Source organism: Chelonoidis abingdonii, chromosome 23, assembly GCF_003597395.2.
Source record: "Chelonoidis abingdonii isolate Lonesome George chromosome 23, CheloAbing_2.0, whole genome shotgun sequence".
Lineage (NCBI taxonomy): Eukaryota > Metazoa > Chordata > Testudines > Testudinidae > Chelonoidis > Chelonoidis abingdonii.
The window spans coordinates 10,555,479-10,679,835 of NC_133791.1; the positions used below are offsets into that span (position 1 = coordinate 10,555,479).

General features: G+C 47.2%; 2 protein-coding genes and 1 non-coding gene across 3 annotated transcripts; 2 read left to right on the forward strand and 1 right to left on the reverse strand.

The window, feature by feature from the left end:
• Positions 1-21,380: 21,380 nt before the first annotated feature.
• Positions 21,381-21,544, reverse strand: LOC116821974 (U1 spliceosomal RNA). The gene has a single exon (XR_004373060.1). It is a non-coding gene; the product is annotated as a U1 spliceosomal RNA (small nuclear RNA).
• Positions 21,545-41,714: 20,170 nt separating this feature from the next.
• On the forward strand, positions 41,715-66,684 carry SLC25A33 (solute carrier family 25 member 33). Its single transcript, XM_075060397.1, has 8 exons — positions 41,715-41,734; positions 42,419-42,517; positions 51,361-51,540; positions 57,620-57,697; positions 59,809-59,909; positions 62,318-62,384; positions 63,907-64,190; positions 66,224-66,684. Exons 1-8 carry the CDS (start codon positions 41,715-41,717, stop codon positions 66,424-66,426), a joined length of 1,032 nt encoding a protein of 343 aa, XP_074916498.1. The 3' UTR covers positions 66,427-66,684.
• A 6,879-nt stretch (positions 66,685-73,563) lies between these two features.
• Positions 73,564-121,094, forward strand: TMEM201 (transmembrane protein 201). The gene is made up of 11 exons (XM_075060398.1): positions 73,564-74,123; positions 85,308-85,428; positions 87,511-87,705; positions 92,583-92,759; positions 93,556-93,941; positions 94,687-94,890; positions 108,476-108,699; positions 115,607-115,678; positions 118,432-118,722; positions 119,495-119,626; positions 120,049-121,094. The coding sequence occupies exons 1-11, from the start codon at positions 73,564-73,566 to the stop codon at positions 120,144-120,146; spliced, it is 2,460 nt and encodes an 819-aa protein (XP_074916499.1). The 3' UTR covers positions 120,147-121,094.
• The last annotated feature ends 3,263 nt before the right edge of the window (positions 121,095-124,357 follow it).

A 124,357-nucleotide genomic window follows, 5' to 3' on the forward strand; every position in this document is an offset into this window, starting at 1 on the left:
AGCATGTGCTGCCCTCTAGTGTATGTAACAAAGTGTCACAGAGCCTAAGCCGCGTGGCCAGGGCTGGTGATTTCTGCAACTGAATAACCTTTTACTGTGGCAGAGAATTCTTCCCACTAGTGCCTCAGCCCACTGCATGGTTTATGGTCCACGGATAGGGTTGCCAATCCTCCAGAATTTTCCTGGAGTCTCCAGGAATTAAAGATTAATCTTTGATTAAAGATTATATCATGTGATGAAACCTCCAGGAATACATCCAACCAAAACTGGCAACGCTATCCATGGGCCAGAGGCTGCCTCTGCCCCATGAGATGCAGGGTTCCTGTCACTAATCGCGAAGAGTCTCGCTAGTTTGAGATGGCCCAAGTGAAGCTCGTGGTTATACTCAGCTGCCACCATGCCTGAGTGCCTCACAGACGTTCACGGTGCAGCTGCCTGTTCACGTCAGGGGGCGATGAGGAGTTGGCTGCAGTGTGGCTACAAGTTTGACAAAGTAGCTATAGGGAATGCCAGCTGGAACAGGGGATATTCACCCGTAGAGATGTACCCCTGTATCTATCCCTGCATCCTTGCAGGAATACAGGCTATTTGGCCTAAAATACGTAGCTGAACAGTGGTTAAATGATGCCAAGGCAGCATCATTTGAGTCCTGGGATTGAGTTCAAGACCCACACAGGATTATGGTTCAGAATGGGAGTACGTTTCAAAGGTACAGCAATGGCGTGTGAGCTGCTTGCAGGAGATCTCAGCTTCAAGCGGTGGAAGTCTGAGATCAGCTGTTCTTGGGAGGCTTCAGCAGGAACTGAACTAGGAAAGAGACACCGTTCCCCCCCCCCCCCCCCACACACACACACACTTCTAATTGGGGATCTGACAGAGTGGGGGCAGGTTTGAACCCAAACCTTTTGTGGTCACACAAACTTCAGTGTGGTTGGGAGTGAAGGTTCTGATTTTGGTGCATCTCACAGAAACATTGGCAGGGTTTAAGAAAGCAGCATACTTCTCTCATCCTGACCAAAGCAGGGCTTTAAACTGAGGTACAGCAGCACATTTTTATGCAGTCACACTTACACAGCATGCACTGATCTTTGTCCAATTAGAATTTTATCTGGAGACTGCCGCGCTGAACAGCCAGTTCATAGGCATTCACTGTTTTCTGGCAGGCATCCTGAGCCACGGTTAATCCTGTTGTTGTGCTCTCCAGGGAGGTTCTAAGCAAGTTCCTGCTAGGTGATGTGGATGGAGGATGTTCTTGCGGTTAAGGGATGGGAGTGGGAAAGACTATATTTGGGTTCTGTTCCTGGTACTACCACAGCCTTCCTTAGACACATCAGTGAATCTCACTGTGGCTTAGTTTCCCTATTGTAAAAGGGCAGGTAATTCCCATCTCAGAGGGGCATTGTGAGCACTGATTGATGTTTGCCAGGTGCTTGGAGATCCTTGGATGGTGAGTGCTATGGAAGTGCAAACCATTGTCACTACTGTGTATGCCCAGTGAAAGTCAGCAGAAGTCTCCTGTCTACTCAGTCAACCCAGCAGGAGGTGCACTCGCCTCCCCAGCTCCTGCTTGCCCTCTCCGCCTTCTGGGCAATGAGGCATCAGTACCCTCCACCCCCATGAGAGGTCCTCTCCTCCCGGCAGATGAAGAGCTGCCCCCTGCTCTGCCTGCCTTGCCTGCTGTCCTGCCTGTGTATCGTTGCTGCCTCAGGGCCAGTTCCTCCTTGCCCCTGCTCTCAGCTGCCAGGCCCCAAGAAGGGAAATCTGGCAGTGGGGTGGTCAGGATGGAGCTGTCTCCTTCCTGTCCTCCTCTAATTGGAGACCTTCAGTGTCAGAATCTCTATATTGGGGAGTATTGGAAACAGGCCAGTCCTTCAGGTATAAACCTCCGCCCCACCACAAGGTTCCCAGAGCAGCTGCCAGGAGACGGAGCCATAGTCTTTCTCATGCTGAGTGACCTTGGAATTGTTGAAAGGAGAGATCAGCCCTGGCAGGGAACACAGGGGAAGGTTCTGCAGGTTTCAGTTACTTTCTGGCCCTGACTCTTGAGCTTTTAGGCAGGGCTGAGTCTGTCTTCTTGTCTGTTATTGAAATGCAAGGATTCCAGAGGCCCTGACTGGATGCTCCTCTTGCATTCAGGGGAATCTCTCTTTGCATGGAAAATTGCAGCAGATGATAGCGCATTGCTGCATCCAAATGCTGCTAGTGCCCGAGCACCTGCTGCCTGCTCCAGCAGTCCGAGCTCGAGCTAGCCCCTTTGGTACTGCTCGAAGCTGCTCCCAGTCAGAGCGTTAAACATTGCTTCAGAGCAAGGATTTCGGCAGAGGGACAGTCAAAAAGCACTGCATAATCGTTCAAATAAGAAATACTTTGGAACCTCCCCAGACTCGGATGTTAAAGCGATTGAAGAATTCCCCAGGTTTGCTTTGCCAATGACTGATTTTTAGCATTCAGGTAGGGACCAAGTTCCAAGCAGTGATGATTTTTGTAGGTAGAGGAAGGATTTCAATGTGTACAATACAACAGGCACTGTCCTACATTCCCTACACATCTAAAACTATTGAAACCATGGCATGTCTTGTCTGCAGTCTCTGGCCCTATCTAGGCCCAGTTGCTATTTCACATGTATTGTCTAACCTTAAAGATGCAGGCCTCAGTCTTGGCTGGTGCAGCATATAGCTGGACAACCCACAGCCAGCCGCGTGCTCGTGGACCAGAAGGTAACTGGTGTTACTTGGGCCCCCCTGTAACCACACAGGGAGGCCACTACGTGTGTTGGCTGGGCTGGTGCTGCAGAGGGACATGCTAGGATGTGGCTTGTTCATTTGCCTGGTCCCTCATTTGACACCACCACTCCCATGCTCGCTATATTTGCGCATTTTAGGTGAGGAGGGGGAAGAGGAGGAGGAGCAGTGTGGGGTGGAGGTAGATCACAGCCAGCAATTGACACAAGTGTAATTGTACTCTCTCTCATATGCATCACAGCTGTCCAATTACAGACATTTGCCAGAAGCCAGCTCCTGGCACAGGGATAATAAGAAGCAATCCCTCCATAGGTGCTTGGATACCATGATGGTGTGTGCAGAAGAACCTAGACCAGAAGATGGTTGTGTCTCTTCCTGTGTACTCCTTGCCTGGCCTATTCTCTGGCACCAAGTGTGCCAGTCATCCCAGAGCCTCCTTCCTCCTTCCTCCTGTCCCCCCGCCCCAGTTCTCCCTGTATTCTGGCTTGATTTCTCTCCCTACTTTGGCTAAAGTAACACGCATGTGTTGCTGGTGCTAGTGTCACACGCAGGACCCTGGAGGCATGGAAGAGCAAGCCATTTTCTGATCTTCTGACGGCATCACCTCCTGCCTCCTCTTTATCGGCAGTGATGTGATGAGCTCAGTCCCTGATAGCAGGCGGAGGGTGCGGTGCTGGAAGATCTTTGTTTTGACTTGCTAGCGGAACATATTTGATATGGAGACCTCAAGCCTGACCCCAGTCTCCTTACGCAGGCAGGGCTCCTGTTGACTTCAGTGGGAGTCTTGCCTGCGTTAGGAGTACAGGATTGCTGAGGGATTGGTCATAGACTCTGCTCTGGCTAGATAATCCCTTACGTGGACAGAAGGGTTGTGTGTTGGGTTCATGCCAGTTAGCAGTGTGTGTTAAGAACAGGGGGACGCATTGGGAGCTGGATGTGTTGAGGGTGTATATACATGTGAGAGGTGTGCAAGGTGGGGTGCATGTGTGCGTATATTTTGGGGTGGTTTGTGCCTCTTAAAGGTGTGTGTTGGGGTTTGCTTGTGAGTGTTGCAGGTTCATGCCTGCTAAAGGGGTGTGCTTTGGGGGTTGTGTGTGTGTGTTGGGGGGGAGGTCACATGTGCTAAAGGGGTTGTGTAATGGTGTGTGTTAATGAGATCATGCCTACTAGAGTGTGGGGGGAGTGTTGAGTTGGGGGGGTCACACCTTCCAGAGACGAATGTTTTGGGAGCTGCATATGTGTGTTTGTGTTGGGGGGGGGGGTCATACCTGCTGGAGGAGCGCTGGGAATTATGTATGTGGTGGGGGGGATGGTGATGTCCACATATGCTAGGGGGTGTGTGTGTGTGTGTGTGTGTGTTGGGGATCATGCCTCTTAGGGGTGTGTGTGCATGTGCTGGGGATTGTGTGTTAGGGCCGGCAGGCTGAATGAGGTGACTGCCCAGGAAGCTGCCTGGGGATGTTTCCCATATCAGGTCTCTGTCCAGGGCTGGCTGCCGAGCTCATTTCCTCGGCGCCTGGCACTGCCTCTGCTTCCTAGCTCCCCAGCAGCCATGTGAGGCTGCAGGGAGGCCATGAGGTGAGGCATGTTTGAGCCGTTGCCTGGGTGACAACTAAACATTTCCTTCAAATAAGAATTGTAAAATAACTTAGCACTGGGGCCATGGGGAGAGGGCTGCCACTGCTCATTGTTCCAGGGATCCCCATAAAATCCTCAGTGAAAAGCTAGTGATGCGAGCCAAGTTGTCTGAGCCTCAAAGCTGACTTGGAGCCCTTTGCCTCTAGCCCTCCTCCTGGATGGGAAAAGACAGATAGAGAGGGAAGCATATCTCTGAGACCTCAGTGCTGCCCTGGCTCTCATCCCCCAAACTCTAGGGGGGCACCCTGTCATTCCCCCACCCCCCAGCCTGGGTACGGTACAGACTCTGGGCAGCCTCAGGCAACCCTCTGGCCTGGCTCTGGCCTACTGCAGCAACCTGGGGCACTGCGGTCCCCAAGTGCTTTGCCAGCTGTTCACTCTTTTGCTTCCTCCTCGAGATAAACTATGGACGGTACCTCTGGGGCTGCACATGTGTTGCTCTGATTGATCCCAGGAGGCTGCGTGTGTGTGTGTGATTGTGGGCTGGAGTCCAAGCCTGCCGTTGCTGAACCCAGCCTGGATATTGCACATCCGGCTCAGCAGACACTTGTCTCACTGTGATGTGGCAAGAGAGGGCTGGCTGGGTGGGGAAGCAGCAGGCTCTTCCTGTCCTTATGTGCCCTGGATACACCTGTCTTCAGAAGTCAGGTGGTGGGGACTTGGAGGAGAAGTCTTCCTGGGGAGAATGCGGCCGTGTCTTCTCCTTTGTGGGTGTATTCCTGGACAGACGACATAGAGCCTTCATGCAGCTCTGACTGCCATTTGTTATGCTCTCCCTCTGGCCGTGGGGAGATCTGTGTTCCCAGCAGATGCAGCATTGCTCAAGGGGCTGGATACACCATGGGCATGGATTACATCTTCCTCTCTAGCACAGGATGCTGCTGGAGGCATGATGCCAGGCTTCATAGGATTTGTCATGCCAGATCAGACTGTTATGGGGGATACCCCCAAAAGCCAGCTCCTCCCAAACACTAGTATGTGGGCTCATGGGCCACCAGTTATTGAGACAGTGAGCAGGGATCATCTCTGTGGTCTTTCTTCATACAGAACCTAGCACTGTGGGGTCCTGCTCCCCGGCTGGGACGCCGGGGTGCTACAGTGATACAAATAGCAAAGGACTATAACAATATCACCAGTAACATCCTTGTGGATGACTGAGCCCCATGTGACTTTGCATCATGGGTGAACCCTGCAGCACAGGACCCAGAGTTTGAGCACTGTGGGTCTTTTTGCTCCCCCCAGGCTTGGTGAAAAAAGTCTGTCCCTCCCTGACCAGAGTCAATGTTGCAATAGAGAGCCAGTACAGATTGCCTGCCCTGTTCTGTGGCAAAGCGGGCCCTGGGTGTGGGGTGTGGTGGGGTCATGCCTTCAGGCAGACAGAGCTTCAGTATTTTGTAGTCATGGGAGGGACTGTAGCTCACAAGCAGCAGGAGGTTACTCACCTTCCCACCACCCCGCTGGGTGAGATATATCAGCAGGCTGCCGTTTGCCCTGAATGCAGCGATTAATTTCCCTTTAAAAATCCATACACGTTGCTGCCCCTTCCAGCTTGATTCCTGTCCCCCCAGATAGGCCCCTTTCCTCCTTATGTGAGCCCGAGCTGGGCCAAAGCTGGAACTACAGACCCCAAACTCTGGGGTTCAGATAAACAAGAAGGCCCTGAATCACCCATCGTTTGAATTAAACCAAATCCCAACTGAAAGCAGTTTTGCAAGCCCAGCCTGCTCTTCCCTCCATCTCCCATTTGGTTGGTTTCCAGTTTGAATTGTTGTTTCCGATCTCCAGGGGTTAAGTGCTCCCCAGTTACACAAAGGCAAAGCCACTGTAGAGAAATTGGTCCTTGGAATAGAATTGATAACCCAGGGGCTCTCCTGGGTCAGGCAGCACCAGCAAGTGGTGCTGTATGACTGACTGGAGGAAAAAATAATGGGAGAGACAGAGGCGGAACCAGAATCCACCCCATCTCTTGGCTTCATGTCAGCTCCAGAGCCACACGGTAGAGTTGCAGGTAGGGAGGCCATCTCTATGAGTGTGATGTTTGCATGGTGTGATATTCTCACATCACAATGCAATGACGCTGTGTTGAATCTGCAAGTGCTCTCGTGTCCTGCATGCTGGTTGTAGCATGCGTGCCACAGGACATCCCCGCCAATTCCAGAAATCATGGGAATCAGGTTGGGTTGCATCCTGAGGCTAGAAGGTCGCTAGAGATCCAGCTCAGATAGAAGAGGCGTCTTGCATTGAAGACACTAGGCTGGGCCTTAGGAAATCTGGGTTCAGTATTTGGCCCTGCCACGTGCTACCTGTGCACTCTTGGGTCAAATCATTTAATGCTTCTGTTCCTTGCCTGTAAAATGAGGCTGCTCCTTCCTTTGTCTGTCTTGCTGATTTAGAATGTAAACTCCCTGGAGCATAGACTGTTTCTTACTGTCTGTACAATGCCTAGAACAATGGAGCTTTGATCTCAGTTGCCACCTCTAGGTGCTGCTATTATTCAAATAACAACGGATCAGGCTTCTCATGGAATTTGGAGCCCATCCAGCATTTCCTTACCTCTAATTATTGAACATCTTGGTGAGTGAGTTTGAGGACAGAGCGTGCATTAGGTGGCCAAGTCTGGAGGAAGTGCTAGTTAATTTGAATTAGAGCTTTAGAGCTCCCCTAAGGGCTTGTCTATATGATCCCTTAGTTTGCAGAAAGCTGGGGTGTAAATCTACCCCACACTGGCTTGCTGCGCATTAAGTGTCTGTGTGGACCCTGCCACACACTAACAGTTCCATAGTGCACGATGATCCGCCCCACTCTGAAATGGGAGTAGATTAACGCACACTAGGGGACGTCTGATGCGGGACAGCAGGGTCCCACACAGGCATTTGGTGTGGGGTAGATTTACAGCCCAGCTTGGCTAAGTGGTCATGTAGACAAGCCCAAAGACTCTAGAAAGCCATGTACAGAATCCATTTACAGCTGGGGCCAGAGTTCAGAGAGTCTATGGAGCAATTCTGGGGGGCTATATGGAAGGAAGGGAGCAGGAGGTGGTTTGTGAGGCTGCTACCCTAGCAAATGCCAGTGAGTTAGGATGGTAACTGCCATCGCCTAGTGAAGGGGTGATTCAGTTTGAATGGTTAGGGCCAGAGCCTGAAATGAAGACCAGCAGGGCTAGGAGAATGGGAAAATGCAAAAGTGATTGCAGAGCCATGAGTTAAAGCACATTCTTCTCCACCTGCACCTCAGCCCTAGTTTGAAGTATGTGTGTGTGTGTGTGTGTGTCTCACACACAGAGAGACACTGAGTGACAGACAGAATCACCAGCAGGGTAGCCCTGAGCCAAACTGCTATGGAAATAAAACTCAACTCCCCTCCCTGGAGGGCTAGGACAGAAGTCTGACTTGTGGATGGCTGACAACATCTCACTCCAGCTGGATTGAGACAATAGGTACCAGCTGGTCTGAGTCCCCACCCAGCGAGGTGGCATATGCTGAGAATAAAGCCACTGTGAATCTCTGCCTCTGAACAGGACAATCTTAACATCTGACTGGAGCTTGTCCTATCAGGTCTCATTAAAATACAACTATTCTGCTTCTGTGTAATTCATGCAGGCTCCCTCCCTGGGGATGGATGGCTCCCAGAATTACACCGGGTCACGATCTCTGCTGCTGAGTCCTCCATATTGAACTACTTGCGGAGAGCAGAGGAAGAAAACCAAGTTAAACTCTGAAGTTAACCATTTTCTCCCTAGCTGGCAGTGTGATTTCTCTCTTTAGCAGTGAAATTCTGAGTGCTGGTGAAGGGTTCTGGACTGGCAGTTCCAGAAACTGAAGGCCTCTGTCCCCAGAATAGGTAGTTAGGGCTGGCTGCAAATTTCCACTCGAGAAGTGCCTGCTCTCTGTGTGAAACATTTTGATTATTTTTTCCAGTGAAAAAATATCAAACACCTGAAAACCCAGGTATCAAATACAAGAAAACCCATTCCACCATCCTACTCCAGTGTTTTGTGGAAGTTGCTATTCAGTTTCCTCATGTCTCCATTCTCTTCTAAGTTACTGGCTCCCCCCAGCCAGGCCACATCTCCAATGATGTGACATGGCCAGGGCCACCACCCACCATTAGGGGAGGCTGGTGCATGATGGGAGAGGTAAGTAGGTGTGCAGTGGGCTGGACTCCTGGGTTTTATCCTCAGCTCTGCTGCTGCTGTATAATTTAAGGCAAATGACTTAACCTTTTAGGCCCCAGTCGTGCTCCCAGTGAAATCAATGGGAAAACTTTATTAGACTTAAATGCTGAGATCAAGACCTCAGTGCTTCAGTTTATCCAACTATAATAATAATAGCATTTTTATAGCACTTTGCATGTTCAAAGCATATCCAGGCATTATCTAATTAAAACAAATTAACTGATTAATACTCAATACAGCTGCTTCAAAGAGTCACTGTGCTGCAGCAAAAGACTCAATTCTCTGTGGTAATATTTTGTTTGCATTGCAGCAATCTTCAAAGCGGCTTTAACAGTTCCTCCCTGGTGGGGGCAGGGGAATGTGAGGGTTAATTAATGTTTGTAAAGTGCTTTGAGATTCTGGGAGGGAAGGTTTTGTAAGTGTAACACACTGGCCAAGTGTGTCTGTGTTCCACTCTTTAGCTGATTCACAGGAGAGAGCCGTCTGCGACTGCCATCAACCCCTTAGCTCAAGTGACTGAGGTCTATGCATTGGAGGTCCTGTGATTAATCCCTGCTGTTGCCCCAACCAAGGGGTCATTATGTAAATATTACTATTGACTTTGAATTACCCAGGTAACTGCAAGTGCAAAGAACTCTACCTCAAGTGAAGGTCTCTTGATGTTCTCATGCTCTGCTCTCATGAGGCGAGAGCGCAGAGGGGATCTAACAAAGGGATATAGGGGCCCAATAGTAAGGAGTAGGAGAAGTGCAAATGTAAAGGCTGCATTGTGTTCCTCCTTGGTTTGATTGCTCATCAGAAGAGAATGTCTTGCCCTGGGCAGGGGAGGATGAGCGGGAGGTGTGTGTGCAGGTGGGGGAGCCTCTCCCACCAAGAATGTCTGTGTACCCTGTAGCAGGGGCAGCTCCAGGCACCAGTGCTCCAAGCGCGTGCCTGGGGCAGCAACCCACTGGGGGCGCTCTGTGGTCGCCGCTAGGGCGGCAGGCAGGGTGCCTTCAGCGGCTTGCCTGCGGATGGTCCGCTGGTCCCACGGCTTCAGCGGACGCCTGTGGGAGGTCCGCCGAAGTCAAGGGACCAGTGGACCCTCCGTGCTTGGGGCAGCCAAATGTCTAGAGCCGCCCCTGCCCTGTAGAGTTCTCTACTTCACAGCCAGCCTGTGAGATGGGAAACATGCGAGGGGCTGCTCAGCAGAGCAGGGATTTAGGGATTGTTTTATGGGAGATGATATCAAATGCTTTCATCTGGAGTTCTCTGATGTTTATGTTTCCTCCCTCTATCTCTTTCCCCCTCCTCTTTAACTATATACACTCAGAGGAGAGAGGAGCAGGGCCAGGCCCTTTGCAGCAGCAACATGAGCTACCAACAGATCCCATGTGGCCTGTAACTCACGCACTCCCTTCGATCATGTGACTTTTACATTGGCCATCTGATAAAGGATACGGAACTGGGTTATGTCTTTGCTGCTGGCGCCTCAGCACATGCTATTTCACCAGTGTTCCCAATGGCTTTGTATAGATGTTGAATAATATGAAGAAGAGGATTGAGCCTTGAGGGGCTCCATTGATGAGGAAACATCACCCATGAACATCCCTCTGGGTTTCAGGAGAAAGACTTGAGCCATTTCAGGCTATTACTGCTACCTGCAGCATGTTGGAGGCAGGACGGGAATATCCAGTGATCAGACACACAGGATCAGAGGTACAGGATGAATCTGGATTGTTTTCCCTTGCCAGTCTGTAAATACAAGCTTTACATCCACCAGAACAGCAAGTGTTACCTCTGTACCATGCCCTGGCCTGAAGATTGACTGAAACAGATCCACGATACTGGCAAGGGGTGCTGAAGGCCTCTTCTTGGCTAGCATCTCAATTTGCTTGCTTAGTAAAGACGCTCAGTGGTGGTTTGATTATGTGGCTGGATTTTAAGAAGCACAGATTAGAGTTTTAAAAATTAGCCTAATGTGTGTTTAGAGTTGATCAGGTATTTTATTTCTTTTTTAAATTCTTTTAAAATGAAAAATGGACTTCAAAATATGGGAATAAAAATGAAAATAAATATTTTTCAGTTTGAATTTTGGTTTCTCCTCTTTTTCAGTGGCAAAAAGGAAAAACGGGGGCAGAGAAGGAACAAAAAAGAAAAAACATTAATACAGAACATTTCTTTTGAAGTGACTATTTTGGTTACATTTTTTTGGTGAAAAATTTTGAAATACTAAAAAATATTTCCTTTTCTAATCCCGTGGAAATACTGGTATTTCACCATTTTCAGAAATATTCACAAAAACTTAGTGCTTTTCAATCAGCTCCACCTGTGTTACTTAACACCTGGGAATACTGAAAAGTAAAGAATTTTTAAAATAGAATTTACTTCCTTCCAATGGTGCTTCTTGTTTCCTCTTTGCGTCACACTGGGCACAGACAGTGAACCTAGCTTGATGTGATTCCCTTCTTCGTTCCTAGATACAGACTCAATGGGGCTCAAGCTGTGGGATGTCTAAATTAAGTTAAACTTTCTGAAACTACATTGAAGTATTTGCAAATGAATAAATAAAGCATATGCAAATAAACTTCACCCCAGGCAGAATCCCTTCAATTTCCCTTTTCACCCATAGAGGGAGCCAAAGAGCTTCACTTCTCTGCAAGCCCTTTTGCTGTAGCGCTTGCATGATGTACTGATGCTCAGTATCAGAGGAGCAGCCCTGTTAGTCTGGATATGATGGTAAGTAGCCCTATATTATGTACCTTTTTTCAAAGAGCTAATTCTGGGAATTTGCAATACATAATGAGTTGAATAAAATTGGGTACTTTAAAAAAAAAACAAAACAGGTGGACCACACAGGTTAGCTTCAGTATAGTATCTGGATAAGAACCCACTGCAATTTTAACTCGTGATGTTATAGATGTGATGCACCAAATCCTTTGGAGTTTAAGATGTGAAGGCTGAGACCAGTTGTGCTAACTCATTGCTCCTGTATTTAAGTTGCGGTGCTTCAGGGGAATTTTTAAAAAATCTGCATTCACTGAAGAAAAACAAAACCTACGAAAATGTGTCTGTTAATAGGAGCTTATTGTAGCTCTTATTTCCACAAAGCTTAATTCTAGTCATGGACTACTAAGGAACAGCTTTTTAAGCCATCTTGAACTGGTAGGTTTAATAGCTAAATCATAAAGCCAAACACAAGTTTTGATACTCTAATTGGATCCTCATTTTTCTAATCTACCTGGATTCGATTGCAGAACTAGCACCAGGGTGGGTAACTAAAACAGCCCCTAAATAAATCAATCTACCAGCTGGATAATAAGGCACCTGAATGTGGCCTGACCCATCTTTGACTTTGGATGCTGGAGCCGAGGCAGAAAGAATCAAGAGGATGAGAAGCTTGGAAGGTCCTCTCAAGCTAAGCTAATGATAATGAAAAAGCAAATGGGTAGGGTAATAAATCTGATGGGATGGGCAGCTATTTCACTAAGCATTTTCTGCCGATATTAGCTAATAAAAACAGCAGAGTGCTTGGAAGCTGAGATCATCCCCTTAGCACATTACACCCGTCTATATATTAATTTTTTCCTCCCCTTTAAAGAAAAAATGTTAATTTTTTGTAAGGAAACATTTCAATCAAGTGGTGGTGTCTGAATTCATCATGAAGGGCGTTGGCAACAAGAAGCACATTTTGGCCTGGGAGGATTTCATTATTTTTTAATTAAGTTGCACAGTGACACAATTGGGAAAAAAAACCTCTTCAGATAATTATTGCATCAGACGAACATATCTCCTGCACAGCTTATTGCTGTTATAATTACTGCGTGATGACGACAAGAATTTGTCGGATATCAATCACCATGGCATCTAATTGAACTTTACATGGCTTAAATTGGGAGCAAGCCACATTGTTAAAGTATTAGCCCTGGGGTGACCAGACAGAGTGATAATATCAGGACCAACTCAATATTAAGGGGCTTTGTCTTATATACGGAATTATCCCGCCACCCCTGAAAAAAAAGTGTCCCAGTTTTTCACTCTTGCTATCTGGTCCCCTTAATTAGGCCTGATTAATTTGTATTACACTAGCATCTCAAAGACCCCACCAAGATTAGGGACCCCTTGTGCTAGCTGCTGGACAAACCCATAATAAGAGACAGTCTCTGGTCCAAAGAATTTACAATCTCAATAGACAAAGTGTGGGTGGGGAAACTGAGGCAAAATGTCTTGTCCAGGTCTCCACAGAGGTCAGTGGCAGTCAGGAATAAACCACAGGCCTGCAGAGTGCGCGGCCAGCTCTTTAACGATTGGACAACACTGCCTTTTTTACCCTTAGTCATGTGAGTATCATTGCTGAAGTGCTCAGGTGAGCAAGGACTTGAAAGCAGTGCCAGGCCCAGTATCTTCATATGTATTGCAACATCCCTCGCATCCATCGCCACAGCTCTCTGGGACCATGATGAGAAAGGCAATAGCTTAATTGCCATGGATTCCAGAGCCCGCAGCGAGGGGGAAACTTGGAAAAAGAGATGTCTCCTGTGCTGGTTTGTCAGTGTGGCCAGGAGTCAGGCATAACAGGTGCTGGATGAAGCCCCTTTTTCTCAGCCAAGTCGGGCACTACAATTTCAGTTCAAAGGTGTTTGGATCCAGGATTCCAACTTGGGTCCATTGTAGAAAGAGGTGTGAGTTATGAAGTTTAGTTGTGGATCCAAACTCTCTCCAGGGTAGGAGCCATTTGTATAGTCTGGGCTTTTCTCTGTCTCTCACCCCACTCAGACGTAGTAATTCAGGGCCAGATCCTCAACTGGTGTAAATCAGTGCAGCAGTGAAGTCAGTGAAGCTGATTTACACCAAATTAGGATCAGCCCCACAGACTTCAAGTCACTCCTCTTGTCCCCAAAATAACCATGCCACCACAATGGTCCTGTTCTATTGAGTGGCAGCTCTTCAGTTGTTACCTGCGTGCCACATCAGATGCCCAGCTGGATTTTATTTATTTTTAGAGCACTGTGCTTTGTTGTGGACTGGGTCTCCATGGCATGGAGAAGGGAGAAATTGGAAGGAAAAGGAAAGAGGAGGAAGAAAGTGATGGCTTGGAAAAATGAAGGAGAGGCATGTATTGGAGTGCATGGGCTTTGGCCTGTTCTACACTTCTAAGGTAAGTCGACATAGCTACAGTGGTCGGGGTCAGGGGTGTGTGTGAAAATCCACACCCATGAGTGGTGCAGGTATGCCAGCCTAACCCCCCATGCAGACATGGGTAGGGTGACAGAAGCATTTGGCCTTGCTGCTGGCCCATCCCTAGCGAAGACAGCTGCAGTGAAGCACCCTGAGGATGGCAAGTCTTGAGGGAAGAGTGGATCAGGGGATCGGAGCCCTGAACTGGGTACGAGCCTGGCTCTACCCGTTTGCTCTGAGTCTAGAGTGAGAGCTGGGAGAGGGCGGAGGGCATTGTTAGGGATTCTCATTCTTTCATTACTATGGACTTGGAATCCTTTCTCCAGACTTGATTATGACTAATTATTTCACCAGGAGGGTGGGGAACATTGGAGCTGGAGCCATGTACCTTTTAACCCCTCTCCCCAACCCCCAAGCCCACTCCCCATTCATGAGCTATTTGATCAGTGAACACATTCCTGAATGGGTGCCAGGCTGTTCCTCACTGCCTCAGCCGCAGCTCCTGAAGCCCTGGATCGCAGGCTCTCCTTCCATATGCTTTCTATTAGTCCAAGCTTTGCCTGCAGAGAAGCTGACTATGGGGGTTGTGGGGGGAGCTATAAGAGATGCTGCTCCCCTTCTACTTTGCCACCGCCCCTCATTCTCATCCAGGATTCAGTCTGTACTTGCAATGCACTGTCTTGTTTTTGAAATCTGCTCCAGGGGAGTGTATGTGAATGACTCATTTTAGATCAAACTGGGTGTCCTCTCTGCCCCGCTCTGGGGGATGATGGGTTTAGTGGGGTTTGAGTCAGTATGTAGCTACGCTCCAGGTGCTTCTCACAGACCCACAGAAGCATTCCCTTTACCTGTAAAAGAACGTTGCCCAAGGGCAACTGGGTTGATGAAGCCCACAGCAGGTGCAGGGAGCATATGCTGAACACAGTGGTGCCCTTTGTTCGTGGAAGCTAGTGGTGGAAAATACCTGTTAAGTAATGCAGGCCATATCCTCTTGTGCCCCTCTGCTGCCAGTCAGTGTAGGATTGCTCCCTGCAGAACATTCTAAAAGGCTTTGCCCAGTCTAGTTTCACAAGTCCCAAACAATAGGATTTCCAGCACTCCCTTGAGAATTTATTCCACAGCCGAATCCCTCTCTCTTTTAAGCAGTTATCCCTCCTAGTTGCCCTACATTTTCCTTTTCCTAGGCTCAGTTTCAGCCCATTGCTCAAAGTTGCATCCCCTTGCAACACGTTGACCAACTCCCCCCCGCCACCATGTCCCTAACCAATTAGTCATAGCTGAGCTGAGGTATATGCATTAGCCCTTTGAAACTTTCCTCATAAGCCAAGCCACTTGGGCTCTGTACTACACAAATCTAGTTATCCATATAAAACATTAGTCTATTTTTAAATCTTACAAATTCTTAGCCTTCATAACATCCTGCAGCAGTGAGTTCCGCCGCTTAAATGCACATTTCATGGAAAAAGAATTTCCTTTGATCGGTTTTGAATTTTGTCACCTTTTAATTTCATTGAAAGCCCTCTTGCGGACAGTCTGCTGCTCCCAATGTCACATCAGCTGCCCCTGGGCAGGGTTAGATGATACAGTGCTTAAAACAACTGCAGCTGCCTGACCACTGTGTATAGTAGAACTTCCTCCACTGGTGGAACTGAACCTATTTTAGCAATGGTAGGAAACTGAGTGCACAGCATCCAAGTATAGATAGAGGCGCTGGCATTTAAATGATCATCAGCAACAAGGCAGCTGATAATGGGTGCAGAACATGTTAGCATAAGCAAGGCTTGTATGGCCTTTGGATCAGTCATTCCAGCCCCGGCCTCATCTGTTCTAGCTCATTTTGTGCCCGTTGGCTCTCTGATTCAGCTTTCCCATGTGTAAAATGGGAATAGTCTATAATCATTCTGCTTGGAGGGCTTGTGCAGTTTGATTTATTCAAGCTTGCAAAGTGCTGTGAGATCCCAGGAAGAAAGGCAGCTATAGGAGTTAAAATGGTTTGTATTAAAAAAAGTCTTGAGTGATTTTTATTAAACCATGTAATGTTCCTTAAAAAAACACATTGATGGAATCTCTAGATGACACACAACCCCCTCCTCTCCCATAATGCTCCTCGCAGTTCACGCTGCTTCCACCCTCCCAGACTCCAGACAGGCATCTCTCCCCAAAAGTAGACGCTGCCCCAAAACTGACAAGGAATGAGCTCAGCCAGCCATTCCTGGGACAGTTGAGCTTTATCAGTTCCTTCTTCACACCATGGATGTTTCCCTGCTGCTCCTTCTGGCAGGGATGCAGTTTGGAAAAGGAAAGAGAGCTTCAGATACACATCAGCCTCCATGATACACATCACTGTCCAGATTCCTTTCACCAGGTGCTCTGGCTACTCCTAGCTCAGACATGTGTCTTCAGGGAAGCATCATAATTCCGCCTGCTCTCTCCTGGCTCCACTTTGAATGCCAGCAAATAGCTGAGCCGCAGTCATTGATCTGTTCTGCTGGGTGAGTGTTTTGTTACAATAATCTCAGTGTTTCCGCTAACTGAGGTCTTGAGACAGGACTGCTGTGGAAAGAACAGATCCAGCTCCCATTGAAAGACTGCAGTTATCTTAAATGGGAATTGATTCTAGCCCTAAAACAGTAAGTGGAATGGAGGAATTTTAATGGGGTCACTCTGCCTTTCAGCTGTTTGTGGCTGGGTTGAATCTAACCCAGGCTGGTAGTGATTGAAAAGCTGCCACCTGGGACCTGATGTGAAGTGAGTTGCTAAATTCTCAGTGTAGTTCCTACCAATCCACTTTACAAAACTGCTGCCCTTTTCCAGCACAAGGATCAGAGTCTGAATAGGCTTGGAGAGCCAGAACTCCCCCTGGTTTCTCCTGATCAGGTTTCAGGCACATTCTGTACCTGTTCTTTAGATAAACAAGCTTTAAGGTCTCTGCAGGGCATCTTTACTGAGCATTAACTTCACTAAAACTACCCCAAACCCTCCCATAAAAATCAGTGGCTGGAATACAGTGTTTTTCCCTGGATGCTGGTTCTGACCCACACTGCTGCTGCTTTGACACTGTCCTGGGATTATTCCAACAGCTCTCTTAGCTCCCTGTCTCTTTACCTTTGATTGCAACTCCTTACGCCGTGGCCTGTGGGCCCCAGTGTTCCCTGTTTCAAGTCCTGGGCATGACACTCTGCATGCCAGAATACCAGATGCTTCTGAGCATGGAACTCGACAATAGGCCAAACCCACTCAGATTGTCTGGCTGGCCCAACAGAAAGACTTGGGCACCGTGGGCAGTGCGGGGGGCATGCTGTGCCTATGGTTGCAAAGAGACCCTATAGTTTTTACAGAGCCTTCAATTTCAGAGCAATCCTGAAAGAGGAGGAGGGGAAAAGAAAGCAGAGCCAGTAGTAAAGCCATATTTGCATCTATGGGATGTGACATGAACAGTGTCAGAAAGCCAATAAATACAGGCAAATGCAGTAACTTGTTCTCACCGTGTTTTGGAGGAGGAAGAGGGGGGCCAGGATACTGATCTGAAAGGGGCACAGAGGAAGGCTGTAATGGGATCCTGATCTCTAATGAGTCTGAGTGAGAAGCTTGAGGGGTGATGGGGGCTCTGCACTCCTGAGTTTCAGATTGACTACTATTATCACCTGGATTTTTATGCTGATCTCTCTGGCATGTATCTTGACAGGAGCAGTGGCCATATTAGGGAGCATGCACAAGGAGGGCTCTGAATCCACAGAGGCTGGTGAGACCTGAAAACATGCAGACAAAACAGACCCATAGAGGTACAGGCAGAGCTAATTTACAAGATCTGGTAAAGATCCTACTGCATCTGGCTCTAACTTCTACACCGCTCTGATTTGTCTGTGCTCTTGACTGGTCTTAGAGCGCTCTCTGGTGGGGACTGTGAGCTAGAAGGCAGCAGGTTGGCAGGCATTCTTCATCTGCAGGCACCCTCGGTTGGAAAATGAGCAAAGGATCAGTGTTTAAATTTGGCTTAGACATTGCTCCAGCTAAGTCATTCTGCAGTATGGTTTGGCCAGCCAGCATGGACTGGGCTGAACTGTGTTTGAGAAACACATTCTAGCCAAGGTAAGGATGAAATACATGAACATCTGGAGTAGTTCTGAATATAATTGCCAATCTCTGCTAGCTTTTAAGTCAGAATAGTGGTGATCTCAGGCAAAACATGCTTCCAGTGTGATCTGGCTGCATTCACACTGACCAGCCAAGCCACGTTACAAAACACTTCGCTGGAACTATATGTAAATAGGCTCCTTAATGAGATCTGATGTCCGGTATGGCTTTAGAGAGCTGGCAATGATTCTTACCTGAGCGCCCTACTACCTCCCTGTGCTGGTGACAAAGAGCAATTCAAGTGAAACAAATTAAAGTGCTCAAAATATCTGTTCCAGTCAAGATCCCATTATACTCCATTGTTCAATATATTCCTCCCCTCTACGTAGTGTCCTCTATGGATGTACAGTCGATATCTAGCCCTCCAGGTAGTTACTCCACTGTCATTATAACCTCTGTTTTCTTGGTGGTTTATGACTTGGGGCTAAAAATTCCTACGAGGGATTTAACTCCATAAATAAGACTTCAAACCATGGAGTAAAAAGCAAAAATCCTCCAAGATCAACTGGGCTGGGTTTTTTTTGTTTGTTTGATTGGTTGGTTCTGGTTTTGCTTTTGTTCTTTGTTAACGTTGAGAATAAAAGGGTGACTTTAAAAGGACTGGATGGTTCAGAGACTTGCTAATAATAGCTGGACCCTCTAGGCCATGAGTTCAAATCCAGGCAGGCTGGTGGTATCTGAAAATGGCTGTGGCATATATATGAAATTAGTTGGAGATGTTAGCCCAGTTCTGTGGGACTGGGTGTCTAAATCACCTCTTACTATTTGTTTGTATTGGGGTTGTATTTACAATCCTCAGTCATGGAGCAGGATCGCTTGGTGCTATATAAACAGAACAAAAACATGGTCCCTGCCTCAAAGAGCTGACAATCGAAGTACAAAACAAGAGACGACAGGTGGCTATAGACAGGCAGAGCGGGGAAACAATGAGCCAATAATGGTCAGCGTGATGGCAGTGATTTCACTCACCAGCTGCCTAACCAAAAAGGACCGGTGCTGGTCTCAGTGGAAAGGCCAACAACCGCATGGGCCATTGGACTGAACTGCCCTCCGACCCCTACAGAGGTCTGTCTACCAACAGCTGTCCCAAGGGATTTGTGATGTGGACACTGTTCACAGGATAGCCAGGCGGAGATCTACCAACTCATTTCATGCAGGCCACCAAGCAGCCTTCAAGTATCATGGCTTTTGGTTACTACCTAGGCTGGCTTGAACTGGCCACTTGGTGAAAGGATCCCTGTGAATTCTGGGGCAGTAAGGGACATCCCGCCTCCAAAGGAGCCTGGGGAAAGATGAACCAAAGTACAAAAAGCTGTGTGCCTCAGGCCCTACCTATGCTGTAGGTGTCACAGGGACAGGGGTTTGGATACAACACCGTGAAAATTGTAGCATAGCTGGGACTAAGTACAGCTTCACAATAGGTAGAAACCTTGACTACCCTAGGGATTTAACCTGGGTCTGGGAAACAGACAGGTTCTGTCTACACTCCTGGGTTGATTCCCAGCTACACTAAGAGGCCTAAAAAATTAGTGGAAATGGCCTCCTGAGAATGCCCTTCTGCACAAAAGGGCTTCCCTGACCAGTGCAGAGCTGATGTAAGGGTTCTACGCCCCCTTTACTCTCAGCCCCCGTGTAGGAGGCAGATCGGGGTATGTTGGGGAGCATAACTGGACTGCACTTTGGCTATTCTCTGCCATTGCTCACCTCCGCTTCCCAGGGCCTATAGGGCACAAAGCATACATTAGAGCAACCCTGAGGCTATTCTAACTTTTGCTTGGAGATGGGTATGTCTTGGATGACTCCAGAATACAAACAGCACAAAGGTGACTTACGTTTATCTGCCCCACTGCATTTTTTCCCAGTCCAGAAATCGGGAAACTGAGAATCAAGCCTAAACCTTTTATTGAGGGTGTTGTAACCTGACCTCCCTGATGCATTCCTAACCCGTCCAGGCTGGTCAGGCAAACCATGCATGACAGCTGTGTCCAAGAACAGTTCAGCTCTCAGTGCAGATGGGGCCTCTGACTCCAAGTTCCAGAGTCACTTGCAACCTGCTAGGACCCCTGCCCAGAGGGCTTTTCCTAGAGCTGCTTGCTGAGTGGCTGTCTTGAGCCTACACCTCCGTCACACCCTGCTGCATGGGCTGTGGCCCAAGACCTGGGCAGCTGGTGTTCTCCTCATTCCTGTCCATTGCTCTTGCTGGCTGCCCAGTGAACTGAGTGATGGCCGCAGTGGACTCCCCCTCAGACGTACAGCGCTGGGACAGAAATACAGCAATGGGATGGCTTCTGAATAAACTAAACTGGGGGAAAGACCCCGCAGACCGAGGCACAGCCCATCTCATCCACGCATCCTGCTGGGACTCCTAAGCTGGGCATGCTTCTCCCATCCCCCCTGCAGCTCCAGCTTCTGCTACCCCACCCCACTTCACCCCACATCCCCAGACATGAGCAACTTCATACTCCTCCTCTCCCATCTGGCATAAACATCTCCCTCCTTCTCCAACTTCTCCTCCCTGCCAGGGGCCGGGGCCGGCTCCATGCCACAGCGTGCCAAGCGCGTGCTTGGGGTGGCATGCTGCAGGGGGTGCTCTGCCGGTTGCCTGGAGGGCGGCAGGCAGCTCCAGTGGACCTCTCGCAGGCAAGCCTGCAGAGGGTCCGCTGGTCCCGCAGCTCTGGTGGAGCAACCGCAGGCATGCCTGTGGGAGGTCCACCGGAGCCGCGGGACCACCGGACCCCCTGAAGGGAAACCTGCAGGAGGTCCACCGGAGCCGCGGGACAGGCGAGCGGCAGAGCGCCCCCCGCAGCGTGCCACCGTGCTTGAGGCGGCGAAATTGCTAGAGCCGGCCCTGCCAGGGAAGCAGCCATTTCTCCCCTATCCCTGATCTGCCAAGGCTGGTTCCTCTCCCCTATCCCCACCCCATCACCTGGGCATCTCCATTCCTCCCTGTCTTCCCACTCTCTAGTCAGCTGCCTGGTGCAGCTCCTCTGCCCCACACCCTCCATCACCTGGGCATACTGGTTTCTCCCTCCCCTCTCAGTCACCCACCAAAGCAGATTCTCCTCTCTCTCACAGCTCAAGCTACAAGATCCAATTTCCTGTTTCCAGCTTGTGAAAAGGTTACTTGGCACCTCCCCAGGCTGAGCCAACCAGTTCCATCCAGGAGCTGCTCTCCTGAGCTAGCTTTTGGGTTATAGCTAATCTCTTGGCACTGCTCTTGGCACACACTGGTGTGTCTGCATTTCTGTGTGTGTAGGAGGGGGACCTTCCCACCTTTGTGGGGGGTGCTTGAAGGTGGAGGGGATGGCATTTGTTCCTGAAATTGGGGCTTAAAAGGTGATTTATTTTTTTTTACATGATAGTATAGGTAGAAGGGCTAGCCCTGATGTGTGCGTACACATCTGTGTTTGTGTGTAAAAAAAAAAAAAAAACTTTTGTCAAAATCAATGACACAGCTGCACGCTGGACCAAGCATAGCCAGCCCATTGACCAGCACTCCCCGAGGCTTTTATTTTTCTGTTTTTTCAACCAATCGCCAGGGGAAAGCACTAACACAGTCCCCCACTACCACAAATAATGCAGTCGAGTTTCCCGCATTTGGGGAAATCGCAGGGGTCAGCACACCCGCAGTGCAATGGAAGAGCCTCACCCTGGGAAAACCACCTTCAGGATCATGGTATCTCCCCTGCCAGCTAAGTATATATAGGCACATAGCTGTCCCAGCTATGCCAGCTTTGAACATTTGTGTGTACTGGGCGGAGGTGCGGAGGAGAGTTATGTAGAAGACAGCTTATTCCACAGTTGTTTGCATCTGTGTGTGTTTGTATGTATTTGTGCACATTTGAGAGCTGTGCACATCAGTGAACTTAGTGCCTTTAGCTTTTTCACCCTGTATCCTTTGTTCTGTGGCAGTAGCTTGAGCTGAGTTGTTATTAAATGCCAGGAAAGCAGTGGATAGTGAAAATGTCCATCTAGTTCTCCTGGAGGTTGCTGTTTTACTCATTGGAGATGATATTTTTCTAAGCTTGGCCCAGAGCCCAAAAAGTCACCCCAGCAAAAAGAGAGGGTTGGAACTCCATTAAACTGGTCCGTACTGGCTCCTTCAGAGCCCAGGGGATTAGAACTGCTTGACATTGTTTTGCAAAAAAAATGTATTTGGGTCAAAAATGCAGATTCAGCAGCACTGAAATGTTTTGCAAATTTGTGTTGATTGGATCAAATTGTTCACTTTGGAAAAAAAATCCCTAAAATGTTGGGTTTTTTTTTACATTTTCTAAATAAAATCTTTTGATTTTTTTAAATTCAAAATGACTTTTTGTTTCAAAATGTCCTTTAATTTTACTTTTAAGTGAAAAACAAAAAAGCTCAAAATCAAAACAAAACTTTTCATTTCAACTATTTATTTGGTTTTACTTTTCAGTTCAATGAAAAATTTAATTTTCAGTTCAATCCGAAACTGTTTTCTCCTGTACTTTTTCAGCATTGCCAGCACAATACAAAATTCTGCGATTCATGCAGGACACGGCAGAGAGTCTCTCGTATGGAAGCAGCTTTATTGCAGCTCTTCACACAAGCTGTGTACAATGCACCCTCCACCTTTATTTCAATGTTTTCCTCTCGATAGATTTGCTTGTTGACTTGATGGGCAGCCAGATGAGCACATAGGTCTCCCTTCTTGACTGGACAATAGGCACTCTTCCTCATACCCACATCCTGGAAGTCAGAACCTTCTTTCTGGGAAGCAGAGACCCCTGCCCCTTGGGAGTCATTCCCTTCTGGCTGAATAATCACAGTCCTCACCCCCTTAGGAGCCAATCTCTTGTCTCTGGGCTCACATATTCCCAGGACCCAAGAGATGGAAATAATTGCCAAGTGTAGACTGGAGTCTTTAGCAGAGGAGAGCTCTGTGCCTGTAATTAGATGGCTGTTACCAAGTGGCATTAGGGTGACCAGATGTCCTGATTTTATAGGGACAGTCCCGATATCTGGAACTTTGTTTTATATAGGCTCCTATTATCCCACCCAACTCCCATCCCGATTTTTCACACTTGCTGTCTGGTCACCCTAAGTGGCATAGTCATGTGCTCTCAATATATTGATAGTTAACTGCCAGGTTAGGAAAAGTCTTGATAAAGTTCCAGGGTTTATTAGTTGATCAGAGGCTGTTGACCCTAGGAAGATCTTCAAAGATCACATGATGGTTGGATCAATACTGTCAGCAAACACACTAATCAGGTTTACTTGTTCACCTACATTCTGATAACCTGCAAGGTCACCAGGTCAGTTCTGAAGCTGAATAAGCTGCCTCTTCCCCAGACTTTCGTATCCCCCCATACACTCACATGGCCCATCAGGGTCACTCGTAGGGAAAAGCACTCCATTATTCTAGCTGATATCATTCACATAGTTCAGCATTCCCAGCACTGGTCCTTAGATATATTTGGGACTGGCACATCTACAGAGCTGCACACCCAAGATAGCTACACAGAAGATGCAGGAACTGCATGGAGTCTGGCTGGAGCAGACAGAATAATCAGAATCCTGAGTTGCACGGAGACCAGGCAGTCAAGGTGTATCTTCAGAAGTTGCCTCTCCTTGTGCTCTCTTACCTGCAACCTCAAACAGGCATTTACGCATGCAGGGAGTGAGTCACTGTGCTTCAAAGTACCCGAGTGACAGCCATGAGTCCTGTAGCCACCAAGAAGATACAAAACAATACAAACCTTCACCCAGTGCCCTGTTCAATCCTTAGCGTTTGTCTAGACTGCAGTCACTGGGTATGATTGCTGCTCGAGCTGATATATCTGAGCTAGCTTTAATCTAATCTAGTGAAGCCATGGCAGCATGGACTAGCCCTAGGAGTGCTGTGCAGCTTTGTACAGCCTGCACCAAAGCTTGGTCGGGTGTGTGGCCCTGCACTGCAGTCACACCTATTATAGTCAAAGCAAACCCATAGGACTGGTCTACGCTGAAAAGTTACATTGGAGTAGCTACGTCTCTCGGGGTGTGAAAAATCCATACCCCTAGGAGAAGTAGTTAAACTGACCTAAGCCCCTGGTGTACTTAGTGCTAGGTAGGTGGAGCTACTGGCTCTTGCGGAGGTGCATTAACCACAGCAATGGGAGAACCCCTCCCATCTCTGTAGTGGGAGTCGACTCTGACACGCTACAGCATCACAGCTGTAGTGCTGGAACTGCACCACTATAGTGGTTTAAGTCTAAATATAGCCAGAGGCCATGTCTACACTACCACTTATGTCGGCAAAACTTACGTCACTCAAGGCAATGAAGAAAAAACTCCACAGAGTGACATAAGTTTCACTGGCGTAAATGGTAGTGTGGACAGTGCTGTCAGCAGGAGAGCTTCTCCTGCGCCAGAGCTACCATTGCTCATTGAACTGGTTTTATTATGTCGATGGGAGAGCTCTCTCCCGTTGGCATAGAGCAGCTACTTGAGCGATCTTACAGTGGAACACCTAGTGTAGACATAACCTTAGTCTCAGCAGAGGCCATAAATAAGGCTATGTTTTAGTCACGGATATTTTTAGTAAAAGTCATGGACAGGTCATGGGCCGTAAACAAAAATTCACAGGCCCATGACCTGCCCTGACTAAAACTTGCGGGGGGTGCTGCAGGTGCTTGGGGGCGAGTGGCTCAGGACCCCCACTGGTGCTGGGAGATGGGGGGGCTTGGCTGCGCCATGCAGCCTGAGACCCCTGCTGCTGTGGGGAGGGCAGGCATTGGCACTTGGCAGGACTGGCAGGGACTCCCTACCCAGCTCTGCATCCCTGCAGCTCCTAGGCAGCAGAGGCAGGGGCCATGGCAGAGACTCTGCTGCTCCCACCACAAGCACTGGCTGCTGCAGCCCATGGGACCTGTGCAAGCAGGGCCTGCAGGTGCAGGCAACGCGGAGACACACAATCCTGCCCCTCGCTGCCTACAGGAGCTGCAGGGGAGACATGCCAGTGGGAGCCGGGGAGCTTTCCCACCCCAAGGTAAACGCCCCGCTCTGCCCCAGTCCCCAAACGCCCCTCGCCCTGAGCTCCCTCCCAGACACCAAAACTGCTGCTGCTGGCCCAGGAGCTGCCCAAGCCAGGCAGCACCTGAGCCAGCGCTGGCTGCTGCAGAAGTTGGAGGTCACAGAAAGTCATGGAAGCCGTGACCTCCGTGACAGACTCACAGCCTTAGCCATAAACAAGGGATGTGCTCACACTTGTCCATGGCGAAGTAACCTGACACCCACCAAACAGCTTGATTAAAAAACTAGAATGATATAAAAACAACATGACGCACAGTAACTGGACTAAAAACTGGTGAAATGACAGGTCTTAAAATGTAATTATAAACAGGGGATTGTTATCAAGCCACTGTGTTGCTAGTGGGATCTTGTAGGGAATCAGCTCTTGGACTTACTCTACTTAACATTTTTAGGAGTGATTTGGGAGAAAAACCCCATACAAGCATTACTGATAAAGTTAGACACAATATTGGGCGAGTGGTAAGTAATGAAGAGAACAGGTCAGTGATACAGAGTGATCTGGAGTGCTTAGTAAGTTGGGTGCCAGCAAACAGTATTCCTTCCAGTATGGCCAAATGTAAAATCGTACCTCTAGGAACAAATAACATAGGCCATATTTACAGGATGCTGAGAAGCAGGGACTCTGAAAAAGACTTAGGGGATCAGGATGGATAATCAGCTGAACATGAGTTCTCAGTGGGATGCTGTGGTCAAAAGGGGTACTGTGATCCTTGAATGTATAAACAGGGGAATACTGAATAGGAGTAAAGAGGTTATATTACCTCCATGTTTGGGACTAGTGCCACGACTACTGGAATAACATGCACAATTCTTATGGCTACAGTTCAAAAGGATGTTGATAAGTTAGAGAGTGTTCAGAGAAGAGCCACAAGAATGATTAAAGACTAGGAAAATATGCTGTATATTGAAAGAGTAAGGAACTCAGTCTATTTAGCCTATCAAAGAGAAGGTTAAGGGGCGACTTGATCTACCTGCATGGGGAACAGATAGGGTGACCAGATGTCCTGATTTTATAGGCACAGTCCCGATATCTGGGACTTTTTCTTATATAGGCTCCTATTACTCCCTGCCTACATGGGAAACAGAAATTTAGTACCAGAGAGCTCTTCAATCTAGCAGACAAAGATGTAACAAGAACCAAAGGCTGGAAGTTGAAGCTAGATAAATTCAGATTAGAAATAAGGTGCAAATTTTTAATTAAGAGGATAATTAAACCTTGGACCAATTTATCAAGAAGTGTGGTGGATTCTCCATCGCTGGAAATTTTAAAATCAAGATTAGCTGTTTTTCTAAAAGAGAGGCTGTAGTTCAAGCCCAGCTATTGGACTTGAAACAGGCATTAATTCATGGAAATCTTATGGCTTGTGTTATGGAGGGCAAACTAGATGGTCACAATGGTCCCTTCTAGGCTTAAAATCCATGAAGGTGTTAAAGTCATTTCCCACAGGCCACCAAACAAGGTAGTTTAAATCTAAAGCATTTTTCCAAAATAACTTCTGACTTTTGTGAGCATCATCAGCACTGTCAGTGCGGAAATGTACAAAATGGCCTAACATGACTGCTCTTTGGAGTTTGAGGAGCCGGGACAGAACTACAAATTTGGGACCCTATCATACTGGATTAATCCACGCTCTGGATCCAGATAATGAGTCTGAGTTCACTACTTGAACCTTTTTGTACAGTGGGCTGAATCCTGAAATTTGGGAAAGTTCAGATCCAGATCTCAAACAGCCAAGTTTGGGAGCGTTCAGACCCAGAGGTTTGGTTTGTTCCATGAGAGAGACATGAAGTTCAACTCTGGATTCAGGCTGCAGGAGCATTAGTTCAGAGCCTTTGTCAGGAATAATAGCAAACCATATTTATGGAAAATGTGCAGAGAGAGGGTCTTTCTGTGGACTTTAATGTTTTCCCCAGGATTAGAACATCAATGTATAAAGCCAGACATTCCTAGCTTGGTATCACCAACCCCAAATGTTCAAAAATCACGAGATTATGTAAAACCAATAGATTTGGTGTTCTCTTTATTTGCCTTCTTCTTTTTGAGCCTTTCGGGTGCACTGGAGTCAAATTTTGAAACTTTCTCCACAGCCAGGAGGGCTAGAAACTTAGTTTTTCTTTAAGAATGAAGGCTGAAAGCATCACATATTGACTTGATTCCAGAAGCTGGGGCTTTACAGAAAACAATAATTATCATGTGACTCATGACAAAATCATGAGAGCTGGCAACATTGCAGTAGCCCTTCTGGTTGTGAAGTAAACCCGCAGCATATAAACTGATGGCATATTGTGTCTGTCTGCAGAGAGCTGGGTGTAAACCATTGCACTAACATAAGGACAAAGTTCCTCCATTGACTTCAGTAGGCTGTAAACTTTGGAGCTTGATATCATGTGCCCCTGAAATATAAACACCGTTAATCACTGTTGATATTCCTCTTAGAAACATTCAGCTAAATCCCGTGGCCATAGTGCAGCTGTCTGAGCTTTCCCCAGGCATGCCAAAGGATGGGAATAAAGCTGCTTGGTTTGAATAGGTAAACAGAATTGTTGACTCTTCTTAAAATGTACACAGAAGCAATAAGTTATCTTTGCAGCATGAGACTCTGATGTCTCTGAAGTCCTCTGGGGACCTGGAAGGGTTCATAAGGGACCCACTTAGTGGAGTTCAGTTCCACCCCAGGACAAGTGGCAGCTACAGTTTTGTCAGGAAGAAAAAAGCGTTGGAGATTGTTGTGGGTTTTATATAAGATTTAGGCCAGTGCTGGAAATTTACAATAATGTGCTAATGCTTATTGCTACTGATTCTTTGTCTGATAATGAACTATAAAGGCCAAGCAGACTAGGAAACACCTCCCAGGTAGAGCTGTCATTCACTCCGGATTTTTCTGATTGTATTGGAGCACACCTACGTTGGCTGTGTCAATGCTAGACTTTCTGGAGAGATCTATGCCTGCTGCACTGCCACCTGTGCCTCTCCACACACAGGAGCGATCATAGGGATTCTAATGTAGACAGGGCACTGGAATTTTTACCATTGTGTAGTCTAACCCCCATGTCCAGAGCCTAAGGCCTGCCTGCATTAGGCAATCCCATCATTGCTACCACTGATGTAGCTCTACATCTACAGGACAGTGCAACTTGGGTGAATTAGTGAACACAAGGCCGTACTTCCAGCAGCATTTGTATTAGCCCTGCATGGATCCCAAAATATGTCACTATGATGAAGTGGTTTGTACTGCACTTTACTGGTGGTTTGGATGCAGTGCTGTCACGGTTCATTAGGTTTGCCCCAGGACATAAGGGTAGCGGAATTCATTCTGTCTCATCAAGATGGCAACCCTGCTTCCCCTGCAGGAATTCAACTAAGGGTATGTCTACACTGCAATTAAACACCCGGGCTGGCCCGCGTCAGCTCACTCAGGCTCACAGGGGTCAGGATAAGGGGCAGTTTAGTTGTGGTGTAGATGTTAAGGGCTCAGACTTGGGACCCTCCCCGCTCAAAGCCTGGGAAAGTCAAAAGCTTTAGCACCATTCAGGAATCTACCCCTATGATTCTATAGTGAAAACAGAGCCATGCTTTAACTATGTTGGGTGACTACTGTTGTAACCAGCTCCTGCAATGCAACCACGAGTACAGAGAGGGCCTCAGTCTTGGGGCATGTCTGCATGAGCACTTACTGTGTGGCACGTTGGGGTGTAAATCTACAGTGCGCCAGTGTGCCAAGCACTACGTGGCTATGTGGACCAGTATCAATCTGCACTAGGGAACCTATAGTGCACACCAGCAGGGTCCACCTAGACACTCTTTGTGGCATGCTGGAGTGCTGTAGATGTACACTCCAGCTTAGTGGGGGCACAGTAAGCGCTTGCATTGACATGCCCTAGGTCTCAGGCTAAAGTGCTTTTAAAAAGGTTTGGGTTGGCTGCAGATACAGAGTAAGTGGGGAGGGCAGGACAGAGACTTTGGAACCAGAAAAAGCAGCCCTTGTAAATTGCAGACTGGAGGATGCTGCCCAAAAATCAGACCAGAAAGTGCAAGAACAGTAGAGCAGGGCCAGATCATCTGAGCCAAGGTTAGATAATGAAATTGAACGGGAGAGGAAAGGATGTCACATTACCTTTGACATTAAGCTGCTAGATAGCACCATTCTCAACAGAGCTTCTGTGGCGCCCTCCTTCATTTTGGGAATCGGAACCTAAGTCATCTTTCCTTGTTATCAGTCTATCTATTGCAAACACAAGTTTCTACTAGCTGCAGTGTCTTTGCCTACATATAACATAACATCCTGGTGAAGCATTTTTCCTGGAGACAGGTTTCAGTGGCAGCCGCGCTATATCTGTATTGCCTCTTCTAGCCTCTCCACCTTGGTCCCTCATTTAAACTAAACTACTTCCAAAATTATCCCTGTGCAAGGCTTGTCCCATGACTGACAGCTGCCTGTTGGGAACCATGTAAGAGAGAACATGATTTTCTGGGATTGCAGTTGGTGGCTTCAAACACATGAAACTGAGATCCATGCTGCTGAATGGTATTAGAATGCCAGCAAAATGTGTCATAGGTTGGAACTGGAATGGGACCTTTTATAACACAAACGTATAGTATGAGCATTTCAAAGATGGATTTTAAACTTCCCCACCTTCACCTTTCCATTCTGCAAAAAACATTTACAGTCAGCTACTCCCTGAATAACATATACGTAGTCTTCTTCATAACACTTGAGAACAGTTTTATTCGTGCATAGGCTTATTCTGCTGCATAGATTAGGTTTATAATAGCTTACAATGTATGGATTCTTATATCTTAAAATTATATGGACTGAACCAAAATGCAAATATACATCTACTGGTAAAATCTGATGGCACTTTTTGTAATACTTGGGTTTTGTCCATAGCCAAAATTTATTTCTATGTTCAACTTATCTACCTGCCTCTGTCCCAGAGGCGGCTGCATTCCAATGAGTTGTATGTAGCGTGTGTGATCCTTTGTAATGAAAGATCCTAATTATTACCCTAATAAGAAAATCAATATCATATGGGCATTCCAGAGAAAACATGCAATTACTCATATGAGAAATACCTTAGTCTCTAAACCACAACATTCCTGTGGGTAAGTGGTTTGAAATATTTTTGGCAGTGAAAGGGTAAAATGAGCTAGAGGCAGAATTGTCTGGTGGATAGATCAGATAATTGGGCTACAAGAGAACTGGATTTTATTCCTGACCCTTCCACTGAATCAGCATGCAGACTTGGGCAAATTGCTGCCTCTCAGTGTAGCAGTTTCCACATCTGCAAATTAGGGATAATACTGTAGGGATGTACCCAGCATTCTGAAAAGTTTGTAGTTAGGGTGCAGTTTCCTTTGTTTGATGGTAGACATTCACAAGTGGTCAATTTGGTCCATAATCTAGGAGTACTCTTGGATTCCTTGCGGATGCTAAGATCTCACATAACAGAATCTGCGAGTAATGCTTTCTATCATATCCATCTGGCTAAGAGACTCCATCCCATCCTGGAGGACAATGATTTGGCCTCAGTTATTCATGGCTTCATCACTTCTCAGCTGGACTACAGCAATGCGATAAATCTTCAGGGCATGAAACCTTCAGCACTTGGGAAGCTCCAGCTAGTACAGAATGCTGCAGCGTTTCTCCTTAGCAACACGGTCTGCTGTGAGCACTTCAGACCTGTCCTCTGCTCTCTATGCTGCTTCCCCATACAATTTCAAATCAGTTTCAAAGTCTTCTCCGTCCTCTTCAAAGCGCTTCATGGCCTGGGCCTAAGATATCTAAAAGATCACCTAACGCTCTGGAATGAAGACCATAGTTCACAACTCAACTCCTCTCTGCAATAAGGGTAAAGCTTGTCTGTGCAGGAGACAGAATTTTCTCAGGGGCAGTCCGAGACTGTGGAGTTAACTCCCCCACAAGAACCAAGGACTATCAAAAACCTCATTGCCTTCCACTCCAAGTGCAAGGCACATTTCTGGGACCTGCCTTAGCCAACATAAACACACAGCAACAGGCATGTTTAAAAATAAGAACACTAAAAAAACCTACCAGAACAAGACACTCCACTGCATGTGCTTCTCCCCGAGGACAGGATGTGAGAACAAATAATCCATGACAGGTGTGTAGCCACGTTGCTTCATGCGCTAATGAAAAGAGCTCAGACACTACGGTGATAAGCATGGTATAAGAACTTCTGTAGAACAAACTAGACCTTGCTAAGCTGCTTTGAAGTCCATGGAAGAAAAGTACAACATAAATGATCGTTAAAGTGATTCAGACACAAGTTCCTGGCTCCAGCTTTAAGGGTCAGGTTATAAAGAGACACAAGGTAGATGGGTTTCAGAGGAGCAGCGTCTTAGTCTGTATCCGCTTAAAGGAAGATGTGGGTGCAGAATGTTAATAGCTCTGCTGGTTTGTACCCCCCCGAGCGTCTTCAGTCCAGATGCTACAGTGATAAGCACTTTAAAAATACCTGTTATTATAATAATCCACAGTCTCCCGGTATATTTGTGAAATAGTTCTGTATTCAATGACAATATTAGAAAGCATGCTGACTCTTTAAAGTAGTCAATGTGTGACACAGACAAGAGTTGTTAGCTGTTGATGTGAGCTGATATCTGAGCCAGGTGCCCTGTGTTTGACATCTGTCTAGAAATGCCTGTGCTTTTGGCAAGTCTCTGCTTTCCCAACTGTATCTGGCAAGATACAGAGGATGATCTGATTATTAATTACTATTTACATAAGCCCACAGTACTTAAGCACACATCCAGCTTGAACGAAGTGAATAGTCCCATGACTTCACTGAATCAAGGCCATAGCTCCACGTGGCTCACTGTAGGTAGCACAGCCCTGAGTAGCTTACATCCTGATTTATACAGGTAACACAGTCAGTAAAGACATTAAGGATCCAGATCAAGTACCTACGTGTTTGTTCTGAGGAGGTTAATAGGATAAAAGGAGAAGTTTTTAAAGGATCATTTTTTGTTTTGCATGCCCACAGTATGAGTTACAATAATTTGAATAGCCATGTTTTTGGGGGGTGACAGCGTGGCCAACTCTTGGGATTTTGTTTGGTATTTTTCTTAAAACCGCAACCCCAGGAGTCAAGAGATTGTGAGAAAGTCAGTGTACTTTTTTTTTAAGTCAAGAGCCTCTAGCCCTAATGCCTATGTAGAAAAGCTGCCCCCTTAAAGATTCAAAAACCAGACTGGAAATAGAAAGAACATGAAATGTGTTATCTTTAAGCCAAATTCATGATTTTTTAATGGTGAAATTTGGGCTGTCAACACGAAGCAGAGGGTTTCTGGGTGAGATTCTGTGGCCTGCATTGTGCAGGAGGTCAAACTAGATGATCGTAATGGTCCCTTCTGACCTTAAAGTCTATGAGTTTCAATCCTGCCAGGGCAGGCATGTGAATGACTACAGAAAACACCTGGATAGAGGAACATGATGGGGATGAGATGTTAGCTGACAGTTTTGTTGAGAGACTTGAAGGAGAGGCGAGGGAGATATTAGGTGTGCAAAAGAGGCTGACATTACACTCAGGGAAAAGATGCAGCATTTAGTTTATTTAGTCTGAAATACGTCAGTAGCAAAATACTTTTGGGACAAATCATGCCACCACTTTCATCCCTCACAATCCTCACTGACTTCACCCAGGTATGGTAGCTAGCAACTCCACCCAGCAAGGCAATCATAAGGGAATGAGGATCAGATAAAATTCTCTTATCTCAGGAAGGCTTTGAGTTTATAGCCTGGAACTATCCTATCAGATACTATCATCATCCCTCTGATCTCAAACCTCCACCCATCTCAAGGCCTAAATATCTGCAACCTAGTCATCACATTGTAGCATCAATCTGTGTGAAAGACTGCAAACAACACTCCGCACAGTTGCAAACAGTTGCTTTATTGCACCCTAGGTTCCAACTTATTCCAACAACCTACCCCATTGGAAAAGTCCTGGCCCATTGAACCTCACTACAAACTTATTTGACTGCTTCCTTAATGTAATCAAGGCCCACTGCAAAAGCTGCTTCCTTGGTGTACACACAGCCGCCGTGCATTGCCAACCTGCTTGCTAAAACCCCATTCCCACTGCACAGTCTTCTTGCTGCATATCTAATCTCAGTGTACCCCTACCTGCTTGCCCCTGCATCCCTACCCCTGCTGTGCTTCCCAGCCCCAATTTGCCAGCCCTAAACTCACACCCTTGCATACTCCTTCCAACCTCATTGCACCAACCCCAAGTTTTCACCCCCATCCCATGCACCCCCACTGCAGTCCCTGGGATGCCCCCCCATCCCACTGCACCCCTCAATCTCCCTGCATCCCATCCCATTGAATTCCCATCCCATTGCACCCCCAATCTCCTTGCACCCCATCCCATTGCACCCCACAATCTCCCTGCACCCCATCCCATTGCACCCCCATCCCATTGCACCCCTCAATCTCCCCATTACACCCCACAATCTCCCTGCACCCCATCCCATTGGATTCCCATCCCATTGCACCCNTTCAGTGATGTCAAAATGGTTGCAAGATTTCTGCTGGTGTCATGGTTTACTGCAGTGGCAGGCCTTCCTGTGAGCAAATGGAAGGTGATGACAGCACACAAAGTATGGAAGTGAGACAGAAGGGGACAATAAGAACTTAATACTGGCAGCGTGGAAAAGTTAAACTACAATGGGAGTTGTGTGTTCACCTAAATATCAAGGGATGTGGGTTGTTTAAGTTATTTTCACATTTGATTTACTGTGAACCAACTTTCAGGTATAAAGAAAAAACACAGTGCAAGAATTTAACATTTTGCAGAAAGTACTAAATTTTTTATGCAGAAACTGGATTCTTGGATCATCTTAAGAAGTTCATTCAGCACTTAATACCAGAATTCTAGAATTGTCTCAATAACAAGGTTGAGGACATTCCATTCATTACCTATTGATAGACCTGCAGAACACAAAAGTACTAAGTACATATTTGCTGCAGATTGTCAGTTCCTACTCAATGTGATGTCCCAGTATGCACTCTCTTAAGGATATCACAGTCAGTTGAAGACTGCTGGAAAGGGGAGTTTGTCTATAGGTAAATCCAGTTTCTTCAATGACACTTAATACTTTATACCAGAGGTGCGACAACTACAGCCTGCAGGCCGGATTTGGCCTGCCAGCTGTTTTAATCCAGCTCTTGATCTCCCACTGGGCAGCGGGGTCGGGGACTACTCCACATGGCTCCCAGAAGCAGTGGCATGGCCCCTCTCTGGCTCCTACACGTAAGGACAGCCAGGGGGCTCTGCTCCGCACACTGCCCCCGCTCCAAGTGCTGCCCCAGCAGCTCACACTGACTGGGAACTGCAGCCAATGGGAGGTGCAGGGGCGGTCCTTGCAGACGGGGCAGTGTGCAGAGCAGCCTGGTTGTGCCTTTGTGTAGGACCAAGAGAAGGGACATGCCATTGCTTCCGGGAGCCGGTTGAGGTAAACACTTCCCGGGGCCTGCACCCCTTCCTGCACCCAACCCCCTGCCCCAGCACTGATTCCCCTCGCCTCCTTTCCCCCATTCCTTCCTTCCTTTCCCCCCGGGTGTCCTGGCTCAGCCTCCCACTTCCCTTTTTTCTCCCCGAGTGTCCTGGCCCCCATTTCTTCCTCGCTTCTCCCCGAGTGTCCTGGCTCAGCGCCCTGCTTCCACCTTCCCTCCTCGCCTCCTTTCCCCCATTCCTTCCTTGCTTCCCCCCGGGTGTCCTGGTCACCCTCCCTCCTGTCCTCCGCCTCCTTTCCCCCTCGGGTGTTTTGGTTCAGCCCCCCGCTTCCCCCTTCTGCCCTCGCCTCCTTTCCTCCATTCCTTCCTCCCCCCCCCAGTGTCCTGGCTCAGCCCCTCCCTTCCCCACTCTCTTCCTTTCCTCCATTCCTTCCCTGCTCCCCCCTTGGGTGTCCTAGCTCAGCCTCCTCTTCCTGTACCCCCTCTCCTTTCCCCCTCGGATGTCTTGGCTCAGCCCCCCCCTTGCCTCCTTTCCCCCATTCCTTCTTTGCTTCCCCCTTGGGTGTCCTGGCTCCCCCTCCTTCTCCCTCCCCTTCATTTTCCCTGCCTCATCTTCCCTTCCTGTCGTGCTGATTTCTCTAGATCAGGGGTAGGCAACCTATGGCACAGGTGCCAAAGGCAGCACGCGAGCTGATTTTCAGTGGCACTCACACTGCCTGGGTCCTGGCCACAGGTCCAGGGGGCTCTGCATTTTAATTTAATTTTAAATGAAGCTTCTTAAACATTTTTAAAACCTTATTTACTTTGCATACAACAATAGTTGAGTTATATATTATAGACTTATAGAAAGAGACCTTCTAAAAATGTTAATATGTATGACTGGCACACGAAACCTTAAATTAGAGTGAATGAATGAAGACTCGGCTCAGCACTTCAGAAAAGTTGCTGACGCCTGCTCAAGATAGTCTCTTAAAAGGCTCCGGTTATAAAGAGGTTTCGTATAGGAAGGGTGAGACTTGAATAGTCTCTCATGTGGGATGGGGAGGAAGGGGAAGTACCACCCCACACACATGTACTTGCCCACCCAAATGTGTGTCAATTCAGAGAGGGCTACGACTAGGGGTGGGGGGGGGAGAGTATGGGCAGGGATGGGGTTAATGAGGTTCACATGTGTTAGCTGCACACACACATCTCCACACACATGGTAGAACATGTGTTTCATCCCCAGCCAAGGCTGGGGGTTAGGGCAGACTGACTCATTCTCCTGCCTGGCAGTGTACTCTGTGCTGTGTGGACATGCAAGGCACAATCGGTGACCCAAAAAGTTCATGCTCTAGTGCAGGCACATAGGATATACCTGCTGACAATACAGGCCAAAGTGGTGGTGATATCTGGAGGTACTCTGGATCATCGTGCATGCATGCTGCTACCATTGCAGTTCTGGTTTGCATGGAGTTTTTCATTATAACCTGTTTTCAGTTGCTCATAACCTCACTGGCAACTTTCGCTTTGGGCTGTAATTCCCCATCCTTTTATACATATTTTGATAGTGCAAACACTTGATGTTACAGTATTGTTGCTTTCTCTGTCTCCGTGTCACCTGCAATCAGCTGTTGGGTTGCTATTGATCTGCTAGCTTGTTTTCATTCAGTCTTTTAAATCTTCCTTTGTCTCATCCACCTCCTTCCCCTGCATTCTTGTTGCTTGTGCCATTGCGATAAGGCTGTGTAAGCTGCTACTGCCACCTTGCAGTGGAACTGTATTGCATCCTAGCAAAACAAAACATCTTTTCCAAGTGTTGCATCATTAGGGGCAAGCAAGTCTAAAGCCTTATGACTGTTAAGGGAATGGGGGTATTTCTGGTGCAGTATTGATGGCGTCGGCAACTGATGGTGTTGGCAATGGAGAAGGTGGTAGGGGAGGTGCTTAGAGCCCTTGGTATGGACTTTGCGGGCATTTGATATGGGGGTCACTTGGCTGGAAACACGGCTGCACTGGAGTGCCACATCCAGGGATACCCTGAGCAGTAATTGCCATTAATCTATGAAGCCAGAAAGAGCCATGGAGTAGCAACATAGTAATCTGTGTTCATTCCTCCAGAGGCTGAATGATTTAGTGCTTGTTCCCCCTCCTACACCTCAGTGACCAAGTGTCTCTCTTCCTTGAGAAAGTCCCCATAAGAGTGAAGTTTGGACTTTGTATAAATGTCACTACCTTTCTGGAATGGTCAGTGTAATAATCTATTCTTTGGCATTGACCCTTTCTGGTAGGGGAAAGGAACATTCTGAGGACATGTATTATGCATTCATGCTGTAAAGCTGGTGAAGGATGAAGCAGGCAAAGAGAAAAGAGCAGTTTGTGATGGGGTCACTAGGTCCATGCCTGCACTATAGAAGAGATCATGTCATGAAAAAGTGTGGCAGGGCTAGAATATTTTCTTTAAATGCAGTGATTGAATGCCTGGAATCCTTAGGTTTCTTTCAGATGCAGGTGCAGGGATGTAAGGATGGGGTGGATTTTGTTTTTCTTGATCTTAGCAGTGGAGATTAGCGGTGAATGTTTTATGAAGATGACTTGGGAAGGGTAATGGCAGTTGATAGCATGTGGTCAACCACAACTAGAATTCAGTCTTGTCCAAAGTGAATTTCAATAGCTTTAAGGCTTTGTGTTTTGTTTCTTGATTACATAAGAGCACAGTTCAGAGGCTTTTGCTTGAAACATGAGACCTAAAAAGCAGCATCTACCCAGTTGTGTTTCTGTACTGACCTGCTATTAACACTAAAGCCTTTTTGTGTCTATTGATCAGAATTATAAAACTGTATGTTCTCATTGTCTTCATAATAAAAGCCAATGGATTCTGTGCCAGGGTTGGCAAATCATTATGACAGATTTGCAAGGTTGCTCTTAGGCAGTAAAGGTAGGCGTCTAAGGCCTTGTCTACACTGGCACGTTACAGTACTGCAACTTTCTCACTCAGGGGTGTGAAAAAACACCCCGGCCGAGCGCTGCAAATTTCAGTGCTGTAAAGTGGCAGCGTAGACAGTGCTACTCCCCTCGTGGAGGTGGGGGTTTTTTACAGCGCTGGTGCCGCAATGTTGCTAGTGAAGACATACCCTAACTTGGTGGGTCTTGAGACCAGACTGAGAAAAATCAGTTGTTTGGATATCATAGCAAGCATATATAATTAAAAAATCATATATAACTGACGTTTTGCTGAATTTGTTAAATGAATGACTTGAGACTAAATGCTGCCCTTATCTGTGTCTCCTGTTGAAGTCAATGGGAGCTGCAGGACGCCATCCAAAGGCAGAGCTTAGCCTGTGGTCTTTAGGCAACTTGACAGACCATCACTTAACTGCAAACATTCTCCCCCAATTCAGAGCATATTTAGAACTTCTTGCATAGGCTGCGATTAAAAAGCAAGGCTGTGAAACCGCGTAACCTAATGTTCCAAAAGATGCCAGAAGATACTGGAGACTGAAGTCGTCTATTTAGCAACAGACCAATGTTCTGAGATGTAACTAAGGCTCCACTATTAACTAGATTAAGATCAGCAATCAATTTCATTTAGTCCACTGAAGTACTGTCAGTCGGCAAGTAGTTTGGAAGAGGGTTCTACAATACAGACAGATGAACTATCCAAAAAGATTGGTCAATTTCCATTATAAGCCCAGCTTCATGTAATTACTTAGTGCCAGAATTGCAGGATTTTTCTCTTAAGAATTTCAACCATGAAATGAGAGAGAGAGAGAGAGAGAGAGAGACACACACACACACACACACACACACACACAGTATTTTTTTAACATTACTACAGAAAGTTATCCAGGAGGAGAAAGGAGAGCTTTTTGTAGCCTTTACATCTTGTAATCACTCTCAGAACATCTAGAATCCTCCCTGTAGTATACTAAACTTTGACATAAAAATAAATTTAAAAATAGGGAAGAAGTTTACAACTCTTTAAAAGGTGGAGCCCAGAACACTCTGGGAAGGTTATTTGCCCAGAAATGCCAGGAACCATTGCAACTTTTTATACTCTTTGTTTTTCAAGCTAGCAATACTGATTCAGCCAGTAAATTAAAAACTGCAAAGCTGTTTTCTGAAGGCACTACCTTTTGCCTTCTGGCTTGGAGTAATACATGTTGCCTTAAGTACAGTAGTATCTGGATCCCACCATTGAGATGGGGGCCTGTCTGTTCATTTATGTAGATAATAAAGATGCCTATCCAAGGTTCCAGGTGCCACAATGTAATTGTACAATAAATATAATTAAATTGATCCTCAGCTGCATTAAAATCAGTTCCACAGGGCCTGAGCCATCCCCTTCACTACCTAACCTCAGCTTCTCCAGAGATCCTATTGAACAGGTGTCTTTTTCAGCGTACCTAGAAAGTCACCAAACTTGGGCTGTTACAGGAAACACCCTGCCAACCGTCCCCTCTTTTGTAATGAGGGGATCTAGCTCAAGCACCCTTGTGACCACAGCTTTGGCAGTAAGGCACAGGAGGTGGATTTCGGGTAGGATAGGCCCTGTACAGAAAAGGATCCCTGTGCTGAAGGTCTATCCTTGCTGTCAATCATCCATGTGACTAACTGTTAACACTCAACAGCAGTAATGGTACTGTAACAAACCAAGCTAGCGCAAATGTGCACTACTGCCCTGTATTGGATTGGGCTGGAATTGCTCAACTGTGTGCTCAGTCCCTGTACTGCGAATATATGATCGTGACGAGCACCACAGAAATGTCTATAAGAATGAAAATAACGAAGTAGTCGTGGAGTCTTTCCTTAAGCTCACAGCCTGCACTCTTGAGGCCAGAGGAGCTGTGTGAAATTCATAAAGCCGTTTTTATGCTGCCTAGTGGTGACAGTGAAGTTCCTAGGTGGTCACAGCATGGTTATCCTATTTAACACTTAGAGCTCGTAAGTATGTGAGCAACCACTCCTCTTCATCTCTGCCAGAGGCTCCTTCTGCCCTGGTTCATTTGTCTTCCTGCTTTCTTCCATGTGAACTCTTAATCACTGAACTTAAATTCTTCCTCTAGACCTGTTTCTACCAAGACATCCGAGAAATTAGCCAGCTGTAAGGGCTCAGTAGGGGGCCTGTTGGGGATAGCTGATACAGCACACAGCTCAGACATGGTATCTTTCTCCCACCCATTATTTGTGCTTGAGGATATTTACAATTAAAGATTGTTAGGTGCTATGTTACTATGGTGATAAAGTCCATATGAAAACCTAAGACATGTAGATAGTTATGGGTGCTACTGGGCTATCTACTAGGCATTGTCCAAACTAAGTGTTTGGAAGAGCTCCTAATCCAAGGCCCGAGTCCTGCATACGTTTAGGCAGTCACACAGTGGTTCTTGCTGATTTCTTCTTGTTTTGTTAGAGTGTTGCTTTTAAGGATCGCACTAAGGACAGCAAAGCAAATCCTCCTGTGCTGTGGATTGGAGGGATGAGTCTAAGGCAAGAAGGATTTAATCAGCAACAAAGAAGAATGAGAGATGAATTGAAAAACAGAACTGTGCCCATTTGAGAGTCTGGACTCCTTCTGGCCCTGTTTCTGTACTATTGAAGTCCAGTGGGCAGAGGATATGGCCCTACAGCATAGTGAATAGTAAGTATTGGTGGAGTTTCCTTGGAATCATTCCTTTGAAATGGAGACTGTAATGCTCCCCTTTTCCCCCCCTCCAGAACTGACAAGGGGTCTGTACAACCAGCATGCAGCAAAAAGGCATTAAGAACTAACACCTTGAGCCCACAAACACATCCCACTTGTGTAGCTTTACCCAGGTGAATAGTCTCAATTCAAACCAATGAGACCAGCTAGCTGTGTGAGTAAGTCGCCAGCCAGGCAGCCAACAGCATGGGACTCTGCTTCAATGCCAGGAAATGTGCATCCCTGCATATCGATGGGAGTAGAAGGGATTCGGTCCAGATAATGTCTTTTCAGATCCAATGTGAACCCATGATCTTCCTCGAGGACAGGCAAGTGTACCAACATTTCAGCACACTGATGGGTTTCCACATCCAGCAGACACCTGAGGATACCATCGGGGAGATCCTACGAGATGTGACCAGGATCAACTCCTCCCTACTGGCACCATGCCAGAAGATCAGTGCCTTGAACAACTTCCTGATGCCCCATATCTCATTTGTCCTGAGGGAATCTGCTGTGGAGAAGGTACATCTGAACAAGGCAGACAGCACCATCCGGCATCTGGTAAAGAAGTGGACGTTTCTTCCCCCAAAGGGCCACCATTGAACTGGTGTACATCTCACACAGGCAAGGCTGCGCCAAAGTCCCTCAAGTGGGTGATCTGTGTGACATTGCTGTGATCACTCACACCTTCTGATGTGCCCGGACTCCACAGTGAGGAACATTGCGGAAAGCGCTCTGCAGGATGCCATCAAGAAGCGAATCGCCAGGACCCTATCCAACCAAGATATTGCCACCTGCCTGAGTGGCTTCTTGGAAGGCAAATTGGGAAGAGATGGGAGAGACTTGGCTTCGCTCTGGACTCGTGCCCACAACACTACACAACAACTGGAGAAGCGTATTGGCTGCCCCTGGACATGGTGCGAGGAACGCCAGGAGGTGGAAATCCGGGTGCCACTGGTGAATAATACATATCACACTATCATCACTCTGAGAGCTAGAACCATGCTGGAGAGGACTCTGAAGGATGCCATCTGCTGCCAATATGTGGAAAACCTGAAATGGAAGCTGGACCAGGGCAAGACGTTCGTGGTGACATGCAAGTAGGACGCCAGCAACCACTTCCTCCCCAGCGGCAGCTTCATCCAATTTGCCGACTGGAGGTTTATCCACAGGGCCTGGCTCAACTGCGTCCCACTGAATGGAGCCATCCACCACGGGAATTGGGACAAGCGATGCAGGAAGTGTGGCTATGACAATGAGATGCTACCCCACCTCCTGTGTATCTCCAAGCCCCATGAGAGAGCTTGCCAGTTGCAATACAGCACCATCAAAGATCGCCTGGCCAGAGCCATTCCGCCACCCCTGGGGAAGGTTGCCATAAACTTAGCCATCCCTGGAACCAACAGCCAACTGCAACTGGACATCATCATCACCAACGAGGACCAGAAGAAGATCATCATGGTGGACATCCCAGTGCCATTAGATAACAGGACCCTGGCCTTCCACGATGCCTGAGCTCAAAAGGTAGAGAAATATGCCCCTCTGGCCAAAACCTTGAGAGTTAAGGGTTACCAGGTCCAGACACACGCACTGATGGTTGGAGCCTTAGGCACATGGGATCCCAATAAGAGCAAGTGCTGAGAGAATGCGCAATCGGTCAATGCTACGCTTAGCTGATACGGCAACTCATGGTGTTGGCTGCCATCAGGTGGCTGAGGGACATCTATATAGAACACATCACCGGACATTGGCAATACCAGGAGGGATGCAGATGAGAATTGCAGTCAGAAAAGTAACGAATATTTTCCTCATGGATTGTATCTTCTAAATGGACAACCCACCTAATTCTCAGTCTCCTCTCATTTATATATGTGCTTTCCGTAACCAAATCTCTGTACAATTTTTCATGAGTGATGTACCCAAGTATTTGGATTCTAATATCTGAACTGTATTGTTAAATCTATTCACCTAAATTTGGGTTCTTGTCGATTATGTACTCTCTGTATCATATGACTTTTAAAAAAACTAACTTTGTATATGTGAAAAGAACAAGTAGACTAACATGGCTACCACTCTGAAATTTGTATATGTGGATAATTAAGCACTATACCTAGATGTACAGACACTCTTTTCCCAACCTATGTATTATATATATTTTTTTGACATTAGCTTTCATAACATTTTTAAATTATGTGTGCACCTAAGTGTTTCCAGGATTGGGGCCCAATTCAAAAGTTCCCCTGCTTCGCAGATTCCAAAAGGAAACAGCTGGCGAAGAAGCCCTCTTGAAAAACCTGCTGGAGAAGATTGGGTTTACAGTATGCCCCGGAGATCAACCAGCTCAAGCTATTTCAGACCACAGGTGTGCGGGCAGATTCCAAAGATGAGGAAGATACAAGGAGTCATCACAGAGGACCTTCCTGGCTACTCTCAGTTGCATCCAAAGTTGCTCTAGTTTGATCACGGCATCTGCAAGAGGTGTTTCAAGCAGGTGAGCCCCAGGCCATTTAAGGCTCTATTGATCAAAACCAACACCTTTAAACTTCACCTGGGAGCCACTGGGTAGCCAGTGCAGGTCACAAAACATTGGTGTCGTGTGTTTATGGTGAAGGACTCTATTTAACAAACAAGCTGCCACTCTGTGCACTAGCTTCAGGATTTACAATATTGCTCCATGCTGAGCACTTGCAGTAGCAGGTAGATTTGTGGGGTTTTCTTAAATCAATAAGGAACAGGGCAGAGGAGACCTTCTAACAAATTGCTCCAGCAGAGGTTAATACTTGTATAGTGCGGCGCAAACACTAATCCTTACAACACCCTCTGGGAGGAGGACAATACTAATTCACCTACCTTACAGATGGGGGAAATGGGGAGACACAGGTTAACATGACTTGCAGGGCCACATAGTAAGCATGGATAAAATCTGGATTAGAACTCAAGAGTTCTTGGCTCCCAGTCCTATGTTTGTCCACTGGTCTGTGTACGCTCTGATAAGAAAAAGGTCTTTCTATTTCCTGAGTAGTGTCTAAACACAGCACTGATCTGAAGAACAGGAAAATGCTTTGCAAGAATTCATGTACCTGGTAACAAAATTATTAGCTGGAACTTTATTGAATGCTGGGTGACCCTGGGCAAGTCACTTCCTTTCTCTGTGCCTTAGTTTCTCAATATTTAAAATGGCGGTAAATGATATTGGCTTCCTTTGTAAAGTGCTTTGAGATCAACTGATGAGAAACGCTATGTAAGAGTAAAGTGTTAGCAAATGCTCGACAGTGTGAACAAGGGGCTTCCAATCTGGTCCTCTCACAAATTATCCTTCATTGTAGCCTTGGCTGTGCTTGTAGCAGTTTTTGTCCCAGTCTGTGTTTTCTGGAGTTACACTATTGATCATTCTTAATTTTCCCCAACAATTGTTTGGTCTAGGAATGCTGAGTTCAGGTTTCTCTTTCTGGTTGAGTTTTGGGAGTCGTGCACGTAAACTAGATTGTTGGGTTGCTGACAGCTTCTTTAGAATAAAGTCACTGTGTACTGGGGCAGACATTAAGTATGAATGTCAAGGTCTTTGCAAATATAGAAAGTGGGAGGTAAAAAGAGAGAAGCACAAATGTTGAGCCTAGCAACCCAGACATTTTTAAATCATTTGTAGCTACAATAAATAAACAAATATGCTTATGCAGTCATAGGTGTTGGAACTAGTAGCACCCCCCAGCTTCAAGTTGTTTCCATTATATACAGGGTTTACGGTTCGGTTCAATGTCTCTCAGCACCCTCACTATACAAATTGTTCCAGCCCCCCCTGTATGTAGGTACATAGGGGTTCCCATCAGTTCTTGTTCATAACTGCTTACTAGCTGTTTTGTGGCCCTTCTGGCACTGATGAGAATTCTTCACATCATAGGAAAGATCCACTTCTGTTGTGATCACATGTTTCTGCTGCCCGTAATACGTAGGTGAGGGTGGAGAGAGTAGATGATACTTTTAGCTATCAAACCTTTCTGATTCAGGACTGCTTTCTCTTTCCTAATGAAGAAAAAATGGATTGAGAACCCCTTTTATTTTAATTTTACAAGCGGCTGAAGCAATAAAAGCTGTGTATCTTGTCCTGAGAACTAAAGTTTTGCAACTGGATACATGAAAGTAATTTTAACCAGTACAGTGTCTTGGTGGACACGATAGCTGTAACCTTTACGTTTAAAACTCTGGTCTGGCTGCATATTCATAATTCAGTACTGCAAAGTTTTGGCTTTGTTTGTATAGCTGTTTAAGGTTGTTGCCTTTTTTTCCTTTTCCCAGATGTAGGAGTATGAGACACTCTGGGAATACTAGAAAGTATTTCCTTTATGCACAGCAGGCTATTTTCAGCTGTCTTCCCAGGAAACAGAACATTACAGGGAAAGATGATGCAAGGAAACCTCAGGTAGAGGACAATCAGCTGATCAGAACAAGATGTTAATGCACTGAAGTACTTACTGGAGCTGACCTGCAGAGTATTGATATTATGAACAGAATTTGCTCAACCTACTGAAGTCCAGAGATTTGTTCTGCTAGATAGTGTTATGTTTAAAATCATGCTGGTAACGTTGCCCTGAGCGGTTAAAGCTGATGATGCAGGTACTAACTCATGCTGTGTATCAAAAGGTTACACACTTTACTCCAGGAAGTACTTACACTTAAATGGTAGAGGCTGCATACGTGTCTGAGGTTCCTGAATTAACAGCAGGATGGAAGGGCAATTCATGTGTGGGAACAGGGCAGGATGGCAAGGAGGAGGTAGCTAGTGGTTGGAGGAGAATGGCCACCTGTCTGAGAAGGTTAGGAGACAGGATAACAAGAGATGTCACTCATTATAGGAATCTTAATGTTCTCATGTCAGGGTCCTGAGGGCTGTGGTAGCACACATACTCACGTAAAACCCTAGGCCTTTATTTAGTACAGCTTGCTTCTAAAAATAATCCTAGCATCGGATACCCTTTTCATATTGGGCAATCTGTTGGCTGTAAGTAGTTAACTTTGTTTTTATCATGCATATGAAATAAACAAGATGTAGTTAGATGTTTGGCATGGTGCCATGTGGGCTATTCCTGGTTCTAAGGCAGACTTCCTGTGTGAATTTGGGCAAGTCATTTAATCGCTCAATGCTTCAGTTTCCCCATCTGTAAAATAGAGAGAATGCTGCCTTTCTCTCACCCATTGTCTGTCTTGTACATTTAGATTTGTTAGCTTATTTGGGCAGGGCAAGTTTTACAGTCCCTGTATGATGGGGCCCTGATCCCAGTCTGCGTGCTACTGTAATATAAATAATTAAAGCATAACATTGCGGTTTTACGTTTAACAGCACGAAAGCGCAGATTAGGCAGCAAGTGCTCATGCTCTGTGCACTGCCATCCATTTGCTTCAAGATGCAATTCAGAGTTTTGGCTGCAGTCCTAACGCCCTGAATGAATAGGGACCCCAGTAGCCAAGATTGCCTTTCGCCTACCACCCTATTGTAAGGTCTGAAATTCTCTGATAGCTGATGACTTGCCAGGAACAGTGAGAGGGCTTCCTCTGCTCCCATTGCAGCCTGCCAGAATCCTCAGAGTATTGCCGCGCATATAAACTCTGGGTTTTTTTTAAAATATTTATATAACCGGATGCTGGTGAGACTGATGTGGGTGACACATTGCAAAGATGGTGGTTATGAAGCTCTGTCTTCTTTGAATGGCTTTACATATAATTTTGTGTAGCTCCAATTTCCCCCCCCCGTAATAGCACCTAGCAGTTAAGATGCTCTATAAAAAGAAAGCCGGGAAAGAAGATTGTATGACTAAAGCATCTGTCCCATTATTTATGTAAATAGGAAATGATGACATTCTTTGGTGAAAGCAGAAATGTACTACTGTGCTTATATAATCTTTCATTTCAAAGGGAATTCATTAATCACCTTGGTTCCTGCTGTCAGATGATAAATCCTTTAAGATGAGGGTGTAGACAGGCTGAGTCAAGTTCTCCTCTCACTTACACCATTGATGTCAGCAGAGTCACTTGTGATTTGCATTACCATAAGTGAAGGTAGAATCTGGTTTGTTGTGCCGGTGTTGGATCCAGGCATTCAGGAGCAGAGGAAGGACTTGAGGTAACTGTCAGATCCATGCTCAGAATGCAATTCCAGCCCCAAACTATCTTAAAGTCTGTACTCTGGGAGCGGACGAAGGTTTTGTTGTGAAGGGTTTTCCCTGCCCAGGGCCCTAGTCCCTTCCCCCTCCACTCTCTTTGTGTTCAGGTGAGCACATGGACAGCATGAGCTGTGCGTGCTGCATTGAGGAAGATGTGCTAAAGCCTTGCACTCCAAAGTTGTATTTGCAGAGCAGATAGCTAATGTCAGCCCCAGGTTCTGTACACAAAGCGCTGATAACAGCCAGGCTGCTTGTTCAAAGTCAGTCTTTTGTTTCAGCTCTTCTGGAAATGTAGCTCAGCCTCCATCCAGGCAACAGAATTTCAACTGCTGTGTGTGCTCCGAGCTTCCTAAGCGGCTTCAGTGCTTTATTCTACAGCCAAGGTCAAAATCAAGTGGATTAAAATGGCTGGAGGCAAAGTTGTTTCTCAGAATGCCTGTTACTGTAAAATGCATGGATTGCCACTAGTTTAGGATAAACTCTTTCTGTTTGTGATAGGAAGGAGCAAGAATCAAGAAGTTGAAGGAAAACACACTTGACTGAAGTTATTACTCATAGTTAAAGGCTCTAAAGTTTTCAAATTTTCACGGGGGGGCTGTATGCATAGGGGAGAATTATTAATGGTAAAGGGAGGAGGTATCTTACAACATATCCAGCAAATGCAAACAATAATGGGGAAAATGGAATTAAAGTATCCTCTTCCCTTCCAAATAATCCTGGATGTTGTGATCATCTTTACAGTAAGGCCTAGTCTACTCTTAAAAGTTTTGCTGTCAAAACCCCTGTAGTGCAGATAGATGCAGCTTATACAAGCAAAAAGAAATGCTTTTGCCCTTTTAGTTTATATCAGTTCAGCAAGCAAAATTAGCTCTACCACCAAAAGCACATTTATGGGCAACTTTTCTCAAATGCGGTCACCAGGGGATTTTTCTACAACCACAACAGCCTCCTGGATGGAGATTGGGCGGGGGGAGAAGTAGCCCCTCCCTGCAGCACCCGGCTGTTGCTCCTGGCTGCCCTGCCGTTTGCTGGCACCACCAGCAGCGTATTAGCGGCCCTGCACCACGCAGCCTCCTGGGGGCTTCGGGCAGTGCCTCTGCAGACATGTGGGCCAGTGTGTGTGTGTGCAGTGGACTTCGGGCTTCAGACCCTGGGCTAGCTCTGGGCTTCAGCCCGGGGCAGTGGGGCTTCGGGTTGGAAAAATTGTCAGGGCGGCCACCAGCAGGGGTTGGTGGCCGCACTCTGAGGCCACCAAAAAAAATTGTTCAGTGAATCCTTGCTAGGTAGGGGCGTGCGCAATAGGGGGCAAGCAGGGGCACAGATTCTCTCCACCACCACCCCCAGTCAGCAGGGGCACAGAACTCCTCTGGCACCGGGGTGGGGAGAGTGAGCTCCACTGGCCCTGGGGCAGGACTAGGGGAGAAGAGGAAGCTCCACTGATGGGGGCCGGGGAGGGAGAGGAGCCAGCTTCTCCAGCCTCGGAGAGCACAGAAAGTGCCCCTCCAAAAGCGACCAAATTTTTATTCTTGTGCACACCCCTAACACTAGGGCATTTGCGTGGATAGAAATGTCAGAGAAAATCACCCCTAACCAGCCTGGCTATAGCAGCAAAAGTTCCTAGTGTAGACCTGTCTCAGAGGGGTAGCTAGCTGTGTTAGTCTGGATCTTGTAAAAAGCGACAGAGTCCTGTGGCACCTTATAGACTAACAGACGTACCCACAAAAGCTTATGCTCCAGTACGTCTGTTAGTCTATAAGGTGCCTCAGGACTCTTTATCGCTAGTGTAGACCTGGCATTAGACTTTACTCTGGTGCTTCTGAATTTTGCCAGCAAGTTCCTTGTAACTCTAGCAGGCACTGCTTTGTCTGCGTGTAAGATGGGCAGTTTTTTGCTTCCTTCTAATGGAAAACACCTAAATTGCAATTTCACCATAAGATCCACTGAATTAAATGGTGGTCTCCAAAGAGAATCTCATAAATGTTATCACTTCAAGAAATGCTAAGATGCTTGTGTAAACAAGCTTCCTTCCATAGAGTTTAGCTGTGGAAGATCTCTCCTATTTAAGTTATAGAAAGCTGAAGTTGTCAATGTGGCCCTTCTACATCCTAGCTAGCTCCTATAATAACATCTTGTAGCACTCTTCTTCAGTAGATCTCAAAGCACTTTACAAGGTAAGCAACATCTCCATTTTACAGATGGGGAAACTGAGGCACAGAGGGGTGATGAGTCTTGACCGAGGGCACTCAGCCAGTGGAAGAGATGAGAATAGAACCTAGCTCTTTTGAGTCTTAGTTCAGCGCTCTATCCACTTGGTCATACTGCCTCTGTTGATTGCTGCTTTACTGATAAGGGTTAATTCTAGAGCAAAGAGCTCCATCTAGCATGATTGCAAGAAGCAGCATGTAGGTAAGGTGAGGTGCAACACACTAGTCCCTTGTGGCAGCTTGGGAACTGCTTCATACAGCCAGTGGAATTGGTCTGTCTGCAAGATGTATAGCTTCCTGAATCTCCATCTCCCTCCTCCCCCTCATACCCAAAGTCACTCATATAGCAGTAGAACCTCTCTGAGCCACAGACTTGCATATTGTCCTAACCAGAAGCCTTGCCCCACTTCGCAGTAAAGATGTTATAGCAGAGTGGTGGTGGGAGCTTACTGGAAAGGTTACACGTGTTTCTGGAGCTTTACACAATATGTATTATGGGGGGGAAGAACAGTTGCTAACATGCAGTGAACTGTTAGGATAAATCACTGTAAACAACATTTGTCAAAATAAATGAACCAGCTACATCTTGCAATCAACTATCCTTGTTTTTCAGTCACATATGTTTGTTTTAAAGTGCATTAATTTTCAGAGGGTTTCCCCATCGGTAGTGTGAGTTAGCGTTGTTCATTGCTCAATGTATACACAGTAGATGCTAGTCCCTTAGGGCAGTGGTTCTCAGCATGGGGTCTGGGGCCCTCTGGGGGCGGGGGGGCATGAGCAGGTTTCAGGGGGGGTCTGCCAAGCAGGGATGATATTAGATTGTCTGGGTCCCCTGGGGGCGGGGGGGCATGAGCAGGTTTCAGGGGTCTGCCAAGCAGGGATGACATTAGACTTTCTGGGGCCCATGACAGAAAGCCAAAGGCCCGCCGCATGGGGCTGTAGCCCAGGGCCCTGAACCCTGCCACCCAGGGCTGAAGTTGAAGCCTGAGCAACTTAACTTCACATGGCCCTCTGTGATATGGGGCCCAGGGCAGTTGCCCTGCTTGCTACCCACTAATACTGGTCCTGGCTTTTATATGCAGAAAACCAGTTGCTGTGGCATAAGTGGGCTGTGGAGTTTTTATAGCATGTTGGGGGGCTCAGGTTGAGAACCCCCCCCGATCTAGGGTATTTGTGCATTGCAGCTAAGCCCAGACTCTGATTCAGGTTGAGCCCCTCCTTTTGTCCACACACACAAATCAGTCCAACTCCTGTCAGCAAGCACTCAGGACCTAGGAGCCTGCTAGGGCTTCGGGCTTTAACCCACCCCCTTATCATTTTGCATTGTGGATGCAGCTCAAGCTGTAGACCCAAGTCAGAATGTCTATGTAATGCAGGATGGACGCACATTAGCATGGCTGAGATACCCTGGTCCAGCAATTGTAAACCCAGGTGTACAATACAGTGAGGATGCTCAAGCACAGGCTTGGAAACACTGATCCACCAACCTGGATCCCACTGATGTGGATTTATGATGCAGTGTAGACACACTTTTTAAGGGCTTGTCTGCTCAGGGACAATCGAGAGAATTTCACACCTTTAATTGACTTGGAATTAAGAGTGCATTAGTTACAGCACATTAATCCCTGGGTGGACACCCATTCAGAATTTAAGTGGCCTTAATTAGGTTTTGTTCACTAGTGAATTAAACTAAATTGAGAAAAGGTCACTTTAATTCTGAATGAGTGTGTCCACTCAGGGATTTAATGTAGTTTAACAAATCCACTTTAAATTCACACTATTAGTTAATTCAGATGAATTTTCCTTTGTCCCCAAGTAAACAAGTCTCCTCTATACCATTTGCTAACAGGAAGAAACTGTTAGTCAAAAAAGGAAGAACAGTAGTAAAGCAGGAATTGGGTTTTGTCAGCATGCAGATAACAGTGGGAAAAGAAGCGTTGAACAACAAGAGCAGCAACCATAGCACATGATGTTACAGTTGAGAAAACAATAGAGAAACTGAAATAAAACCAAATGTTTTTATTACACTTTTTTGTTTTGATTCTTTCTATCAGGTGGCAACAGTTTGTGTCAAGGACAAGATTTTCTTGACTCTTGTGAATAGGAGCTAATGCACAGGCTTGGAATCCATGGTGTGTTGTGTTTTTTTGTTTATTTTTTTTAGTAAACGTGTTATAGTTTTGTTAGTATATAAATTACATATGAGCTTCCCAGATCAGGGTCAAGACCCATTTGATTTGACCACATAGCTTGTCCTTTTGACCCCGGTCTTGTTCTCAAATATTAGCTAGTTCTTCAGGGCAACTGATTAACTTGGAGGTCTGAGATTCCTCCACCTACCACTTCTCAAAAGAGAGCATATAAAGGGCTTTTTAAAACTTGACTGACTGAAGGAGAGAGGGCTTTGTCACATCATTTTCTGCACAAGGCCTCCCAGTCCACTACAGTTGCTATTTTTTACATCTCTAACTAGGCTTTCTTCATGTAAGAATTCCCCAAGGATCTGAATCTAGAGTCTTGTTTATAATAGGGCTAGTGATGCACTAAAAACTGGAATTACCCCCACTCCATTCAAGAAAACCAAATTCTCTTGCACAGTTAAGATCAGGTGACCTGGACAAACAGGAACAGAGAAGGTGGGACGAACAGCTGATCAGTTGCTATTGATTTGGGTGTTTCACTGACCTTCAGAACCCTCGTACCACTGGTAACTTATCCAAGCATTGAGTAGAAGATAATTGACTAAATTTTTTGGGGACAAGGAAGAAGTTGGTGCTCCTGAATCTCTTTCTGAACCCTCCTCTTTTGCCCTATGCCAAAAGTTCCCCTCTCCCGATACTGACATAAACACAACTGTAACTCTTCCTTGCAGTGGGTGAAGGGAGGGGAAAGGACTTCGCTTGTTACATATGGTGGTGGTTTGATGTGACATTCTTTTGCTGACCCTGTACTCTTGTTTGCATTGTGCCCTACAGGTGCGGGGGTACAGTTGGTGCCATTGTTACATGTCCTTTAGAAGTAATAAAGACCAGGCTCCAGTCTTCAAGGCTAGCGTTCCAGACTGTCTACTATCCTCAAGTCCAGTTGGGGACGATCAGTGGCGAAGGAATGGTCAGGCCGACATCTGTATCACCTGGACTTCTCCGGGTTCTAAAGTGAGTACAGCTCTTGGCATTCGTAGCATCCTGTGCAACCAATGGACTTGACTCTGGTTTCGTTGGCACTGGTTTTACACTTGAATGGTGTCATTCTGGATTCACACTGGTGTGAGATGGGAATTGGGCCTTATGTATTCAGCAGCAACTGAAAAGTTGAATTAACCTCTGTTTCCACAAGATGTATTTTTACCTTTTTGAATTTTCAAAGGAACTTTATTTAAAATTCCACTGAGAAGTTTTCCAAAGAGTATTGGTTTGGTTTTTAAATAGACTTATTGGCTCTAAGCTTTCTGGTAAGTATTAAGCCTCAAGGATCAAGAGTCGGTAGTATTCTTTTGCCAAGTGATATGTATGCCAGCTTGCAGGAGCAGTACTAAAAATATGCCTTTCCTCCATAGCATTCTCTGTAGCTCAGAACATGTGGATTCTCGTCCTGTTCATCCTTTGGATTTCTCGTGTTTCTTAGTCTTTCGCACGTGAGCAGTGCGATGGGCAAGTCCTGCTGGCTAGGCCCTTGTCTTGGCAGTGTGACCGAGACTGAATAAGCCACGGAGACAGAACTCCTCCCTCATCTCTGGAGCCAGTGTCAGTCCTTCTAGTTTAGAGTCGGAGCAGCATGGGAGAAAATCCTTTCATTGTAGCTGTCCGTGCTGTGTACCTGTTCTGGGGACTGTGGGCTCCAAGACTTGTCACTCTAACTGGGGTCTGCCCGTCCCGTTTCAGGGACCCTGGTCCCTTTTGATGGGCTGTACCCCCCTTTCTAAGGTTTTGTAGGAATTCCTCCTGCCTGTGTGAGTGGGTGTTGAGTTGCTTTGATGGGCAGAATCCATCAACGCCGGTCATCAAATAGGCTGGGGCCTTGGCCTAAAACTCACTTTAAAACACAACAAAACAAAATAAAACCCCAAGAGCCCATCAAGAGGTGAAGAAGAGATGAGTGTAAAGGCCATAACGTGTGGTGTTTTTGTTTAATAATATTGCTGTGGTCCCAACTAACCTCTGATGACCCCCTCTATGCTGCAGGGTGAAGGGGTGTGTAACACGCTGCTGTTCTGGGTTTGCACGGCAGTAGCGCAGTGGTGTACACTTGGGATTGCTTTTCAAAGCAATCTATCCCTGCCTTTCTTTTAAGGCTCAGATCCTGCCAAAAACTGCAGAATTGGCAGCTTCAAGCCTGAGCTTTTCCAGTGGCTCCCCGGCTGCCAGGTATCCTGTTCCCAGCCTCTTTGAAAAAATTGATTGATAAACTAACAATCCATTTTCTACCTTCAGAACAAGCTTCCTATCTTTCATGTTTGCCACATCATTCATGCACATCCCCCTTCTTGCATTCCTAGCTACGTGCTTCGAATTAGATGAGACCTGGTTTCTGTCCAAGAACCTGAACTGATGCAAACAGGATCCAAATGATGTAATCTTAGCTCAGTACCTGGAGGTTGGAAGGTCTAGGGTGATCTTTTGAATGTGGAGGTCTTTCTGGTACAGGTAGGATGCTGGTGAATGCGTGTAAATGAGGGCTTCTATGCACCGTTGTTATGAAAGGTGCTGATTGTGACATTCCACCCTAGAACTCATGGGGGAGGAGAAGGAAAAGGAAGGAGACAGTGTCTTTCACAAAAGCAGTCCAGCTAGAAAACATGGCATGAACAGTCCTCAGACAGTCCTATTCTTTCCTCCTCCTCGTGCTATTTCTGACTGAATGAGCAGTTGTCTGTCTGCTACTAATGTGTGGTTTCAGCCAGTGCACGTTACATGGTCATTCCCGTATAAATCCTCAGATGGGAGTTTGAACTCCCCCTGCATGTCCCTGTTGGAAAATTGCCAGTGTTTGTCAGATGCCTCTGCAGTTCGTTCAGCCGTTTGTTCGGCCTAATCTTTTCGTGACATATATTCAACAAAAGAAGATGAGATCTAAGGCAAAGCAGTGCGCCTGAGCTAGCGGTTTTGTATAGCCTAACCAATAACCCTGAGACCCAGGGCTAGGTCTCTGCTGCTGCATTTCTGAAGAAAGCAAAGTCAAAGTCTAATCTGCACCAAGTTTGTGCATTTTTGCAAATAAATATTTGCACTTTATTTTAGTGCCACGATTTTTTGGTTTTTATTGAGAATAAACCTCCACCCTCCCAAAAAAACCACACAACAAAACAAAACAAGCCAGCAAAACACATTGATTTATGTAATACTGATAAATTTGGCACATTGCCTGGTGAAACGGCAAGAATTACATAAAAATACAGTGGCAATCAAGTCCTCTGCAGAACTGTGTAGCATGCATCACATCACACCTTGAATCCTGTATTCTAGATAAGCAATTCTTCTCCCCCCTGCACATCCTCCAAATGCCAAGCACTCCCTTTATAACATTTTTTTGTCAGATTGCTGAGTCTAGAGCAGTACACGATGGAAAACCAAGGTAATCAGAGCAAATCAGTGCATTTTGGATGCATCTAACTCCCCTCCCTCCTGTGACACAAAGCAATCCTGATTAAAAGGGAGTCCAGTAAAACCATTTCAAGGTAACCAGCTCTCGTGATAGGGTTCACCCACTCTCATTTTCAGGGTTCTTTTTGGGGAGATAGGAAGTTGGATAAAACTGGGACAGCCTTTTACCATCCTTATCGACTCATTAAAGTCAGTGTTTGTGGTCTTGATTCATTTGATCTCATTTTATTTCAGCAACTTCTCAAACTCAGTCACTTGCCTGACTCCTTTTCCAGATATCTGTGAAGCAGTCTTGCAACTCAATCATACTGTTTGTCTTTCACAGACAATAAATTCTTCGGTGTCTATAATGATTGATTTTATGTAGGACCTCAGTGCACCCCGCTAAAGTGATCGTGTACCCTTGCTGCTGGCTCTTAATTCCCAGTTTGATGAAATCAGACCCCCTTGATGCTGCAGTTAACCACGACTTCGTGTAAATAGGCACCTTCTCCAAGGAATGTGTAAATGCCTTGCATGCGGCCACCAAAGAAGGTTTTCAGAGATCACATTTGAAGTGTGTTTCTTGTAGATAGAACTGCACTTTACTTCCAAGATAAATTGCCTTCTCTACAGCTATATTGGATGAAGCAGTCTAGCAGGAGCATGGACTTGTTCAACATTTTTCTTAGTTATTTCGTTGGAGTCACACTGTTCAGAACCTGATTCTTCATGATTAAGGCTACGTTGAGGTCACAGAAGTCATGGAATCCGTGACTTCCAGAGATCTCCATGACATTCTCTGCTTCAGCCCCAGGGGCCTCGGGACTGGAGCTGGTAGCCAGCAGCCAGGGCAGGGTTCCAGCAACAGGTGACAGCCTCGCATGGAGGAGTGCAGAGGGGAGGGGCCCGCCTTGGGCAAGCAGCTGGGGGTGTCATTTTCTCTTTGGGAAATATGGTCATCCTGCAGCTCCCAGCCACTGTGGGTGAGAAGGGGCCTCCTTGCAGCTTCCAGCTGCCACAGGCAGAGGGGGTGGTACCCCACAACTCCTAGCCACCACAGTGGCGGGGGAAACCATGGCGCCGCAGCAGCAAAAGTCAGACAGGTCACGGCTTCTGTGAAACTTTGTTGTCTGTGACTTTTACTAAAAATAACCATGACAAAATCTTAGCCTTATTCATGATTGATTCTTCAGTGAAGATGCTGTATTAATAGCTTTCGCCTCAAGCAAGCCTTCTAGAGGAGGTAATGACATTTCTGGGCTCCTCTTACTGATGTCTCAGTGCGCTCCAGGCTGCAGAATACTAGGGGTTTGGGGCATAGACTGTCTTATTTTTATTGTTGTAGGTGCTGTGCAAACACAGAACCACCTCAGTGGGGCCCATACCCTGGCCCGTGACTGGAGCTCCTAAATTCCACTACAATACAGATAATAAATAGTGCTGCTGGTGGCGATCCCTCCTGCTGCTGTGAACTTGAAACCTTAAAGCAGGATGAAGAGCAAAATTGGGTCTTTTGCATTAATTCCTTCTGCCCTTCTCTCCTGCAACTACTGAGCTGGGGGTGGGTGAACTAGGTGCTTTAAGGAGTATCAGTAATTCCACTGAAAGGGAAAAAGCCTCCAGAGGCCTCTCTGTCAAATTGCTCCCAGGGAGTTGTGTATTGGCTATGAAAACACTGACTGTTAAGGCTAGAAAGAAAATAAATGCCCTGGACAGACCAGGTTAAACTTGCCTGTGGAACCTTTCAGAATCGAAAATGTTCCCAGAAGGGCAAGCTGCTTATGCGTAAACCAGATTTTGGTGAGTCACCTCAGCTGGGAGCCACAGTCGTGACTATTAAAGTGACAAAGAACAAGCAGTCCCTGGATCTGTTTCCTAGGAGACACTTAGCCTCTGAGTTTACACAGAATATTCGGCTCCGCTTTGGGGATGCGTTTCAGAAGCTTTCTAATGAGCTTGTTTTTGGGCTCTGCAGCAAACGTTGCCAGCAGCATTAATGACCTGGCAAGTAAACTTTGCCAAATGGGAGATTAACACCAAAAGAACGGGCATGTGTGAAGGACCTTTGGAAGCAGGAACTATTAGAATTTCCCCACATGTTTTTCACATAAAGATTTTTTTTAATAGGTGGGCTGCTACTGCCTTGCAGGCTGCCATACTGAAATCCAAAGCCACTCCATGGCAATATAGGTGGCTTTTGCTATGGGTGAAATATGATCCATGGATACCTACTAGGGCTCAAGCATTATTTTCTTATTTGTAAATGTTCCTTTGTTCCAAGGCTTATTGCTTGGAATCGAACTCTCCACTAGGGATGCTGTTGAGCCAAAGGTGTACAAAACTTACAGGGTCGCGAGGGGGCCATCCAAATCATTTACCTTTTTTTATATTGGTGCCAGCTCATCTCACCCATTTGGGTTTAAACCATGGGAGGGGAAAAATGACACTCGGATCAGTCCAAATTTTTGACCCTTCAGCAGTTTTGCTAACTCTCACTATATTTGGTGTCTGTCTTAAAGCTCTAGCTCTTGGAGTCTAGTGATTGTGACAATCTCAGCTTTCATTTTAGAAAAATACATTTCTAGCCATCATAATCGCAAAGAAAAGCTTGAAAACGTGATTCAGGTGTAACCTAAAGGTTCAAAACCCGGAAGACAAAGAAAATGAATCCAAACACTTTTTTTAAAATCTCATGAGTTTTAAGGCAAATTTAGGCTCTGCAATATCAAACACATGATTTTTTTCAGTGCTCGGAATTGACAATACTGTAACTGCAGTGTTCTGTGCTTCCGCTTAGGAGGCCTAAACCAGAATGTGTAATGCCTGGTCAGACTAGACTCCCAGCTGCATAATGGGGGTTATGTGCTTTCCCTTGGAAGGAGGAATATGTAGGTTCCTCCTTCTGGAAACTAGTCCTTAACCCCGCCCCTGCCCCATGCTCAGACCATGTGTTCTTCTCCTATCCGCCTTTGTCCCCCACAAAACATTCTCATGATCATCCAAAAAGAGTGTGGAGGGCAGTTTCACTCTAGTCTGTATCTCCCCATTCCTTCCATTTGGGGAAAACTGCATGGTTCTCTGATTCTCACGGGGACCGAGCTATCCCTGCATCAGTGACTCCAGACTAGGAAAGGGTCCGAAGCTCAGTCTCACTCCCACACAGCCTCCTATGCTCGTTAGCCCCCACTGGTGACCCATTTGAAGGGGTGCACCGTTTAGCAAGGCCTCTCAACCCCACACACCTTTGCTTCTCAATGAAATCTCCACTTCTGCTCAAAAGCAACCCCCCCGAAGGAATAGCTGTGAGAGAATGAACACTTTCTTTTTGTCTTTCAGAACTTGACTTATCTTGTGATCTCCATTAACTTTAATAACCCCATTCCAATAGCTTTCAAGCAATTGAGCTATTAAGCTGCTCTCATATGACACACATGCAGATTTGTCTGTAATACCCCTAAGTTCTATTGCATTAGCTTGCTTTCTCAAGCCAATAGCTAAATCAGCCAGCTTTCTGCCAAAGAGCACGGCCTGATCGCTGATAGGTTTGTTCTTTAATACTGTGTTAGCTTTTACCACAGCTCTCCTGATCTGTGACTGATGGTTATTGTCTACCAGGAGAGGTAGTCAACGATCTTGCGTTTTGTTTTTTTAGGTCAATTTTGGAGAAAGAAGGACCAAAGTCACTCTTCCGAGGATTGGGTCCAAACTTGGTTGGAGTGGCGCCATCAAGGTAAAGATCTTAAAGGGTTCAGTTCATATTAATAAAAAAGTCCATTTTAAGGCTGTGGCACAAAGATTGTACTATGCATATTAGAAATCCTCTGTTTTTATTAAACTAGATTAAAAAATGCCCAGATGGTTCATTAATGAACTCACTGCTGGCAACTGATAAGAGCACCTAGTCTAGTAGACAGGAGACCTGAGTTCTAAAATTCCAGCTCTGTCACAGATGTACTCAGTGATATGGGACAAGTTGCTTAACTTCTGTATACCCATCTGTGAAATGGGGCTACTGAAGCTTTTTTCCTTTTGTACAGGAACTGCAGATCTATGGGTGAGAAAAGTGCCATGCAAGTGTGACACAAATAAATAGATTAAATTCAAGCCATTGTTTTTGAGGTTTGCAAATCAAAGCTGAGTGTGAATTATTTGTATTTAGTACTTGCCTAGCACTTTTTAATTCCTTGTCTGTTTCCTTCTCCTTCTCCCTGGGAAAAGGTGTACCAGCAGACCGAAAGCAAGCGCCTAAAAGTCTGGCTTTTTCTGGCATTTTTATTGGCTTCTGTACATTTTTTTCCTGTGTGTGTATCCAGGCTGCTCCTGATGATCTTTGCTTTTCGTTATCAGTTTCACACACTGCTTTCACATAACTGATCTGCAGAGAGGGAGATGGGTGGAGTATTGCATTGTTCTATTAGTACAAGACCATTTTTTGTAAGTATATACACTGAACCAGCTATTTAAATGAATATCAGCAATAGGTGACTTGCTGGGCATAAACTGGGAAAATAGAAATATGGGGGTGCAAAAAAATCTGCAGACTTGCATTAACACATTATTTAGGACTGCCCTGGGAGTATCTGAAAGTACTGTTGAAATATGGAGTAAATTTCACGGCACCCCCAGGAAGATGGCATCTAGGGAGAAGGGTGCAGATTGGTTAAGCAACTTACCTAGAGTCACTCAGTGTGCTCGTGGCAGAGCTGGGGTTTGAAGCTAGCCATCCTAGCAGCTGGGAGCATGCCTCTCAAGCCTGGGCAGCGGGAGACATTCCCAGGTGCACTGTAGATGTACCCTCTGATTCCTCAGTCCTGTGCTTTGTGTGCAAGACTACACGACTTCCCATTCAGGATTTAATTAATCAACCTCATGAGGCCGTAGGCTCAACCTGATGGCGTTTTCTTTGTCTGTGTGTGTAATGCAGTAACTGTTCGACACTGCATCTGATGAATTGCAAAACTTCTGTTTGGGGGGAAATTGGAAAACCAAAAGGGGGAAAACGACGGACGTGGGGAACCCTGACTGTTCAAACTAGCCACAGTTTCAAGCACCTCTGCACTGCTCTACAGATAAAACTGATCAATGGCCTCCATTAACGCTTTCCAGCATAGCAATTTCATTTGTGTTGTATTTCATCTGTGTTGATACACTGAATGATTTATCTCCCAGATAGAAAGACCAACAAGAAAGTGGGGGATAGAATCTGGCACGCACAGAGCCCTGGCATGGGGGGAAAGAATGGGGACCCTAGCATAGGGGAAATGGGGAGCACACTACATCTTGTGGAGGGGAAATTGGCGGATCCTAGTTTTGGGGGATAGGGGTGTACACAGACCCCCTGCCAACACTCTGAACCCCTGGTGGAGGGGGTAGGAGGAATGAGGGGCAGAGCTTCTGCCAAGGGAGGAATGGGGGGGGACCCTCAGAGGCCCTGGTTGCAGGGGGAGATTGAGAGGGAGGAATGGGGGCAGGCAGGGCCACTGGCATTGAGGTGAATGAAGAACATGGGCATTAGAGCCCTACACTTAAGGGAGCAGTCGGGACGTTGCAGGGAGTCCCTGAAATAGCGTGGGTGGAATGGAGGAATGCAAGGAGTCCCTGATGTGCACAATGAGCTTGGTCCACAGACGCTATGAATTGCATGATGCCCTAGTGGTTGTACAGGCAGGTGTCCTGGTGTAGGTTGGCAGGCTGGGTCTTTGCAGACAGAAACAATAATGGTGTGGCCCTGCTGAGATCTACCTCATTGGTCTGGACTATGGGAGGAAAGCAGTGACTGGTTTAAACAGCATGTGTGTAGATTATCCTCTGTAGCGAGTTCTTCTCTTCTTCCTGGCACAGGGCGGTCTACTTTGCATGTTACTCCAAAGCCAAGGAGCGATTTAATGGCATTTTTGTGCCCAACAGCAACATTGTGCACATTTGCTCAGCAGGCTCTGCAGGTATGTTATCACATGGAGGGTGTCCCTTTGTCTCCCAGGCTGTCTTGCCATAGTACAAAGCTGCCCAGCCATTCTGCTTCCAGAAACAGGTTATCTGTGTTGATCCTACTTTAGAATTCGTCACACACCATTTCCGTTCCACTCCCAAGAACCTCTCTTTATAGAGGGCAATGAAGAAGTTTTATCTATCAGATACTTAATTCTTTCAACATGCTACTCTGTATGGTGTAGATGCCATCCAGGGCTGCCTCAAGCATATTTCCCAGCTAAAGCAGAGGAAAATGTTGGTAATGAAGCATAAAACAGGGAATGATTTTTGTATTAGTACCCTGCACAATGGCGCCTGATCTGACTGATACCTCTGTATGCTGCCATAATTCAAAAATGCCCCCATCTTTCTGAAAATGTTCATTCGGTCTCCCTGGGTTTGTGCACCTGCTGTGTTGCTGGGTGTCGCCATGGAGATGGGCATTCTTCTGAAGAAACCTTTATCCAGCAAATGATCTCCATAAAAGATTGAGATCAGGAGAGGTGGCTGAGTTCATGAAACCATGATGTTGGGAAGGGCACCTCCTAAGGAATCAAAGTTCAGGGATTGTTGAAAATCAACTCTACCAGACCGGAAATGTCCAGTTCTCTTCAAAACAGGGAGACAACTTGGCAAGCTCCTCTAAGGATTCTTAAGGAACCCCTCTAGTTCTGCAAAGAAGTTAATGTTCATGCAGAGGCTTAGTGGAAAACCTTATTTCTGCAGCTCTCCACTTATATAACTGAGTATCAGTTTCAACCAGGGAGGAATTAATTCCAAACAAGGGTTGTTTTTACCAGTTGTATAACATAGTTGTGGGAAGCTTTGACAAGGACACTTTCCAAATCACCGTAAAGCATTTTTTGAGGGGGGAGGTAACTAGAACTCTAGAGGAGCCTGCCAGGCGAATACCCACAAAAGATTTGTACATGCTGTAGTCACCCCACATAAAGAAATGCCTAACAACTGGCATACCGCAGAGGGTCCAATATATCTCAAATTCTGAAGCGTGCTGGATGGGTTACCCAGTGGAACAAGGAATTTAAGCTGGGATTTTCAAATAAGCCTGTGGGGCTTTCCAAGGGAGTTAGGCACACAACTCCCTTAGGCCTGCTGTGTAAACATAGTTACACAAGTAAAACAATCTTGGGGGGGGGGGGGTGGAGGAGTTGTATTTACTGAAATACTTACACTGGTATAGCACCTAGTGTAGGCAAAATTATGCCAATATAAAAATGTCTTGTTCTGGACTAGTTTATTCTCCTTCCTATACGGGAATAAGATTTATCAGTATGAACACTTTTTTGTACTGGTATAAATGCATCCCACTAGGGGGCTTGTAGTGCTAGACTATACCGGAATAGTTCAAGCAGTATAGCTAGTGTATAGACAGGGTCTTAGGCTCCTTTGACAATCCTAGTCCTAAAGAAATTTTACCCTGTGTTTATAGACCAAGCACTGCAGTTCTTGAGCAATGACCAGCAATGTCATCGTCCCTTCCACTGGGGAAAGAAACCATTTGCATGTTATAATTATAAGTGCCTTTCAAACTGAGACTTCAGGGGTGGGAAGAAGTGAAGTTACAGTATCAAGTGAGTGTGCTAGTGCTGAAGTATATTTCATCTTGCTTATGTAAGAGCCTTTTTACTACGGAGAACTTTGCCTAGCTTTCTTCTGAAAATAAGTTGGCCATTTGCAGACCAGAAGGAGGATGTTTTAATGATGCTCCTGTGAAAAATAAGGAAATGTGCAATTTAATGGAAATTAGCCAATTCCCAAACATAATGGTTTTCAGACCAATTATTCTTTTTAGTCTCTCTTTTTGTCCGTGTTGGAAAGATACTTTGCTATTCTGGGAAAACTTACTGCAGGATGACTGCACCAGCTTACTCAGACCTGTGTCACCGAACTGCCCATTAAAAACCATTCTCAAATTATCTCAAGCATGGATGGGTTCAGTTAAGGAGATGGCTCAACAGCACCACCTAGAGTCTTGGACTATCTGATATGGATGATTTGTCCATGGATTTCCCTGCATCTCTAAGGACAAGTTAATAAATTATTCTAAAATCCATCAATAAATATTAAATCTCATAGAAGGCTGTTTACAGTAACATGGGCTACATAATCATACCATTCCTTAGTGCTTCACAAAGTCCTATGGTAGAGAGAATAAATACCTCACAAGGGGAACTTCCTTTGATTCTGTAGCAATGTGTTGGTTCCAAACTGACTACTTCCCTCCCTACACTTCCTGTTCTGAAATCTAAATAGAAACTCGCCTATGGGACTACAGAGCATTAAAGCTTAACAATTGTCATGGTTATTGCAGCAACCAATTCCTCTTAATTATGCTGGTTTTTTTGTGTTTCTCTTTCAGCTTTTGTCACAAATTCCCTGATGAACCCTATATGGATGGTGAAAACCAGAATGCAGCTGGAACGGAAGTAAGTGACTGAGAGAAACTGGTGCCATCTTAGTTAAGAGGGGCTCCAAAACACACACTCTCGCCCCGCCATCTGTGGCTCTGGCATCCCTGACAGAGCGCTTTTTCTGTTCCCTGTCCCATTCAACCCCCATACCGTTCAAGTCACCATCTGGTTAGATGACCAGGGTACAGCATAAGCCTATCAGTGTTGTACCTTAATTGGACAAGAGGAATCACTACTGAGGAGCGGAAGGATGGTCCAGTTGGTGCTAGCTTGGGACTCAAGACCCACTTTCAGTTCCCAGCTCCACCCCCGACTTCCTGTGTGGCCTTGGACAAGTCGCTTAGTCTTTCTCTCTGCCTCAGTTCCCCATTTTCCCCACTTCACACACAGTGGTGGTGTTGAACCTAAAAACATGAAAGATTGTGAGGCACATGGATACTGTGGTAATGGGGGTCACATAAGTACCGAAGTCAGAGACTCAGGCAGGGCTCAACGAGGAAAAGGTCAGGACTGAGGATCCAATCTGTGTCCCCTATATGATAATACAAGGCACTAACATGGACTCTAAATCATACAGAAGTGGGTTTTATATTCTCTTCAGCTAGTTCAATAATGCAGGACCCTCCATAACTGCCCGTTAGCTAGGTTCTGAACAATGTAAAGTTTTTTAAACTCCTATAATTGAGGCTGTTGAATTTCCTAGAACACTATAATGACAATAAAAGGGTCCCCTTCAGGGGTTTAAAGTCCTTTGGCTCCCCTTCAATACTCTATTACTCTCAACCATATGTCCTAGAGAGAAGGAGAGTCGTATGTAAAAATTCTAGTAATAGCTTCAGTCACTAGTGAAAAGCTATGAGGGATTATACCACAGCGAGAGCTCTGCTATAGTTAAGGTTACATTAATAATGTGACTCTTTAAAATGGCCATTTTTTTTCCTGGGGATATGCTGGATGATCAGAAAGATCCTTAAAATACCAAGATTACTCACCAAGAAGTACTTGAAAATATGTTGGTTTACGCAGCTTATAAATTATTTAAAAAGCCAAACTCCAGTAAGTCACTAGGTGGCACCTTTGAACTAAATGCTGCTTGTTACCTGAAGAATCATTCCAAGGTACAGACCTTTGTCTCTGGCTCTGCCACAACTAGACAGGAAGGAAATTGCTTTTTCAATAAAAAGCAATACTCCTTCCATAGTCCTGTTATTAACGCACTAAACTATGACAGGGGAGCCAGGACTGGAGCTGGAAAGATTAGCACAAGCCTGTATTAGCTAATTGGAAAAGCTACATATGCACACTTAGCATTACAGTCTAGCTACTGGCATTTGAAATGTGATTACAATGCCAAAAGCAATGAAAGGAACATTACAAGTCTCTGCATGGCATTCCTAGAAAATTCCTGCAGCTACACTTAGCAGAGAACCATTCTTGTTTCTCCTGGGTCACTTTTCATTTGTAAGGTCCATGAAGATTTTTTGAACCTCTGAGTGTTTTGCCTTGTTCTAACCATGTTTTAATTTGCTCCCTTTAGAGTCAGGGGTTCAAAACCGATGAATGCTTTGCAGTGTGCTAGATACGTTTACCAGACAGAAGGGGTCCGTGGTTTTTACAGGGGCCTGACAGCCTCCTATGCTGGGATTTCGGAGACCATTATCTGCTTTGCTATTTATGAAAGTTTAAAGAAGTACCTGAAAGATGTCCAGCTGCCCCCTTCCCCTACTAATGGGACCAAGCGGAACTCCACAAACTTTTTTGGACTGATGTTTGCTGCTGGTGTTTCTAAGGGCTGTGCCTCCTGTATTGCTTATCCGCATGGTATGTTAAACTCTCCATTTACCGGCACAGTAGAACAGCTGTTGATTTTAGTCTGTATCAATCTATGGCTGACAGTGCTGTAATATTGTTATTAATCTGGATGTCTACAGATGCCATGTTACTGAAGGGACTGTCTATCCACCCAGATCTTCAGCATTGTTCCCATTACCCCTTGCTAGCTAAACAGCTAATTGCTGTGACTTCCTGAAGGAGGTTTGCTACAGAAAGCTAACTCTCTTCTCCCTCCCTTCCTGCTTCTCACTAGTAGCTTCTTCCAGCTCCTCACAGGTCTTTGGAGCGAGTGTGTTTAATTTTTATTACCTCCAGTCATTTATGCAGCACTCAAAGTGAGCTAAGTGTTTTCCAGAACAAGCAGGCGGCTGTTTCTGTCCTGAAGAGATGCAAGGAGGGAGAAAGGGCTGGGGAATGACATGGTTGTGGCATTTTGGATTATGCATGTTGTCATGGTTAAATAGGTGCCCATCCCACCTCTTGTAGGCAGCTCAGCAGAGGGGTTTAGCAGGGATTTGGCCAAGCCATCACCCTCCTCTCAGACAATGAAAATTGCTGGGCATTCCACACAGAAGTGGTAGCATAGAGAAAGCTGCTGAAGTGAGAGATGGAAACAGGGCAATGAGACTGGCTCTAAAATGCCAATGATTCTCTTTTCCTTATCCAGCAGTATTTCTTTACTCCACTGTATGCTGTGCTTTATGGAAGCATCAGTCTGATTCCCTGCACACCTCTCTCTGCCAACTTCTCTCCTTACTTTTAAAATCAAAGCCCTAAATATGGCTGTTAACATGGCTGGAATTCTCAGTCTGATACTCTTAGATGCTACCATGAAAATGCCACTCTGGGCTTTTACCTCATTTTCGGCACCAACTTTTAGGTAATAGATCACATCACAAATGGAAAAGAGCAAGGGGAGAAAAGATCATGAAATCTGATTCACCAAACCCTTGACTAATTCTATTCCAGGCCTTCCTCTTCCTTTTTAAGTTGTCCTCAGTACCTTGTTTAATGGATGCAGGTACATACAGATTTCATATTGCCATCAATGCTCTGAATCTATAAGAAGCCCTTCTCTACCATAACTCTCCAGGCAGATTATAGGAGGCCAGATTTTCATTGCACCTGTACAGAGACCGTTTCTGACTTCCATCATACCTGAACAGTATATAAATTTATGTGCAAATGAAAAAAATCTAGGGTGACTTGGCCAAAGAGAGCCTGTCTCTTGGAGAAGGCATGTTTTGATTTATACATATTACAAGTGGCTCGTATCTAAGACAGTAGCCATAAAGCTAAACAATCCACCCACCGTGCAGGTCTCCCCCCCGCCCCATCTGATTCCTCTCCAGAGCTGCCCGCCACAGCAGCCCACACAAATTGACGCACCTTGCAAGGTGTTCTGAAGATCAATGGACCCCTGCTATTTTGGAGCAGAGGAGGAAGTTTGTTTCAGAGTTCCGGGCCCCTCACAGAAGCACTGTACTGCAAGCCACCTCTTTTGTTCAATCAGTTGGAATCCAGCCCAAGTGCATCTGTTGATCACAGCTATGGCCTTGAACAACACCATAGCTGTGCCAAATCAAACATGGCTTCCCTCTGTTTCATGGTAAATGCCATCAAGCCACAGCTCACCCCATACGCCAGTTTGAGGGGAACAAAGGCCTACTTAACTGTGTACCCTCTTTCCAAAGCACAGTGTGAGGGAATGTGTGCAGAAACAGAGGAGGTGGTCAGCTGAGTAACAGCCCTCATAAGCAAGCCATCCATTTATTGTGCAATTTGGTGTTTACATGGAAGTGGAAAACCAATTTTAACTTCCTGCCTTGCCTGGCAAGCAGTGCTTGCTGGACTCCAGGGTTTGTAAGTGTAGGTGAGTGGATTATCCAACAGGCATGTCCCTTGTCCAGGGTAACGTTCTGATTGCCTGAGCTATGCAGACTTTCCTAACCTGAGTTTCTGGGCTGAAGGATTTGACTGGAGACACTAACCTAGTGCTGTTTGTTCCCTCCCGCCCCCAGAGGTCATACGGACAAGACTGCGAGAGGAAGGCACAAAATACAAGACTTTCTTTCAGACGGCTCGTCTGGTTGCACGTGAGGAAGGCTACATGGCTTTCTATAGAGGACTCTTTGCGCAGCTCATCAGGCAGATACCAAACACAGCCATTGTGTTGTCCACCTATGAGCTAATTGTGTACCTGTTGGAAGACCGCACTAAGTAGCAGAGCCAGGGAGCATCCTCTGGAAAATAAAAACTGACATTGAGCAAATAGCCATTAAGAGACTGATACAGGTGATGAAGATGGAGAAGAGCTATGAGTCTCTGATCACCTGCTGGACACTTTTTTTTTTCCTTTTGGATTCATGCTTTCTGGAAGGTTTCAATTCATTAACGTTAATAGTTAATTATAACTTTTTAACTTAAGGAGAGATGATTCAGAATTAAACTGCTACTAAATTAAATGATGCTATTTAATTTATGTATGTTTTTGATTGTCCTTTTCTTTAAGCACAGGTATATGTGGTATATATGTATCTGTGCTATTTGAGATACCCCTTGGATTGACAGTCATTAAAACTGTATTGAAGTGGGAGAGGAACTGGTTTGGAGTCTGAAACTGAGACCACCTACTACTGGTGTCACAAAATATCATTTTCCAGGAGTCCTGAGACCTTTCAATGTGCTTCCTGGGTGTAATATTCATCACCCATGTGAGCTTTCAGAATGGGGTCCTGAGCACAATGAGGCAGCTTTGTAACAAGCAACTTGACCAGTATAAAATGTTCATGCCGGAATCTCCGGGATGAGCCACTGTATTGGAAGACATTCCTGTAAAGGTTAAACAAAATAGCTTCCTTGAGAGAAACTTAAACCACACTTGAGAGGGCACCTAATGTAATGTTTGCATCATTTAAATCTTCTCTAATCTATTACTGTCCTCATCTCCAGTGGTGACTTCTTTTCTGAATGGCATGGGGGAGTCAGAACAAATTCTTCAAGGTATGAAGCCAACTCTAGAGCTCCACTTTCTGGTGCAATATCTAGGAGCTAAACAGTTTTAATTGGCCATCAATAATTCTTAATCTGGCTTGCCCCTGAGGAACAATAACTTGGTGATTGGAATGCAGTCATGCACAGCTTACCTCCTCATAACCCTTCCTACCTCACTGGGCTAAGTAAAAACCATATAAAGCTATATAATGAGACTTAAGGAAACCATTTATAAAGTTAAAAATGGAGAGGGACAGATCTCCTACTCCAGTACAACCTGTTGAACTGCTCTCACCTCACTTCATGTAGGTTCAGTAATCTCATGTGCTCCAAAGAGACCAGATTGAATGGTTCCTCCCCCACCACTTTGGTCATCTTTCACCACTAGTCAATGACATACCTCCTGCCTCTCAATTTTAAATTACACATCCTGCATAGCTCTAATCCTTTCATGGGGCTATTGAAATGTGCTTATACTTAAGCAGTCATTTATATGGTAGCACCCAGTGCCCTAGATATCACTCTCCAGGTATAATTGCTGGGTGTTTCTGGATAATTTGGGGGGGACTTAGAGTTACATTTGGTTTTGGCTTTTTGACTGATCACTGTGTTCTTGTACCCATTAGTGTAATTTGCTTTGACAGCTGAGACAAATGCTGCAGTGCAAGAGAGATCATATTCTGTCTTTTTCTACAGCTGAACTGAACAACTGAGCTGCTCATGACTTCAGCAGGTGTTGAATTCTTGGGCATATCCAGTGTTTACTTTTCTAACTTCACCAAGAAGCAAACTCGGACTTGGGAAGGTGTCACAAATTGTTAGGAAAAAGCCCATGAGTGAGGCTAGGGCTCTAGAATCCTGTCTGCTTGTAAAAAGCTAATGAGAATAAGCATGATGGTTAGAAATGTGATTACTGACCCACTCTGTATGTAACAAAATGCCATCTGGATGCTAACCGTTAAGCCCCCATTAAGGACAATTGCAGAGGTAGGAGGAAAGTGAAGCATATGTACCCTACAGATGAGGCCCAATGTGACTATAGAAGAATTTATTCAATCCTGCAGAGGCTCATTGGAAAGGAGAGAATGTAACTTTTGTTTGAGTTTAAAATAAAAAAAATTGAAAGTTGAATAAACTAGAAATTGTGAAAGGACTCTTTAAATAGTTTTGCTGCTTGTCTCTCTTTAAAACCTTTGTGGGAATCAAAGCTGCCAGTTCTGAGATCAAAAGATTTTTGCTGCTTATTCCTTCAAAACTTGAACCTGAGATCTGCTTTCTTAAACTGTTCCTGTTTTTCATGTACATTGGCTCACTTTTACAGCATTAGTCAAGTGTCTGGGCTGCTTGTGTCTCCCTTTTAGAAAAAGGGAAATTAGTGGTTTGCTTGAAAGCCACAAAACTTGAGATTATAAAAAGGTTTTGTTTTTTTTAAATATCTAAGCCTGTTCAATAAGGTGTTCTCGGTTTTTTACTAATGACCCTGGCAAATAATTTGATGGGGACTGAACATACTATATTGACAGCTGTTGGAAAATGAATTCAAATTTAAATTATTCCCTCCCCTTTACACTAAAATCCAAAAAGTTCAATAAAAGTCTAAGGCCCTAATCCTGTAAAGATTTAGACATATTTACTGTCAGGCTTTGTGAGTAGTCTCTCACTGTTTGGGCAATGAAAATATACTAGTCAATGTCACTTGTGTTTCACTTCCAGGTTCTTGCTTCCTAGCACCATGTTGCAAATACTAGGTAATATCCTGGCCCCACTGAAGTCAGTGGCAAAACTCCCACTGACAACAGTGAGGCCAGGATTTCACCCACTGTAGAATGGTTAAAACAAGCTGTACAGGGGTTCAGGATGCCAGTTTCTGTAAGTCTAATTTTTGTGGTAGCTCTGATGGAACTGATAAGGACTGTTTGGGGTCTGAGGGGTCCAGCTACAGGTGAGAGGATGGATCATGGCCCCTCATAAGGCTGTTAGCATGAGTGGTTAGATATTACGGTAGTGCCTAGACAAGTGAAGACTGACCACTTCCTCATTTCTTTTTCCTCCGACTTTGAAGATTTTTAGTCTTTATTCACTCCATTCTCTATTCCCCTTTTCTTTTATGTTCTACCTTATCCCCATCTGTCTTTGTGGTCCTGCTTCATTTGTAGTAAGTACTCAAGTGGAAGCAGCCTTGCTTCATAATCATGAAGCAGGAATGTGTTTCTTGTACAGTTGAAGAAAAAGGGGGCAGAAATTATAAGTGACTTGACCAATGCCAGAAGGAGGGAGTGTCTCAGAGGTACGATTAGAATATGGGTGTGTCAGCCAAATTGTCTGATTGTCCATTGGTTCTGGGTGCCCAGTTTTTGAAACAGCTTGGTCTTTAGTTATCAAAATTGCTCACACCTGGAATTTCATTTGATGTCTGTGGGAACTGTGGGTACTTAGCACCTCTGGAAAATTAGGCCCAATATGGGTGTCCAGAAGTTGAGAAACATAAAACTAGTGCCGGTTCCTTAAAAGCAGCCCCTCTTGTCTATCCTAGGCTGCACCTCTATTGAACTGACCCTCTTTAGAGCTAAGGGCACAACATTTGCTCAGCCAAAGAGCTGTCCCACTTGCAGCCAGCTAGAAGCAGCAGCCCAGGTGCCACTTGCCTTTCACAGCCATAAACTGGGCTGAGGTACTGTGATAGAGTGCTGGGCAATAGCACCTATTGAGTTTGGGGAGGGGAGGGGGAAGGAAACAAGCCTGCCTGTATCAAAGGCCTCTCCCCCCACCTGAGAAGAAGCGGCACTAAATCCAGGGTTCAAGTAAAGGCAGGGGACAAGGAATGATGAAACAGGGCCACAAGGTCAAAAGCAGAGAGCCAGAGGGGTGCTGGGAAATAGCAGCTGAGCCAGCACTCTGGTCATTGCTGCTGTAATCACTGACTCCAAAGCAGACCTCATTAAGAGGGGCTGAGGAGGACTGAGAGACTAATCAGGCCATTAGGTAGATGGTACAAAAGGCACAGGAAGAAAGTGGGATGGGAGAGTCCGTTCTTCCCTGCTCGCCTTCGGAGCTGAGCGCTCCATAGGACTGTTTGATGGAGAACATAAGTAGGGGTGGTGCAGAATAATAGTGTAAATAAACTGCACTGGGGGTGTTTTACCCAAAAAAGGTTTCTGAACTTTGTGTACTTGAGCAGAGGTGGGAGAGAGAGGGCCCTGCCACACATGGGGTTTGTTTGGGATCTTAGCCAGCGCAAAGGTTTGGCGGCCTGGATGATGGAGGAGACCCTGCAGTGGCTGATAAAACAGCAAGAAGAAACTGAAGTCCCTGCAAAGTTTCCAATGACCCTATCACATGGAGAGGCAGGCCTCGCAGCAGCAAAGCTTGCAGGATTTCATGAGAGAACAAGCCAACATGTAGCAGCTCCTACAGAATGGTAAGTCCCATGATGGGGGAATGGTAACCAGACACAGGGCCTAGGGCCTATGTAAGATGGGCCCTGCTGACAATCCTGATGCATTCTGGGCACTTTTGAGAGGGTAGCTATGGGTGCAGGTTGGAATAGGGAGCCAGCCTCGGCCCAAATTCCCCTATCTGGGGGGAAGCCCAAGCGGCCTGTAAGGCTCTGAATGAGACTTAGGCCAGGAATTACAAGGCAGTGAGGCAGCCATCTTGGAGCAGGTGGAGCTGTCCACAGAGAAGTGCCACTGAAAGTTCTGATCTGCAAGGCAAGCTGGGGGTTTATGGTCCTGGGCATTCACCCAAAGGCAGACAGACTCGGTCATCTGCTGGCTGAGACCATACACCCAAACTGGGAGGTCCAGTGCTAGAACAGTTCCTTCAGGGCCTTCCTGAGAACATACAAGTGTGGGTCAGGAAGCATCTACTGGGTTTGATGGATTCGGCCGTGATATTAACTGAGGAATGCAAAGAGGCAGACTTTCCCAGGAAAGGAGGACAACCATATAGGGGTCTGGAGCATGGGAGGCAGACCAGAGACCCTCAGCAGGAAGGGAAGAGAGACATGTGACAGGGACACACACAAAGGGATTGCCTGTACATGGACTGTGGTTTGGTGAGTTTTGTAGTTGGGCCAGAACTAGAGAGAAGCAATGGACAAACTGTCTACACTTCAGTTATGGTGGGGAGGAAACTCAGGAGGGGCCTTGTGGACACAGCCTCAGCTTGCTCTTTGGTCTGGAGCGACCTGGTGAAGTCTCAATGGATGATCCTAGGATAGTGGTTCTAAAACTTTTGTATGGGTGACCTCTTTCAGAGGCTTGCTATGTGAATGTGACCCCTCCCTTATCAATTGAAAACACTATATCTATTTAACAGGATTATAAATGGTGCAGGCAAAGCGTGGTTTGGGGTGGAGGCTGACCGCTCAGGACCCCTCATGTAATAACCTCATAACCCCATGAAGGGTCTCACAACCCAGTTTGAGAACCCCTGTTCTAGGAGCAACTATTAACACAGTGAGTCCATGCGGATAAGAAGTGCTGCCCTATCGTCTGGGTGCCCCTTGAGTTCTGTGGGAGGTTTTGTAGTAGATGGTCTGCCCTATCCCGTTGTATTGGGCACTGACTGGAACCCTTTCCCACTAGGGAAACAAGGCAGTATAAGGAATCCCAGAGTGGGGAAAAGGAAGCTAGAGGGGAGAGAAAAGAGAATGAGTCGAAAGGAGCAGCAGTAGAAGCCTCCAGACAACAAAGCCTAAATCAGAAGGAAAGGAGAGTCCTTCTGGCAACTGAGGGTATGAGGATAGGAATGGAAGAAGGAGGTACAGGGGAAATAGCCCCAACTCCTTAGTAGAGACTGGGGGACCTATGAAGTCGCCTGCCATACAGTCCCAAGGAGAAAAAACCCAGGCATAATTCCAAGGGTTGGGAGAACCCAACACCCAGTGTGAACAGCGAGGAAAAGGGAGTAACTGTGGTCTACTGCCAGATACAAAGAGAGAATCTTGTGAGCAATTCCTCCAAGTGTCCATGGTGTGAAGACTTGTGGGCTGAGCCTGAGCTCTGGGGGTATCCTCCTCCCTCTAAGTGGGATTTCTGTGGGTGGAGACTGACCAGACGGTAAGAGTGACCCAGATGATCACCCTAGGGATAGAGAGACTCCACAGGGAGGCACCTCTGGTAAGGGATGGAGAATGAGAGGGGGACCTGTGTGACAGACTGCTGGGCACAGCAGCTCTAATTCACTACATCAGAGCAGACCTCATTAAGACGACCTGTGCTGAACTGATGGGCTGAGGAGAACTGAGAGGCTTATTAGACAGATAGCACAAAAGGCACAGGAAGAAAGTGCGGGGAGCCAGAAAGAAAGAGTGCTTTTCCCTGCTTGCCCTAGCAGCTGAGGGTTCTCCAGGACCACTGGAGTGGCACAGTATACAGAAGTGGCACCAGGGTTTTTGGCGCTCTAGGTGCAGGCCGGCTCGCCAGTCCTGCGCTCCGGTGGACCTCCCACAGGCGTTCCTGTGGACGGTCTGCTGGTCCTGTGGCTCCGGTGGACCTGCTGCAGGTGTGCCTGCGGAGGCTCCACCAGAGCCGTGGGACCAGCGGACCCTCTGCAGGCATGCCTGCGGGAGCTCCACCAGAGCAGTCTGCCACCCTCCCAAATCCTGCCGGCCTAGGCAACCGCCTCGGTCGCCTAAATCAAAGCGCTGGCCCTGATAGTATATAGTACAGGGGTAGTGTCAACTAATATTGTAAATACACTGCACCTGGTGTTTGACCAGGAACAAGGTCTCTGAGGTATAGGTGGAGCTGAGCAGAGGCAGGAGTGAAGAGGCCCTGCCCCAGTTACTCTTGAATCAAATTACTGGCTCTAGCCATCGGCTCTGAAGGTCAGTGCTGGGCTGCTGTAGAGGTGACCTATAACTAACCTGCATTTGTCAAGCAAAATGCACATGCTTTCATGTCATTTTTCTCTCCAAGACCAGAAACTTATTGAAAAACCGGGATTTACCTCGCCAGTCTGAAAACGGATGGGGCTGCACCTCTGGACCTTTCCACTGTTGACAAGTCCCAGGCTAGTAGCCAAGATGTAAAATTTCCCATAAGGAAAGGAAACAGGGCCTCTCTTCAGCCCAAGCTGTGGGCAATGCACAGAATTAGCCCGTGTCAGCCGCAGTTTGGCTCTTCGGCGTTCTCTGACTTTCACTCATCTAAAATCTGCAACCCAGGCAGGGAAACTGGTTTGACTTTGAGAGGGACAGTCACGCTGGCCGCCCCTGTAAGTAACACGCCGTTCCTCGCCGCCTCCTTTGCTCCGCACGATCTTAACATTTCACAACCAGCCTCTCCCGCTGTGCCCTCCCCGCGCGTGGAATGACCAATCCGTGCTGCTCTCTGACCACGGCCCTCCTCTTCCTCCTGCCATGCCAGCCGCTGCGCGCTTGAATCACACACACGCCGCCTTCTCCCCCACCGATTCACAGCCCTTCCTGGCACGACATTGGCCTTTCACGCTGCAGCCTTCCCCTCCTACGCCCACCTCCGCGTTCCAGCCCGGCCAGACGCAGCAGCCGGGGGGCCTCCTCCGGAGCATGAGTCACTTTCACGCTTTCCCCTCCGCCAAGCCGCCGAGATCCCCCCCCCGCCCCCTCTGCCCGCCGCTGATTGGCCGAGCGGCGGGTGCGCGGCGGTGTGGAGGGGCGGCCGGCGGCGCTTACAAAGCGCGGCGGCGAAGGTCACCGGCGGGGGATTGGCTGGCGAGGGAGCGCGTGCAGGGCCCGGCGCGTTCCACGGGCCGCGGCCGAACGTTCCACGGGCCGCTGCCGATCCGTTTTTTCACGGGCCGCGGCCGAGCGCCTGCTCTCGGCCCTGGAGGCCGTTCAGGGCGCTCGCTGCTGCGCTCTCCCGTCGCCGCCTGGCCGGGTGGCTGGGTCACGGTCTGCGCTGCTCGCCGGAGGCTGCTGCTCTACAAGATCGCGCGGTCGTGGTAAGGGGCGGCCTCTTCTCTGCCGCCGGGGCGGCGGAACCGGAATCCGAGCGGCCGCTTGCTGTTCGGCTCCTCGCGTAAGACGCGCTGCGGAAAAGAGGCGCGCTCCGCCGTGGCTCGCGGTTGTCCTGCTGCCGCGCTCCCCACGCGGGCTCCTTCTGTACGGAGGCGGCGATGGGTGCTGGGTCCTGCTGCTTGCGCGCGCGGGGATGGGGTGCCCTGCCTCGGGGACGCACGCTGGCTGCGGCCGAAGGGGAATCCCCTAGCGGGGGAACCTGGGGACTTGGATCCCGGGCGCTGCCGCCGCCGCGGATGGCGCTCGCGGTGCTCTTCGGGGCGCTTGGGGTGGCATTGGCGCTGCCGGCTGAGCGGGCTGTAGGAGCGGGGACGACACGTGGAGGGGACTGTGCTTGCCATGTAGGTGACTCCATAGGGAGGTGGAGCGCGGGTAAGCTGAAGGAGAGAAAATAAAGGGGTAGGAAGCCCGGAGCCTTCTGCGAAACAAGGGAGGAGACGTACCTCTCCCCCGAGCTTATCACTGAAGCAGAGGCGGCAAAAGAGGGGTTAGGCACCATGAAGAAAAGACCCCGGCCTCGGAGAGCTTTGGCACAGAGCACTGGTGGAGTAGGTAGGGCGGATAATGGATGCTCAAGTTCACGAGAAATAGGCGGGACCTAGAGCAGGCGGTCCATAAACCGTCGGAGCTGTCCTGTTCCGTGCCATGGCTCTGCCTGATCCCCTAGGTATTTAAGTTCGAAGGAGGCTTATCAGCAAATGGCTATAAAGGTGAATTTCACTGTAAACCGCGGACGAAAGATATTTCTCTGGATTATCAACATTTGCTGCTAAGAAAAATGCTGCTTCAGCACTTCTTAGTTTGATTTAAGGCTACTTGCTTTGTATATTTTGACACGATGTTGACAACATGTTTTAACAATTATAAAGCTTTGAAATTCCGAAAGTAGTTGTCTCCTGCCATTAATTAGTGTCTGAACCTCCCCCCCATTCATTTTCCACAACTGTAAAAATTTAAATTGATAAAAGTTGAAAAAATGCTTAAAAATTCGTATGTCGAAATTATTTTTTAAAAAAATCAAATTCTATCAAATCTAGTTATAAGCTTTTTGTGGCAAACACTGTCTTTATGTGATCAGTGCCAAGCACAATGGTCCCTCAGTTGCTCTTGGAACTTTGGGGTGTTATGGTAAAATTGTGTATGGTCAAATACGTAGAATGGGTGAGAGTGTAACTGACATTTCTGTCTGTGTTAATTTCTTCCATAATTTCAGTATCTGTCTACGAAACAAAATTCCAAAATGGGCAAAAATTTGAGCAGTATGGGAGCGGTTGTTTGTAGGGGATAGCCAGATACATTTTTCCAAATCCCCAAAGCTATTTTCTGTCTTTCTAACTGAGAACAGCAAGCACTTGGCTATTATAGCAGCAGAGAATCCTGTGGCATCTTATAGACTAACAGACGTTTTGGAGCATGAGCTTTCGTGGGTGAATACCCGCTTCGTCAGATGCATGCATGTTAGTCTATAAGATGCCACAGGATTCTCTACTACTTTTACAGATCCAGACTAACAAGGCTACCCCTCTCATACTTGGCTGTTATAGGAGATATGTAAATTCATAAAATCTAAAGTGTCTTCCCTTCCTCCAGTAGATAGCTTATTGGCTGGCATTTTTTGTTAACTATGTTACATTAAGTTGTTTACCCAAGTCTCATGGCAGCTCTACACTTAAAAGCTGCAGCTGCACAGTGCTTAAGGGCTAATCTATACTAGAAGTGCTACATCTGCGCACTTGCACCGATGCAGCTGCTCTGCTGCAGTGTCTGGTGAAGATGCTCTATGCTGACGGGAGAGCGTTCTCCCGTTGTCATAGTTACCACCTCTCATGGAGGTGGATTTAATGTGTCAGCCAGAGAAGCTCTTCTGCTGACATAGTACTGTTCACACCGGTGCTTAGGTGGGTGTAACTTATTTTGCTCCGGAAGGTGGCTTATTTGCACCCCTGAGCAATGTAAGTTTATTCCTGGTGGAATTCTGTGCCAAAAAAATTAAAAATTCTGCACACAATATTTTAACGTTCTCCATGTTTTATTTGTCAAAAGAACACAATATAATCACTCCAGTTTCAATTGTTCTGATGATTTATTTCAAACTACCTGTCAGCAAGTATGTCTGTAACAATACAGACAACAACAAAAGATTTCCCCATGAGTAGAGAATTAAAGAAACTCCTCTGCTTTTGTTAGGTGCCTCAGTCTGGGTGTGTCACACATGCCAACTGGGCATATCTTGGGGGAAAAAACTCCGCCCCTCCAATCCCTTAGTTGATTCTCATTTTTTCCCCCATAGGGTTACCATATTTCAAGTTCCTAAATAGAGGACAATGGCAGGGGGAGGGGCAGTTGGAAAGGGGGCATACAGTTGGGGAGTGCTATAAAGGGTATTTGAGGGATGCTGGAGTGGTGTGTACTTTGGGAGGAACTAGCAGCTCTACAGCATCTATTCTGCAGGATAAAATAAAATTCTTCACAGAATATTAATTCTGCATTGTGCATTGGCACAGAATTCCCCCGAGAGTATAAATTATATCAAAGTGAGTGTAGACCTGGCCTTAGTGAAGACATGCTGATGAGAGAGCTCCCGTTGGCATAGTTAATTCACCTCTGCGAGAGGCGGTAGCTATGTCAATTGGAGAAACTCTCCTATGTCATAGCACTGTCTGCACTGGGTGTTCGGTCAGTGTGTTGCTCAGAGGTGTGGATTTTTCAAACCTCCGAGCGACCTACTTATACCGAAGTAAGTTCGTAGTGTAGAGTTGGCCTCAGGCTTTGAGATTTTCTTTCCGGCTCCAATACTAATTTAAAAAAAATAAAAAAGGCAAATAGGGGAGGCAAGAGATACTTGCTTGTTTTGCAGACTTTTGTTTGGTTGACTTGCGGGGGGTGAGGGGAGGTGTATAAGTGCAATGTAACAGTATCCCACTAGGGAAAGCAATGCCAAGATAGTACACTCATGCCGTACAGTGGTGCAATATAACAACTTAGAAAGGTACGCAGGGGCTAATGCTGCTATTTAGGCTTTGAAAAAAACAAGAAGTCTGGTGGCACCTTAAAGACTAACAGATTTATTTGGGTATAAGCTTTCATGGGTAAAAAAACCTCACTTCTTCAGATGCATGGAGTGAAAGTTACAGATGCAGGCATTATACAATGACACGTGAAGAGAAGGGAGTTACATCACAAGTGGAGAGCTAGTGTTGACAGGGCCGATTCAATCAGGGTGGATGTAGTCCACTCCCAATAATAGATGAGGAGGTGTCAATTCCAGAAGAAGCAAAGCTGCTTTTGTAGTGAGCTAGCCACTCCCAATCCCTATTCAAGCCCAAATTGATGGTGGTAAATTTGCAAATGAATTTTAGTTTTGCTTTGTTAGGCTTTAGTTATTTTTGGTGATTCCTGCTGATTCGAATGGAGTTGTACTGGCCTAAGGACGCTTTAAAACCTTGCATAAGCTTCTATTTGTTATCTTTTCCCCTTTTTGAGGCTCATTCCTTGCAAACATGGTTTTTTATAGCCTCATGTATCTGAGGAGGAGTCAGGATTTGTAACGCACACTGGGAGCTGAGTTGAATTTGAAAAGTTTAGAACTACAACTTGAAACCAGTGTTTAATATGTGCTTTTTGACAAGACACACGTGTAACAGAGCAAGCTTGGGCCGCCCTGTCACCCATAAAGTACTTCATTGGAGTAGGAGACGGTCCCCTTGACCAGTGTAAGGTTCATTTACAGTTTGAAGTTTCAAATGGAGATAAGGCACCTACAGCAGAATAGTTCAGGTTTATTCTCAAATGTGTAGGCTTTATATAAATGAACAAAAAGGACAACAATCAGTGTTTCCCCCATGTACAGGACCTGACATTTCCATTTGATATTAAGGTTAGATAAGAAACTGATGGCCTGCAGCTATCATCCATGAAATAAGCCATTCTTCCATGACCATTGTTGGTGCTGATTTAGCTGAAGTACCCCTTGAGGCAGTGGAATGACTTTTCATCTGACGAAGTGGGTATTCATCCACGAAAGCTCATGATCCAAAACATCTGTTAGTCTATAAAGTGCCACAGGATTCTCTGCTGCTTTTACAGGTTCAGACTAACACGGCTACCCCTCTGATGCTTTTCTTAAGTGGCTCAAGTGGAATGTGTTTGTGGAATCCAGAGAATCGTAGCTGTCTTTGAGCCTCTTCTATACAGGGAAATTATCCATGTTCTGAAAACATTCTCAGGGACTGGTCTTCAGAACTGTTTGGGGGTAACATACTTGTGCTGAGCACTGCCGGGACGAAGTATTCCAAAAACTATTCCACCAGTGCTTCCCAGTCTCTCGGAGGTGCTGTTAGCAGAGCGTGAAAGGGCCGATGGGGTGGCAGCAACACCTCTGCAGAATTCTCTACTGGGCTGGGGGCCTGGAACAGTACCTGGAAGAAGTGTGAATTGTCCCATTCAAATTAATGGATTGTTAACTCTGAAACCCCTGCTGCTAATGGGCCACCCCCAAGGCAGCCTGGGTTTCTGAGTGACCCCATCCCAGTGAGATGAATGGGGTAGTTAGCACCTATCCTTGTTGCATAATATCTGCAGACCTAAGTTACACTCAGGTCACTGGGCATGTCTACCCTTGCTCTGCCTGCAGCAGGAAACAGGTTCCTAGCTGCAGCGTAGACGTCAGTTTCCAGTCAAATTACTGTACTTGGGAGCATATTTCCATTGAGGGACAGTTTTTCAAGCAATTTTAATCCTCGCTGGAAGCGAGAGGGGTTGGTGTGGAGGGGGTACTCAGGGAGACTGGTGTAGTCTTGGGGATTGAGAACACTGATTTTAAGATGTAGCATTAACTCTCTGATCAGAGGGGTGTGGCTGCCTCTAGGAAAGATTTAACACCAAAAAAAGGGTCAATTTGTTAAATAATACATTTTAAAACTTGATCCAACCTTGGGTCATTCTAGAACCTTGGAACAGTTTCCTTGGAGTCCAGCCTGGGGAAATCTCTCCGTACCCATGCTTTCGTCCCTCACTCCTCCCCTGCAATTAGATGGGTAATATCCCACCACGCACTCTCACCACAAACCATCGTCCCCTTCGTAAGGTTGGGATCTTCTGATTTTTGAACCCATTTCCATGGCAACACATTACAGGGACACATAAGGGGGATTATTGCTTCTTATCCCAAATAAGCAGGAGGAGCTGGAGAAATCTTGATCCTTTGTGTGAAGGAAGGGTTCATATTTAACCCTTTGTGGCCATTCCCCCGCCCTGATAAGGGTGCAGAATCTGGAGGTGAGAAACAGAAGCATGTTTGTGGGAACAGAACTTCCAGCAAACCTTTGGATGAGACGAAAGCACGCCTTTTCTCCTAGTTTCTCAGATTCAGGCCAATAGACCCCACCTGTTTTGTGCCTGTGTCATCCAGTACTATATCATCCTTAAAGGGCTGAGGAGCATGCTCTCTAGCACACCTGTCTGGAGGAGCCAGATGTAGACTGAAGTGTGCCTCACGTGGACCTCAAACTCCCGTATGGTGGTCTGCTTGGCTGCTGAAAGATGAATGCCAGTAGACTGTGGCTTACTTGGATTGGCCACCTAATCTAAAAGAAGGGCATCTTCTCCCACACCCTCGCCCATTTTAACAGTGTTCTTTCAATGCCTGTCTTGACTTGAGCACGTTGGGCATTAAAATATTTACAACATAAAAATAAATCTCAGGGAGGGGGGGGGGGCGGAAATGGACCTATGGGTCTCTCAACCTCTGAAGATTTTCTCTGTGTGGTCTTGTCTTTACTGCAGGGGAGAAGATTCACTCTTAAGTAGCATTAACCAACATGAGCTAAAATCCTAAGGAAGCCAAGACCGTGTGTGCTTTCCACACAAGTTAGCAGGTCCAGGTAAACCGTAGGCTCCCTCGTAGTCTTTAATTGGACCTGCTAATTCATAAGAAGACTACAGACTACCTTGTCTTCTCTAGAATTTCCACTGGGATTCAGAATATGCCTTTTTTTCCCCTAATGAAAAATCACTGTGTTTGTGTGTGTGGGATTCATGCTCCGTTCTCAGCCCTGGGGACCAATGACCTCATCTTAACCATAAAGCAGGTACAGCAAAACAGCCGCTAGGCAAGTTTGCTCACGAATGTTTTAATGTTGTGGTAAGGAGACATCAGCTAGGGATCGAAGTCTCATGTCCACTTACTTGTTGCGTGCTCTGCTGAGATTGCCATGAAGGGAACCAGTTAGTGCCAGTTGTGCTGGTGTTTTTGAGAGGCGCACACCTGGGAACTGAGACCACTTAGTTATAACTTAGGCAGCAAATAAGACTGTTTACTATCTCCAGGGTAGGCAGCTCTTGCAATTTGAGTACGAGTTTCATGGTATTTGTTATGGGGGGCCTGGGCGTTCTTGTCTCACGCACGCCCTGTCAGTACTTGGCCTGGGCTGGGGAAGCTAATGATCCAACCAGCAGACCAAATTCAGTGATGAATCCTGATCATGTGCCACCTGAGGCACATTACACATAGGCTGAGATATTTGGTGTATTTCTTAATGTTCCAGTTTGTGATTATATGAGAATCCGTTTTCATCTTTCAAAAAGCCAGCCCTCATGATTGCAAAGAAAAGTTTGAAAATGTGACCAGAGTGTACCTTACAAACTCAGAAACCGGAAGACAAAGAGTACCTGTGATTTTTGGAATGCTTGGGGTTAACATTGCTGTGTCTCTGTTCCAGAATGCTCGCCAGTGAAGACAACCATCTTTCTCTGGCCCAAAATCTCCAAGACTCTCCCATTCACACCTGCTAACCAGTAGACTGTTGGTTTCAATATGTGTTTGTTTCTCTCTCCTTTCTTTCCTCTCCTCCCCAACCTGCTCTATTGACTGCCATAGAGCCCACTATGGAGATGAGTATTCTGGTGTAGGGCAGCATTTTTGTCCCAGCTGTATGACTTCCCACACCACCTTGAACCTCACTGGTAGAGAGAAGCAGCACTGTTGGGCTGGGTGGGAAAAACTCAAGAGCTGAATCTGACCCCTTCTTATATGGTCCTGCCAAGTCTCCTGTCTCAAATAGGAGTGTCTTGCATTAGGGGGTGTACTCATATCTCTACCACACTCCTTTTAACTCCTGCCATCTAGCTAGCATTTCGTATCCTGACATTTATAATCTCATCACTGGTGGTAGCGGTGGCTGCTGCTTCTCGCTGGTTCTCTGAGATTCACCCAACTCCTTCAGTTGGTAGCTCCCCTTGCAGCAGGGTCCTTTGTGGATTGTGGAGGGAACAGTTCCTCATCAACAGAGAATGTATAGAAGATCTTTAACAGAACTAATTCTGTAAATTGCCAGCAGTGCTCCCTTTGATACGAGGCCAGGATGGCCAGCAGAGAGCTCCTTGCTGTGACTGATCCCTGGCCATGTCTCTTAGGCAGGAGCAGGGAAAGCAATCTGGGAAGCATCGAGGGAGAAGTGGGGGGAAAAGATGGCAGGAGTCATGGGATTGGAGGCTGGAAGGGGCCCGAAGGTGGGAAAAGGGGCAAGGGAAAGAAAGCGCCCAGCCCTACCATCTGTTCCTTGCTGGTATCCTCAGAGAATCTTTCTCGGCTCAGGTCTCTTGACATAGACCCCACGCTAGGGTACTGGGAGGGTTTATAAGCATGTTATGTGCTGGCTTTTGAGGTTGCAGTTGTTAGTATGATCCCTCGTCAAGGGCTGCTGGATAATCCAGGACTCAAAGGGAGCTGTTCTGTGGGTCCCAGCAGAGCTGCCACAGTCCACTAATGAACAAGTGCCAATGGGTGGGTTGGCTTCTGCCTCTGTCCTGAGGGCTTGTGAGAATGAGATGCCTGCAGATGGGCATTTCTGCTCCTGTTCCACCAACTGCTGTAGTTCAAATGAGCCTTTGTGGCCAGCTGACTGTGGATGGTGGCTGCGAGAAGAGCTCGGGCAGATTTTCAGCTTCGTTTTTAAGGCAGCTTTTTCTGGGGGCCCTAAGGCGTCTGTGTCTTGCAATGAGGTTGTGTTGCAGAGAGTGGTGTTGGGTATGTGCAGAGCAGCGAGAGGCCTTTTCCCCTCTACTTGCTTCCAATGGCATTTCTATTGCCCAGGAGAACTGAAGTGGTTACTGCTTCAGTTTGCCCCGGCACTGGGTGGCCAGGCAGCTTTCATTCACAGTGAGCCCAGGGTATGTAAACACAGGTGGGTAGAAGAACCCTGTATACCACCCTCCTCCCACCAACTCCTTGAGACTTAGTGATCCACAGGCCTGCAAAAACGCTGTTGTCACTGAGGGTCACCCTGTTTGTTCAGTGGATTTCACTCAAAAGGATTGGAGGGGGCTACAGAACATGCTTCGCCTAAATGGGGTTAGTTGGGATTTACTCTCTGTCTCAAGGCCTGTCATACCTGGGCTGGGGGCAGGGCCTTCTTGGCTCAAGAATAACCTCCTTAAGCAAATCCATTGGCTGCCCTGAATGCTCTATCAGGCTTTTCTACACAGGTCAGTTAATCTCAGGTCCTCCTGCATCCCCTGCCCATTGGCTGTTCCTTGGAGCTGTTTTTCTGGCTCTTCCATCCCCTAGTCTGTTGCTGTCACTCAGCCATTGGACTGATTTATTTTAATTGCAGATTTCTGTATTTGTTTATAGAGTAGCCCTCTGAGGTGGGCAGTCACTCCCTGCTGGGGTTGTCAGATTGGCATTTATCAGCAGACCAAGGCCCTACCCCTTTCTTTGAGTTGAGTATCTGGCCCAACCATCTTGCCCACTGCCCAGAAGAAGGGCAGGGCAGATAGGTACTTCACCTGGTTTTGTAGTCCCGATGGCCAGTGAATGTTTCTTGAGTTTAATCATTCAAGCACCTGTCCTGCATGCTTGTCTAGCTGTAGCTGCACAGATACAGTGGTGTTGAGTGAGATATAAGCACCCAGATAATAGTTACACAGATGCCTGGCTCTGCCTATAACTCAATGCAGATTTGAGTACCCACTGGGCAGGGCCACCCAGAGGATTCAGGAGGCCTGAGGCAGAGCAATTTTGGGGCCCCTTTCATAAAAAAAAGTTGCAATATTATAGAATACTATATTCTCATGTGGGCCCCCTGGGGTCTGGGGCAAATTGCCTCACTCCCACCCCCACCCCCCTGGGCGGCCCTGCCACTGGGCACCAGGACAGAAGTCTTATTGGTAAAATATCGAAAAGGAGAGAGATTGGAGGCTGAGAGCAGATTCCACACAGGAGAAGGACTGGAAGTTTCTCATAGCAGCTGGAGCTCCTGTGGTTTTTTTGCGTGCCCTGCTGCTGCAGACGTATTGGACAAATGTCAAAGGAGAACTCCACCCCTCTGCCTCCCTGGGTACAGATGGACCCTGTGGGATAAAATAAGACTCCAAACACAAGTGTTTACTGCAGTGCGCCGTGGGGAGCTTTTCCCAAGGCTCTGTCCATTGGTGACACTGCCATTGCGTGGCATAACTAGAGACTGCTATTCTTGATTGGGTAGCAGCTGGCCCTGTCACTCTAGACAGCTGTTGTACACAGTCACTGATTGGCCGTTGGCTTGAACAGCTGTCCCTGTGCTCCCAGACCTGGTTGGCTGACTTTAATAAACCCAAACAGATTAACTCTGTGCTTTGAACTACAGTGAAACTTGTTTCTTGGCTCTGTTCCTGGTTGAAGACCAAATCAGCGAGTTTTACCTGAGAGATCCTAGAGATCCAAACATGGAGACTTTAAGCAAAGCCTTTGTTGTGGTCTTCTCCAGTCAGGCTGCATCATGAAGGAGGCTAAACTTGTTGAGATTCCTATTTTATCAAGATTGTTCTAAAATAGTGGGACTGGAAGGCTCAAGGGATTGGAGTTGCAGAACCTGTCCTCTCAAGGCTGATGGTTCAAACCTAGGCACAGAAAGATGGGGATTGGAAGTTGTTTCCTTCTGACAATCAGTGGCTTAGGTGACAGTCTAGTTCCCAGTGGGCAGGAATCCATATCTCAAAAATCTCACTACAGCATTTTTATTGGAAGAGAAATCACAAGTTGAATAGGGCACAGAGATTTAACTCCTCTCTTGCCTCAAAAGGAGATGTTGACAAAGGAAGGGCTCCTGCCCAGTGCTTTAGATCTGTCTTGTGGGTGGATAATTTTAGTCTCCAGGGCTGTCAGTCTAGCACCTGGCCTGACAGTCTAATTAGCTGTTCCCTGTTTATGACAATGAATTCCTTGCTGTAGCTCTCTGCTTGCACAATGACAGTAGACCAGTCAGTTTCGTTCTGCTTAGTCTCTCTGATTTTCATGCAGTAGCCCAATGTAGTGGGTTTGGATTGTCAATACAGAGGTCTTGTAAATAGTTGACTTTTGAGCAAAAATTGCCTTCTCTGACTTTTGTTTTAAGATCATGGGGACACTGCTTAGGAATTAGAAAAGACCTATTAATCCTTCAGTCCTCCTTGCCTATCCATTTGCCTAGTGCTGTGTAAAAAGCTTCTGTTTACAATGGCTGAACTTTCGGCCGAATCTGATCTACCCGTATCCCTTTAATGTGAGGTGCGCCGAGCAGTTTGGGCACACAGCAGTTATCAGCTAGCCTCTCGTATTTCTGATGTCCCCACACATGACCTGATAGAATGTGGTGGTCACAGCAGCTTCCAATATCACCCAAGCTTCCCTTTCCCATGGAAACTGGAGCACATATGCAAACGTGCCAGGACTCTGTTGCTGAGGCAGGTACTGTCTTGCACCCTCCAGTTGCATTGATGCTAGCCACACTGGGGATGGCGCATGAGAGGTAATTCTGGGGGTGCAGAACTAGCAGAGCGGGATTCCAAGCAAAGCCACTGTTGTTGGTACTTTCCTTGTGCAAACACCAGTGATGCTAGCCAGGATGGTGCTGGAATTGCCTTTACTCATCTGTCAAGTCTCCTGCCCTCTCCTAAGAAGGATCATTCAAATCCTTATGTTACTTTTGCGCTGCATGGGGTGGGGAAAGTTGGTTACTAGTCTCAGACTCGTACGTAAAACACACCTGTACTTTCCCATTTGAACAAATAGGTTGCTACCCTGTTTCTTTCCTTCTAGCTCGATGGCCCAGCTCAGTTTGACACCCTTTTGTTTCTGTTTCTAACAGGAAGAAGCCCACACACGTGACTGTGAACTGCTGGTTCTGTAACCAGGACACGGTGGTGCCATACGGGAATCGCAACTGCTGGGACTGTCCCTACTGTGAACAATACAATGGCTTCCAAGAGGTACCGTAGGGGCTGCCTGGCCAGAAGGCTGCTGGGAGGGGCTGTGCCCTGTGGGAGCAGCAATTGCAGGGAAATCCCTGCTTAGTTCCTTATGACGAAGCATGCTCAGTGCAGATGAAATCAACAGAGAATTTAGCTGCCATACGCTAACAAGTCTCTACTGAGCACGTGTAAACTGAGATTTTTCAACAGTTTATAGTTTGGTCAAGTCTGAGTGAATTTCACGGGCACAGCAAAAGGGAGAACCTGTTAAATTTCAAGCCCTTGCCCCAAAGCATCGAGGCACTAGATTTTTCTCAACTAAATAGCTGTAGGAATTTTTTGACATGGATAAAATGATGCATTTTTTTCTGTTAACCTTGTTCTCTGAAATGGCTGAACCTTTCTAGCATTGGCACTCGTTTCGTTAAAAATTAAGTAAATTCAGCTGGGGGTAGGCACCCAGCTTGGGAAACTTGAGTCTGAATGGTGAGAGTTTGCAGGAGGGTATGTCTACCCAGGAGTGGGGAGATGTAAGTCCCAGTGCTGGTAGACAGATACATGCTAACAGCTGCTTCTCAGGTGTGTACCCAGAGGGTTGGGTAGGATTGAACTTGGCCAGTTAGCCCAAGCTACTGCCTGTTCTGCCATGGCCATGCTGGTGTTTTTAGGCACTCGCTCGACCTGAGCTAGCGCATATGCCCTACCTAAGCTGGGGATTACACCTGCTGCTGGATAGACATACCTGGCATAATAAGCAACAGAAAATGGCCTTATCATAGCCTGAACTGCAGGGCCTTCTACCCAAGACTCTCAGAGTCTCTCTTTACAGAGAGAGATTAAACCCCACCCTCCACTCTGTTGGTAGAGTCGGGCCCAGTTTTCCAGTGGGGAAATTGAGGCACAGAGGATTTGCTCAAGGTCACATGGTGGATCTTTGACAAAGCCAGGAATAGAACCCCAGTCTCCTGATCTCCAGTCCTTTGCTTCTAACCACATGACCGTCTTTCCCCTGGCTTTTTGTCTCCAGCCAGGATTTCCTTAAAGTCTGACCTTGAGGCACTTAGACTCCCTTCCTGCCCTTCCATTTATTCTCTTCCATTAAAGCCATTCCCATACAATTAGCTCATCAAACAGACAGCAAAAGAAGCCATCTCTGCTGCATCTTCTTTTCCTTCCAAACCTCTCCCACTTCTGAGGTGTGCACACTTTGTTATATGTTGACTGACGCTAAAATCTTGGTAGAAACCCTGCCCAGATGTTAGTCTGTGGCCTGCACATCTGCATGCTGGATTATAGCCTGATGCTCTGTGCCGTGGGAGGGCTTGTCCACACTACCGCATGGGGTTGATCTAAGATATGCAGCTTGAGATACGTGAATAGCATAGCTGAAGTCGACGTACTTAGGTCTACTTATCGCAGTGTCTTCACTGCAGTACGTTGACAGCTGGCATTTTCCCTTTGACTCCGCTTGCGCTTCTCGTTCTGATGGAATACTGGAGTCAACGGGAGAGCGCTCTGCAGTTGATTTGTCTTGTCTATACTAGATGCAATAAATCGACCCCCGCCGGATTGATCGCTGCCCACCAATCCGGCACGTAGTGTGGACAATCCTGGAGACTCGTCTTCTGGATTGAACCTCGTAGTTTGCCAGCTGGGGGTTGGTGGATGCTGGGCTGCTGTAGACTGGAGGGTTGATAGGTGCTGCGCTAACATGTTTGTCACAGGATATGCAGTGGCATTTGCAGAGCGATTTTTGTGTGGGCGTGAGTGCTTGGTAGTCTTTAGCTGCTTATGGACGTTTTTGATAGGGCCCTTCTGTCCTCTGCTGCCACTCCTGGGCATTAATGAAATGTGGGGTATGGTGCTGATTTTGCACCACTGAGTGGTGTGTACACTAGACAATCCATGGCCCAGGAGCATGCACAAATCCCTGCAGCACGGCCTGTAAAACAGCTGGGAGTGGCATACAGAATGGGGGGAAGAGCAATGGATCTTACTCTGGTTTTATTTCTTCCTTGTCATATGGGGCAGGGCACTGACAGTGGAACTCCTGCAGAGAAGTGGACTCATGAGCTCATGCTTTTCTTTGTTGCTTGGCAGAACGGAGACTACAACAAGCCCATTCCTGCCCAGTACATGGAGCATCTAAACCACGTCGTGTCAGGTGCCGCGACCTTTTGTGACCCCACCAAGCCACAGCAGTGGGTGAGCAGCCAGATCTTGCTGTGCAAGAAATGCAACAACCATCAGACCATGAAGATCAAGCAGCTGGCATCCTTTGCACCCAGGGAGGAGGTAGGTGTTGGCTTGAACAGACTCTCTCTCTCTATCCCGTTAGGGTAAAGATAACATCCAGGTGTGCTCAGGTCTACCCATGAGGGCATCTTATGTTCCCACTTTATTGCATTGGAGGAACAACAGCCTTTGATCCTGATCTACTGTTTCAATAAGCTCTGGGCAATTGTAAGATGACTGAACTACCAAGACCCTTTCTGTCTGCCCCCACAGCCGCCTCTTATGTCTCCAGAGAGTGATGTATGCCTTGGAGCTGGAGGGCAAATCTGTTGATTTGATCCCTGAGCATGGCATTCAGCAATTCCACTGGAGCAGCCTCCAAGTTGCCCTCCTGCTGTCCCTGCCCTGGATTCCTCCATGGATTGCATCTTCCAGACAGCAGGGCTGTGTCTTGTCTCCTCTCCGCCCTGCAGGTAGCTCATCCCGTGCTCATTCTAACTGTGAGCGCAGCTCAAGTGTCTGTGTGTGTGAAGTGCCTGCCCCAGTTATCGGGGAGGCCATGGCAACTGCATGATGATGCAGACAGGGAATTACTCTGTCCCACCTACACAAAAAGCTTTTTGTCCAGGGCCTTAAGAAAACAAAGTGCTCCGAGCTGATGGCAGAATCCTGGATGAACTCTGAGCAAGGAGCCCCTGGGGTAGTGCAACCCCCCGAGTCTGTCTTGGGGAGGAATTTCCCCGATGTAAAACTCAGCCCCACTTCATATCTTCACCTCCCTTATTATTCAGAGTCCAAACTGTTGGGTGTCCGTTTCGTAGAGTATTGTCCTGTTCGGTTTGAAATGAGGCAAGCCAGGATACTTCTATCGCTTCCCTATGGAAACTGTGCCACAGGCTGGAACAGTGGTTCTAAACCCCACTGACCCAATTAGCAATATGGGGTGGGCAGTGTGTTTGCAACCCCGAGGCCTAATAGATTTCATTGTTTACGCAGGTGATTGGGGGGGGTGTTCTTTATTTTCACCCCAGTCTTCAGCCAGAGTCTCTGAGTTTTTACCCCACATACGCCCGTTCATTAGGTCAGTTACTCTCCCTTCTCAGCACATGTTACTGGGCTGGTTATGTCTCTCCCCTCACCCTTAGCTATCACTTAGCCAAATGGGTTTTGTATTCTTCTTTTAATCTTTCCTTGAGTGAATCCCTCCAGCCTTCCAATTATTTCTGCAGCTCTTTGAACTCCCTCCCTTTAGTACTTTGCATGAGTAGCCTTTTGTGTAAGGCTTTACAAATGACAGCAGGCCCCAGGAGGTTGGTAATGGGGAGAGAGGGATCCTTCGCTCAGCTGGAGGATGGAATGCTGCATCCAGTGCTGCACAGCGACATTGTGCAAACAGTTCAGGAGCGGGAGTGAAGAAGACTCTCCATTCTGATTTGGAATTGGCGGGGAGGATTGTAGACGGGAAAAATTGAATTAGCAGAGTTAGAATATGGCCAGGAAACTGGAGCCACCTCCCCCTAACCTTGCAAAGGTTGCCGTGGGATCACTAGCGTAGTTAGGACTTTAACGTTTAGTCCAACCTGCCAAACAGCACCATGTCAGTCACAGAAGGAAGAGCACCACCTTCTGAACAGCCAACATAACTTCTTGCCAATAGGCTGGGTTTCCTTGGGAGGTTTTCCCATCTAGATTCTGGCCGGACCTTGCCCTGCTTAAATTTGTGGGATGTGATGGGCAGAACAACACAGTAGTAGTTCTCAAGCACACTGTCCTTTTCTACAAGGCCGCAGCTGAGCTGCTCTGATCCTGCTACTGAGGTTAAAAAGAACAGTGCAGTCCAGGTGACATTTCTCCTCCAAGTAGTAGGTTCATCTTCGCGCCTGCGTGGGACAATGAGGCTGCAGCCCTTGCAGCTCTAGGAAACTCTGCTGCTGATTGACATCCATGCTGTCTACCCAGTGGAGCGTGGGGAGCGGGGACATGGTCAGCTCTGGTGTGGGCTTCTCCCCCACAGCTTCTTATTTTAACTCTGTTCCTGCAAAGTATCTAGGGCAGTAAGCCTCATCCTGTTCCATGCAATGAGCCCCCTTATTACAGCAGAGAAGTTCTGGGCCCCCTGGGTTGCAACCCCAGGATCTAGTGGGTTAGTTTACTCCGTAGGCTTTTTCTTATCCAATCTATTCCATGTGATTGGAACCTGCTTAATCAGGATGTCTCCCAGGGCGCAGGTTTGAACCTGTGGATCATGATTGAGGATGCCTTCTGGCAGTTTCATGGTGTTTGGGTTTCTCTTGTGTCTCTGTCTCATGGTGATTCTGTCCACTTGCTCCTGAAACAGCAGTTTTCGCTTCCTCTGTGGTTGATTCACCTCTGCCTAACAGTTTGCTCGTTCCACGCTGACTAGACATGTGGGGTCAGCATATAAACTGCTGGCTCAGTCTTTATTCCTGTGCAAGTCTGCAAAGAGGGGCTGTGCAGTAATGTGATAGGCCTGCTGCAGCTGAGCAGCTCCTCAGAGTGTGTCTTGGTGGAAGCCCAAAGCATCTCAGTCCAGACAGTTGTGACCCCGGCAATAATACGTGGCAGTTCCATGGCGTTTTTCATCCAGCCATTACAAATTGCTTTACAAAGGCCATGGAGGTATTGTTCTGGCCTGTCTTTTAGACAGAGAGGTGAAGTGACTTGCCTGAGGTTGAGTAGCATGTTAGTGGCAGAGGCAGGGAGAGAATGTGAGTTTCCTGGCTGCCCTTCTGGATGGTGCTGCCTTCTGTAGAGATGCCTGGTCACAGGGCCCTCCCAAGAGCTTTGTCAGTGTAGTAACATAGTGAGCTGCAGAGCTCTCTTGTGCCCTCTAGCCTGATGCTCAAATCCTCAAGACCTCCCACAGTTCATGCCTGTGCGATGACTCTTCCAGAACACTGTTTCTCTCCAGCTTAGAGAAGAGAGGCAGGGGCCGAAAGTGGCTGCCAAATTTCCAGCCCCGTCCCTTGGGTTCCCACGCCTGCAGAGCACTCTCATCTTATGTAATTCTAGCTATGTGCCAGCAGAGGGAGCCCTTGGCACAGCGCTCCAGCCAGCAGGCCCTCCAGGGCCAGGGAGATGCACCTTTCCCCCTGGATAAAGCTACCTGTGTCTGGCACATTAATAAAGACCTGCTCTGACCTGACTGAGCAGTAAACGGCAGCAGTAGGCAACCTGTTGGCTGTGTGAACAAGGAGCATTAAACCTTCCACGCAGCCTCACCCTAGCCATGGGCCATTTGCAGTGAAGTCTGCAGGGCGCTTGATGCGCCTAGTTTTCAAGTGCTTGGGCAGCTGTGCCTGGGGACGAAACCATTAAATAGGGGTAGGGAGGAATCTGGCATGTTTCCCATCTTTGCTGAAGACGTTAATGAGACAGAACTTTTGGGAGTATTTTTGGAGCTGAGAGCTGCCCTGTCCCTGGACTGTGGCTCACTTGTGAACGTGGTGAAGTGCGAACAGCGTACAAAGTAATGATAGCATTGTCCCCTTCATGTTCACCACACACACCCCATTGCTGTGGGCCACTGTAAGAGTAGCAACTAGCCCAAAAACCAACTCTCCTATACAACTTTGTGGCTTCCTTCCCAGTGTCTTGCAACTGTTGGGACAAAGGTGCCCATCTCCCCTGGACAAATCTGAGCCATCAAGAACCTTGGGCTGGCTTGCTGTTTGACATCGAGCAAGTCGCTTTGCCTTTGACCCCTATCCTCCCCCAGCCCTCCCAAAAAAGACCTGCACGCAGAGGTGACCCTCGTGCCCAGATTTTTCCTCCCAGTAAAGGGACGGGCTGGGATGGGCAAGTTTTCCTGCTGGAGTTCTATCAGAACAGTCTGGGTCTGCTCTGTTTTCCGAGGCGCTGTTGCTCCTGGGGCCCTATGGGCAGTGGGGCCCATGTTGGGTGCTGTCGAAAGCTTGGGAGCTGTCCCTTTGGCAGTTCAGATCCAAGCCAGCAGAACATCCGTGTGACGCTCCCCTTGAGTGCTGGAGCTGTGGTCCTGAGGTGCTTGAGCTGTGTTGGGGGCCGTGATCTTGCAGTGTTCAGGGCCACCTGTGTTTCATCATAACTGTGAAGCAGGAATTCCGAGCTGCACAGGGTAAAAGGAATGGGGCTGGTAGACAGCCCTGGTGAATGGAGGCCCCTGTTCATTCTTGGGATAGGGTAAGATTTCTCCCAAGCTGCCCCGCACCTGAGCTGCTGCTGAGCTGTAGGGTTGACACAGGAGCCCAGCCTGCAAGTCTCAATAAAGCATGTGGGCAGGGGAGGGGCTGGCCCATCCTCGCTCCCCTCTGGTGAAACAGGAGCCAAGTTTGGGAGAAAACTGACCTTCCATTGCCACGGCTGGGGCAGGGAGCCCAGAACAGCCTGGGAGTGGAGATGGTGCTGAAAGAGCCCTGGGACCTGCCATGATGAGCGATGTCTCTGGTCCAGTGACAGTGATAAATGCGCCCTTCGCACAGGCTGTTTTGACAACCATTGATGATGATTTATTGCACTCTGAGCTGGGGGTTTGTGCCGATGGCTAATGTTGAACCTAGGTCAGAAGGGGAAGCAGCTTGTCTGGCTGGCTTGCATTGGCTGAGTGGAAATCGCTGCGGGCAGGTACCAGCTGGGGCCCCTGTTTACAGGTATGGGACACCTCTCCCCCTAGGTGTGGCCCTTAGCTGATAAAATCAGCAAGGTCATGGCTGATGACATTCCATATCCCATAAACCTCCAAAGGCTGCTGTGCCTTGGTTCTGTCTGTCTCTCCCAGGCTGTGTGGGACTGAGAGGCATTTCCCACGTGCTAGCTGGGTGGCTTGATCCCAGCTGAGTTAGAATTCCGGGATCTGTGCGTTGGTGGAAGAGCGACGGTGCCCTCTGTTGACCGCTGGGGTTCAGTGCCTCTGATTTGCTTCCCTGTTCTCTCACAAGGGTAAATATGACGAGGAGATCGAGGTATATAAGCACCACTTGGAGCAGACCTACAAGCTGTGCCGCCCATGCCAGGCTGCTGTGGAATATTACATTAAGCACCAGAACCGGCAGCTCCGGGCGCTGCTACTGAGCCACCACTTCAAACGCCGGGAGACCGACAAGCCCTATATGCAGGTACGTGGCTGCGGGTGGCAGAGTGAGTGGCGAGGAGAACAGTGCAGTGAACCCTGCATGTGTCTGCTCAGATAGCTCTGATGGATTCAGCTTTCAAGTTGAGTGGGATAATGGGATCACATTTGGCTTAAGTTGAGCACCGGGCTAACCTCTGGTCTTGGGCTGAATTTGATGTTGCAGCTGTAAATAAATCAAGAGGGGTGAATAATGGTGAGTCCTCTGTGATCACAGTCCCCTGCCAGCTTGTCTGTCCCACTGATGATGCTCTAGATGTCTGCCCAGATCTGTCTCAGTGTAATTCTCCCTCTTGGGCCTTGATGAACCGGCCTCTAACGTTTGGCATTGGGTTTGTGCCAGGCTGGGCAATTGCAACACCCCTCACTGTGCGACGCTTGCATCTTACTGGGATGATGTGTGGGACACCATCGAACTGGAAGGAGGGGTGGAGCAGGGGTGGGAAGAACCAACTTGCCCTCCCACATAGAAACTGTGAAGTGTAGGGAAGCAAGTGTGGGACTGAGCAAGGGGCGGGAGTGATAACTTGAGGGATCGTCCCTTCTCCTACAATCCCCTGGGATTCCAGTCCTGGGCTTCCCCCGCCCCCAACTATGGTGCTGAAACCCCTCTCTGCAGCCACTTATTATTCCAGTCCTGTGCAGGGGCTTGCAGTTAGGCCGAGTTGCTCAGTAGGTCGATATAACGTAGAAATGTTTAGTTGGCACCAGCCTGAGGATCCTCCCCTGCCCCCCAACTTATTTTGCTTGCGACAAGAGATATTTCTCCTTCTTCTTTGCAGAGCTTTTGCTCATCCTCTTCCTCCATGAGCACCCCGACTCAGGTGATAATTCTGCGCTTCCTGACCTTTCTCAGCTGTGTGTTCCTTGTCCTGATGGCCTCGTATGGGTCAGGCGATCCCTTCTCACTCAAAGGCGTGGCCTCTGCTCCTGTGGAATCTGGCCCCACTGCCATCAGGAATGGGACTGGAGCAAGCCCGGCAGCAGCCTCAGAGAATCGCACTCTCTTGGGAGTTGCAGGCTGGTGGGAGCTGCTCCAGCTGCTTCCAGAGCCAATGGTGAAGAACTTGAGTGTCGCTTGGACCTACGGGAGGAACCATCAGATTGCAGTTGTCGTCCTTGGGCTGGCCACCTGCCTGTTAGCCATGCTCCTGGCCGGACGGATCAGGTTAGTCTCCTGTCTGCTTTCTGTGTCCATCTGGGGGCTTCTTGAGATCCTGATGTGGGCGTGGGGGGGGAGGGGGCTGATTGTCTGCACTCTCTCAGCAGGGGGCTCTGGTTTTGCTCTGCCCTCTTGATCCTTGGCTCAGCACAGGGCTGGAAATGCAGCCATTGGCAGCACTGGCCTCCTGTCCCCTTGCAGTGCTCACAAGCAATCCCCCAAGCCAGTTGAACCCAGGTCTTCCAGTTCTAGTCCTGCCTCTGACTAGGGCAATGAGTGAGCCTCTCTTTCCATAGAGTCATGCCTACCCGCCTGTCGGATTAAAAGGCCTCTGTATGTTGTTATGAGTAGTGGCGGCAGCCTTCCATTCAGTGCTTGGGTTGTGGGAGAGGATTCTTGGGATGCTACTGAGATTGCAAAGGACCCTCTGAAAGATCTAGATTGTGGGCGAGGGGGGAAGGTCTTAGATAATCCCAATATAACCATGGCCTGAATTACCAAGGATGGACAAATCTCTTCATTGTACTGTAGTCTAATGAATGGAGCAGTAGTTTATCAGAGCAGGTGGGGGGCCCTGCAGTTGACAATTGATGGGGAGGTGGCCTATAACCTGCTTCAGTCTGTGCATCCCAGGCTGCCACCTACTTCGCCCCCTCAGTGCCTCCCTCCGGGGCCGTGCCTGGCTTGGCTCTGGGTGGCTGGTTTGTAGGCGTGTTGCTCTGACGTGCAGCCTCATTTTTTGGCATTCCAGGCTGCGGAGAATCGATGCCTTCGCCTCGGTCCTGTGGCTCCTGGTGATGGGTTTGCACTTGGCTGAAAAGTACCTGAAGGCGGACATGCCCAGCTGGCTGAACACGGCCAAATTCGGCACCACATCCCTGTGCTGCCTGGTGGGCTTCACCGCAGCAGTGGCCACACGAAAGTCAACGGGCCAATGGAGATACCGGCCCCGAAGGTCAGAGCCAGAGCAGTGACCCTGGGGGAAGGAGGAAAAAAGCCGTGCGAACTCTGTGCGACTGGTGCTTCTCTCTCTACTTTATTTCCCCCTCTTTTTTTCTTTCTATTTTTTCCCCTAGAAGCGCAGTGAAGACTTTTCCTCCTTTTTCCACTCTCGCTTCCCACCAAGCCAGCTGCTCATAGCGTTTCTGCCGCCTCCGTTAGCCAAGGAAGCCGCTTCTGCCGCCTCCATTCTCCCTCCTCCTGAAACCTCCGCCAGTGGTGCAAACACCAGCCCCTGCGCAACCCCAGAGCCAAATCTTCCACCAGCTGCTTCACAGACTGCTCCATAAATGCAGCCTCATCCCCATTCTGCTCCTCCAGCCAAAGAGATTCTGGCTGCTTCTATCCTTCCGGCTCCGCTCACTGCGTGTCCATCCCTAGCTAGTCATGGAGGGATACTCTGCCCTGAGCCTCCCAAGGGCTATGCCACGTTGTCTCATAATGGTGCTGATCATTTTTAGTTTACACTGACAGGAATGCACTCCTGGATTCATTTTAACCTTTCTGTACTCACACTGCATGACTGATCCTTAATGGGGAGAGGGATGAGACAGCTTGTTAAATAACCTACTTCCACTCACCCTCCATTGTGTAGCCTCACCTAACCGCATGTCCTTTTGCTGTGCTCTGGCTTCTACTCTGAACAGGAAGAACTCCTTGGGTGCTTTTCTTACTGGAACTATTAATAACTTGAAAACAGAGGTGCTTTTAAAAATTATTTAACTCAGGGTATCTTGACTGATGCAAAATCTTCAGCTGTTTAAAAATTGTATCTCCAAATTTCTTGGTTTTTGGGGGGAAGGAGCGGGGGGGTTGTGAAGAAGATCTAAATAGAAGCACAATTTTTATTTATTCATTAAAGAGTTCTCCTCTGCTCTGTAGCCTTAGTGGAGGAGGACATGCTAGGCCACAAATCACAACTAGGAGATGCTGTGCGGTACAGTCAGTCTTCCAGCATACATAACCATAAACCTTACTCCGTTCAGTGTCTTCTTTTGTATTCAAGACATCTGAGTTCAGAACATCTGCTGGGAGGAAGTGCCAGAGAGATGGAATCCAGGGCGATGGTTACTAATTCGATGGGACTGCATGATATCAGATCTGGATTAGCTGGTGTTACCTAAAGGAAAGTGCTTAGGTTTTTTGGAGTTGTGGCAGTTGGGAGGGTTAGGGTTAACCATGCCAAAAAAACAAGCCCATGAAATGTCATCTATTGCATTCTTTCCAGTAGGGTCACAATGAAATCTTGAGAACCAAATGCTGAGGGGCATGGGGAAGGGAGGATTTTTCTCTTGGCTGAGCGTTTCAAGGAGGAACAATTTGGGCACCCACCACGGGTTACATGGTCTGGACTGAGTTCCTCTGCATTTAGTTATGTAGGAGACAGGCCTTGCAGGAAAAGGTGGGCTCTACAAGGGAAACTGCAACGTGACCTAAGATTCTACTTACTTACTTACTTACTTTTTGCCTTGTATTTATGAAACCGCGCAGGGAGCTGCCATCCTGACAGTAGATTAAATGGTCTTCTGCTTTACTGTGTGTGTGTTTGCTGAGCTATCTCCCCTTTTGTACTCTCAATCAGAATGAAGCCTCTGCTAGAAAGAATCTGCGTCTCCCACCGAGGAAGTCGGTGGTGCTATTTAGAGTGAGAGATGGTGAAATAGAAGGGAATATCTGAAAGCTAGAGGCTTTTTAAAACAATTTTTCATGTCTGTTTAACTTTCACTGCAGTTCCGCTTGTAACCAATGTTCACCAAGACAGCAGAGTTGTAATGCTGAGCTGGTCTGATGAAATCTCCAGTAAGACCAAACCAAGTCTGCTGGCTGCAGCCTGGAATGTACAGCCATCCTCTTTCCTATAGAAACAGCAGTGCGGCTGTAACTTGGGCAACTGTCACAGCAACTCCTGTAACCATGTTCGGCGACTGTTCCAGGAAGCCCATGCACAGAGCCTGCCCATGTAGCTTTACCCTAAGATCTCTCTTGTTGAGAATTTTTGCTGGGCTCTTCAGGTAACTTTACTATCCAAATCTCTTCTCTGCCCTCTCTCTCTCTCTCTCACTCTCACACGCACGCAACTGTGGTGCTCGTAAAAAGCGCTGCTCTGGAGAATCAAGACCTACTTATCCACAGTAGCCCCAGCTTTTGCAAAGGCAAGCTTCTCCCCACTCTGCCAGCCTTGCTCAACCTCGACCTATGGGGCACCTGCCAGGGTGAGGGTCTTGGTTTCTATTAGTGGTTTGACTTTTAGGCTCTCTGAGATTGCCATGCAGGGCTTCAGTTGTGATGGGGGACACAATCCTTTGCATTAAAGGGCTTCTTGTTAAAAGCAAATGCTGCAAGGCATGGCAGGTGCTCCTGGCAGGGGAAGAAAGGAGTGAAGAAGCTTGTCCACAGCCACCGTCTTGTGTCACCCCCTCAGGCCGGAGATTCCCAGAGACATGGGTATTTCTCTTTGCTCCTTCTCCTTCCAAAATGGAATTGTAGCAGGAGGGAATTTGATCTAAGAAGTGGAACAAGCCACGTGTCTGATCACATGTCCTTTATGAATGTGGTACAGTCCCTAGTATTTGATATGGACATCTAACGAAGTGATCATTCCCAATTCGTGCCGTTCTTGGTCACTTACAGGCCAACTGGTTGCCTAATAAATACTTGCAAATGCATCAGTAACTATAGCAATATTAACCATCAGAACTCCCTTGGGTAAAACCATATAATAAATTAACTGGCAGTTGAACCAGATCTAACTCGGGTTCACTCCATCCACAGCTAAGCTGCATAAAAATGCAAGTCCTGTTGAGCTGATTATCTAGTATTTTGCTTTTCTCTTTCCCTGCTTGGAAGTTTTTCAGTCTCCAGCAAAGTCTATATGGCGAGAGAGCCAAGTTTTCCCTCTGCTGTGTTGCCACCTTAGCTGGCTAAAGACCCACAGCCTCTGTCCTTGCCTTGCTGAAAGGTTCCTTCTAGCCTTGTGAACTTGCTCATTTCATGTTGTGAGGCCGCTATGAGTCAGAGGACTTTCCGGTTCTCAGATTTCCTCTTTAACGAGCTACCAAGGGAATAATCTCCCCTCTTCATTACTAATGTCTATCATCTCGTGGCCACGTCTGGATCTCTGATGACACCAGCGGGTTTTGGTAGACTTGCCAGGTGTCCGTCTGTGAGCTCTTTGCATGAGCAGCATCACTTTTGCCGCAAGGCTCCAGCAGCTTTACAAATGCACTTCTACTCATCTGTCCTCTAAAGCTTTTTGCGTTCAACTTAAACTTCTGTTCTTAAGCCCACAGCAGTCTCCAGAGGCACCTAAAGGAGGTCGCTCTGGCACTCTTGTCTCTAGCTGTCTACAGCTTCCAGGTCATTTGCACCTGAATGCCTCCGTGCCCAGACGAGCACATGGTACTGGCATTAAGATACTGTTGTTCATGGTGGAGGAGGGGTTGACTAAATGGACAGTGCTGTGCATGGCCTGCCCTCTATCTCAGTACGGTCTGTAGCTCAGGAGAGGCCCGATACAGTGGGTAGCCATCACGTGTGTGTGCAGAGGGGAACAGGGCAAGGGGGCGGAACCTTTTGAGACGAGTGCAGAACAAGGGAGTTGGTGAGGAAAGCACTGTAGCTTGCAGGGTAAAGAGCTAATCCCACCTGCTCATTTGCTGTGTCCCAGTTCCTCCTTGTCCTCCTCCACAGTACACCAGGGCCCCTCCACCAGTATGAGCAGGTGACCCCTTCTGGGTTTGCAGAGGGCTAGCAGGTCAAGGATCAGATCGTTTGCCTGTGTGTGTTTCTGCCGGCTCATCAGAGGCATGGTGCTGCACAGAGCACTGTGCTCAGGATAGTGGCCCAGCTAGGTTTCTCCTTGGTGTCAGTGAACGCTTGGTATGGAATTGATCCCCTTATGGTTTTGCCAGACACGCTGGCTGTGACTGCACAGCCATTCCCAGTTCTTCACTCTAGGTTGCTTGTCCCTCTCTGGCATCCCTGTGTAACCACAGGGCATACTGTGCATGGCAGATATGTGGCTGTCCAAAGGGTGCTGGCCCAGAGTCAGGTGGAAGCATGGGTGCTAGGGAAAGGCTGTAATGTGGGGACCCTCGTGCTAAGGGAACGCATCAAATCCATTCCAGGAAAGAGGGCTGTGACCTCCTTGCCAGCGCATCCAGTTCAAGAGCTAGTGAAGTCCTTGTGGGAGTTCATGCTGGCCCCAGGTGAGCTAAAAGGCTCCATGGCTTATGATACACCAAGTGCCTGCTGGGATGGAGCTTGTTCACTCAAACAAGATGAGTCTTAACCGTTTTAAGCCCATCCCAGGATTGCAATGCCAGTCAAACCTATTGCTGAGCCGTCAGCCACAGCCGCTGATCCAGACCACTGCAGGGCAAAGGCCTCTTCAGTACTGCTGCAATCCATATCGCGCTGCTGCTGCCGCTCTCTAAAGGGTAGAAGTTCTTTTGCCCACATGTCCGTGCCTGTTCCCTTAGGGGAGTTGTCTTCTCCGGCGCCGCTTCAAGCGCCTCCTCTGTCTAGGAGCCTGCCATGCTGCCAGTGGGAGCAGGGGAAGTGGCTGAGGCTGTTCTGACCAGCACTACAGCCCTATAGGTCTCACTCCAAGGATCAGCCTGCCTGACTCCCCAGCTGGCAAGAAGATGCTCAATGGCAGCTCACGCAGCAATCCTTTGAGAACCGTTTGACCCATTTTCTTCCTGGTGCCCAAAGGTTCGGCGGTGGTTTTCCAGCTGAGGTTTCACTTGGGCCTCGCTCACGTGGCAGGTTTCTTGCCCTCTCGCTTCCCTTTGACGGTGCCCTTGTTTCTAACTGTTTAGATGTGTCCTGCCTCTAGCCACTAGGTCTCTGGCACCTTTCTAAACACGGTCAGCAAGCTGGCGTAAAGTTCATATGTCGTCCTGCATCCAGTGTGCTTGATCTCTAGTCCTGTTCTCTTTCCTCCGATATGCTGCTGTGGGGGTGGATGAGGGTGCAGGGGAAGTTAGACACCAGGAAGCAACCGAGACAATAATCGACCTTTAAACTGTGGACAGCCGGAATCCCTTGATCTGGATAGTCGGTTACAGCTAGCTGGCAAGCATGAACTCAAACTGGGGTTAATGACCCCAAGGCAGGGGGAGTGTGAAATATACGTGCCCTGACAATTTAACATCTTGGTGTATGGAGAGGTATTTTGGGTACCTGCTAAGCTGTACTGCTGAAGGGATAGAGAGCCCACAGAGTGCTTTTAGCGAGATTTTTGGGATCCGTAAAAGGTTTCCAATCAAAACATTCAAAGGCAAGACAAGCTTCTGGAAAATACTGGAAGCAGTTTTATTTTAGCCTTAGAGGCTGTCATCAAACACACTGTCATGTTTCTTTCACACTTCTGGGTACCTTGGCAGGTGTGTGCTACTGCATGTGCCTAGAAATAATCAGTAATTTTTTTTCTTTTTAATGGAATTGCACAATGCAGTGAAATCAAACTGGCAGTGACTGACTCACTGGAAGACTCCAAATTAATCTGTCCTGTCCTCCTTGTGCCAGTCTTGCCTAACTCACTGTAGCTCATAGGATGCTTGTTTCCATACGCAGGGTGATCCATACAGGGTGTATCAGTCGTAGTGGGTGGGTGGTTGGGTGTTTTTGTGCAGTTAGATCTGGGTGAAAGGCTCTCATCTTTTGTTGGAGCCTGACTGCTTGCAGATGCTTTGACTGTCTTTGGAACTGCCATCACTAGAATTAATAAATCACGACGCTGCCTTTTCATAGGGTCATTCTTGAAACGCCCAAGCCGTAATGCCATCTGGGCTGTTCACCACCGTGGGCCAGACCTTCCTCTCAGCTGGACTGTACATCAGTCAGCAAGGAAGCTTGTGGTCTGTTTTATCAGCCACCAAAGCAGGGCTGTTGCCTGAAGATTCCCAAAGCCTTGCAGGCCTGTGCACACAAACGTGATCATGTGCCTGTAACCAGCAGTATAGTTGTTCTCAAATTAAAAACCTCCTGCCCCAGGTGCTCTGTGCTCCTATCTGCCTCATTCTGGTGGCACACCAGCAGATCCAAGTGCAGAATGCAAACTGGGGCAAGGACGGACTCTGCCTTATTAGCGTGATGCTACGAACATGCCGGAGTAGTGGGTGGTGAGAAATGATGGCTGGCTTTGTGCATCAGTCTAAACCTGGCCACCCTCTGACAAACTCTGTCTGTGAAATCTGCTCCTTCTATAGCCTCTCTTCCAAGGCTGAAGGAGGCAGCTGCTTGTCAGCAGGAACAATTGCTTCAGTGTTAGAAGTGGACTGATAAGGGGCAGTGACATGCCTTTCCCTGAATACACTAACTTCTGTACGCTAAATGGCTCTGCCTCAGCTGGGCTAGTGCTTCTGTCCTGTTACCTACCAATGGGGCTGGCTGGGGCTGAGAGGATACTTGGATGGTGCTTTATATTTCCAAGGTGCTTTGCAAACTTTGGCAGGGAAAGAGAGAGCGCAAAGGATTTGCAGCAGGGAAGACGCACCCAGCTGCTGCTCCTCTCCTTCCGAAACCTGCTTTGAGTGTTTGCATGTTAATTGACCTCCTTGCAGTTTTTACTTTAGCGTATTTATATCTTGTCTTTCCCTTGCTATTAACCTTTCTTTCCCCTCCCTGGTACAAGTCTGTGGTGTGCGTGAGCTGGGTGTGCCAGATGGATGGGGGAAGGAGGGAAATGTAACCTTTTTTTTTGTTGCAGTGTTTTGTTTTAATGTGTGCTCTTCTTACTTTAAAGCAAGCTGAAATTGTGTGATGCTAATAATCATGTTAGACGCTGCAGCAGATATATATGTGGCTGTAATCTAGCGGAATTATTTATGCTTTTATTATAAAACATTATATTAATATAATAGCTGATGCTATTGCTCCAGCTTGTTTGACTGTCTATGAAATGGGGGGGGGGGGTTAATTTGTAAGAGCTGCTTGTGACCAGCATCCCGCGTGCGCACAGCTGGGGTGAAACGTGCAGCTTAATGCTTGAGGCTTTCCTAGTAGTAACGGATGTTCTCCAAAGGGACAGTATTCAGTTCTGAAGAGCAGCAATGAGAAGGTGTCCAATGGAGAAGTCACCTGCACCCTCCCCAAAGGGGCCATTCACTACACCTAACGCACACGCTTTAAAACATTCTGTGCTGCTGGTCAGGTGAGAAGCCAAAACTCTCAGTGCTGAATGTTGAGTGCAGAGGAAGGGTGGTGAATGAGTATGGGGCAGGCAGTTTTCTGACCATGCTCCATGTCCCCTCATCCCCTAAAAGAGGATGACTTCAGGGAGAGCAGAATCCTTGTAGGTGGACCTCGATGGGACATGAAATGTGTAGGGATCACTTATCCCGGGGTAGATGGAGCCCGAAAGTTGACTGTATATGGCCCTTTCCAGTGGGCAGAGCAGACATATGTGGAAAAATCAGATTATCTGGTCTTGACTGCATGTTGCCGGGCTTTTTCCCCCCTCCGTGCTAGTCCAGTTACTGGAGTGGGTCCATGTTGGCCCTACTGGCACATGCTAACACTGACTGCTCCTATCTCCCTCTCTGCCCTGGGGTTGACAGTTCGTCCCTGTGCAGTTCCCTTAGATGACATCAAAATCCACCCTTTGTGGGCCTTGTTCTGGATTGAGGAAAGGCTTTGGCACAGAGAAGGTCCTGCTGGTGAGAGGCAGCTCTTCCAGTCCTGCATACTGTCCCCTATCAGGCAACATTTTACTTAACCATATTTAAAAGTACCTGTACAGTAGAATTGTGGCTGACTGTCTAATCATTTTAGAATCACTGTAAACACTACTCAAGATACTAGATTATTGTTCATGACACTGAGTTTTAAAATAAACGGCTTCATGGCCCTGACTATTTCCAACACCCGTTTGACTCCAAAGCCTTTTTTCATCACTTCGCCACTGCTCCTCAAGTGTTTGTAAGTGCACAACATGGGGCAACACAGTTCAGAGCCTGTTCTTAACCCCCTGGGGAGGCAGAGAGAAGAGGTCACAGCTCTCTCCTGCGTTGCTGTTTTTAGGGGCTGATGTGCCGGCTGCTTGCACAATGACTCTGTTCTTCCTCCTCTTCCTTCCCACTTGCCTCTATAAACTACTTAAGTGAGTGCTCTTCCGTGCCTGAGCAATAACCCGTTTCCATGCTAGGCCCTCCACTCGAGCACCTGAGCAGTGCCTAACTCACTCCTCGCTATAGCTGTGGGGAAGACATTACTACTGGACAAGCCACAGCGATGGGTGTAGTAGAAGAGGCAGGATTTTGCATATATTACGCTGTGCTTGTTGACTTAAAACAGCCAGAGGACCTAACTTTGTTCACAGTCAGTCAAACCAAGAGTCCTTCTTCTGAACTCTCCTCCCCGTCGGTCAGTGCCAGGGGCCTTATGCGCTCATGTGCTCTACTTGGATTATTTGGCCACTCTTGTCCTCCTTGACGGTAAGAGTTCCCGTTTCAATATGGTGCAAGGGATATAATTTCCCTCCCTGCTTCCACTGTCTGGGAGACTGGAGACCCTTTGCCTGGGTGACGTTTAGGACACAGTAAGGCTGTAGAGCCGCATGGAGGGAAGTGCACAGTGAAGAAAAGAAGGGAGAAAGTCACTTAAATCCCAGTCATGGACTCTGAAAGTGATAAATGACTGTAAAAATCTTCATTTTTCTCAAGTGAGAAAGCTCCAACAGCCAGGGAGCTGGACACACTGTGTTCAGGCACAGAGGGGAGCTGTCCAAAATCAAACCTTTTGCCCCAAAACTTAGCAAGGTGTGGCGGTAGGAGAAAGCACCCTGACCAACCACATGTGATGACTTGGATTTGTTCTTTGCTGCTCTGGCCACTTTGTGTGCGGTGGGTATTTTCTCTGGGATAGGTGACTTCCACTGATTCATTGTCTTGTTTCATTTCCATCTCTGTCTAGCTGTGTACATCCGTTTCAGCTCCACAGCTGGAGCTTGGATCTGGGTACGTGGGTTGCGGGAGTGGGAACATTGAAGGGTAAAGCTAGAGTTGAGAAGCACCGCATCTTGTTCTAGGCCCTCTGGAATCTAAGCAGAGGGAGGATTTTGGTTAACTGATAAGCTGCTTGCCTCTATTAAAACACATGTCCAACCTGAGAACGTTACTGTAAGGTTGGCTGATGCAGTGAAACTAGTTGGATAGTTGAGCGTTTCTCCTATACTTGCAGATTGCTTTAAAAAGAGGAAAATTTCAGCTGTTGACTCTATCCTTTAAAGTGCAGTGATCTTTTAAAATTAACCTGCTCATTCTAGAGAAATTTGTCTTGTTGCTGTATTGTGTCACTGTCACCACATTATCCATGAAGGAGAATGGCATGTGCTTCATTTGTTTCAAAATGTTGTGTAGCATAAATCACCATAAATCTGAGCACAGGGTCAGGGAATTCTGGTAGCTACTCCCTGTTCTGCTTCCTGTATGACCTTGAGCAAGTTGCTTCACCTTTCTGTGTCTGTGTTCCCATCTATAGTGGGAGTAATACTTTACCTCCACAGAGATGTTGAGACTAGATTAGTTAGATCGGGGTTCCCAAACTGAGGGTCGTGAGGTTATTACATGGGGGAGTCGCGAGCTGTGAACCTCCACCCCAAACCCCGCTTTCCCTCCAGCATTTATAATGGTGTTAAATATTTTATAAAGTGTTCTTAATTTATAAGGGGGGTCGCACTCAGATTTGCTATGTGAAAGGGGTCACCAGTAATAAAGTTTGAGATGTTTCAGTGTTCTGAAGTCCTCTGCAAGCAGGCACTACAAAAATGTAACACATTTCTCTAACAAGTTGATGCTCAGTCAGTGTAGCTACAGGGCTACGTCACTTTGCTCTGAAGTCTCTTTCTTAAAATCTCAGAGTCCCCAGACTTCTAACGTTCTAAGTAATGGGCCTGAAGTGTGCAGATAGATAGCTCTGATGTCACATCAATTCACTGTCTCTCCCGTTATTCCTCACTGTATTGACAGTTTTTGCTTCTCACCACCCCTTGCTTTTCTCTCCTGTCGTTTTTAACTGTTGTACAAATCCTGCAATAGAACATGGGGATATCTCGTATAAAATGTGAATAAAGCAGGTTCTTCCTGTGACATCTTTCAAAAATACAATTTTAAAAAGCCACTGGAAACTGGGGGCTTGTCTACACTGGCAATTTACAGCACTGCAACTTTCTCGCTCAGGGGGGTGAAGAAACACCCCCCTGAGCACAGCAAGTTTCAGCGCTGTAAAGTGGCAGTGTAGACAGTGCACCAGCGCTGGGAGCTATGCCGCTCATGGAGGTGGTTTGTTGTGGTGTTTAAGAGCACTGAGAGAGCTCTCTCCCAGCGCTCTGCCACGACCACACAAACCATGTTAAAGCTCTGCCGCGGCAATTCTCCAGCGTTGCCAGTGTAGAATAGCTCTAAGCTTGTGCCTGCCCCATGATTCTGATAGTGGAGCCTGCGTAAGCATCACTTTTTGTAGTGTCATTAGATCAGAACTCTAGGTGCTCCATAGTAGACTCTGTGTGTCTGATGCTGTGTAGATCAGCTGAGCTATGCGTACACATCCAGGGGCTCTGATGACCCTGGGTGCTTCAAAATTGCCAGGAGGAATGGAAGAGGGTGGAAATAGGAGTAACTTTTGATGGTTTGATTGGTTCATAGCCCTCTAATCAACCTATGTAAAGGTAGGTGGTAGAATTGTGACATCTAATGCAGTTCTGCTAACTGCATATTTATTTGTATGGAGTCATCCTGTGGAGAAAACATTGGGAAAGTTGTCGTGTTGCCCTATTTAAAAAAAACAAAACGCATCCCTCTGGCATGGCTGTCCCAGCTATGGAATAGAGCCCTGTTATATAGTTATGAGAGCTTTATTTTACAATATCTGACACTGGCATTTTTGGTATGCCTGTCTTTAAATCGACATCTCCTCTTACGTTCTTAGGCCTGGAACACTGTCCTCTACCCTCCTGAGACTTGGTTGGAAGCTTTCTGAAATGGTCCAGGGAACCAGGCATGGGTGGTCTGGGGGAGGCTAGTCCCCAGTCCTGTCCCTACCACCTGAGGCTCTGCTTCCAGAGCATGAGGAAGGAGAGTGGGCGGCACGGCCCCAGCCCCAGAGCACCAGGAGGGGCAGCAGCAGCCTGAGAGAGACAGGAGGGCAGATGGCACGTGGCTGAACACCCCTATTCCCCCAGGCCTGGAACGACAGGAGGGTGGGCAGCATGCAGCCGACCCCCACCCTGCCCCCCCGAGCAACACTGAGCAGAAGCAGGATGGGGGAGCCTGGGGGCAGAGCATGGGCAGTGCCACACCTGGCTGTTTGGGGAAGCACAGCCTTCCCCAGCCTATGGTACTCGCTGCCCATGAAAACAGGGCTGTTGCTCTGGATCAGTGGTTCTCAATCTGTCGCCCAATCAGTACACAGCTGTGGCCCATGTGACATCCTCAGGGCCATACAGGGAGTATATATGTTGCGTGGATGCAACACAGCTGCATATGCAGCCTCCAATGGTAAATAGGTTGAGAATCACTGCTCTGGATTATAGACGAACTTTTAAATTTTCTAAACTTTTTCACATGGAGAACTCCAATATTTTGTGTGTGTATGTCCGTGAAAGTAAGAGAGACTGATAAAGTGATGTGAGCCAATCAAGCAATGTGCAACACTGGAGAGCACAATTCCCACTGCATAGCTTTGCTAGTGCAAATCAGTATGAACGGCAACACCTAGAGGAGGAGTGGAGGAAGGATGATTCAGGCATTAGCCTAGCACTTGAGAGATCTCAGTTCAAGTCCCTGTTCCTCCATAGAGTCTCTGTGTGCCTGCAGGCAGGTCCCTTAGTCTCGCTGTGCCTCACTGACCCATCTGTACAATGAGGAGAGCAGCATTTCTCTGCCTCGCAGGGGAGGTTGTGAGGATGATGTGTTGAGGGTTGTGAGGTGCTCAGGTAGTACAGTAGTTCAGGGTCATAAAAGTAACTTGGCTAGAGAACTGAGGTGCTAGCAAACAAGAGCCTACCACATTAATGTTCAGTATCTTAGCATGACCAGAGGTGAGATTTTCAACTCTGGAGATGGAAGCTATTCCATTCACCACCTAGCTCCCATGAACATCATGGCAATATCAAGTGCACACCATTGGTACTGTGTTTTTATGCACTTCATAAGCCATTCTAGTTATCAACATCTGGTCAGATTCTTAGCTGATCATTAAACCAGTGGAGAATCTGGCCCACCAACTGCTTTGAGCCCCAGGCCTCAATGTAAATTGATGGAATCCCCTGAGTATTATTCCACTGGAGTCTAAACATCAGCTTCTTTTAGATCTTCAATTTAGATGCTGAGAAACTTCGGTATTGATAGATACGTCATAATGGATCAGTAGACATGCCAAAAATGTGTAACCCTCGTCAGTGTCCAGGAACCAAGAAAAATACAAGCTCCCTTGCTCATCAGCAAAAGTTAACCCCTATAGTCTTAGACTTGTGAGTATTCTGTATTGGCCTGAATAAATCAGTCAGTCACGTTGCTGCTGTGTTTAACTGCAGCAAAAAGCAATACTTTGAAATACAGGAGGAGCAAACTGGCAGCTCTCTATTTAATCTTCTATGAATGCTGTAATCCATGCTGGAAATCGAGAGAGAGCTGATGGTGATGGGCCACTGCTGAAGCGGGTAACAAGGTTGCTTTTCTGTGAGATCCTTTCCTATAGAGTAAGACCTTATCCACATGAGTCAGTTGCACCTGTTTATCTGAAGATGCAATTTTAAACTGGTTTACTTAAAACAGTGGTTCTCCAACTTTTGTATTGATGACCCCTTTCACACAGCAAGCCTCTGAGTGCGACCTCCCTTACAAATTAAAAACACACTTTATATATTTAACACCATTATAAATGCTGGCGGAAAAATGGGGTTTGGGGTGGAGGCTGACAGCTCGTGACCCCCAATGTAATAACCTCATGACCCCCTGAGGGGATCCCGATCCCCGGTTTGAGAACCTCTGACTTAAAACCAGTCAAAACTCCTGTGGTGGACACTTCAGTTTAGCCTAAATCAATTAGGAACTGATTCAAGCGACACCAAAATAAACCGCTCAAACTGAAGTAAGTGTCCACACTGGTTGTAAGTAAACCAGTTTAAAAGTGCCCCTTTAGTTTAACAGATGCAACTGACTCATGTAAACAAGGCCCAGCATCTTGGCTTGTTGTGAACTCCTTTAACTGGTTTGTAGTCCTCCCCTCTACTGACTGGAGGTAGGTGGACATGGTGGTTTTCTCAGTATTGCTGAAATAGAACGTCTGTGGGGTTCACATTGGCACCACCTAATGCCAACTCCTGATTAATTTGGTGCTGTGTTCCCTGTGTAGACGGACCAGGCATTTGCATAATGCTGGCATCCCCACCAAGCATACCAACCCATACTTAGCTGCACTGCTGAGTGTGTGGAGATTTGTCGCTTTGCACTCTGGGTGCATCTGTCAGAACACAGTGAGCAGTTGATGCTGGGATTTATCCCTTGCTGAATATCTGTCATGCATGTCATTTATAGGTTTCTTTCCGGGGATTCAGTTGCTCTGTTCCCCAATGGCTCTGGGATTGGTTTCCCTTGTTCCGCTGCCTCGCCGTCTGTTTTTATACCAACGCCCCCTAGCATCCTCCAGCTGACGAACCAGCAGTTCTTCAGATCCCCACGCAGGGCTTCCTCTTCCTCGCTCCCTGGACGTCTGAACAGGGCCCTCTCGCTGGGCACCATCCCTTCCCTAGCCAAGACAGGTAAGGCGTGCACCACACTTCTACACCTGATGGAAGTGAAAGTATAGCTGTGTTCACACTCAAGTGGGAGTGAGTCGTGGAATCCCACCCACTGTAATGTGACTAGCCTATTGCCTAATAGACTAGTAAGTCTAGTTAGAGGTCATTGTCTTGCATCTTATGATGTTGCTTGTAAAAGTGCAAACTGAAGGTATGTCTACTCTACCCGCCAGATCGGCAGGTAGTGATCGATCTATCGGGGATCAATTTATCACATCTAGTGTAGATACAATAAAATCAATCCCCGATCGCTCTGCCGTCGACTCTGGAACTCCACTGTGGCGAGAGGCAGAAGCGGAGTCAATGGGAGAATGGCAGCGGTCGACTCGCCGCCGTCCTCACGGCCAGGTAAATCGACCTAAGATACACCGACTTCAGCTACTCTATTCACATAGCTGAAGTTGTGTATCTTAGGTGTGTGTACACACACACACACACACACACACTACTAGCCTCTGTGGTGAATGCTGGTTATTCGGAATAAATACCTGCACTCTGGTGGGCAGTGACGAATTGGGCATTCACACTCTCTCCTTGCAGGTCTTACGTGAGGTATCTCGTAGATTCTATAGGCACAGCATTTATGACATAGTACTTGCTTCTAAGATGGTCAGCCTGCCATCCAGCCTGCCGGTTCGGTATAACCAATTCTTCAAAGGCAACAGAGAGCCTGCAAGCTAGTGCTCATGCACATAAGCTAATTCTTAATGCCCGTGTGGCAGCTATTGGTAAGGGTTACGTGTAAATGCAGTCCCTGTAGCGCAGAAGAGTACCATACAATGCTCTGCCATGACTGTTGCTCAAGCAGTTGATTTTAATACTAGACATTTAACTTCAGTATCGTCACCGCCTAGATAGAGCAGAGAAGCTCTTAGCTTGGTAGATGAGTAGCTGTGGGTGGAGTTCGTGGAGGTGGGAAGCAGGAATAAAGACCACCGCCCCCACTGACTGACCAGCTTAATGTTTCTAGTCAGAGGTTCTCTTTGTGTTTTCCAGAGAGTTCCCATTCCCCAGCAGTGGACTAGATTGAAAGTTGTTAGTTCTCAGTATCTGTAATGATAAAAATCATGTGAGGAGAGGATCAGTCACTCAGATTTGTATTTCGAAAGTGTCTCCTTTAGAGTCTTTCAACCCAAAGCTCTCAATGCACTGCAGGCACAGGGCTTGCTTTCCCCACTGCTGAAATGAAAGGCAGTGGTCGGAATGTCTCAGCCCCACAGCAGGCTATCCCAGTATCAGGGATAACTGCATCCATATTCCTCTCTCCATGATCCACTCCGGGAGTGCCCAGTCAGGACTCAGAACTCCCATCACCTGTCTCTGGGTGGGGACCCTGTTTCTGCTGCCTTCTGACCAGGGGTTTTAAGGCTCCACAGCCCCTTGCCTGACACTGTAAGACCCCCAGCAAGCCAGACTGCTTAGTGGCCAGCGCTGATGCTTTGCTTTCTCTCCCAGGGCGATGACAGGTGTGATTTACCCATCATATAAATTGCTGTTCTAAGCAAGCACATTTATTCCTAAAGCAAAAGCATCACTGAGAAAACATAAAAACAATAAACATACCAGGAATCATCCATCAGTCTTATGAGGCCCTAGTAGGTCAAAGTCTTTCCAACTCTTCTGCAATTGCTGGGACCCTCCCTTGGACAGAAGATCCTGCCTTATAGTCAGTATCTGTCTCAGTAACAGGCCAGTAGCAAAGGCCAGGATGGCAGAGTCAACCTTTCTGGGATTTGAACCTGTGGACCCAGGGAACTGTTTGTTGCAGATCTGATCCTTAGACCATTGAACCATCCTTCCAAAGGGTATTTGACATAGGTTGCATAGAGGAATGTTCCAATGTTAACTTGTTACCCACTGTCAGATTGAGCCTGTCTTTGAAAAGTGACTCTTGCTTAACAGTCTCCTGGCTTTTTAAAGCTCCAGCTTTCCCTGACTCAGGGCTCATCTACACGAAAAGTTCCGTAGTGGCTCAGCTGCCCCATGGGTTCTCCCGTCGGCCTAGGTCATCCACCTCCCCGAGAGGCAGTAGTTAGCTCAATGGGAGCATTGTCCTGTCCAGCTACTGTTGTCTACACTGGGGTCTAGGTCTGTTTAGCTGTGTTGCTTAGGGGTGTGGATTTTTCACACCCCTGAGGGATGTAGCTATACCAACCCAATTCCTAGTGTAGACCAGGTCTGAGTCTTGCTCGCCTTTTCAGACCTTCAGACCTCAGTGAAATGTACGGCTGTAAACCAGGAAGTAACCAGCTTGTTAACTTCTCTCTCTCCTAACACAGAGTGCTCTGATAGAAGCACTGCCTCAAGACGTCTGGGTGGGCTAGATCTTGTCCTCAAAGCCTCCTCAGAGATTCTGGTCTCCAGTCCCTAATAAAGGGGCATCCAGGTCTCTTAGGGCAGCTTAGAGAAGTTTACCCTCCACATTTGTGAAGAGAGGGAAAGATCAATCATTGAGATTTTTCTTTGGGAGCTGGATGGCAATCAGTGTAGTGTGGTTCCTTGCCCTCGGTGGGAGCCCTGTTCCAACTGAGCTGTCATGGGAGATGAAATTGCCTTTGTTCAAGGGTGGAGTAGGGGAAGGCAAATATTTCACCCACAGGCGGTTGTACAATGTGTTAGAATTATTTTTTGGCGGGGGGAAGGAGGTAGGAAGCTTAATAAAAGTCAGACCCTTAGAGTGGGGCATTCCCGTCCTCCTTAGCAGCAGAAGCATAAAACACACTGCTCAAATCTGTTGTGTGGACCAGTGTGCTGTAACTGGAGCCAGAAGAGTCTGGGGAGAACTTACAGCCATCAGAGGGGTCTTGTATTCCATACCCGGGTCCAAGACCCGCTCTGGTAGGAGTTCTGAGTGTCTCTGGGGTCTTTTAAACACCCTAACAAGTGCCCCAGCCTGTGGTTTCCATTTCACTGTTGAGATCCGGGTCTGTCTCGATTTAAATGTACGCTTCCAATACACCCACTCTTTTCCTGGAGGGTTTGGTTTTTTTAGGAACGTGTTTGGATGAGGCAGGTGAAAAGAGCTGCTGAGTTTAAATAATAATTACATTTTAAATCTCTTCATGTGGGGGAGAACCAGGCTGCAAAGCTGTGCCGTTTTTTGGTTTGTTGTTTTTTAATGTGAATTCAGTGCCAGTCAAAGGTACAAACTTGCTGGCTCTGGAGCCTGAAGACATCTAAAATAAGTGCAACCCAGGCAGCAGTGATGCAAATTTCCCCTGCACGCTGCCCATCCAATGTGCTCAACCTTCACCTATTGTGATATCTTCTAAGCTTGAAAGAGTTCAGTTCTTGGGCCAATGACAGGGGTGCGTGAGCTAATTATGATAGTGGTTGTGGAAAGACATGTAGAGCTGTCTTTGTCTTAAAGTAACTGAACAAAAAAGTCACTAAGTAAGCTTCTCCTAGTCCGAGACTGAGGGTTCATCTACATGACCAGTTACTGCATGGCATGGCGGGCGTGAATCGGCAGTGCACCAGCTTGCTGAGCAGTAACTAGTTGTGTAAACTAACCCTGATTTTTACCTGTTTCCCGCTGGCGTACATCTGCATGCGGGTAGGGTTGCTTTTTCTCACTACATACTGATGGGGCAGAGGATTAGCCCATCTTTTAAATCTGGTTTTACTGTGCACAAACACAGCCGTAGCCACAACCCTGCAATCTCCAGCTCTCCCGGCTTTCTACCGCTTGGCTGGGAGGGCCTCTGACAAGGGTCTGTGCAGGGCAGGGAAGATTTATAAGGCTGCTGAAAGATTCTCTCCTACCAGTGCGTTAAACCTCAGCCTAAATTGTTCTTGAAACCAGCAAGGACAAGCCACTCTCCATCTAAGGAAAGCTCTGCTGTGCCCTGTCAGTGAGTGATTATCAAGGGTCAGAGGCCAAGCCACTGATGGGTTCTAGAATAACACCACAGTGGTAAGAGCAGCCGAGCCGCTTTTGTTCAGTTTGGCTCATGCTACTAGCAGCTCTCCTGGATCCGTCAGGAGCAGTTGAAAGAACAGCCGTGCAAAACCTTTCAGCAGGACGGTGGCTTTCTGGCACATCATCCTTCCTAGTCCTTTACAACCAGGGACAGCAGGTGCAAATCTGCCATGCAGCTGTGATATTCCCCTCCCCCGACCCCCAATCCCACTCCACCATCCTTGTGTGGTCCGTACTTGTGCCTGGCTTTGCACCAGGCTGAGGCACAGGGGCTGAGCAGTGCATGGAAGCTTGCCCTGTCTGCCCTGCATCTCTTGTGCGCATAACAGGGCTTTCAGTCTCCAAACCCATTTGGCATCTCAAACAATGTTTATTTAAATAGCTTTGTCCCAAAGGACAATGTAAGGACTGAGGTTTGGGGTATAACACTTGGTTTTCCTGGTTCTAGCTGCTTTAGCTGATCTTTACCATAGGTTCCTCGCTGCACATCCAGAGAGACAGATGGAAATGCGTGTGATTCTGTCACTAGAATATGAATCGAGAGAGAGAGAGAGTTGCATGCTCAGTTGTGCAGGAGAGGGTGGAATCTTTTCTCTACCTTTCATCCTTTAAGATAGTGACAAGCTACCCCATGGTGCAAATGTATGGCAGGAAATGTGAACCTAATGGCCCTTAGCTCCCTGCTGAGGGAGCCACATGCAAGCGATTGCTGGGAGCTGGTATTGATACTTTCTAAAATAGCACTGAGCTAGCAACGCATTTAAGGTGCTGCAGGGGTCCAGATCCATTGAAATGCTGAAGTCTCTGCCAAATCAGGGGACTATCCAAGCACAGGGCTTAGAACCTAAAGATCCTGGCTCGATTTGTCCTTTTGCAATCATAGAGAACTGGAAGGATCTTTTGAGCAGAGGTGGAATCCTGAAAGTAATGAGCACCAAAATAAAGTCCTGTAAGTTACTGGCAAATGGTGCTGTGCAGCAAAGAGTGGTAGAATCTTCTTCTGATGTCAGTTAAGCCACAAGTCTCCTTGCCAGCTTCTTTCTTTTTCCCTCTTCTTAGTGCCTTCTCAGACCCTCTCCCCAGCTCCTCGTCAGGTCAGCAGCTTCGTGTTCATTTAAGATACAGAGGAACTCAAACAACGATGAAGATCCTCTTGGGGAAACACCAAGGGTCACACATTTGTCCAAATCTGTAGAGCAAAGAAGCGTGCTGAGCTCCGTACCGGCAGAGGCTGTCTGGGGAACATGGTGTGGGAAGAGAGAGTGCGCATATTCCCCTCTCGCTGCTGTGGGACTCTCAACCTGCCTCCTACCCAGAACTTTTTTGAAGTTTGCTGGCTGCCTCTGTTCCCCTGCAGCTAGGCAGAGAAGGGACCCTCAGGGAGGACAGGTGCACTCAGTGTGCTTAGATTTGCCTTTGCACTTCTCAGGCATTCAGTTGGTGCTGGCTCCCTCTACAGCACTGAACATTTCCAGCTCAGGCAGGAGAACTGAACCATAAAAGGCAGGGGATGCAACTCAGAAATAGTTACTTAGCAGCCTTGGTCACCAGAAATGCTCTGATTCAATGCATCCATTTCTTAGACTCTCTGGGAAGCTGAGACATATGGTGTAGTAATAATGCCACATGGTCTGGTTTTTTCCTCTCCCCTCCACCCCAAATAGTTTAACCCTACTTTTACCGGTCAATGAAATGCAGCCACTTCTAGGGGGAAAGGTGACAGTTGTTCAAAACTGCACTGCAAAGCAGGGCAGAGAATGAGAAGGGGGAACATTGAATTGAAACTGGAGGGCTCTTCACTCGGCAGTGGGCAGGACCTGGGGTGACACTCCATAGGGTCTTTGTCACAAAGTATGTGGGAGACAGGGCCCTGCACCCCCAACTTCCTGCGCTTCACTGTGACTCTCAGCCAGCCAGTAGAACAGAAGGTTTATTAGACAACTGGAACACAGTCCAAAACAGAGCTTGTAGTTATACCAAACAGGACCCCTCATTCAGGTCCATCTTGGGGGGGCAGGAAGGCCAGACCCTGGTTCTGGGCCTCCCTCTCTTTCCCCAGCCAGCTCCAAAGTGAGACCCCCTCCAGCCGTCTCACCCAGCCTCACACCCCAGCTCCTCCTCCCGCATTTGTCCAGTTTCCCAGGCAGAAGGTGTCACCTGGCCCCAACACCCCCTGGGCTCAGGTTACGTGCTCAGGTATCCTCCCTCAAGAGAAGTCACATCCTGATGTCCCACCACCATCCAGCACCAATGCAGACAGTACCAGTAAAACTCCCACACAGCATTCCCAGGTCAATACTCCCCAGTCCCTACTCATTCACAGTCTTAAATGGGCTTTTGTTCTGAGCAGTATCTTGTGGGCGGGATGCTATGGGAACCAGTTACAAGGGGCTTTAACAAGGATTTAAGAGAAGGGAAGAAAGGAGGCGCAGAGAGGAAGCAACAAATGGGGCCAGGATCATGCTGACTATGGAATTAGAGCTGGAAGTGGCTTCACCCTAGTCCATGCAGCTTTCCTTTGGAGTCCTCCGCAAGGGCAATGCGCCAGCTGTCACTTTCACGGGGTCACTGAATGCCACCTGGTCGCCCAGGACCAGGTAAGTAAGTTGAGTTTGTTTTCAGCAGCGTGCCTTCTGGTCGCCTTCAGTCGGAGTGGAAGCCAGCTTTGTAGAAAGAGAGGGTGGGCTGGATGACTGAACGGTCAAAACCCTGTGCACGTCAGGCCTGTCTCCCCTTAGCCACAGTGTGACAGCTTGGGGTTATGAAGAGCCCCTTCTAGCAGAGCACATGAGTTCTGGGAGGAAGCTGCTGGTGCTGGTACGTTAACCCTCTATTGCAACCTCCCCTTGTCACCTGTGTTAGTGAGGCTGGACAATGCAGGTGCTTTTCTTAGTGCTTTCTACAGTATTTAGCACCTGTGGTGAGTTTCTTTGATTTGCTTTTTAGATTCTGGCTACTTGTTCAGTGGAAGCCGCCCGGCATCCCAGGGATCTCAGTCCAAGGAGTCACCTGCATCAGGTAAGGGTGAGAACATGCAGTGCCAAGGCTCCCAGGGGGTTGAAATGACTTGCTAAAACATACGGTAGAAAGATAACCCTATTTCTTCCCCATCTCTTCCCTCCTGCCCACTTTCCAATGAAAGGTCAGAATAATCGTTAGTAAGATTGCATGCAGTAGCACCTGGTAGCCTGAACTGAGACTCAGACCATCATCACACTGTACTTCCACACAATAAGGCAACCCCTGCCTGGAAAAGCTTACAATTAAGTAGACAAGACCGACCTAGGAAGGGTTACTTCCCCATTCTGTAGATCAGGCCTGGAGCCGTTATGTGGCTTACCCAGTGGGCTACAGCATCTGCAATAGAATCAAGAACTGAACCCAAACCTCCAGTGTCCAGTGCAGTGCTTTAAACACAAGACCAGCCTTCCTTGGATTTGGACCTGACATTAACATGATGCCTGTTGAGTGGGTGAGGGTCAGAGTGACTTCCAAACACTATATTATTTTTCAAGATCATACAGGTCCAAAGATCTCTGCAGTGCAACTCCACTGCTAAAGTCCTTCACCGTTTCCCTCACTCATCAAAGTCAGGATCATGGTTTGCTAGAGTAGTGATGCATCAGCAGTGCTACAGCTACGAGTCTTCTTCATTGCCCTTTATAAAACCTTATTGCAAATGGCTTCCCAACAAGTATCCCACTGGAATAAAAAACAGGGTGGAAAATCTAGTATTTCAAACACTCGCCCCTTTTTAAAGTCTAAATTTAGTACCAAAGAGAGCCCTGCAGGCTCTAGGCAGCTGCCTGGGCAGCAGCAGTGCAAATATGTTGCATTTCAACCCTAATCTGGTGGGCAACACTTCAAAGCTAAGAGGGAAACTTACTTTCCATGCCCGTTCAGTCCTTGGCCTCTGCAACTGGCCAGTCTCTGAAATGTCTTTGGTTGCCCAATGGGGTGTGGTCTGAGACTTCTGCTTTTGCTTGGGATGTTACATGCACAACTGGACCTTGAATTGGCTTAGTCACTCAGTGGCAATATAGCATGCTGCCATGTAAGAGATAAGATTCTCCATTTCTTGGCCCAAAAGGCACGGGGAATGCTGCAGAAGTAGCATCATCCACCCTTGAGGCAGAGGAGAACAGGAAGAGGATGCATGTGTGGGCTGGAGTGCTTTATCCCTGCAACAAGTGTATGCAATTGTAGTTACCTGGCTTTGGAGAGAGGTGAATGTTCTGTAGGGCCACTGGGGATGAGTCAGGCATGGGAAGAGGAGGAAGAACTGAAGAGTAAAGGGTAGAAGCTACTGTGGGTATCTCCAGGCTTCACTTTCTTTTGTTAGCTGCAAAAATATTGGAAAACATTTAAAAGTTGAGATCACTCTGAATAATTTCAAGCTTTCCATCTGCAGCCCTTTTCCTCTTTTATTTTTTTATTTTTATTTTTTTTTTTTCCTGTCCAAGGAACTGATTATAAACCCTTGGCTGCCAACGTTATCGGGTAAGCTGTCGTGAACTTCTGACCCAGACAGAACTCTGGCTGTCGGACCCTTCACTCGGCATTCCAGTTTGTACTTCTATGTTTAACAATCAAAATGCACGGCAGCTGGGTAATCCTGCCCGCACGCCACCAGCCAGTACGGGTACTCTTCAAACAAATAGTCTCAAAGTGCCTGCCAGAGTCACTCATTTAAAAATAAGCCGCATGCAAAACGTAAACTCCACTGAATGAGCCCCGTGACCAGACCCAAAGTGGGTGTCAGGACATTTAAAAACTTGCCTTTTTTCTCCCCTGTTCTAAGTGTTCTTCTCCCCTCCCATCCAAAGTTATCCCATTGTGATGCACCAGCATGAACTATGATGTGACATCACGGTTACAGTACCAGAAATCCCAGCTGAGTCTACTCCATTGAGTTCCATGATAGATGCTGGGGTGATGGTGCAGTAGAAGTAGCTGATGTATGGCTTGGGGAACCTTAAAGGATGGAAAGGGTAAGAGTCTAGTAGTGTTTGTGCTGAATTGTCCCTATTAGCCTGGTAGGTGGCGGGGGCAGACACAATGCTGGAGGAATCTCATGGTTTTTTGTATGTATTCTCCAAAGCATCTGGAAATGGGGGGAGGAAAACCTGGCAAGTTCCCTGGAGTGGAGCAGGTAACCCACCCTGCTGTAGGTCTGGTTGGTTGAAGCCTGCCTGGCAGCCTGCTTCAGGATCTATTAGAAATGGGGTATTGGAGTGTGTTGAACCAGGGCTGCATGAGGTGAAAAGTTCAGTGAAAGGAGACTTGACCTTCTAACCTGTTCTGTTAGGCAATGGTAAATTTAAACGATTTCCATTTAAATGGAGCGAAGTCTTGTGCTTTTTCTAACTACAGAAGTTGCACAGCTCTAACACATCATTTTATAAATCAACTTAGTTAAATTGCTGCAACACTTGTGTACAGACAGAGACTTAATGGAGTTAACTGAGGATTACTATGATATGCCTTGTTAACCCAAGTTCCTTTGCAAAGATAGTTTTTGGCTCTGAACCTAGGGAACTGCAGAGAATTACTTTTGAACCTCCCCCTGCCCCCCCGATCTTCATATATGTGTACTCAGAGTAAAGAATGGTGGTATAGGAGGTGCTCCTGTCACTCATAGCATGGCAAGGACTTTTTGAAATGAATAGGGGCACATACACACCCTCCTCTCGCAGACCAATTGGAGAACACACCTACCACATTTCCCAACCTAAATCCGCTTTCTCTGCCCTGGCATGTCTCCATTTCAGAGTACTACTCTCTGCTGTCTGGCAGCTGCGCCCCATCCCCAATCCCATCTCCAGCACCTTCGGTGGCTGGGTCCATCACCTCCAGCTCAGGCTCCTTGCGTTACCGCCGGCCCCTCATCAGTCCTGCACGCCTGAACCTGAAAGGACAGAAGCTGCTGCTTTTTCCATCCCAGAGTGACGCCCTGCACACGTCGATCAGCTTGGATGAGCCCACTCACCCTGACAGCAACGTCTTTGCTGCTGAGCTGACCCCGTTCCCGAAAAAGAACCTCAATGAGCGGAGAATGCATGGTACATTCCTGACTTCTTCCCCAGAGTCCAGTCCAGTCACAGTCGGTCAGCTTGCAAGCTAAGCAGTTGGCAAAGGGAGGGGAGCCCATCAAGGAAAACCCAAGTGGTGCTGATGGTTTTTAGTAGCTGAGAGTCCATACTGGATCCTTTGTGTCATTAGGGGGCCACTGTACTGCTCGAGGCCCTGTCCTTCAGATTAGAGGTAAAACCAAGATCCTCTCCACTTGTTATTTAAGATCCCATTATTATTTTTTATTATTTGGATTATCATAATAATAATTAATTGGGGAGATACATATCTCCTAGAACTGGAAGAGACCTTGGAAGGTCGTTGAGTCCACCCCCCTGCCTTCACTAGTAGGACCAAGTACTGATTTTTGCCACAGATCTCTAAGTGGCCCCCTCAATGATTGAACTGACAGCCTTGGGTTTAGCAGGCCAGTGCTGAAACCACTGAGCTATCTCTTAGCTCATAGGTGCTTTCATATGATTACGGGTGTTCACCCAATTGTCCTGATCACATTCTAGCTTGGATAATTACGTTCTGACTTGCAAAATTCATCCAGCCATTGCAGTTGTGCTAGGATTGTTTGTTTCACACTGATGATTTATGCCAAAGAGCTCCTGGATTTGGCTTTTGTCTTTGCTTCCAGTCCTAACCTGTTATGCAGCTTTGCTCTGCAATGTTTCACCATCCACTTCTGGTGACAGGCTTATAATTTCCATTGCATCTATTTTTTTTCTGATCGTGCCTCTTTCTCTCTTTTCACAGATATGAGGTCAGTCATGGAAAGAGGGAGTATTTGCAGTAATAATTCCATCAAAAAAGAGGATAATTCATCACATTCATCCACCTGTGTGGTAGACACGACCACCAAAGGAGAAGACCTAGCAGGCTGGAGAGGTGGGTGGCAGGCTGTGTGTGTGTGTGTGTGTGTGTGTGAGAAAGAGAGAGAGAATGAACTGTTGGCAATAATCAAGCAAATAATTGGCAGAGATGGGAGAAGGCTGCAGATCTCCTCTGTGCCATCACTACAAGGGTCTCCTTATTCCCCAGATCATCTGAGAAACGCTGAGCACTACAGTGTTCTCCTGGGTCAGGAAACAGTGGGTGAGATTTGAAACGAATGAGAGAGAATTGAATGGAGAAGTACATCAGAGTCTTTCGTGCCTGGATTGTGGCTGGAAACATGGTTCAGCAACTTCTGAGCCGAATGAAAACTTTGGGCATGGGAAGGGAGACTTCTGTGTTCATTATTTCATCAAGTTGCTTAATGGCTTTTTCTGGCATTTTTTTTTCCACCTCTCCTCCCCACCCCTGCAAAGGTCATGTTGGTAACTCGGTTATCCGAGGCCTCCTTGCCATGAGCCTGACAGCCAATGCGATCTTCACATCAGCCTACCTCTACCAGAGCCTGCGCTGACCTGCATTGCCCCGGCTCTCTGTGGCACCACCTACTTCCCAAGAGACTCTGACACAAGAATAATTCAACCACAGCTTTGGTGTCTTATGGCCATGCCACAGGTGCATGCTGCTTATGAACCACTGCCTGCCAGGCTGCAGTGACACAGAACAAGACAGCTGCTGCTGCCACCTCCTGAGCAGAACGTACGGAAGAGCTGTTGTGATGCTGGAGGTGGCCAGCGGGATTCTTTGCAATACCTGGCTCAAGGTCAGCTAACGTCCCTTGCACCTTCTTTCTAAAGAATCAGTCTGTGGCATGAACTGGAGAAGGTGTAAATGACCTGGTTGGCTTTGTCTCATCCCATCTTCCCCTCCTATTAACCAATCTCAGATGGACGGTGGTGATGGAATAAGAAGAAATTAAACAAATAAGTCGGAGACAAGACAAGTTGGGACCTGGGCTTTGATTATTGAAATGGTTTCCCAGCCTGGTTTCCTCATTGGCACCTATTCTCCCTCCCTCTCACTCTCCCTGGTTCATTCTATATGAATGGTTTTATGTCCTCCTTAAGGTTTCCAGAACCCATGGCGAGAACCTAAGCTGCTCTGTGATTCTCTTGCATGGTGGGTGGGGTGTGTGTGGGGGGGGGGTGTACATCCATCCAATATGCTGTCTGAGGTCTCTCTAGCCAGTAGCCTTCCTGCAATTCTGGCTCGTGGTAACCGTTCATGTCCATTGCTCAAACCAGTACAGCTGATGTAGAGCTGGGCACGTCTGCATAAGAAAAGCAAACCCACGTTTTTTGCCTTGCCGGGAGGTCCCGATACTACTGTCATAAGATGTGCCCTGATGCACTTGCATCATGCCTCAGGGGCTCCAGGCTGCAGTTCTGACTGCTGGTGTGTTTGCTGACATCAGGAGCTGCACAGCTTGTTCTTACTGTAAACCACATAAACCTGCTGTTTTGGAAACTGTGTGAAGAGCGCTTCTAATGGGGAGGAGTCTGATAACATGCCCAACTCTAGAGGCCTGGCTCCTCGTGGTTGGCTGAGGCCTGTATCATTCCCTATTTAAGGTATTGACTTCTTGGCTAAACTGCAAGTCTCTCTCAGCTAGAGATGCACCAGACCAGCTAAGCATCCAGAATGTCCTTAAAAATCCATGGTGGTAGCCCAAGACTTTCAAAAATAGTTTCTAATTTTGAGAGTCTCAATTTTTTGAGTGTCCAACTTGAAATACCTTAAAGGAGCCAGATAATTTTTTTCCAGAGGGTGAGTTTTAGCATCCTTGGAAATCAGGTCCCTTTAAGGTGTCAAGTTGGGCACCCAAAATCACTAAGCATGTCTGAAAATTTTGGTCCTAGTGTCTAAATTCCTATATCCCAACCACGTGGCACAAAGGAGACCTAGCTAACACTAAGGGTGAGGCCTCTGAAGCATGACAGGACTCTGCCCAGAACTTTCCTGTTGTCCTGGTCTTGAATCCTCTTACCTCACCCCATCTTCTGTTCTGGAACTACTGAATTGTGTTTGCCATGTTTCTTCCCCACTGTATGCCCTGCTACTGTTTACTTTAGGCATTCCTCCACCTCCTCCACACCCAGCCGCCATGGTAGTCTGCTGGCAATAAGAGACTTACCCATTAATCTGAAAATCTCACCTCATCTTGGGGATTAGGTGCTTTAAGAAACTGCTTTTCCTTCATGTTGCTTATTGAGCCATCATGCCCTCTCCTAGACAGACGAAATGATAACCTAACACTCTAATCAATGTGCTGCCCATCCAGGTGGGTGGCCTTTATTGCTGGTGACTCAAGCTGTAGAAAATCAAGTCTTGCTCCCCCTGTGTGTCTGGCACCTATTCTTGCATTCTCTTCGGAACCCTCATCCAGCCCCTACTGATCAGCGAAGCCCTCTCTCTCGTTACATGGAGGAGACTGACTGGCTGCCATAGGCTTTTATCAAGAGATTGTGGAAGCAGGATCTCTGACTCTGCAGCTTTGTCTGGACCTTCCTTTGGTGTTCTGGCCTGGCTGTCTACCAGGCAACTCCTTCACAACAGCCTAGATTCAGACTAGCAACTGCATCAGAAATAGTGGGTCATGCAGTATGCTGATTAGAACTCTTCGTAACTTGCATTAACGGTTTCCCATGCTGGGCTAGTCCACAAGGTCATTGTGATGACATTTGTTTCCCTTTGACCTTTCTTTGGGTTGTATTTAGTGTTCATACAGGCAAAAAACTGGTAGTGCCCCTGCACTGGTGAGCATTCCACAAGCTTCTCCATACCATTGTGACACTGTAACTCACTCTTGACCCACAACAACACATGGTATCCTGGTCATGGCCCCTTGTCCTGACTTTCGGCATGCCCACATGCTCCTAAGCAGAGACTGCATGTCGTAGACTACAGTGGCCTTGGGTGTCTTATTATGATAGATGTGCACTGTGATTTTGCTTATGCCATGAAATTCGTTTCACTTCTCACCTCCCAGTCTGTGCTGCATTTACCCACCGCCACATCTAGCACACGGCCTCACGTCACATAGCTTTTATTTGTCCCCACCAAACTCCAGTACTGGATTTGCCCCTTTCTAGCATTTCTTCTCTGTTCCCAGCACCCACAACTCTGTATGCTCCCAGCCCCTCCTTTCTCCCTTTTGCACATTTCTTGTTTCAGAAACTCCTTAATTCCATTTCTGAATCTGCTGCTGGTTGGACTCCTGGCCAAGCATTTAGGTGACCCTGTCTGAAGCTGTTTTAAAGACTTTTTGGATGTTATCACTTAAGAGGAACATCACAAGCCCTTTCGATCTGGTGCTAGAACAAGGCAGGAGCGGTGCTATTGCTGATGCAAAGCCTTCACTGTTGTTGGTGTGTGTGCATGTGTGTACATGTGTAAAGAAATCGGAGCCCATGTTTGTCACTATATTGTTAGCCTTAATCCAGCTACCGGACACTGTGTCCATCTTGCTGCTGCTGCTGTTTCTATATAATGCTGGTTTGGAGGAATCAAAAATCTGGTTCCCTGATCAAAATCTTTGTGCATGAATTGCTGGTGGCATGGGTCTTCGTACAATATTGTTCAGGGATGGAATTTTATTCTAATTGTTTTTGCTGTAGAAGCCTTTGAGGGGTGGGTGTGGGGATGGATGTAAACTTTCTGTACACGAAAAAAGATTTGAGCTTGATTTAAATAAGGTCAAGGTTGACTTAGAGGTGGGACGTAAATGAACTCTTACCAAAAGGAACCTCAGCCTTGCTGCTGAATGATCACCCTCTATCATCCCCCATCCTCCCTTAAAGATGCCCACATCCTTCCTCTCCATGCCCAGATTTATTATCCATGTCCCAAGATCCTGGAGAGTCTTCCCATGATTCTGTCAGCTCTGAATTAAGAGTATCTTGGATTCCTAATGCTACTTTTTCCAGAGCATGGCTGTATCAGCGGGTGTGATGTGTATTGTTAAGGGAGTGGAGAGAGTTTGAAGGACAAGTTGTCATATCCTATAATAGCCCAGACGTAGACGTAAGCATTCCTGGCACGTAAGCAGGCTGAACTCGCTGCAGTTCAGCCCGCTTACTCGGTTGCAAATTTTGGCCTGTGAATGTCCAAATCCCACTCTCTGTTCCTGGGTGACAGTAACATTGTGAAACATTACCGAACTAATTGGGGGTCTCTAAAGGGATGCAGCTGGGAGCCTGTGCTGCCTCTGGATATTTCTGGATACTGCTATATTTCCCAGCCACCCTTCCTGGAAACATCCTAGTCTTAACTTCTATCCCAGATGTCTCTAAGAATGTCAGAAAGCACCTATTTGGTTAGTGCAAGGAAGCTGTTTCCAAAAAAGCTGCCTCCAGAAGTGAGTATCAAATTCTCTGTGTCCTTCAGTGAGTAGGGAGGGGTTTGAGGTACCTGCTGGTAGAAGTGGGTAGTTGTGGGGGACAGGGGGGAATGATGAAGAGGAGTCTTAAACCTTATCTTCTACTAAAGAAATGTTGTATGTTATCTGTATGCTTGTTTTGGGCTCTTACGCTGTACAGTTTAGTTACACTGTGCTCCAGTTACGGGGAACTCTGTCCCTAGGAGGTTTTTAGTTCATGCTCTGTGTTTAAAGAGGATTATTTTTCTTTAAAAAACAAAAGGAAAAAAAATACCAAAAAAAGTTGAAATTATAAATCTCACTTAAATGTGTCTTTTTATGTGTGTGTGTGTGTGTGTGTGTGTGTG

What these genes read in the sequence shown, in the direction of transcription:
- SLC25A33 (XM_075060397.1), top strand. Translation starts at nt 41,715, where the DNA reads ATGGTGTTGGCTGCCATCAG. An exon ending in ATGGTGTTGGCTGCCATCAG is followed by an intron (nt 41,735 to 42,418) that starts GTGGCTGAGGGA and finishes AAGATGAGGAAG; the next exon opens with ATACAAGGAGTCATCACAGA. An exon ending in GCAAGAGGTGTTTCAAGCAG is followed by an intron (nt 42,518 to 51,360) that starts GTGAGCCCCAGG and finishes TGTGCCCTACAG; the next exon opens with GTGCGGGGGTACAGTTGGTG.
- TMEM201 (XM_075060398.1), top strand. Translation starts at nt 73,564, where the DNA reads ATGCCAGCCGCTGCGCGCTTGAATCACACACACGCCGCCTTCTCCCCC. An exon ending in CTCCTGGCCGGACGGATCAG is followed by an intron (nt 93,942 to 94,686) that starts GTTAGTCTCCTG and finishes TTGGCATTCCAG; the next exon opens with GCTGCGGAGAATCGATGCCT. An exon ending in CCCTTCCCTAGCCAAGACAG is followed by an intron (nt 108,700 to 115,606) that starts GTAAGGCGTGCA and finishes TTTGCTTTTTAG; the next exon opens with ATTCTGGCTACTTGTTCAGT.